This window comes from Homo sapiens, chromosome 1 (genome assembly GCF_000001405.40).
Source record: "Homo sapiens chromosome 1, GRCh38.p14 Primary Assembly".
Classification (NCBI taxonomy): domain Eukaryota; kingdom Metazoa; phylum Chordata; class Mammalia; order Primates; family Hominidae; genus Homo; species Homo sapiens.
In genome coordinates this window covers 221,665,705-221,795,819 of record NC_000001.11, presented here as the reverse complement: position 1 = coordinate 221,795,819, position 130,115 = coordinate 221,665,705, and the positions used below count along the sequence as shown (strand labels likewise).

General features: G+C 40.7%; 1 protein-coding gene across 6 annotated transcripts, besides 22 other annotated features; it reads left to right on the top strand.

The window, feature by feature from the left end:
* Positions 16,861-16,910: an enhancer, noted in NCBI's record as "active region_2570". NCBI's record gives its function as "activates an Ori minimal core promoter by ATAC-STARR-seq in GM12878 lymphoblastoid cells {active_cell/tissue: GM12878}" and the evidence as "EXISTENCE:reporter gene assay evidence [ECO:0000049][PMID:35858748]".
* Positions 17,961-18,010: an enhancer, noted in NCBI's record as "active region_2569". NCBI's record gives its function as "activates an Ori minimal core promoter by ATAC-STARR-seq in GM12878 lymphoblastoid cells {active_cell/tissue: GM12878}" and the evidence as "EXISTENCE:reporter gene assay evidence [ECO:0000049][PMID:35858748]".
* Positions 18,041-18,090: an enhancer, noted in NCBI's record as "active region_2568". NCBI's record gives its function as "activates an Ori minimal core promoter by ATAC-STARR-seq in GM12878 lymphoblastoid cells {active_cell/tissue: GM12878}" and the evidence as "EXISTENCE:reporter gene assay evidence [ECO:0000049][PMID:35858748]".
* Positions 18,161-18,250: an enhancer, noted in NCBI's record as "active region_2567". NCBI's record gives its function as "activates an Ori minimal core promoter by ATAC-STARR-seq in GM12878 lymphoblastoid cells {active_cell/tissue: GM12878}" and the evidence as "EXISTENCE:reporter gene assay evidence [ECO:0000049][PMID:35858748]".
* Positions 41,345-41,504: an enhancer, noted in NCBI's record as "active region_2566". NCBI's record gives its function as "activates an Ori minimal core promoter by ATAC-STARR-seq in GM12878 lymphoblastoid cells {active_cell/tissue: GM12878}" and the evidence as "EXISTENCE:reporter gene assay evidence [ECO:0000049][PMID:35858748]".
* Positions 52,495-52,974: a silencer, noted in NCBI's record as "silent region_1831". NCBI's record gives its function as "represses an Ori minimal core promoter by ATAC-STARR-seq in GM12878 lymphoblastoid cells {active_cell/tissue: GM12878}" and the evidence as "EXISTENCE:reporter gene assay evidence [ECO:0000049][PMID:35858748]".
* Positions 52,495-53,394: a biological region, named in NCBI's record as "H3K27ac hESC enhancer GRCh37_chr1:221915777-221916414".
* Positions 52,748-53,385: an enhancer, noted in NCBI's record as "H3K27ac hESC enhancer chr1:221915777-221916414 (GRCh37/hg19 assembly coordinates)". NCBI's record gives its function as "activates a minimal SCP1, AML or CMV promoter by ChIP-STARR-seq in naive H9 embryonic stem cells {active_cell/tissue: H9 hESC(naive)}" and the evidence as "EXISTENCE:reporter gene assay evidence [ECO:0000049][PMID:30033119]".
* Positions 53,195-53,394: an enhancer, noted in NCBI's record as "active region_2565". NCBI's record gives its function as "activates an Ori minimal core promoter by ATAC-STARR-seq in GM12878 lymphoblastoid cells {active_cell/tissue: GM12878}" and the evidence as "EXISTENCE:reporter gene assay evidence [ECO:0000049][PMID:35858748]".
* Positions 53,386-54,023: an enhancer, noted in NCBI's record as "OCT4-NANOG-H3K27ac hESC enhancer chr1:221915139-221915776 (GRCh37/hg19 assembly coordinates)". NCBI's record gives its function as "activates a minimal SCP1, AML or CMV promoter by ChIP-STARR-seq in naive and primed H9 embryonic stem cells {active_cell/tissue: H9 hESC(naive and primed)}" and the evidence as "EXISTENCE:reporter gene assay evidence [ECO:0000049][PMID:30033119]".
* Positions 53,725-53,914: an enhancer, noted in NCBI's record as "active region_2564". NCBI's record gives its function as "activates an Ori minimal core promoter by ATAC-STARR-seq in GM12878 lymphoblastoid cells {active_cell/tissue: GM12878}" and the evidence as "EXISTENCE:reporter gene assay evidence [ECO:0000049][PMID:35858748]".
* DUSP10 (dual specificity phosphatase 10) lies at positions 53,731-94,396 on the top strand. Of its 6 annotated transcripts, NM_007207.6 has the most exons (4): positions 53,731-53,839; positions 56,033-56,886; positions 89,354-89,725; positions 93,143-94,396. In NM_007207.6, the coding sequence occupies exons 2-4, from the start codon at positions 56,076-56,078 to the stop codon at positions 93,406-93,408; spliced, it is 1,449 nt and encodes a 482-aa protein (NP_009138.1). In that variant the 5' UTR covers positions 53,731-53,839; positions 56,033-56,075; the 3' UTR covers positions 93,409-94,396. The 6 variants fall into 6 exon arrangements, 4 of the variants coding, with proteins under 4 accessions (NP_009138.1, XP_047298898.1, XP_016855636.1 ...); NR_111940.2 differs by lacking the exon at positions 56,033-56,886; XM_047442942.1 differs by lacking the exons at positions 89,354-89,725; positions 93,143-94,396 and adding an exon at positions 58,690-60,385.
* Positions 54,024-54,661: an enhancer, noted in NCBI's record as "NANOG-H3K27ac hESC enhancer chr1:221914501-221915138 (GRCh37/hg19 assembly coordinates)". NCBI's record gives its function as "activates a minimal SCP1, AML or CMV promoter by ChIP-STARR-seq in primed H9 embryonic stem cells {active_cell/tissue: H9 hESC(primed)}" and the evidence as "EXISTENCE:reporter gene assay evidence [ECO:0000049][PMID:30033119]".
* Positions 54,695-54,744: a silencer, noted in NCBI's record as "silent region_1830". NCBI's record gives its function as "represses an Ori minimal core promoter by ATAC-STARR-seq in GM12878 lymphoblastoid cells {active_cell/tissue: GM12878}" and the evidence as "EXISTENCE:reporter gene assay evidence [ECO:0000049][PMID:35858748]".
* Positions 55,055-55,194: an enhancer, noted in NCBI's record as "active region_2563". NCBI's record gives its function as "activates an Ori minimal core promoter by ATAC-STARR-seq in GM12878 lymphoblastoid cells {active_cell/tissue: GM12878}" and the evidence as "EXISTENCE:reporter gene assay evidence [ECO:0000049][PMID:35858748]".
* Positions 57,077-57,306: an enhancer, noted in NCBI's record as "active region_2562". NCBI's record gives its function as "activates an Ori minimal core promoter by ATAC-STARR-seq in GM12878 lymphoblastoid cells {active_cell/tissue: GM12878}" and the evidence as "EXISTENCE:reporter gene assay evidence [ECO:0000049][PMID:35858748]".
* Positions 69,227-69,296: an enhancer, noted in NCBI's record as "active region_2561". NCBI's record gives its function as "activates an Ori minimal core promoter by ATAC-STARR-seq in GM12878 lymphoblastoid cells {active_cell/tissue: GM12878}" and the evidence as "EXISTENCE:reporter gene assay evidence [ECO:0000049][PMID:35858748]".
* Positions 79,802-80,331: an enhancer, noted in NCBI's record as "OCT4-NANOG-H3K27ac hESC enhancer chr1:221888831-221889360 (GRCh37/hg19 assembly coordinates)". NCBI's record gives its function as "activates a minimal SCP1, AML or CMV promoter by ChIP-STARR-seq in naive H9 embryonic stem cells {active_cell/tissue: H9 hESC(naive)}" and the evidence as "EXISTENCE:reporter gene assay evidence [ECO:0000049][PMID:30033119]".
* Positions 80,085-80,229: an enhancer, noted in NCBI's record as "145 bp enhancer 201 fragment used in the MPRA reporter construct; PK_construct_1021". NCBI's record gives its function as "activates an SV40 promoter by MPRA in HepG2 cells {active_cell/tissue: HepG2}" and the evidence as "EXISTENCE:reporter gene assay evidence [ECO:0000049][PMID:23512712]".
* Positions 80,151-80,162: a transcriptional cis regulatory region, noted in NCBI's record as "FOXA motif; enhancer activity is reduced when this motif is scrambled". NCBI's record gives its function as "necessary for full MPRA enhancer 201 activity {active_cell/tissue: HepG2}" and the evidence as "EXISTENCE:site-directed mutagenesis evidence [ECO:0005528][PMID:23512712]".
* Positions 80,893-82,092: an enhancer, noted in NCBI's record as "CDK7 strongly-dependent group 2 enhancer chr1:221887070-221888269 (GRCh37/hg19 assembly coordinates)". NCBI's record gives its function as "activates an origin of replication core promoter dependent on BRD2, BRD4, P300/CBP, MED14 and CDK7 cofactors, with strong dependence on CDK7, by STARR-seq in HCT116 cells {active_cell/tissue: HCT116}" and the evidence as "EXISTENCE:reporter gene assay evidence [ECO:0000049][PMID:35650434]".
* Positions 83,289-83,468: an enhancer, noted in NCBI's record as "active region_2560". NCBI's record gives its function as "activates an Ori minimal core promoter by ATAC-STARR-seq in GM12878 lymphoblastoid cells {active_cell/tissue: GM12878}" and the evidence as "EXISTENCE:reporter gene assay evidence [ECO:0000049][PMID:35858748]".
* Positions 87,702-87,811: an enhancer, noted in NCBI's record as "active region_2559". NCBI's record gives its function as "activates an Ori minimal core promoter by ATAC-STARR-seq in GM12878 lymphoblastoid cells {active_cell/tissue: GM12878}" and the evidence as "EXISTENCE:reporter gene assay evidence [ECO:0000049][PMID:35858748]".
* Positions 94,397-130,115: the final 35,719 nt, after the last annotated feature.

The window sequence follows — 130,115 nt, the reverse complement described above, 5'->3', positions numbered from 1 at the left end:
TTTCTTTCTACTTTAACTTCTATAACAATGACAGTAGTTTTGATACGACAGACATCTTACATCAGGGACAATATGTTAGGGGAAGGATAGTACTGTGCCATGCAGAGAATATGGGCTTGGGGTCTGGGAGCTTGGGTTTGGGTCCTGACTCTGCCTTTCCAGCTGTGTGGCCCTAGGCAGGTTCCTCACATGTAACACGGGGTGGTTGTGAGGATTGAATGAGAGATGTGTGGTAAGGCAGCCAGCACACCACTTAGCACAGAAAACTTCCCACTTAGTCACAATCTTCCTCTGGTCTCAAAGACTTCGCCCACACTGTCTCTATACCCTTTTGCTTCCATCCATAAGCTTCTAACAACTTCTTGGCATTGGTTTAGTCTCACAATGGACTGTCAGATTGGTTGTATATGTAATTTGTACATTTTTTTCTGTCCTTGTGTTTTATTTCCTTGACATCCATTTCAACTTACAAGCCCCATTGTATTTAAACTTGTTCAATAGATAAAAATCATTTATTTATTCAGTTTTTACTCTGTGTAAGACACTGTGGGAGATAAAAGATGGATTAAATATAAACTAACTCTGCCTTCAATGAGCTATTAGTACAGACCATTGTGTCCTCATTGGGCCACTTTACAGGGATAAAACCTATCTGAATGCTCTAAAGATTCAGGGGAGGGAGACATCATTTCTGAACCATTAATCATAAAGAGGCTTCAGAGTCCAGACCATAGATGAGTGGGTCTGGAAGATTAGGTAAACAGGAGTATCAGATATTGCAGCTGAATTTTTTTAAAGTTTCAATGATAATTAACATGAGACATGTTTAGAGAATATTCAAGGTCCACCATGGCCAGAATCTAGGATCCATATACGAGGATAGTGGGAGATGTGCTAGGAGCCACAAATGTGGCAAGAGAATGAGCTGTTTTCTATAGGTGAGTGGAAAGCTTATATGATGAGATTTTTCTTTACAACAATCAATTTACCCTTAGCAGGCAATTTGGGTTGAAAAGGGAAGCTCCAGGAGGGGTGGAAAGTATTTGGAAGACTACGCTAATAGTCTGGGATTACAGCAACAGGAGCTGAACTGGGGCACTAGGGTGAAATGGAAAGGAAACAGAGGGATGGAGAATCCCAGACATCACTCAGGATGAACCAACAGAACTTGGCAACTGATTCATTTTGTAGAGCATGTATTTGTATCATCTGTGTAAGGGCACCCATTAACTTCCCCAGCAAAAGTCCCTTTAGCCTAGCCTGTGATTACTGACAGGGCCTCAATTCAAGTCATCCTCTTCTCTCTCCACCAATATAATTGCATGTAATTAAAACTTGATGTAACGTGGTTAGCCCAGAGCAGATGGGTTATTTCCCTGCCACCAGCATGACATCAGAATTTGGTTATGATAGTTTGGAACTCCCCACAAAGGAATCAGGTTAAACATTCTGAACAATGGCATTGTTCCCTTGAGCCAGGAGACTACAGTCTCCTGTGTAGGAGAGCGTTTGAATTGGTAGGCATGTTGTTGGGGGGTGTGTATGTGTGTGTGTGTGTGTGTGTGTGTATGTGTAAAGGAAAGTTCAGTCACTTTTCTCAGGGGCAGGATAGAGCCAGTGCTCCAGCCTGGTACTTTCAGACATGGTTCCATGACAATTCCAATAGAAAGCAGCCTCTTTTCACTGCTTTTGAGCTCTCTCCCCAAGAGGCAAGATCCTTTCTGGATCAAGTTAACACTGGAAAGGAGGCTTTGGAAATAGGGCAAGAAGAGTAGTGAGAGAGAGGAAAAAAGGAGGAGAATAGAGGCTAAGGCAGGCAGGAGGAGGGATAGAGAACTAGAGAGGAAGAGATGAAAGGAAAAAGAGAAGAGGGAGAGAGCACAGAGGTGGGAAAGGCAGAAAATGCCGGCTTGATCGGTAGAGGAACTGATACAGGCTTGAAGTGGAGAGAAGCTGCCCAGGAAATGCCTGAGACCTTATGAATGACAAGTGGTCACAGTCTACCACCTCTGCTCATGTGATCTCACCCCCTTGCTTTTATTTTTATTTCTTCACCCTGACTGCTTTGATCTCTTCTTATTTCTCCCTCTTTCCCCATGCATTTTTCTTGTCTTATCTTCCTCCTTACCCATGATTTAGTCCTAGAAAATCCAGGCTCTTTCTGCTTGGTCTATGACTTGAGGTTTGGGCTAAAATTGCTGCTGAATACTGAGCCAATGACTGAGCCCAAAGAAACCTCCAAGTCCTAGTCTCCCTCCCTCCTCACCACATTGACCTTCTCCAAAGGCTGACTCTGCTCTGTGCAGCTTGAGTCACGTGGCTCAGAGGTAACCTTCCTGTCAGCAGAGCTGCCTTGGCCTTACCAAGTGTACACATGTGCACTCTCACCTGTCTCTGACGTCCAGGCAGCCCTAGGCATGGCTTTTCCCTTAGACATTCCAATATAGTCTCCCTTATTTCTATACCTTCTTCTGATATAGGGACTAATGCTCACAGTCTTTCAGGAAAAATAAATTGTTCTGCCACCTTCATGGATCAGGCCAGTGGGCAGAAGTTACGTGCCTCAGCCAGTGATGCCTGGGCTAGTGAGCAGCAGACTTGCAGACAGAGCATGTTCATCAATTTCATGTTCATTGCTAAGCCCATGTTTGTCCCACATAAAACGGACTCTTGTCAGATAATGTTAATGGGAGTGGGAGATAGGGAGGTTCATCCCAAGGAGAGCATGTGCTTTACTAATGGAAGCACCAATATACGCATGGCATGCATTTCTCTATTGGCCCATTCATTTGTCAAATAAACATCTACTGAGTATCTACCATGCACCAAAATATGTGTCGGACACACTGAATATAAAAATCAATTGACAGAGTTCCCCGCCTTCAAGAAATAACACAGTTTTATAGGATAGGCAGATGTGAAAACAAATTATTAAAACACAGTGGAGAAGAAAAGTGATGAATTATGAAGGCTAGATGATAGGTTAGCTCTTAGAGAAAGAGTGGCTTATTGCCTAGCATGAAGAAAGTGGACTCCAGGCAGAGAACATAACCTATAACATACCAGAAGATACAAGAGCCTGGGCTATTTACACGTGAAGGACAAACTTATTGTGGTTCTATCACAAGGGTATGTGTGTGGTTGATGGAAAATGTGTGTGGTTGATGGAGAAGAGGATAGAAATCTAGATAGGAACCAAGTTATGAAAGGCCTTGTATGCCGAATTCATTTGGGATTTGTACTGGAGACAATGGGTGTCACTGAAGAATTATGAAATATTAGATGATCACATAAGAAATCTCAAATCTGGAAATCACAACAGTCCAAGCAATGGAAATAGAAAATAAAGTAAGTTAGAGCATGAGTTGGTGATCTTTTTCTGTAAAGAGTCAGATAGTAAATATTCTAGGCTTCTTAGACCATTTGTTCCCTGTTATGACTATTCATCTCTGCCATTGTAGCATGAAGACAGCCAGAAGTAAGACATTTTTAAAAAGTGAGCATAGTTGTGTTCCAATAAAATTTTATTTATGAAAGCAGAGTGCAGGCTGGATTTGGTTTAAAGACCATAGTTTGCTGACTCCTGAGTAAGAAGAATGTGTAAGAATAGAAAAAAAAAAAAAGACTTATAGGTGTTTCCTTGTGCTGGTGAAGATGGCAGTACAGTGATTGAAGTTCTCCCCTGCACTAGGATGTGAGGTTATGCTATCATTTCATATGTAAGCCTGCCTTGCCAGGGCGAAAGGAACACATTTACTAGTGTTATGATCAAAGTTCCATGACCATGAAGCAGTCTGAAAACAATGGGCTGGAGTTGATTCAGGAAATAATTGAACTCATCAGCCAAAGCAATGGGACCAGCAACATGGTCTGCCCACAGAAAGAAACAAACTCAGATGAAAAACTGAGTTTCTAAAGAAGAGAGTTAAGGCTGCCACTCAATGACTGGGTCTTTTGCAAGCATTCGGAATGATATTTCTATACAGCCATGGTTTCTGAAAAGCATCTTTTTTGTTAAATTATTTTTTGTCTTTATTATAGAGATGGGGTTTTGTCGTGTTGCCCAGGTTGGTCTCAAACTCCTGGGCTCATGCAATCCACCCTCTTCAGCCTCCCAAAGTGATGGGATCACAGGCATGAGCCACCTCACCCAGCCTGAAAAGCACATCCCATAGTGCAGAGGAAACAGGAGGCAGGGCAATGTCTTATGTGTGCCTTATAGCTAGTCATAGCTTTTCACTGTAGCAGCAATCCCAGGTCACCAGAGCATCACTTTGCCAATACAAGTCCTGGGACTTTCAAGGCTGTTGATATCCCCAGGGCTGTCTGAGTGAGGCCAGCCCCATTGCTGGTGGGGACAGACTTCCGAGACCTATTGCTGTCCAGCTAGATCCTTCTGTGGTCGAGACCTCAGAGAAACAAGTAGGCAGCAAGTAGATAGCACAGGCTCCTGGGTCAAAAGGGTGCTTGTTTGGATCCAGTGTGGACTTAATGAGAGTTAACCCCTCTGGTCTTCAGGTACCTCATCTGTAAATTGAGGATTTTTTAAAGTGCCTTCCTTACATGGTGTACAGATTAAATGAGATCATATCCGAAAAGCATTTAACACAGAATCTTGCATATATTAAATGTTTAATAAATGTTAAGTAAGTAATTTGCATTCCTGTTTTTTTTTTTTTTACTTCCATACCTCGTTTAAGAGATCCTTGGGCCATGAAGATAGAATGGGTTTTTTTCTTTTTTCCCTTTCAAGGACCATAAATGATTTCAGAGAGACACTGCATAGTTCACAGGGCCCAATATCAACATCAGGAAACTACCTGATTGGGTCAGTGCAGGGACCAGGTGCTTTCCGTATCATTTAATATGCAACAAAATCTGGAAAAAAATGAGTTTTTTTCCTCTTAATTTTGACTTACGGGAAACCAAGGTTGAGAAAGTTTGGGGAACTCTCTGGCAGAGACACAGCTCATCAAAGCTAGCCTAGGACCCAAACCTGGGTTGACACGGAACAAGTTCATTCTTTCTTCCTACCACATAATGCAGGTGTGCTTACTTATGTATATGGCTTAATACCACTACCTCCTATTGGTATTAAGCTGCTTCCAATAGATTGTAAGTTCCTCGTGGGCAGCGACCTTGTCATCGTTCTGTATCTCTTATGATAGCTGATACAGTGTCTTGCACATGGTGGAGATTCCTATATTTTTTGAACGAATAAATTTGCATCGCACCCATTTCTTCTTAGGCTCTTCCTCCCTCCACACAGGATATTCCCCCAGCTATGGGGATCCCTGAGGGGCCCACAGCGTGGTCTGCTGAGGCATGGCAGCTAGAGCCTCCATGAGTCCATAAAGGTAGGGGGAGGGGCCCCTGCATGGTGGGGAGGCAGAGGAGTGAGGACTCACATCCAGGCCTCAGTCTCTGCCCCTGCATTCCCCTAGGCTGGGGGAGCAAAGTCCTAGTACCCAGCATAATTTACTCTACTAATTGGGAGAAAGGCTTTCTGGAATTGCCAGAATTCCTTTTGCTCTAATTCCCTGACCTGACATGAAGTGGGTGAATGGCTATCACTGAAGAAAAATAGTATTTGTAGCAATGAGTGTCTGACGCCCTGTTCCTCATGACACAACCCCCAACCAAGTCACGTGGTGTCCTAATTAGGCCGTCAGATACAATTTGGACAAGCTCTGAACTTTTTTGTATGTTTATCCAGACCTCTGAACTATTAGATCTTTTCTCATTGCAACTTACAATGAAAAAAGCAATATAAGAATGTATAAGAAAGGTATTTTAACTGAAAAAATAAATTTGAATTAAATAGCTGTGACCTCCCTGAGCTCATCCTTCTAATTTTAAACTATCTTTGCTTGAATAGCAAGGAAACCATGTCCAGATTCAACCCCCTTACCCTCCTCCCCACATTTCCTCTGGTCATGTTGGGTCAGCTACCATCCAAGTGTCCTGGACAGAGCTCAAAAGATCAAAGATGAATGGATCTCCAATGATTCACCTTACAGTTTATCTGAGTCTGTGGTGACAGCCTCTCTACAACATAGGAGATACACAGGGTATTTTCAGAGACTTTGAAGGTGAGGCCTTAAATACTGACTTTACAACTAGGACTTCCTTTAGTTACAATATTTAGAGGTGCAAGGAGCCTTGGGGGTTCCCTCTATATATGTATGTCTAGGAGGTTGGGGCTACCACAAAGCAGCAGTGAAGGTACCATTAGGGTGTGAAGAGCTGAGCTCCTGGTGAGGCCTCTTACAAGAAGGTTGAAAGTCGAGGATCAACTACAGAGCCCAAAGATACTCTTCTGCAAAACACAGATATGAGGACAACTTTCACTACAACAGTTAACATATTTTATTTTTGAGACAGGGTCTCACTCTGTCACCCAGGCTGGAGAGCAGTAGCACAATCATTGCTCACTGCAGCCTCACCCTCCCAGGCTCAAGCGATCCTCCTGCTTCAGCCTCCTGAGTAGCTGGGACCATAGGTTAGCTGGGACTGCAGGCATGCATCACCATGCCTGGCCATTTTTTAATTTTTTTTGTAGAGATGAGGTCTCACTATGTTGCCCAGGCTGATCTCTAACTTCTGGGCTTAAGTAATCCTCCCACCTCCGCCTCACAAAATGCTGGGATTACAGGCAGGCATGAGCCACCGTGCCCAGCCAGTTAACATTTTAACATGAGGAAAGTTGGGGCTTTTGTTTGTTCATTTGTTGTTTTTTGAGAGTAGTCCTGAGGGCTGGTTTGGGGTGCAAGGCAGGAGCTGGAGAGGGCAGTTGTGGGGTTGGAAGGCACAAGTTGGCTGTGCATCTGGGTCTGGAGGAATTTTTAATTTTCTCAACATGTAAACAATGAGCAACAGCTCATTTCACTCTCATTTCTGTGTTGTTGTTGTTTGTTTGTTTTTTGCCTTGTCAACTATTCTGGAGGCTCTTTGGGTTTTGATTCCTAGACCTCATACACAAGGAAGAAAATATAGCCACTGCTGCTGTCCCCTTGGTGTGTGCATAGATCCTTATAAATAAGTCTCAATTAACTCTCCTTTCCGTGACCCAAAGAAGCCCCTGCTGATCCTGGCTCTGTTAATAAAGCGTGTGCCTGTACTGGAAGTAATTAAATGGGTTGAGTACAATTGTCAGAGCTCCAAGGGCCGAAGTACTGTCTTTTGCCAGGACAAGAGTAATAGTGAACCTCCTTTGTTGGGAACATAATGAAAGAGACAGGCGGGAAGAAAGCCCATTGTCGGCAACACAGATAACTTTGGTGTACCTGGGATTTGTTATAAATGTATTTTGATGGCTTATTATGTCGGAAAGAATGTTTCCTTATCTTCAGGACTACTGAGCAGAACAGAGGAAATAATCCAAGTGTGACATTTATTTAGCTATATATGAGTCTCTAATAGAGACGATGGGGGGATTCTATGTAGACCAGGAGGCTGAATTTACACCGTCTTCTTTATTAATCTCCTAGTCCTGCCTAAACAACCTATGCAGGTGGATAAATGGGCTGGCCACTGTTGGATGTTTTGCAGAGAGACAGACCTGAGAACAATTATCATAGACTAATTCTTTTCAGGACCGGGGCTTTTAAAATGATATTTCCTTCCATACAAAAGCAATTTTTCCTTTCTGCTTGACAGTCGATGGCAGGTAAGTGGGGAGTAACTCTCATAATCAACAAAACATCTGTGAAATCGTGTGTTTAACAAAGCTGAGAAGACTTCCTTGCTCTAGACCAGCTCGGAACCCTTGTATGCGATGTGTGCTATCATTCTGCAAGGGGGTGACAGTGTGCGTTAGGGAGGTTTTCCCAAATGTACTGGACCGTAGGCTGTTTTTAAGAGGAAGCTACTTGTAGGACTAGTGTTTTACAGGCTATCCTTTGAGAAATGATGTTTTCATAGCAACCTATTTTTTTCCATGAGTCTTTACAACTCTTTATCTTGGCCACAATTCTTTAAAAATTCATTTTAGGCCAAATGCGGTGGCTCACGTCTGTAATCCCAGCGCTTTGTGAGGCCAAGGCAGGCAGATCACGAGGTCAGGAGTTCGAGACCAGCCTGGCCAACATGGTGAAACCCCATCTCTACTAAAAATACAAAAATTAGCCAGGCGTGGTGGCAGTTGCCTGTAATCCCAGCTACTTGGGAGGCTGAGGAAGGAGAATCGCTTGAACCCAGGAGGCAAAGGTTGCAGTGAGCCAAGATAGCACCATTGCACTCCAGCCTGAATGACAGAGCAAGACTCCATCTCAAAAAAAAAAAAAGTTTTAGAACTATTCAGACATGGCCAGATTGGTTATATTCCCATCTTCAAAAGATAACACCCTGGCTGTTGGCTAAAAATCAGTGACTGGATCATGTCAATCCCTCATCTCATCTTTCTTTCCTTACAACCCACCCAGGCTGTCAGATGATAGACCTGGCTTCACCCTGTGCATGTTATCATAGCTTGGCACTGGGGTCTCAGGATTCCTGTAACTGCCACTCTCAGAATGCTGGGAGATGCTCTTTGTCACACTGGTTTGGGTTGGAAAGATAACAGACTTGGGGAAAACTTTCTCCCAGTCCCATTCTCTTTTTTCTTTTCCAATTTTTCCTTTTAAATATTTCTCCCTCTCTCTTTACATCAGGACAAGTATCATCCTTAATATCCAAAACTGTGGCCTATGTTTAGAGTACTGCCACTCTAGGAAAAATGCTCTCTTTAGGAATTTCGACTCCTTGAATTTTTTTCTTTTCGTTACATCCATGTGGGTTACATTTACATTTTAAAAGAAGACTAAAGGGAAGAGATAATGGTGTGCCCAATGGAATCAGTCCCTGATGCTGCCATATTAAGCACAGTAACAATCTGGTTAAGAGTCTCTGAGGAAATTCTTATCTCCTGATCATTTGTCAATTGAAGTGGATGGGCCCTTCCTCTGTCACTTGCGCATAAGGCAAATCCTGCATGTTTTACATCACTAAGCATCCGGACTACGTGACTATTTATGGCTGCATAATTAACCACCCCTAAACTCCATAGCCTCACATGATAATAATGTATTATTTCTATTGATTCTGTGCGTTTCTTGGCTCAGCTAGGTAGTGCTGCTCTGCATGGTGCTAGCTGGGGCACTCACGTGGCTGTACTTAGCTGGGAACTTGGCTGGGGGTGGAACATCCAAGATGGCCTCATTCATGCGGCTACAGTTGATGCTGGCCATTAACGTAGATGTTTCAATTCCCCTCACATGCCCAGTAGTCTAGACTGACTTCCTAAGAGCACCAAGGACGGGTTCCAAGAGGATAACAATTGAATTGCTTGCATCCCATTTTATCAGCCAAACAAGTCACAAGGCCAGCACAGATTCAAAGGGAGCAGAAATCGATTTCACGCTTTGATGAAAGGAGCAATGTGGCCAGAGGTGGGAGATGCATCTTTCAGGGTCTACCATGATGACTATCCTCGAACACTGGAGATAACCCAGAGACTAGCTCAGTAGAACAGTTCACATCTACCTACTGCTCCAACTTTGCAGAACTTCAGAGAAAAGATGCCAGGGCCGGGGTTTCATCGTGTTAGCCAGGATGGTCTCGATTTCCTCACCTCGCTATCCGCCCACCTTGGCCTCCCAAAGTGCCGAGATTACAGGCGTGAGTGGGCATGGTGGTGCATGCCTGTAGTCCCAGCTACTAGGAAGGCTGAGGCAGGAGAATTGCTTGAACTCGGGAGGTGGAGATTGCAGCGAGCCAAGGTCGCACCACTGCACTCCAGCCTGGGAGACAGAGTGAGACTCTGTCAAAAAAAAAAAAGAAAGAAAAAAGAAAAAAGCAGGAAGGAAGGAAAGAAGGAAGGAAGGAAGGCAGGAAGGAAGGAAGAAAAGGAAAAGACTCCAGAGCTCAGATTCACAATTGTATTCTTTTATGAGAGTCCTGGCCTGTGGATATCTCTGAATGAGATTGATATTGCTCTAATTTTCATATCACAGAAAATGAAAAGGAGGCTCTCTGATATTGGGGCTAGGTCTACAGTTTACCATCCCCAAACTTTGTTCTGCCAAAGGAAAATGTGGCAACAAGCCCTGGTACCCAACATTGGAAAGCTCAGGGAATACTGACATTTGACAGATTTCCTCAATTACTCCCCAGATGTTCAGAGTATAGTAAGTCCTAGCCTCTAGCTCACTTTTGGCTTCTGCGGACAGACACAGGGTGCTTCCTAGCATTTTCCTGAAGACTTAGTGTAAATCGAAGTTTAGAAATCCTGATTAAAGGTATTAAGAACACCTTGGTTACAGGTATTGAGGCTTCCCTCTGCAAAAGCCTCACTCGCTCAAATGCTACTCATTTACTTACAAAGCATTGTGGATTTTAAAATGACAATATGAGTAAAAGAATGAATTCTAATATTACGGCCCCCAAGCCCATCCTTTTTGTATATCAGATGGCTTGCCAACTATCACAAAAAGGTAGATATGTGGCTAAGTGTTCAGAAATCAACAACAGCCATGATCCACTATCACTATGCTGTCACATGCACCGTAAATACAGCAAGAAAATCTATCCCAGTTATTGAAAAGGAGAATGCAGGTAGATACCAGGAAGACTGTTCCAGCTGTTAAGCTTTGGGACAGATGACCAAGGGCTATTTGACTCATTTGTCAGAGCTTGAAGGATACATTAAGTAATAGCTACACAAGCTGTCTTGGTTGATGCCCTGGCAGAAGTTGAGGGAAAGTATTTTATGACCTTCTCACATCATTTTTCACTCTCTGGGACTGTTTCTGCTCATAATTGTCATATGTTTTCTTCCCACGACATTCATTAATCTGTAAGATACAAAGATGTTCATATTTATTTGCATTTAAATTGCTTTCCCCTTTGAATCTAGATAACACCTGAGGCTTTATTAGTGTGCTCATTAGGAGTCATTACCACACAGAGATGAGGCTGGAATGAGAGGCAGGTCGCTCTGTGCACATGCAAAGCCTGCCCAAACTGTAGCCTGGAAGAGAGGACAGAATGGGTTCTGGGTCGCTTTCTTCCCTGGAGTTTTCTCTGAGATAAGCCTGCTTGTCAAGCAATACGTCTGTGCCTGACCATGAAGGCTGCCCTGATGCTGAATGAGAATACTCAAAAAAGAAGAACATTCTGAATACTCAGTTCACTGAATTATCAAAGCTTCCTTGCAAACGAGAGCTTGGCTTCTACTTTTTCTGGCCAATTTAATCAAAATAGCTCCACTCATTTCTGCTTAATGATTTGGCTTGCAGGATGGCAGTTGTGAAGTTTGAATGGGCTTTTCAGCTCACCCATTTTTGTCAGGATTCAGGGCTGGCAAAGCCTACAAGTTGGTTGATTTGGGCAATCCATGTATATCTGGCTTTTAGAATACCTAGTCATTACTGCGTGCTGGAGGACACGGGGACTTGTGAGGGTGCTATGGGTTGATTCTGGGTCTGGGCTTCTGCATGGTTGATGATGCCGCTGCACTTCTGACCCTGGTTTGTGATCATTGCAACCCTACCACATCCACAAGGAAGCCTCTATTCAGCTTAGGTCACCGCAGTCCAAGGGAAAACCAGCCTGGCTTTGCCACAGCTGCTACCATAATAAAGGCCAAGTTTCTTGCTTCCCAGGCCTTTCTACGTGGCCCACATGGGACTATACAGGCAGTTCTCAGTTTTAAACGTTGAATAAAACCACATCCCTCTCAGACTCCTCCCTCTGCCTCTCCCCCTTCAAACCTGGGTGACCAAGTTCTCAAATTAAATTCCTTCTGTTTTAAATATTTAGAGTGAATTATCTTTCCCTGGTTGGACCCTGGCTTCTCTAGGTACCCTGGAAAGCTACCTACCTAGACTTGATCCCTGCCCCATGCTGTTCACCACTCTCCCTTTGGAATAGCTTTGCACAGATTATGCAGGTGAAGTTGGATAGTAGCTCTAATTCAGTCCAGGGATCAATGGCCAATTCAGCTGTGTGAACTTATAAAGTTTTTGCATCTATCTCTCCTGAGTCCACTTTTCATCCTAGATTGGATAATTCATTCATCATTCACTCATTCATTCTGCACATTTTAGAGAATCCCTCTGTCTGCAGAAATCATTTCCGGAGACCCAATTACAGAGAAGCAGGATGTGGGCTATGAAAAGCACAGAAGCCTCTTTGGAGTCTAATGTCAAAATTTCCCACCCCAGCTGTGTAGAGAGATGTGAGGTCTGCAGGACCCGGGTGCGGGGAAAGCATAACTAGAGCTCTCCTCTCCTCACCAGAGCTCCCATGCAATTGACTACAGGGGTCAATCGCTCTGCTTAGGGGCCTGGTAGATTGTTAAAAAAAAATGCGCTCTAGCACACGGTAGGGAAAAAATAGCATTCCACATTCTGTCTGTTGCAAAATGATTCCACACTGTTATCAATGCAGGCAAAGCCCTCTTAAATCAATCAGTGTGACCTCCCTATACCTCTGCATAAAATAGGCAGAGGGAAAGTAAATTGTGGTGCACAACCAAAATCCACATTTCTAAAAATGAAATGGAAAGGAAAAAAAGGTACACTTCCCCACAGAAGTAGAATCTTCTTCATTTAACACTTAACAGTTGCTGCTATTCATCAAATACTCATCATAAAGCCAGAACCACACACTTGGTTTCACTGTGTCCCTGACAGCACAACAACCCAACACAGTAGGCTTTTGTTAATCCCTGTTTTACAGATGAGGAGTTTAAGCCCAGGTACATTTCTGTATTTCACCAAGAATATGTAGCTTGTAAGTGGCAGAGCCGGGAGCCACACCTAAGCCCATTGATTTCTCAAGCTCAGGGTCTTCCCATGATTCCTCACCAGCCTGCAATTTTCATGTTAGCGTCCTGGGTTTCTGGGTCACTTACCCATAATGGGTCTAGAAAGCAGGCTAGTTTCCTATCATGGTGCCAGAGACAAAAAGAAAAAAAAAATGAGGAAAGGAAAAATCCATGCTGAGAAAAAAACAAAAAACAAAACAAAAGCCACAAGCAAAAGGACAATGCCATGGGGTTCTTAATGGTTCGGGAGCCACCTGACTTTGCTCCCTTCCTTTTGCAGGGATAATGACACTGTTTTTCAAAGAGGAGTGGCTTGTGTGGCCTCTCAGAGGTTTCCTGGAATGTAGCTCCACATTTCTGGTGAGCCTGTGCTGCTGGAAATCCTGAGCAACGGAGAGAACATAGGCACTGGAGAGGAAGAGCTGGGCTGAATACCAACTCTGTTGCTTACTAGCCAGCTGAATCTAGGTCAGTTACTGAAACTCTTGGAGCCTCAGTTTCCTTGCTTGTAAATGAGGATATCAGTCATTCTTCCATCATCAATTTGTTGTGAGAACTAAATGAGATAATAATCATACTTTACTTAGAACATTGCTTGCACCGTTAGTGCTATCTAAGTATTAGCTGCTACTCTTAACATTGTTTATCATGCTCTCAGGTGGTCAGAGAACACAGATGCCCGTTCTTGTAGACAAGATATGTTTCTTTCAAAAACGCCAATGAATCAGTGTTGTGGCCAAGGTATGTTTGACACCTGGACAGTGCTGCAGGACCTCAACAAATACTGGCCCCCACCAGAGAAGGTGTCCCCAAAGCTTTTTTCCTGCAAAGTGGAATGGCCTTCAGGCCCAGCACCATATTGAGGACCACGTTGTCCTCAGGGCAGCTTCCAACTCTGAATTCAAAAATGGTATGTCATATATTCTTGAGGTTTCATGGATATACTTGACACCTCACATTTCTCATTCAAATTCAGGGGGAGAAAGGAAAACCGGTTCTGGAGAAGAGGCTAGAGGTGGGGCAGGTTGGTGAGTACTCATGGTTCTCCCATCACTTACCCCGACTTCCACCCCTCAGGACAGCCACTGCCACACACAGGTCTCCTAGGCTTGCCCATGTCCATCTTGAATGGTCATCTTCCTTCCTTTCTGTGACTTGCCATCTTTTTGCAATAGCAAGCTGTTTCTAGACCTTTCTCTGCTTCAATTTACCTCTTGCCTTACTATTATTTAACTACAGATTTCAGTCAGCTCAAGAGAGCATTTTTGCAGGAGGCAGAGAGAAGGAGCCCAAATGAGAAAGTGTCTTGTTACAAAATCCATTTTTCTGTAACGTTTGAGGCTTGGAGCTTCCATTTCAGGTTGACATTTTAAAATGTATCTGTAAGAACACCAGTAAGGGAACCGATAATGACACTGCATTTCGGAAGCCCTTTCACAAGATGGCTGGGGAGATGATTTATCATATTTATTTATTCCAATTTGTCAGCTAATGGTGGGGCCTGTATCAGGGCTGCACGCACTGGTGCTTGGCTCTGGTTTCAATGCCTCTGCCTTGCTCGCCTTTACCCCCGGCTTCTCCTCCTTTCCCAGAGGGTCCAGCTGCATCAGGTGACAATCCCTCTGCAACTGTGCAACCTGGAGGGACAGGGCAGTTTGCAGTTGGGCAACGGCCAGATGATATCATGCAGTTTCACTTCAGTTTCCCCAAAGTGAACTGGGTCAAGTGTATTGAGGGAAAAAGGCCATAAGTGGCTCAATACCAGACTGCATCCCTGGAAGCAGAAAGCATGACTCATGGGTAAGACAGAGACCCCACAGCAGGCTGGTCAACCAGTGTGCTGAGCCCTCACATACACCAAGCCTAGCAAGGCTCTGCATAAGTCCCAGTTTCCTCATCTGTGAAATGGACACAGGCCCTTTTGGAAAAGGCATTTGCCTTCTTACCTACAGAATGTATCTGCAAAGGGATTAACACTTAGAGCAAGCCTAGTCTATAGGGTTGTCTGTGTCCTGGGAACTTTACCCTTCTGAGTATCTTCTTAGTGCTAGTTTGAATTTGCCTCATTACACTGTTATTTCAGAACTCATAGAAAAGCCTGGCTTTTGTACTCACAGCAAGACGGAGTAATAGGAATGGAATAGAATTAGCAAGTACTAGCACAGTAATCACTAGCACATGATCGGGTGAGAGGTGATAGGGTTTGGGGGTCATCTTCCCTGAGTATAATGGGGTGTTCAATGGGTAGGTGGAGCACTGCCTTAAGGAAACTAGAGAAGCAGGTGTATTGGTTATCTATTCTCTGGTTCTGTTATCTGTTTGACAAGTAGCCCCTAAATTTTGTAACTTAAAATAATTATTCTCTAACGGTTTCTGTGAATTGGGAATTCAGGAGCAGCTTTGTTGGTGGTTCTGGCCCAAAGTCTCACATGAGGTCACAATCAAATGTCGGCCAGATACAGTCTTATGAAGGCTTGCCTGGACCCTGGGATCTGCTTCCAAGGTGGCTCCTGACCCTTCGTGGACAGCTCTGGTTCCTCCCCAGGGAACCTCCCACAAGGCTGCTGGGGCTGATGGCAAGGTGGCTGGTTTCCCCAGGGGGATGGGTCCAAGGGCACAAGACAGAAGCCGCGACATCTCCCATGACCTCACCTCAGAGGTTGTACATTGTCACGTCAGCTGCATGCTACTGTGGTCACACAGGTCACCCCGAGTGAATGTGAGAGCAAACTGCTCAAGGGTATGGCTTCAAGGTGAGGATGAGTGGGGACTACCTTGAAGCTGTCTACCATAGCGGAGAAGGTGCTATTTGGAAATGCAGGAAAACTGGATTTGAGGATGGGATTGTTGCAGGGGAAGGACAGGGAATAGCAGACAGATATCAAAACAGAAGCTTGGGGACCAAAGCCTAAACCATGGGCCAACTTACTCAAACTGGATCATGGATTATGAATCCATGCACAGGAGACTCATGACCTTAAGGAAACCTGCAAGGGAGGTGACATGACTCAGGCTGCAATACTAGCTTGACTCCTGTCACTTCACTGCAGAGGAATTTGTGAGCCAGGCAGGATCCTAATGTGCATCTCTGGGCCTGCTTTCTCCAGGCTGACTGATAGAAGCTGTGGCTTGATGCTGAGTTCACCATCAGGGCTGAGGCTGCTCAGGAGCTTCCTTTTCCAAGCCCAGATAGGTCTTAGAGGTAGGTAGAGTGGCCGTCCATGCAGGGAGAGCCCAGAGGCTGGAGAGCTAGCTAGGCTCTGGTTGCGTCTGTTTTGTGGCTAGGTGGTTGGTTTCGCCTTGTGTCCTTAGGAGGTCCAGGGCTGCCCACGGCCACCATTGGTTTTCAACTGTGTGAACAGACACAATGCCCCAGACCAGGGAAGAGAACACTGCGAGTGTGCAAGCAAACTCATAACCAGCACCCCAATGTGCCTTTGTTTGCCCTCTCCCCCTTGGCACATAGAACCAATCTAAAAAATTGCTCCCTTACACTTCTATCAAAATCTCAAATTTTCAAAGTCCTATCAAGAATATTATCCCATAAGCCAAGGCTAGAGATGAGTTTTCGTAATAACTTCACCAGACAAAAGAGAAAACTGAAGCTACAAGAGGCAAGACCTACCCAGAACCATTTGGCTGAGCCCAGCACTCTGCCCATGGTCCATGCACCCCTTGACCCTGACATCAGCAAAGCAGTCCCCATCACCAAAGTGCTATGTGCCATGTGCCCCTGGGAAGAAGAACCAATCTGAGATTGCAAACAATGGGAAAGGACCTCAACTCTTGTGAGGCAGCTCTAAGAACTTTCAGCCCTAGACCTGTACATTTTTTGTGATTTTTTAAAAATGTAACTCACCATGCTATACACATCCTTAGCACACATCCCGTACACAAGCTCACTCTGCTCCTGGCATTGAGCACCCAGGGTCTCTTTAGGGGACTCCCTTTTTCTCCCCTGAACGGGCCACTCTTTACCATCAAAATGAATTGCCTATCATCTGTACTCGGCTTTTTAGCAGTCACAAATACAGGGTGGGGAATTTATTGGATACCAGGTGTCCTATTAGCCAAAGTCCTTTCCAGCTCATGCTGCTGAATGAGCCAGGTCATGACCCCAACCAGGCACTCTGGTTAGAGCTCAGTGTAGACAGATGTGCACACACTGCTGGGCACAGAAGGTTTGGGAGTGTAGACAGAGGAAGTGAGTCCTGTCAACTGGGGCGGCTCCTGCACTGAGCAGTGAGGGCTGTGAGTGAGAACTCTCTGATGCTTCCTCTCTATGTAAGGCCCGTGAGCTTTATGACTTCCTTCTGGCTTGGTTGTAAGCGAAAATCACCTCAAAAGGGGCGTGGGTAAGAGCTACTAGCCTTCTTGGAATGCCTACTATGTGCCAGACATGAAAGCAGATGCTTTTTTCAAATACTTCTGTCGGATGAACTTTCTTATTATTGTGGTACAGATGAGGAGGCAAAATCATTTGTCTAAGACCCCACTGTTTCAGCTGCAAGCTTTCGTGGCTCCTCAGTTTGCATTTTTTCCTCACTGCAGTATCACTTTGTGAAGGAGGTCTGAAGTCTTCAAATGAAAATAGAGTTTTCTCCTTATGTAAGTATAGCAATCAAATGTTCTGGAAAGAACACTGTGCCCAGCCAAATTGCTCTAGATGTTCAGGGCAGGAGAGGGGCGGATATCCTGGTGGTGATGACCACATAACAAGAAGAGACAATGTGTGCTTAAGGTACCAGCATCTCAGGGTGGTCTAGTATTTCTCAGAGAATGGTCTGAGAGTTGGCCTCTCGTGGTATAGGTAAATTTTTAAGTATTTATGAAAATGCTTATATGTCTGGTTTCAGCCTGATTTAGTAATTTGCTTGTATAATCTCTATGTCTATTCTTGGTGGTCCAAAGGGCCCAGATTAAGAATTTTATAAACATCCTGCTGTGTTTAGTGTGTTATACCTCGGAGTATCTATTTCGCTAACCCAGATGGTGCCGTTACCACACACATATCCTGCAAGGGGAGGGAATTGTATTAACAAGTATAACCAGCAAAACCACAGCATTTCACTTTAGCAAAAGGGGCCGAAACAGGAAGCAGGTAAATTCCCTGCTCCCACACATCTACCATTCTCTCCTCCCTTCTATGAACTTAGAGTCTCTGGTTTTGTGGCCACTGAACTTGTCTCCACCTCTAGGGGCCAAATTGGGCACTGGGGGGAATTCACAAGCTTTATATTTAGCTCAAAATCACCTGGGCTATATGTGGGCTCATCACTTCCTTAAAGGTGGAAGAAGTTATAATTTCTTTTTTCTCTCTTCTCTTTCTCTCTCTCCATCTTTTCTCTTCTTTTCCTCTGTCATTTTCCCCTTCTCCTTCCAAGCATTATAGTCTTCCTTGGACCGCTTTTTCCGAATTGGCTTCCACTGGCCCATTCCAGAGTACAATTACTAGTACTGTACTACATTTCCAATAGTCAATAAGAAAGCAGAAGTGGCCACATTGGCTTCCCCTAAAAGCAGCATCAAATTTCAAGTACTTTCTTATATTACCGCCGCTCATTCCACCACCCTCTATAAGCACACAACTCACTGCTGAGCACATCATAAATGCTAAAAAGTAGTGAATAAATCAACGAATTAAATAATTCTTTTATTCTAATTTTTTTTGTACAGCAAGCCATTGTGAATAAGATGGTTCTTTTATCCCCAAAGAGGTTGCCTATTGACTGAAAGCCTAAGCACAGCTTCTGAGAGTCACAATGAGATCACATCTCTACTGTACTGAAAATCTTTTCAGGCACCAGAGAGAAAGGCCTGAGTGTGATTCTCCTTCCCTGGTTCTGAGTGAGAAGGTCATTAGCTCACTAGGTACTGGCAATTTCAAGAATTGCCAAAATGACAGTGATGTGATAAGAACAACTATCCTGTTGGGTCTTTGTGTAGTATTTTTCCTTTGAAAACAGCTTTATGCTAATTATCCCATATGAAACACAAAAAAAAAGGAAGTGTGAGGTCAATGTGGCTAAGATTTATGTCCGTTTTGCAGACGTGGATCTGAGATATCTCGTGATTTGCTGGTGGTTGCACAGGTAGTGGAAGAGCTGGGGTGGAAGGGTTTCTTCCTGAGCAGGTGGCTGTTCCTCCCAGAAGTCCTGCCTACCTGCCTTTCTCTTGCTGACAGCCATATCACCCACTTTGTTTAAGGGTCAAAACTGTCTCAGGTTGTTCTCACTGCTACACACCCACTAGCGCCATGACAAATTACAGATGCCATGGCAACATCAGGAAGTTACCCTGTATGATCTAAAATGGGGAGGAACCCTCAGTTCTGGGAATTGTCCACCTCTTTCCTGGAAGACTTGTGAATAATCCATTCCTTGTTTAGCCTATAATCAGGAAACAACCATAAAAACGGGCAACCAGAAGCCCTCAGGGCTACTCTGCCTATGGAGTAGCCATTGTTTATTCCTTTACTTTCTTAACAAACTTGCTTTCACTTAAGAAAAAAAAAAAAACTTTCTCCAGTAAAAATTTATGTTCACACCTAAAATTTGTAAACCAATGTGCATAGCATCTTTATTCATGATGGTTAAACACTGGAAACAATCCAGATGTCCATCAATAGACGAGTGGATAAGCAAAATGTATAATCCGTGCAATGGAATATTATCGGGCTGTCAAAAGGTATGAAGAGCTGACACATGCTGCAACATGGCAAAACCCTGAAAACATTATTTTAAGTGAAAGAAGCCAGTCACAAAAGCCCACATTATGTATTATTCCGTTTAGACGAAAAGCCAGATTAGGCAAATGTATATAGATGCAAAGTAGATTAGTGGTTGCCCAGCGTGGGGAGTTGATGAGGGTATTGGAAACTGATGGCTAATGGGTACGGATTTCTTTTAGGGGTGATAATAATGTTTTAAAATTTTTGATGGTGGCACAACTCTGTGAATATACAAAATCTCACTGGGTTGTATAATATAAAAGAGTGAATCATATATGTAAACTATATCTCAAGAAAGCTGTTATTTTTTTTTAAAGACTGACTCTCGGCTGTGGCTTTCATAATCTTCTTTGGCCATGGCTTTCCCCAGGGCTCCAAAGCTAGGCAGTGCCCAAAACTGTCTCCTCTAACTTTGTTTTACAGGGAGACATTCCTCCAACTCTGCCTGCTCAAATTTGTGGGGTGAAATCTGGTGCCTCTATATTTCCAAATACAAAGCGCTAGAGGTTAAGTTGTGTGCTTCTCAAATGTCAGTGTACATTCTGATCCCCTGGAGATCTTGCTAAAATGCAGATTCTTAACCTTTGGGTCTGGGACACAGACTGAGATTCTGCATTCTAAGAAGCTCCCAAGCAATGTCAGTGTAGCTGCCGTCCTCATTTTGGGAAGCCAAGGTGTCGACCACAGACCCAGAAGATGCAGCCTTTGACTCCTCAATGCCACCAATACAATTCAATCAAATATCAAGATTTTCAAAACATAGTCAATCGAATGTCTTTTTCCCACTCTCTATCCAATTATTAGGTGCATTTATAATGGAAGATTGTTAAACACGATTACCAACTTGGTGAAATCCTTTGGTACACAGTAATGTTTATGGAAAGCACCTAACAACTTGGTGGAGTATTTTTTCTTTGAACTGACTGAATTGGCCGTTTTTGGTTTGCATCATAGGGAAAACCCTGAGTTGTGCTAAGTCTGAGCTTCCTTAATCATTAACTATACATTTTAAAAGCACAAGATTAATTTCTGTGTTCCAAACACCAAACATGTTGTCATTTTGAGGAGTGGGCAGGTTCAGAGGACCTCCTTAGAAGGAGATAAAAGCCAAGAGATGATGAAGTTTTTATTTTTATTTCGTTTTATTTTATTTTATTTTATTTTATTTTATTTTATTTTATGGTAGAGATGGGGGTCTCACTATGTTGCCCAGGCTGGTCTTGAACTCCTGACCTCAAGCAATCCTCCCACCTTGGCCTCCCAAAGTTCTGAGATTACAGGTGTGAGCCACCACGCCCAGCCTGGATGGTGAACTTAACTTAGTTTTATAGCATCAGTGGATTGTGATAAGAGTTATGTACACAACTTAATTTTTGTTTAATAAGCATGTGGTGTGTATCTGTAACATAAAGAACACTATGCCTGTATCTCAGGAAGAGATATGTAAAGATGAATAAGATGCTGTCTGTGCCCAAAGAGAGGCCTTTATTCCTAGTCAGGGAGAGAAACAAGCTCACCAAGAAAAGCAAGAAATAAAAGGGAGAAGGAGAGAGCTTTTTGCTTGTTCTTGCTGTTTGATTGGCTTAAATTTTATCTCCATAGATTTTACTTTCTCCAGCTGCAAAGCTGAAGGCAAAGCTGAAGAATCCTGGACACTCTCCTTTGTTCAAATAAAACTTCTATTTACACAGGATTTGCTAAAGGAGTACAAGGAAATGGCAGAGATAGCATTAAGCTCACACAGCAGTTCCGGAAAGCGCCCCTTCATTGTTCTCAGGCTCGTACCTGCAGTAACAGGGCCTATAGGCTTTGAACACAAGACAACTGAGTTCGGAACCTCAGAAGAATTCTGGATATGGTACAAAAAAATTCAGGTTCAAATTCCTGTTGTGCTCAAGTTTAGATATACGATGATCATTGCTTTTTAAACCTGCTGGGGCTTATTTTTTCATCTGCGATATAAAGATGATTATACTAATTTCTTCAAAGGATGACATGAGCAGGAAATGAGCTAATGTATGGAGACAGTTTCATGAACTGTCCAGCACTCTACATATATAAGAGGTAATGACTGTTTTTCCTAGCCCATGTACTTCAGGTCTCGGCTGTCCCTCTCCTGCCCTCAGGTCTGGCAAACCCCACCTATCAACTAGCCATGGCTGCTGTGCTGTTTCAGGGCCCTGCTTGATGATCCAAGCGGATGTGGGGTCTTCCTAAAGACAATGCATTGTGATTGTGACCAGAAGGAAACTTAAGTCCAAGTCCTCAGTGAATTATCTGGGACTCAGTGTCTTCAGCTGTAAAATAAAGTTATTGACTACATTTTGAAATTCCGTTATAGAAATGCCTGCCCCATAAGCAGGCATGATTTATATTGGGGCACTGTATCTGTCTCCCGTATGAAGAAAAAAGCTTATAGTTCATTCTTTTTCTTCCCTGGGTTTTTGAGTCTAAGCCCTTATTTTCCACAAGCTGGGAAACTGGAAGAAGGGAAACACCGCAATAAATCTGCTGAATTAGCCACCACCCCTTTCTCCTCATCCCCACCAGGCTTGGGAGCCTGAACCACCTACAGGCCTCCCCACCCTTCCTAAGGAGAACAGGAGCCACTTATCAGCTCCAGCTTTGGAGCTTTGCAAGCTAATCAACTGCAGATTTCCTAATTCCTGTTATCTCCATCTAAGTGATAAGCCAAACATGGAACAAACTCTTATAGGAAGAATACTACTTTTAAATATGATTGATAAAATAATAGCTGAGCCAGCAGAACCTTTACTGATAAAGGCTAGTGAAGATTTCTATCAGAACTACTGTTGAAGAGGGTTTTTTTTTAACTCGACCATAATTAATTCCATCCAAAATTTGCTACATAAATTCTTACCTCCGGAAGGTAAGATAAAGTGCATTATACAATATGCATGCATGCGTGTGTGTGTGTGTGTGTGTGTATACATATCTATATATCTATATCTATATATACATATATAGATATATATATATACACATGTTAGGTAAGTTCTTTCCAAGGCTCACTTGATGGATATAGGGCATAAATCCAAACTCTGGAGAATGAGATATTAATAATTACTTCTGTAGTGTTTGATACTTGCGAAGTGACTTGCAGTTATTTGTTACATAGTTATTTTACATTGAACAGTGTTCTTTCTGGGTAAGTAAGAGCGGGGAATGAAGAATGGGCTGCTATAAAGGTCTAGAAAGATGTCTTTGCCATCTTTTATGGTAGATGTCCTGGGGGAGCCCAGGTTCTCCCTCTGAAGAAGCAGACCACTGTGTCCAGCCACTTCTCCCTTTGTGTCTCTGGCCAAATATCCATGGAACAGATAGAACAGGTGAAGGCTAAGTTTTCACTGTGTAGTTGTGATCAAAGTCCTCTTTCTTGACGTAAAGCTGTAACTGCTCCCCCAGCCCCTTCTTTTCTATGAGGATGTCCTTAGTTTTGTTGGGAGAAGGCAGATAACAAAGGTTCAGCAGTGAGAAGGCCTAGGTTCTGGTCCCACTCCCTTTCTAACTAGCTGTGTGATTTTTGTTAAACAAATTCACTATTTGTGGTCTCTGCATTCTTCATTTGTCGTACTGGAATGACAGCATCTCATCTATTGGGTATAAAAAGGTTTGTTTGTTGTGAGAGTAAAATAATGAGAACAATGGCACTTTGAAGATATTCAAAGTTCTGTAAGGTTAGAATGATGTTATTATTACTGCTATTCACATAAACGGCTTCTATCCATCCCATCCAATCTGAAAATTGATATACCTTGGTCAACAGCCCCAATCTAGATTTTAACCACGCACTTTGCCTTGCTCCTAATTTATTTATGGTTGCAACTTTGTTTTCTTTATACTGAGAGGCCTGATAGCATAGTGATTGAGATGACTAATTCTGGTTTCAGATGGACAGGATTTAAATCCTGGCTTCATCAGGACGTCTATCTCTGGCCTTGATGAAGCAACTATTACTGGACTAGCCTTCCTGCCATAAACAAATATAAAACTGTTACAACATGCGTGAGGCACTTTTTTAGTTATTGAACAATAGATTGCCCCTGACTATGATCCTTGAGAGAAGGAAAACACACAAGATGAAACTGACATTTGCTCCAGCTCTCTTCTCATGGAAAACAGATCCACATTATAGCAGAGAGAATTGGACGGAGCAAAGCAGAGCACAGGGGTGTCCCTTAGCCAAGGATTAGCATTGAGGCTGATAAAGGGGCTGGAATCTGTGGGGTAGGACATAGGAGAGAAGGGAGATGTGAAGAGAGGGCCACAAATCTATTTAGGGGTTCTCCAAGAGTTCTTGAATGGGACATAGTCTGTGTGTGCAGAGGAAGAAAAAAGGAGTCTTATCAAGTAGCAGCTGCTATGGGATTACAAGTGGAACAGAGATACTTGAGGTCGAGCAGTGCTGGAGATGTCGGAGAACCAGTGTAGGGTCTTGTTAGGGCCCCCAAATCCTGAGAGCTGAGGAAAGTCATATACTAGACCTAAGGGGCATGCCCTAGAGTAAGACCTATTCTATAATCACCTTATCAAGCCCTCATACCAAGCTTTGACAAGATCTGCATGGAAAACAGAGTTAGGAATTTGAAACCCACCAAAATAAAAAGCCTTGGGCAATATCTTGGGCTTTTTGCAAATCTTCCCTGACTAAACCTAACATAAAGTCTAAACAAGTTCAAAGTGATTGGCCAGTAATTGAACTGTTTGCTAGAATATAGCCCAATGCACTTAAGAGACTGATAACAAAGTCCAGTGTCTCTAAAATGTATAATTTACAGTGTCCAGTGTACAATAGAAAATACTAATCACACACACACAAACACACTCATGAAAATATAATTTATGGTCAAGCAAAAGAAGTCAATAGAATTTGACCTCAGGGTGGCCCAGATGTTGAACTGTGCTGACAAATACTTTAAGGCATCTACCTAATATATATCCAAGAATTAAAGAAAACAAGATCTTAATGAACATATTTTAATGGTCAACATATTTTAACATAGAAAATCTTAGCAGAGGGAACAAAACCGTAAAATAGAACCAAATGGACGTTTTAGAACTAAAAAGTAAAATAATTAAAGTAAAAAATTTACTAGGAGGTCTTAAAGGAAAATTTGAGCTAGAAGAATAAAAGGACTTAATGAGATTTTAAAGGGGCTTAAAGAAATATAGATATAAATTATCCAATTAGCAGAACAAAGGGGAAAAGGTGAAAGAAAAATAAATAGGGAGCTTCAGAAACATGTAGAGTAATTACATGCATTTAATTGGATTTTCAGGAGAGGAGGGTGAGAATGGAGAAGAAAAAAAAAATGTGTTGAGAAACAATGGTGGGCCAGGTATTGTGGCTCATGCCTGTAGTCCAAACACTTTGAGAGGCTGAAGTGGGAGAATGGCTTGAGTCCAGGAGTTCAAGGCCAGCCTGGGCAACATGGTGAAACCCTATCTTCATAAAAAATAACAGAAATTAGCCGGGCATGGTGGCACATGCCTGTAATCCCAACCACTCAGAGGGCTGAGGCATGAGAATCGCTTGAGCTCAGGAGACAGAGGTTGCAGTGAGCTGAGATTACACACTGCCCTCCAACCTGAGTGACAGAATGAGACTGTCTCAAAAAAACAAAAACAAACAAACAAACAAAAAACACAAAGAAATAGTGGCTGAAAAATTTCCAAATTTGAAGGAAAACATCACTTACAAATCTAAGAATTTGGGGAAATCTTAAGCAAAATTAATACAATGAAAACCACACCAGCCATATCATAGTCAAACTGTTGCAAGCCAGAACTAAACAGAAAAAGCTTTAAAAAGAAGAGGGGAATAACATAAAATAAAATAAATAGCTATCAAGCCATAAAACATATGGAGGAATCTTAAATGCATATTGCTTTGAGAAAGTAGCCATTGTGAAAAAGGTACATACAAGTTATATGACTTAAACTATATGACATTCTGGAAAAGACAAAGCTACAGGGACAGCGCACAGGAAAAGACAAAGCTACAGAGACAGCTAAAAGATGAGTGGTTGCAAGGGGTTTGAGGGGAGAAGGAGAGAAATAAATAGGCAAAACACAGGGGTTTTAAAGGCAGTAAAACGATTCTCTATGATACTATAATGGTGGATACATGACATGATTGTGCATTTCTAGAGCTGAACAACACAAAGAGTGAATCCTAATGTACACTGTGGACTTAGCTGAAAATAATGTATCAATATTGATTCATCAATTATAATAAATGTATCACACCAATGCGAGATGTTTAGGGGAAACTTAGTGGGGGTGAGATGGGGAATATGGAAGCTCTCTGTACTATCTCTTCAATTTTCTGTAAACCTAAAACTGCTCTAAAGAATAATCTATCAATTATCTATCTATCATTTTTAAAAAGGATATATACAAGAGGAAATGATAAGAGATTTTGACTACTTATCACTGAAAACAATGGAGGCCAGAAGACACTGAAGCAATGCCTTTAAAGTGATAAATGGGACAAAAACCTGCCAACCAAGCTTTCTACATCCCAAGGAAAAATGTCCTTCAACAATGAAGATAAAATAAATACCTTTTCAGTGAACAAAAGCTGAGAGATGCAACTAAGAAGACAATATAAGCAATAAAACACAATACCAGTATTATTCAATTAACTCAAAATAGGTTTTAAAAAAGAGCAGCAGAGGAACAAAAACATGAGGGACAAATGTAAAATAGACAGCAAGATGGTAGGTAAAATTCAACTACATAAATAATTTCATTATACGTAAATGAACTGAACACTACAATTAAAAGGAAGTAATTGTCAGACTGAATAAATAAAGCAATACTCAATTATGCTGTCTAAAACAAGCACAATATAAATAGAAAGTAAAAGATGGAAAGAAGTATAAAGTATGAATAATATGCACTTTAAAAATTCTGTGTTTATATTAATCAGAGTAGACTTAAGTATTAACAACAAAGAGAAACATTGCATAATAATAAAAGGGAAAATCATTAGGAAGATAAAGCAATCTGAATGTGAATGTAATTAATAACAGAACTTAAAGATATGTGAGGCAGAAGCTGACAGAACTGAAGGAAATAGACAAATCCATCCTAAAGGAGATTTTAACACCCCATGTCTGTGAGGGATCTCCAAAGAAATAGAATATATATTTTATATATAATCTACAGATTACATATTAAATATGTTATATATGCATATATTTATAGATGACTACATATCATATATGTAATCTCTAGGATATATATATATATAAAATCATAATAGATCCAGATATACACATAGAGGGAGATTTATTTCAAAAAATTGGCTCATGCTATTGTGGGGCTGTCAAGTCTGAAATCTGTAGGGCAGGCCAGCATGAAAGGAAGTGACAAAAGGAAAACTCAGACAGGAATTGATGTTGCAATCTTTCTCTTTGGTCTTTGAACTAATTGAATGAGGCTCACCCACATAATTAAGGTGAATTTCTTTCACAAATAGTCAACTGATCGTTGATGTTAACCACTTTTACAAAATAAATACCTTCACAGCAACACTTAGGTTAGTGTTTGTTTAAGTAGCTGAATATATCAGATGTTAGAGAGATTATGGAGAAAAGCGAATGCTTATACACTAGTGGTGGGAATGTGAATTAGTTCAACCAGTCTGGAAAGCAGTTTGAACATTTCCCAAAGAACTGAAAACAGAACTACCATTCAACCCAGCAATCCCGTTACTAGGTAAATGCCCAAAGGAAAATAAATAATTCTACCAAAAAGACAACTGTACTCGTATATCTATCACAGCTCTATTCCCAAGAGCAAAGACGTGGAATCAATCTAGATGCCCATGAAAAGCAGATTGAATAAGGAAAATGTGGTATATATACACCTTGGAATACTATGCAGCCGTAACAAGGAATAAAATCCTATTTCCTGGAGCAACGTAGATGCAAAGTGAATTAATGCAGAAACAGAAAATCAAATACCGTGTGTTCCCACTTACAAGTGGGAGCTAAACAGTGGGTACACCTAGATGTAAAGATGGGAACAGTAGACACTGGGGATGCCAAAAGTGAAGAGGGAAGAAAGGGGGCAAGGGCTGAAAACCTATGGGTACTATATTCACCATTTGGTGACAGACTCATTAGAAGCCCAAACTTCAGAATCACACAATATACCCATGTAAGAAATCTGCACATGTGCCCCCGAATCTAAAATTAAAAACAAACAAACAAAAAACTGGATGCTAAAGTCTATGCAAGTTGACACATAAAACTAACCACTCTCAGTAATTGATAGAATATATATATAGACATTCAGTGAAGATATAGAAGATGTGAAGACACCATCAATCAACTTGACCTAATTGACATCTGTAGAAACTACAGCAAATAACTTCAGAGTACACATTATTATTATTTATTATTATTATTATTACTATTTTGAGACAGAGTCTTGTTCTGTCACCAGACTGAATTGCAGTGGCGTGATCTCAGCTCACTGCAACCTCTGTCTTCCAGGTTCAAGTGATTCTCCTGCCTCAGCCTCCCGAGTAGCTGGGACTACAGGCATGCATCACACGCCTAGCTAATTTTGGTATTTTTAATAGAGACAGGGTTTCACTATGTTGGCCAGGATGGTCTCGATCTCTTGACCTCGTGATCCGCCCACTTCAGCCTCCCAAAGTGCTGGGATTACCGGCGTGAGCCACCGTGCCTGGCCAGAGTACACATTATTTTTAAGTGCACATGGAGCACTTACAAGACAGACCACATGCTGGGCCGTAAAATAAATCTCAGTAAATTCCAAAAGACCAAAGTTTGGCTTAACTGGTACCTAACGTATGATCACGGGCAAGTCAATAACGTTCTATAACTCAGTTTTCCTCATGTGAAAAATGGAAATGGTAATAAACTGCCATTGTTGTTGTGTTGAGATTTTTGTGAGAATTCATTGAGTTAACTTATGAAAATCCCTTTGCAGAATGTCTAGTAAATATTCCATAATTATAGCATGATGATGATGGTGGTGATGATGATGATGATGATGGAAAAAGAGGAAGAGAAGGAAGAAATAAAAGGGGAGGAGGAAAAGGAGGGCTGTGTGTGGTGAAACAGGAGTAGGAGAGGCAGGAGGGGAAGGAAACGCGGAGACAGAGGGAGAAGACCTGGCCCAAAATAAGCATAAAATCAGTGAAATCCAACATATAATCATTTGTTAGTGGTAGTAAACATTCATTCATTCAACAAATACTGTTGAAACTTTAGTACATGCTAAGCTCTCTGCAGGAGAAAAACACTAGTGACAAAAACAGCTACTGTCCCTGCTTTCATGAAGTTTATCACCTGGTGGGGGAAATATATTAATCAGATAATCACTGTGAGATTAGTGATGTGAGGGAAAGGTTATAATTCTATGACAGCATCTAAAAGGGAACCTGACACAGGTTGGGAAGAAGAGGGCTCCAGAGAGAGCAAAGAATGTGCAAAGGCCCATTTGATGTATGGAAAGACCAACGTGGCTAGATGGAACAGAGAGACTAGAGTACAGCGCATGAGGAAGCCACAACTGGACTGTAGACTGTGCCAGACACTGTGCAGAGCATCTCACAGACAGTATCTCATTTGCAACCATTCTGGAGTAAATAACTGACTAAAACGAATGGTTTGACTTATTGTTTTCAGTTATAGCTAATAATTTTTCTATAGTTAGGTTTAATTAATCATCTAATTTTTGTTGATCTTTTGGCACCAGTAATATCTTGAGAATCTCAAAGGTAGCAATTATTTCACACACACACACACACACACACACACTCACACACACACACACACACACACACACACGAACTTTAACAGGATGTTTGGTAATTGGATACCCATCCTGCCTTCCTAAAATGAAAACATCTGTTTGACCACTGTTCTAAGTTCAGAGTCTGCAACAAATGCTTCCATCTGAAATAAAAAACCAAAACTAGAACAATTTCCCAGTTTACACCTTAAATAATATTTCCACTATCCTCCCAGTGCAATTTGATTTTTTATCCTCATGAGAAGTGCAGAAAATGGAAGTGGACATTTCTTTTTCAACAAGGATGCTAGAAGTGCTATATGTGTATATGTATACACACACATACACAGACACCCACACAAACACAGACACACACTCCTACCAAGATTGGGGAGAAATACTATTGGTTAAAAAAATAAAATAAAGCATATTGCAGTTGGCAAATGAGGGGTTTCATAAGGTCCCCAAGCATCTGGTCTGGGGCTCAAGGTATGGCCATTGACCTAGCATTGAGGTCAGCTCTGGAGTTGGAGGGGGTTTTGTGGGGCTTGAAGCTTATACAATTTGGGGGAATCCAATGTAAGGAAAACAGTACCAAATTACGTATACCAAATCTGATCCAAAAGTGATATTCATTTAGAATGAGAAGTCACAAAAAATTACATATGTGGCAAAGCTAGTGGTTCACAAATTCTACAAAATACAGAAAAATAGTGTAACAACACAACTTAATTACTCAACTTAATTTATGGCCTCGAGAACACAACTGCATGACTCACCTCTAAAGTATTTTTTTTTCTTGTATATATTCACCACATATTCTTTGACCACCTTTTCATATATCACTGGTTTTGGAATATCATTTTCTGTACAGAGAGTATAAAGATAAATTGTCTTTTCTCTAACAAATCTTATTGAAAGTTTTTAAATAAACTTTATTTTTTAGAATAACTTTAGATTTACCAAAAAAAATTTGTAAAGTTAGTATAAACAGGTCTCATACACCCCATACCTAGTGTTTCCTGTAGATTCTCACATTAGTATGATACATTGATTATAATTAATAAAGCAATATTGATATTTTATTATTAAGGAAAGTTCATACTTTAGGTAGATTTTCTTAGTTGTAAACAAATATCTTTTTTTTTTTGCCACTCCAGGATTCATAAAAGATACCACATTACACTCAGTTGTAGTGTCTTCTTAGTCCCCTCTTGGCTGTGGTAGTTTCTCAGACTTTCCTTGTTTTTGAGGACCAGTTTTGAGGAATATTGGTCAGGTATTCTGTAGAAAGTCTTTCAATCAGTGTTTGTCTGATGTTTTTCTGATTAGACTGAAGTTACACTCTTGGGGAGGAAGAAAACACAGAAGTAAAATACCATTTTCATCACATCATATCAAGGGTCTATGTTGCCAACATGACTTATTATTAATATCGATGTTGACCTTGGTCTCCTGGCTGAGGTGGTGCTTCTTAGGTTTCTCTGCTGAACAGTCTGCACGTTTCCCCTGCTGTACTCCTTTGCATGCTGTATTCCTTCAAAGGAAGTCATTCTGCACAACCTATACTCAAGGAGTGGTGAGTTATAGTCCACCTCCTTGAGAAAGAAATTCTACATAAATTAGTTGGAATGCTTCAGCATGAGAAATTTGTCTCTTCTCACCCACTTACCTATGTATTCAAACAGTTATGTATATCACTATGGACTTGTGGATATTTATGTTATATGTTGGGTTGTAATTAAATATTATTTATTTTTTGCTCAAATTATTCCTGCTTTAACCATTGGGAGCTCTTTCAGTTGGCTCTTGTGCCCCTTTAACATACCCCTGTACTTTTTTTTAAATCCTTTCTTACTTTCTGACACTATAGGATGCTCCAGATTCATCTTGTATGTTTCCTCTCCCAGTTCAGAATCAATTATTTCTCCAAAGTGCTCTGTTTCCTTTTATTGGAGAATGATATTAAAAACGAAGTTGTAAGTATTAGGTGTGCTCATTACTACTACAGTGTTATTGCTTGTGGGCCCTTGCCACTGACAAAACAAGGAAAAATAGGTGTATATACTAACTTGTGTATACATACATATCAGTAAATATTTCCATATGTAACTATCCATATCTATATGAAGCTAAACATCAGTTCATACTGATGTCTCTAACTCCAGTCCATTATCTTATGGCTCATTCTAGCTTCTTTCTTTTGCTTTTCTGTAACCTCCTACTCCAATAGTGAGAAACCTGGCTCTCACCATCCACCATCTATTTACTTAATTATTTAATTTCAGTATACATGCTACTATAGTTTGAATATGTCCTCCAAAATTCATGTCAAAAATTAATCCCCATTTTGATGGCATTAAGAGATGGGACCGGGCCAGGCACGATGGCTTGTGCCTGTAATCCCAACACTTGGGGAGGCTGACATGGGTGGATCACCTGAGGTCAGCAGTTCAAGACCAGCCTAGCCAACATGGTGGAACCCCATTTCTACTAAAAATACAACATTAGCCAGGTGTGGTGGTGCGCACCTGTAATCCCAGCTACACGGGAGGCTGAGGCAGAAGAATCACTAGAACCCGGGAGGTGGAGGTTGCAGTGAGCCGAGATTGCACCATTCCACTCCAGCCTGGGCAAAAAGAGCAAAATTCCATCTCAAAAAAGAAAAAAAAAAAGAGTTGGGACCTTTGGGGAAGTAATTAAGTCATGAGGGCTCTACTGGAGAGAATTAGCTTAGGACCTTGTTTGCTCTTACACTCTTCTGCCATGTGAGGACACAGTGTTCACTCCCTCTGGAGGATACAGCAACAAGGTGCCATCTTGGAAGGAGAGACTGGGCCCCTCATCAGAAACTGAATTTGCTGGCACCTTGACCTTGGACTTCCCAGACTCCAGAACTTTCAGTTCTTCATAAATTCCCCAGTCTTAGGTGTTTCGTTATAGCAGCACAAAATAACTAAGACACCTGGATAGTGATTTTGGAATTATTAACCCTTATGCCTGTGGGACACAACTTTATCAGATAGGGTATAGTGCTTATGCAGTGTCTGTTGCCTTGAGTCTTACAGATTCCACTCATTTCCAAAGGCTCTTCTCCTTCTCCCCCATCCACTTCAGTAAGCTTGTTTCATAAATTTTTAATTCAGTTAGATTTTTATATCACACTCTGCATTCCATCCTAGGATCTCCTGACTTCCTAAATTTTTAAAAATTTGTGTATATTAAGGTTCATCTAGTGTCATAAATCCACAATTATAGGAAATTTTTGTTTTCATTTTTTTTTAACTAACGATATTGAGTTGGTGCAGAAGTAATAGCAAAAACCGGAATTGCTTTTGCACCAACCCAATAATTTAGAGAAGTTTCTTTCAGATTTGTTATTCATTATTACCAATGCCAAATACATTTTCAGAATTGTTATTAAAGTTGGAAAAACTGTTGAAGTTTCATAAATGAGCTATAAGATTTGGAAGAATTTTCTGTAAACTAGCACCTGGTGCCAAACATTTCAAACCTTGTTTCTCCTCCACAATCCACATATAATCCACATACTTCTGATGCCATGTCCCTGCATCTTTGTGTCACAACAGCAAGTGAGGTCATGCAATGAACAGTGGAAGTATTCCTGAAAATCAGTCTTGCTTGAGAATAGCCAGTAGCAACTTAACTATACATGGAAGTGTCTGAGAAGTACATAAAACCCCCAATGATTTTAACCAATTGCAATTTAAATATGTCAGTTTTGACAATTTTTCAAAAATATGTGACCATGTGGACACAATGCTAGGGCCATTAGCAAGTAATAGACTCTTAAGCTTAAGTTTGTTAGCTTCATGGCAAATCTACCCCTGAGTTAGAGAGATCATTCTTTCACACACCCAACAAATATGTACTGAGCACCTACATATGCAAAGGACTAAGTGTTCAATGATAAGTGAGATGAAGTCTCTGCCTTCAGGCCCTCATCAAAAACTCATTCTAACAGAAAGAAAAAAATACAGATTATCAGCCAGTAAACAAGTAATTTCAAAATGTTATCTGCTATGATGAAAATAAACAGGGTGCTATGACACAGAATAAGAAGAGGACTCAATTTAGAAAAATTCTTAGGGAAGTGGCATTTAAGCTCAGAACTGAAGGAAAAATGGAGCCAGATATGCAAAGAGCTGAGATAAGAGCCTTCCGGAGGGGAAATGGCATACTCATATATGTTAAGGCTGGAAAGGAGTCCATTTACTCCAGGAACTGAGCGAGGCTGGAATTTAGTGAGGGAAGAAGAAAGGATATGAGATGAAACTGGGGATAGAAGTAGAGGCCAGACCCTCCAGGGCCTCCCAATACAAAGTGATTTTATTCTAAAAGCGGAGAGATAACAATGTAGTGTTTCAAGCAGGAGGCTGACCAATTCAGATTTTTGTCTTTTAAAGAATTATTCTGTAAGAGGAACAGATTAGAGAGACATAATAAAGAAGCAGAAAGACCAATTATCTGGATTGAGGGCTAGCTTTGACATTTCCAGGCTATGTGGCCTTGAGTAAGTTACATAACCTCTTTTAGCGTCCTCATCTGTGAAATGAAATAAATAGTTCTGATACTTCACAGGATGATTGTGAAGGTCGAATGAGGCTATGCAAATAAAATGCTTCCCACCATATCTGGCACACCGCTAACACTCAATGTTAGCTATTATTACTGTTGTTACTATTGTTAGGACCAAAGCAACGTGTGGTCTTAAGAGAGAAGGGAGAGTTAGAGCAAGGACTCAGAGATAAGTGGTCAAAGCCCAGTTTGAAGATTGTAACCTCTGTGGGGAAAGGGCTGGAGAATGAAACCTGGAACCACATTCTAAGCAGCACAGAGGACCTGGGACATGGGCACTGGCATGCAGTCTCTCTCACCTATGGTCAGAATTGTGCTGGAACCTAGGGGCAGAGCTCAGAAGCTGAGCTGGGGTGGAACAGAAAGCTGGGCCTCTCCACCCACCTGCCATTTGTCTGCCCTGAGAGGCTCCCTGATGAGACCTAGACCACCTATGAGTATAAAAAGCAACTGAAACTTGTAAAATAGATCAGGGTCCTGATCATCCACAACTGTTTTCTCTTACTGAGCAAAGCACACTGTTGAGTGAATACAAAACAGGAGGCTAAATCTCAAAATGAACTGAAGTTAAGGAGAATAAACACAACTTTTATTGATTTATCTTTGTTGTTGTGTTCATAGCAAGAGCAGGCAGGAAGGGGACTAACCACTTGTATATCTTCAATCATTATTTTAAAATCAAATGAATTTGAAGCCCATGCTTTCTGAAAAGACAGGAAGAGACCTGGGCTGCTTCCTATGCAGTCAGATATCTGGTCCAAAAGATTAAGCTAGACGCTGGGATACATGAGTGAGTAAAACTGGAGGAGTTGTTACTGTTCAGAGATTACAGTCTAGTGGTAAGAATTTATAAAATTATAAAATAAAAGAAAGACTGTAGGTTCTTGTAGTCAGAGGGAGCGAGCACACACTATTGTGGGGGTGATGAGAACCGGTTGGCAAAGTCTTTCCCTAAAATTCTCTTTCCTTAAAAGCTTAGAATATACCTTCTTCCTTTTACTCTTTCTTTATCTCCAATTTCTGCTTCTCCCTCCCTACAAACCTGTTCCAACATTATTTATCCTGCCTTTGCCTACATTTCCTCTAGTCCAACCCCATCCCTAATCTCTCCCTTGGAACCTGTTTTCTTCTGATATCTGGCTTTCTCTTTACTTTTATTTGACTTGCCATCCACTGAAAATAATCATTTGTTTTTCTCCTGTCATATATATAAAAGATTTATTGAGCATTTGTAATAGTTACCAGGCTGTGAGCAACTTTTCACATTTAATGTTCACTTTTACCCTCCAAGAAAGGTTCTGGTATTTTCCCAATTTTACAAATAAGAAAACTGAGTTGTAGAAAAATTAAATTACTTGCCCAAGGTTATACAAGAAGTAGAAGTTGCCAGACTTAACCTCCAGTCAGTTGATTCCAGAGCTCACACCATTAACCGTAACGCCATCCTGTCTCCAAATGATGTTGATATACCTCACAACTGTGGATGACCTTTACACAGAGGGCATTTACAACTCAACAACGGTATGGAAACTAAGCTGCACCTGTCTATAAAGTGGGCAGCAACAGTGGCAGCAGCAGCAGCAGCGTTGTCACCTAGTGGGAAGCAGAGTGCTGGGTTGTTAGCAGGAGCAGGGCCATAAGGTCTCCAATGTGGTCTCCACCCAGTATTGGATGGGGATGTACTTTCCAAGATGAGCGATCGAGGAAACTCCAACAGTGGGTAGACCTAAGTGGGGCCGCTTCTAGCATGAGGACAAAACATACTCTGAGGAAGCTTAGAAGATAGTCCCATGAAGAATGGTGGAAGATGGAGAGCCATGGTAGGAAGGATCTGATGCATCGGGCTGGAGGCCTGCTTGTTCATACTCCGCAAGAAGGAGATGGCAAAGTCCAGGCTGTCCTAGGTGGCAGCGACCACCTGTGCGGGTGAGGCAGGGATGGGATGGTTTGCAGCTGTGCAGCCACACCCTTCACAGGAAGCAGCCCCAAGCAGGAGGAGCATCTGTGAAGATGGACACAAGTGAGGTGAGACAAGGTCAGGAATTCTCTTCTTAAACATCAATTTATTTATTCAGTCAGTAAATACTTATTGTGCACCTCCTATGTTCCAAGCCCTTGTCTAAGTATCAGACATTCAGGGTTGAACAAAACAGGCAAATATCCCTGCCCTTATGGAGGTTTAATTTATACACTTCTTGCAGCAAAGTGAATTAATCAGCAACCAAAACAAACCAGATGACGATGCGATATGGGTATGCCAGCCTTAAGATAAGCACAGTTAGAGCTGTCAAAAGAATTAATCAGGCAGCAAATATTTCCTGTAACAAGCTCTTTGCTTCATACACAAAAAAAGTTTATTCTGGAGTCTTTTCAGAGATGCACCACAGAGATCCCTGAATACGTGCAAAACAGAATCTAAATAATCAAAAGTGAATTTATGCCAAACTTTTCAGAAATCCTCCTCATATAGAGGGCAGGATGTTCTAGTGAGCAGGTACTAATAAGGTGGCCTAATTCTGTGACTGACACTATAATACCTAGTGGAGTTACTAGTTCCACAAGTCTTTTCATAGTAAGATTATTTCAAACATGGAAATCACATGAAATAAGAAAGGCCTAGCAACAATAACCATAAATTAGAGTTGCTAGTATTGATTTTGTAACCAACCTCTCTTGTCACCTTGAAGAAGTCATTTCACTTTTGTAAGTTTCATTTGCCTTTCCTATAAAAAGAGGGAGAAGGTGCATTAAACAATTTGTAAATTCTCTTTCCATTATAACATAGTCTTTCTGTATGCTTCCATGGAGGAAATCTTTCTAGGGGAGTAGAATGGATGGAACGTGGCTAAATGCATGCTAGATACAGAGGAAAAGCTGTCAAATTAACCAGGGATCCCAGCTCTTAAAACCTAGATCTGGGTATCCTCCTGTATCAGAAGCACTGGACAAATTATTATATAAACACTAGGTATCATTCCCTCAGGAGATATTTTGTTTTCTTCCCTGTGCCCTACCTGCATGTTGTATGTGGCCCTGTACACAAAGACTTGAGGTGTTTTAAAAGCAGCCATATGTGTATGTGGCCCCTTAGAGAACATGGTGCTCTACATGAGTAAATTCCCAGAAAATCTGGGCTTATTTCTGGAAACATTAGCACTCCTTTCAGCAGCTTCTAACCTATTTTACTCAGAGCCAGTATGAGGAGCACCAACATTGTTCTGTGCTGAGCTACTGTGACTTGCTACAGCTTGTTCAGGAGTGTAGATCTGAACCCAGATAATGGAGCACTTTTTATTTTTAAAGTTTTGTTTGTTGTTTGTTTGCTTGCTTATTTTTGTCTTTGTTCTTTCCTCTGCAGTCAGCTTTCTCATTGCCCTTGCCTTTTTGTTTTGTTGTGTATTTTTTTGTTTTATACCTCACTGCCTAGAAGAGGGCTTAAAGGCAACTCCATGCTTCCCCAAATGTACATCAACTGAGCCCTGTGACTCTTTGTTTCTCAGAAGGAGGCTTGTTAAACTTCCTATCAGGATGATGGGGCTAAAAGGCTAATCTTCATAGGGTTATTTGGGTATGAAAATCTGTATTTAGAAATCAATAATTAATTCAAAAAATAATTATTTGCATTAATAAATGTGCTGTTTTAAATAGGGAAAGCCATGGGCACTGTGGGGTGAGCACTAAAGGGGAGATAAAATGTTGACAAATCAGGGCATGTTCTTGCTCTACGAAATGTGAAAGACTGCCTCTCTCCTTGAACTTCATGTTTTTTTAATCTGCAAAATGAGAATAGGAACATGCACCACAGAGTTGCTGTGGAGTTCAAATGAGGTAAAATGTATAAAAGCACTTTGCAAAGACGATTGTTATGACATAGCATTGAATTACAGTTATTTGTAAGCATACCTCATCATCTAAACTATAAGCTATTTCAAAACAGGAAGTTTGCCTTACCAGGTGATATTCAAAATTATTAGATTCAAAATATTTAACAACTGGTAGGGCATCAATCAAAGCAGACACTGGCTATGAACACCAAGAATGCCTAAGCCCATGCTCACAACAGCCTGGTGCATGCCCATGGGAATATTCCAAAGGGACTAGTACAGTGCCTTGCATGTAAGGGATGCTCAGTGAATTAATTCAAAACATTATCTGCTTTGTGAAACTTTATTTTGCTCACAACATTTTTAGAAGAACTTCCAGTATAAAATGAGCTACATCGCTCTCTATTTCCCCAAGATTTCTTAGGGGCATGTGATCTATTCTTGCCCTACTTGACTCCCCAAAAGAATATTTTTTTTCCCAACTCAGTTCCAGGTACTAGCACTTGAAGCCTCTTTTCTTTTACCTAAGTTACAGATTCATTAACCCAGACTTTTAAAAAATGTTATTATTAGAAGTTTAATCACCCATGTCCTCCTTTTAAGTTCTTTCTAAAATTACTTTCTGGCAATAATAATTATGTCAATCAGGGGCCAGCCAAATATAGCTGTGGCCCTTGCGCCAAATCAAGACGGGAGTTTCCAGCCATAATCTATTATTTAGCTCCAAATGGTTGTGCTAGTTTCCCCACACCCACTCCCTCTCTGTCCTACCTACCATTCTTTTGGCATAAAGTGACAGCCTAGCAGGTGAAGTCCTAAAGACCAGGATAGAATGTCAGAACTGGGCCTGTTTTACTCTCTTTGCTACATTGGTGTCTGTCGCCAAAGTTTGCAAGTTGTATCTTATAGGAATGCAAAGACAAAAATTAAATGGTAAGTCAAGGACAGAAGCCAAAATGGTGGTGGTGTTTGTGGTGATGGGGGAGGGGGATGGTAATATTAGGGATGGAAGAGAGAGAAGCCAGGGAAACCTAGAAATGAAGAGTAGCAGACAAAGTGTGTGGATGGTAAGATTCTCATTTTGAAAGATGATCTCAGCCACAGCTGATTTTGATGTAATCCAGGAATGCTTTCATGAATGTACCAGATTCAGTGAAGGAAGCCACAACCAATAGATGCATTTCAGTAGTGGCTCTCCTGCCTTTCAGCCTCCACAGCACTCCACATCCATTGTTGGGGTTCTATGACTTTCTCTATAGGCTCTGGGATCTGAGACCACCTTGACCATAATTAGGCAGCATTTAATGACACCACTTTCATCAGCTCTGCTCAGTATGAGATCAACTAAGTTATCCCTTGGCTTCATGTATTCATTCAACTAACATGTACTGGATGCCTACTATTTTCCAGGCACTGTTCTGGGTGATTGGAATGACAAAATGTCTATTCTTAGTGGTAAGGAACTAAGAGGCAACAGAAATGTAGGCCAAAAATCTTACATGAAGGAAACAACATGCATAAAACCTCAGAGACCAAGGAAAGGGCACATTCCAGTTGTTCAAAATGCCAGGCTTATGGAGAGTTAACTGTGCCATGCCTGGTGTTTACGTGGGCTATAAGGAACAAGTGAAGGGCCAACCAGTGGAGTAAAGTGTTTAGATTTGGACTTTTGACAGCTCACTGGAGCAGCAGAGTAGAGAAAGGCTTGCTTGGATTTGCCTGGCAATATCCAGGCAAAATTTCAAGGTGGCCTAGACTAGATCGGTGGTAATGAGGATAGAGAGAAGAGGGTGGATTTGAGAGCTATGTAGGGGAGAATATCAACTAGGCTGGTGAATGATTAGTCAAGGCAGGTGAAGAAGAATACTCCTCCATACTTCTGGCTTGATGCCTTGGCGATGGAAGGCACCAACTCACCGAGGAAGAGTAAACAAACAGAAGAAAGTATAGGAAGTAAGGTGATGAGTTCAGGTTGGTTAGACATGTCTCTGGAGTATTGAGATTGATATGTCAGTAGGAAATTGTGTGGATCAGTGTTTCCTGAAAGTACCTGCTCTGGACACTGTAATGAGAAACAGAGTGCTGCCAGAAGGTAAATTAATGCTGTGCTTCTTTCAAAGAGAAGAAGAAAATCAGTTGTTTGCTTGCATTCCAACACAAGCTGCTTCTCTGAATTTGAGCCAGCAACAAATAATCTGTTATCCTGCACTGGCCCAAGGGACCCCAACTTTGAGAAGCTCAGGTCTAGGGTAGGAGCTCAGGAAAGTTGGGACTAGATGTTCAGGTAGACCATCCCCATATGATGCCATCTTCACTCTCCATAGCTGGTCTTGTCTCTTTCTTCACCTCTTCAACTGACCTTCTCTCCTCTCAACATATAGCTAAATATTTATTCATATTTCCATTTCATGTCAGAAGCAAAGGTGCCTCCTCAATTTTGAAGGCTAATAAATGCCCCTGGCCGGGTGTGGTGGCTCATGCCTGTAATCCCAGCACTTTGAGAAGCCAAAGCAGGTGGATCACTTGAGATCAGGAGTTTGAGACCAGCCTGGCCAACATGGTGAAATCTGTCTCTACTAAAAATACAAAATTAGCCAGGTGTGGTGGCATGCGCCTGTAATCCCAACTACTCGGGAGACTGGGGCAGGAGAATTACTCGAACCTGGGAGGCGAAGGTTGCAGTGAGCTGAGATTGAGCCACTGCACTCCAGCCTGGGTGACAGAGCAAGACTCCATCTCAAAAAATAAAAATAAAGAATAGAATAATTGCCCCCGGTCCTGCTGACCCGTTCATTCATTCTCCTTCATTCAGGACATGGTGCTGACAACTGTCTCCCCCTTGTACTTTCCACGTCTTGAAAGGAGTTCATTTCCATGAACTCCTCAACACAGACTCCAATACACTCAAATCCTCCATTCCGAAAAAAATAAACAGGAAATCTCCTGGGTACCCCTGGCTACTGCATCTAGCTCCTTAGCTCTCTCTTTTCCTTTATCACACACCGTTTTGAAAGAGAAGTCTTTGTCAGTCTGTCTCTACTTCCTCACCTCCACTGTCCCTCAGGGGACAACTCCCTCCCTTTCTGCAACCTGCTTTCGGTGAGATTCTCAGTTGTCATGGCCACATCTTTTTTCCATCTTCCACCTACTAAAATTCTTCACAATGTTTGACATTTAGTCAAACATCAGTTACTCTTCTTGAAACTTCCTCATTTCTAAGGTCCTCGTTCTGCCAGTTCTTCCCTCACTTATTGTTTTTTTGTTTTGTTTTGTTTTGTTTTTGAGACGGAGTCTCGCTCTGTCACCCAGGCTGGAGTGCAGTGGCACGATCTTGGCTCACTGCAAGCTCTGCCTCCCAGGTTCACACCATTCTCCTGCCTCAGCCTCCTGTGTAGCTAGGACTACAGGCGCCTGCCACCTCGCCCGGCTAATTTTTTGTATTTTTTATTAGAGACGGGGTTTCACCGTGTTAGCCAGGATGGTCTCTATCTCCTGACCTCGTGATCCGCCCGCCTCGGCCTCCCAAAGTGCTGGGATTACAGGTGTGAGCCACCGCGCCCGGCCTCTTCCCTCACTTCTTTGACCACTTGGCCACAAATTCTTCTCCTTCCACAAATGCCTAGCAGATATGACTAATTTCTGAAATAGTTTTTGAAAGTAGTTTGAAAATAGTTTCTTTTCTGAAACTATTATTGAAAGTACGTTCCTGCGTAAGTGTCTTATGCAAATAGAAACTATTAATGAAAGTATGTTCCTGGAATAGTTTCTTTTGAAAATAGTTTATTTCCTGAAACTACTATTGAAAGTATGTTTCTGGGTAAGTCACTCCAACTTTGTCTTTTTTCTTCCACAAAATGAGCAGGGTTGTGTTGTGACACTTCCAAAGTCTATTCCAGGTAGAGTTTGATTCAAGAAACATTTATTGCATGTTTTATATGTGCCATGAATAGATTTAGAAAATATACTCAAGAAGTGTGAGTTACATCAGGAGTCAAAATTCACCTACAATCTGCCATGCAACAATAACCTAACCAGCTACTGTAAATATGATTAGGGTGCTCGTTGTTTTAGCCATCCAAAAACCATCCATTGAGCACCTGGTCTCTGTGTCAGACATTATGCTAAGTACACAAATAGAATCATTATTTCTAATCCTCACAATACTCAGGAAGGCAGTGTTATTATTCCCATTTTACCAAAAAATAAACTGAGGCTCAGAAAGAGTAAGGAATTTTTATACAAGACAAAAGAGAAGTTGGAGTTGTGTTCTTTAATTATATATTTATTAATGTGCCTTCTGGTTTAATGTCCATTTTCTCTTCTAAACAGTAGGCTCTTTAAAGCAGAGAAAATGTTCATTTTGTTCATTACTGAATCCCTAGCACTTAAGAGGTAGGTACAGAGTAGGTTACTGAATGATCTAATCAATCAGTTGATCAAATTAAACTCCAGGGTCACTTGATTCTAAAGCCCATGCCATGTTTCCTAGGAGACTTGGTCCTTTATAAATGCAATGTTTGTGTCACAAAGTTTTTTGGGAACAAAGAAGAGTCCCATTAATGAATTTTTGAGAGATCTTTCATGTCATTTTTGGCTATATCTTGCTAGAAGGTGTATATCCTGACAGATAGCACCCTAGATGGCCAAGTAGTGTTGGGAGCAACCATGAAGGGGCCTAGAGGAGGAATGCAGAAATAAATCATTCCACAGCAGCTCCAAAGAGCAGAGGAGATAGATTAAGAGATGGATCGAGTACCTGGTGAAAAGTGACCAAAGGAACAGAGAAGTTACTCTCCCTCACAGTCTCTCCAAGTCCAGCTCTGTTGATCTAGAGGAGCACTATCCAAAAGAAATATAATGTAAGTGGCAATTGCAAACAACATAAGTAATTTGAAATCTTCTAGTAACTGCATGTTTAAACATAACAAGAAACAGGTGAAATTAATTTTAGTACTGTTTTATTTAACCTAATATATCTAAAATGTTATTTTAACATGTAATCAATAAAAAATTATGAATGAAATATTTTGTCCATTTTTTCCTACTGAATCTTGGAAATCTGGTATGCATTTTATACTTAGATTAGATCTTAATTCAGACAAGCCACAATTCAAGGGCTCAAATAGCCACATGTGGCTAGTGGCTACTGTATTGGAGGGTGTGGATTTAGACAAGCATAGTGTGATATGTAGTCCAGTTGCTTCAGAATTGCTGGAAAGCATGCAAGGAAGTGTACAATTTCCAGTCCCATCCCAAACCTACTGAACCAAGCCCCCCAGGGATCTGTGTGCCTTTGGAGTTGGAGCAATGCTGGTCTGGCTAACAGGCAGGGGGCTTCCAGTCTACTAGAAATGAGGGAGAATGAAATGGAGAACTATATATTCACAGTCAAGCACTCTACATATCTCTGATAAAGAGCCAGGGAAACAAAAAACATAAGGCAGCTGCAAAAATGGCATGCATTTTTATCTCTGATTTGCTTTCGTGAACTGTGAACTCTTCTTGAGAAATCCACTCCTTAGGCTCTTAGCTGAGATTTTATAATTCAACCATATGTCGATTAACTTGGGAAAGCAGAAGTAACAAATAAATAACCTCAACAAGATGTCAACATTAATACTGAGATTTAAAATGGCTTTCTTAATAAATGCTATAAAATTGGGAAATCAATCTGTTCTTACTATGGAAACTCCTGACAGTCTCAAAATTCAGGATGTTTAGAAAAAGATTAAATATGCATTTGGGGGAAAGTAAAAATATTCATATATTTCTTCCTTCAGGCTGAATGGACACAAATCAGAGGCTCAGAAACTGTATCTTAGGTTTATTTTTATCATTCCAATCTCCAGATTTCTTTAGAATCCCAAAGCCAGAAACTTCAACTGGGATTTTCTATTTTTCCCTAATAAATTATAGGGGGGAAATTTGTTTTTCTTTGGCATCAACAATTCTATCTTAGATCTATTAAGTGTATCCTCATCACCTTTTTAGGGTAGTTTTAAACTCATGGAAATTATGTTACTCAAAGATGAAGATGAACCCAATTCAGTACATTTTTAGTAATACAGGACAGGATTGCAGGACACTTGGTACAATTCTCATCTTTTAGGCTATGCTTTGCTCTGTCCACCAAAGGGGAAAAAGGGTGTATTAGGATTCTCTAGAGAAACAGAACCAACAGGATGTGTATGTGTATAAATGGAGATTTATTCTAAGGAATTGGCTCATGCAATATGGAGGCTGGCAAGTTCAAAATCTGCAGGGTGGGCAAATGGGCTGGAGAGCCAGGAAAGATCCAATGTTGCAGTTAAAGTCTGAAGGCTGACTGGCAGAATTCCCATTGCTCAGGGGAAGTCAGTCTTTTGTTCCATTCAGGCCTTCCACTGACTGGATGAGGCCCACCCAAATTATGGGGGGTAATCTGCTTTACTTAAAGTCCACCCCTTTACATGTTAATCTCATTCAAAAACACCCTCGTACAAACAAACACCTTCACAGAAACAAGCAGAATAACACTTGACCACATATCCCATGATCCAGTCACGTTGGCCACAGAATTAACCATCAGAAAGGAAGATTGCACTAGCTTAAACATACAAAGGGGAAGTTCTGCATCCACACAGAGAGAGACACAAACTACTCCTTATACCATGGGACTAGCGGAACTTGTCTTTGAGGTTCTCCTGGGTTTAAAAAGAGGGGCCCCAGGTGTGTGCTTGACATCCCTCAACTGTACAAAAGCAGTTGGCGCCTGTCTAAGCCAGTGCAGCCTTCCTTAACATGCACCAACACAGACAGCCCTATTCTTTCTTTTCTATCCCAGGAGGTGGTGGGGCCCAGTGTCTGCTGAAGTCAATCAGAATGAGTTTTAGTAATATCACATTTTTTTTTTTTGCCAGCAAACATTCAACAACCCCTCTGTAACCAGATCCTATTCTATTTAATAGCTTGTGAAATTGTAAATTTCTGGAAATAGCAAAATACCCTCTACTTGTCTGCTCTTTGCCTTCTTTCTGCCCAAAGTTACCCTTCCCAACTCTGGAGTCAAAATACAAACTAAATTTTAAAACAAAAGCAAACAAAACAAAACAAAAAACCCAGTCAGCCCACTGTTCTTTTTGCCTGCCTGCCTTACTTCTTTCAGTCCTTCTTTAACATGCTGGGCAAGTTTGATGAGTTAAAATGTCTGCCTTTAACTCCTCTAATCCATATTCGGGGGGACTCATGTATTACATGAAGATTAGGACTGTGTTGAAAAGGGAGTCCAAATCTATTGGCATTTCTATTCTGCAGAATATAGAAAAGACACTTCATTGGACTGTTTGCTATTATTAATCCAATTTAAGGTTTAGAATGGCGGTTCATAGAGTTGCTTCAGTTTTCCTAATTACTGGGAATAGGAATTGCAAACTGAAGCATGAAGGAGCTAAGAGTCCTTGTGAATTATACATCTTAGTTTACTACTGTAGAAAAATGATACAGTTTTTCTGTCACCATACCTGCGATGGTGAGCACTGGCAGATGAATGAAGCACAGCGCCAGCTCTCTGGCTACTTTCTGATCCAATCTATTTATCTTTCTTGCATTCTAAATTTTTGTGACCTGCAAGTTAATGGCAAAAATAACATTTGCTTCTTTTCTAACATTTCTACTTGAACTAAAATTTTAGCCAGTTCCAATAAGGATTTTTCTCTTACCTGTTGAATAACTCGAATTGACTAGACCTGACCTGATTTGGATTAATTTGAATACCCCTACTATATGCCTGAGTGGTACTGTGGGCTCAGTATTTAGCATAGCATAGACACTTAAATTCACCCAGAAAGGGTTTCATCCACCATGTTTGTACATTCTTGGCCCTTGCTGGTCATGAGTATAATTACAAAGTGTTTGCTTTATTTACCAGCTAGACCAGGGAAAACACTGAACCCTCCCCCTGGGTGTGAAATCCAGGTGGACTTGGGCCCATTCACAGAGCATTAGAAACAGGACTTCTCGGGGTGCTGCTCCCCACCTAACCCAGAATCAGTAGTGGCATTTCCTTTCAGAGCACAACCACCAGGAAGACGAAGAACTCACTGATGTCCAGGCTCAGGTCCTTGATTAAATGCCTTTCTGAAGAAAGCTATTTATTGGCATCAGTCACATGCTAGAGAAAATAAACACTGGACAATCCGTCTGTCAGGGAGATAAACACCAGGAAATGCATGCCTTTGAGAATTACAAGAAGGAAGATGTTGAACGAGAAAAGGAAGATACCTTCATCCTCCTGAAACTCAGTGAACAAGAAGAGGAATTTTTTCTAAACATTGAAGACAATCATAATTGCAAAGAGCATTGACCAAAACAAAAATCAAGTATGGTATGGAGTATAATGAGATGGATTATAATGAGAAAGATGCTGATGTTTTCTAAATTCTATGGGAAAGAAATGGAGTTAAACTGTAAAGAGGGAAATATGATCACAACAAAACAAAACAAGTGGTGTGTAAACAACGTAGCTCCCCAGAGATAGACACTTGGTTAATATCTGCATAAATAATTCAAAAGAGTAGTGAATTTAGGGACTTTGGAGGTTTCTAAGTTTCCAGCTATTACAGAAGGCCAAACCAGTAGCTAGAAAGCTATCATCAGATGGACCAGGGTATGCCTCTAGAAAAATGAATAATTCAAAGGTACGTTCTTGCTACAACCTGAATATTTGTGTCCCCCCAAAATTCATATGTTGAAATCCTAAGGCCCAAGGTGATCATGGGGGCAGAACCCTCATGAATGGGATTAGTGCTCTTATAAAAGAGGCCCTAGAGAGAACCCTCACACTTTCCACCATGTGAGGACACAGCCAGAAGTTAGTAGTCTGTAACCCACAAGAGAGTCCTTATCAGAACCTGATCATGCTGGCACCTTGATCTTGGACTTTCAGCCTCCAGAACTGTGAGAAATAAATTTCTGTTGTTCGTAAGGCATTCAGTTTATGATATTTTGTTATAGCAGTCTGAATGGACAAAGACAGTATGTTTAAAAAACATTCTCAGTTCATTCATTCATTCAGTCACTCACTCACTGAACCGAAGCTTAATGAGTTCAAACTACGTGCTAGCTCCCGGGCCACCGGCTAGGGATGGGACGGCAAACAAGACATGGTTTTTCTAATAGAAGTGTCATAGGCTCTTCCTTGAATTTACCAGTCCAATCCGCAGTAGCAACCAAGCCATTGACACAATTTAGGGCAATATTTGAGACTGTTCTGGAAATAAAGTGGAGGTCTGGATCCATTCCCCAATGTGGAGGCTGCGGTTGTAAGAGTGAGACCACATGGAGATTCACGTCATGATGGACTTAGAAAAGTTCAGAAGAAAACAAAAGAAAAAAACAGCAAATTCTTATGAACAGGCAATTAAAAATATACTGCAGTCTGGAGACTGAGGGGGACATGATAGAAGTTTATAAAATCACAACAAGAGTGAATGAAATAACACAAAATGGTTAAAAGCAGATGCTCTGGTGCCAGATTGTCTGGGTTTAAGTGTTGACTCTGCTGCTTTCTAGTTTTGTGACCTTGGGCAAATTATTTACCCCATCTGTATTTCTGTTTTCTCATCTTTAAATTAAGCTAATAAAAAAGTACTTACTTATAGATCGATGTGGCTGTGAGGATTTAAGTGAGTTAATGCATGTAAATCACTTACAGCAGTGCTTAGCACAGAACAAAACACTTAGTAATATGTTACCTATGATTATTTTTTCCCAAATTCTAGATCTTTAAAATCAGTTCAGTTAATATTCAATTGTAAAGATAAAGTACGTTATGATGCACTTTGTTGTCTAAAGGAACTTCTTATATGTAGAAGTGGTACAGTCTGAACCTACTAGGAGATGCTGAGAACGTTAGATTAATTCTTTAGTGTTAGACCTGAAACAAGTCTTGAGGGGGTTTATGAATGCTTTGCGTGCATGTTTACCTTATAACTTTGCATCCTTCAGTAACACAGTTGGACCCAGCCTCCTGGGGTTGAGAAACTGGCGCTGACAGCATATCGTAATGATAAAACATGATTGCTCAGTTTAGTGAAGGGGAAAATGTTAACAGTCTTTGATGTAGCAACACATAATAATAACAGGCCATCCGCCACAGAGGAGGGCATTGTTGGAGACCCAAGGCCAGTGAATGTTTTGTGTGTGTTATTTTCATAAAGAAAATAAGTTTACATCCATGGTCCACACACTTGGGCTGAGGCAAAATCCTCTTCTGAGAAAGAGCAGCAGATGTTTGTGGGGTTACAAATAGGGGAGCAGTGAAGGGGAAGAAAAAACTGAAAGGGATCTGCTTGCCTAAATGAAGACAGGGAGCATATTAATTCCCCTAACCAGCCAGTCACCTCTGTGTGATCAGTAGAGGCCAGAGTGAACCTTGAAAAGAGGTCTGAGATCAATCATGCTTTGGCCATGCCATCCAGTGAAATTGCTTTACAGGAAAAAAAAAAAAAAAAAAGAGAGAGAAACAGGATTAAAAAACAAAACAGAGGATGGGCGTGGTGGCTCACGCCTGTAATCCCAGCACTTTGGGAGGCCGAGGTGGGTGGATCATGGGGTCAGGAGTTCAAGACTAGCCTGACCAACATGGTGAAACCCCGTCTCTACTAAAAATACAAAAGTTAGCTAGGCGTGATGGTGCATGCCTTCTAGTCCCAGCTACTCAGGAGGCTAAGGCAGAATTGCTTGATCTCAGGAGGCGTGGGTTGCAGTGAGCCAAGATCATGCCACTGCACTCCAGCCTGGGCGGCAGAGTAAGACTCCATCTCAAAAACAAAAAAACAAAAAACAAACAAACAAAAAAACCAGAACCACCACAACAAAAAAATCCCAACCAGGATCCTTTCTTTAACTGAAATTTTACTTTGGAAGCCCATGAATAAGACATATATCTATCCATAGCTATATCTGCATCTGTCAAGTGTGAAGGTGTGGAGGACAAGATTGTGGTCACAGAGGCTCCACCAGTTCACCCCTGCTCCCATTTCTATTGCCTCCCACTTGCACTGATGTCTTTTACCCTTTGTATATAAAGTTTTCAAGATCCAATGTGTATTTTAATCTTATGGCACATCTTAATTCAGACTAGCCACACTTCGAGTGGCCGACACATGTGTCAAATGACCACCACACTGGAAAATACAGATATAGAGCCTTAAATGGCTCAGAGCCTTTTCCTGAGTCACAAGCACACCTGCCCATGAATTTTGTAGGAAAGAACTGCAGGCCTCTTGTGTCCAAACTCATAGATAGTGGGACAAGCACATGGCCCTGCCTCTGTTTCCATCATTACAGTAGCCACTGTCTTAGTCCAGTTGTGCCGCTATAACAAAATACCTGAGACTGGGGAAGTTGTAAGGAACAGAAATTTATTGCTCACATGAGTTCTGGAGGCTGGGAAGTCCAAGATCAAGGTGCCATCTGCAGGTTCACTGCCTGGTGAGGGTCCAATCTCTGATTTCAAGATAGCACCTTGTTGCTGTGTCCCCACAGGGGAATGGAAGAAAACTAACTCACTCCCTGAAGCCCTTTTGTAATGGCCCTAATCCCTTCCATGAGGCCTCTGCCCTCATGACTTAACCACCTCCAAAAGGCCTCATCTCTTAATAGTGTCACACTGGTGATTAAGTTTCAACATGTATTTTGGGGGAACATTCAAACCATAGCAGCTCCTTCCTTCAGGGAACACTTCTTATCAGCCCTTCCCTAGGCCTGGAGAGTGTTGCTGGATGTTTTGCCAGGCTGGTCTCAATGACCTCAAACACTTACCATGCCACTTTCCTATTCCTCAGCTTATTCCCCACTCCTTCTGGTATAATATCATCTTTATCCTGGATGATTTTTAAGTTTTCTCCAAGCCATTCTCTGCCTTAATTCTAGTACCTCCAGAAATCTATCTTGACCTTGAGGATTATTTTGAAGGCCCCACCTTCTGCCATTACCCCACACACTTAACCATTTAAGTGCACAAAAAAGAAGTAATTTAATTAATACATTTGCTAAATACTATCCATATTATATCTTATATGTTGGCCTAAGTTATTGTCATCTTTTGACTTTAATACATAGTACTTCAGCTGAAACAGTCAATATTTTTCTTATGATGTTTGTGGGAACAAAGATATGCTCAATACAATCATGTTACAACATCCAGACTGAATGAAGATGCTTCACTCTTTCTTTGGGACTGAAACTAACATTAACGCTCTGCTGCTGGTTATTGATATACAGATCAGATTTGTAGCCATTGGCTGACTAGCATTACGAATTTAAGTCTCAGGGCATTATATTTCAGTGTAGTATTTTCACATTTATCGCTCAAAAACAGGAATAAAATCACTTCTTCTTGTCCAAAAGATGTTCTGAAGAGTAGTGAATGGAAAAAAATTCCATCTATAATCTGATTTTTTTCACCAGTCTTATGACTTGAATATAAACTTAGAGATGCCTAACTTAAAAAATAACTACAACTTTGCTTATATTCATAATCTGGTAATTATTCCACATTTCAGGCTTGATATATGATAAGGAATTTTGCCATCTTTCCCAATGTTTCAGCCTGGATGGCTTAGATTCTTAGTCAACTAAATTATAATAATCTACTACTTTGAAACTATAATAAAACAATCATCTCATTACAAGAGTTACATTTCTTCTTGAAATTACTTTTCCATTTTGGGCCTTGTGGGAAAAGCTGTTAAGAACTCTTCTGCAATTGTATAAATCTATACTTTGGGCTTAGATGTTGAGGCATTAGAAATGAATTCATCATTTATAGATCATATATACCTTTAAAGATAGGCACCTTATTTCCTAAAGCAAGTAAATTAATTTTTTTTTCCACTGAATGCCTTTTATCAGCAGGGGATCTTTTTTCCCCCCTGAGCGCTTGAATGAGTTCCCTTTTTCTTCTGAGTTGGGGTATTACCATTCTATGGATAAATGAAGACAGAGACTGGATGAACAGATATAACAGATAGAGTCAGAATCAGAACTTAGAACTCTCAAACTCTGAGTTAATGAAAAATTTTCCCATAATTGTCTATGTTTAGGGAAAGGTAAGCTTTCAGCCTTCCAGCTCCAGATAGATCAAGGGTAGAACCTCTGGGAAGTTCTTTTCTGATTTGTATAGAAATTACCCAGAACCCAAGTTTCCTGACCATAACCTGTTGATCTTCAAACATTTAAGAACCAAATGGTGTGCCCTAAGCACTCTGCTATTATCAGGAGGGTGAATTGACGTGTGTGTTGGTGTGTGGATGGAGAGAGGTGTAAACCAAAAATAAAATTCTAAGCACCCCCCACGCCCCACCCCCTGCCCACCCCGCCTTCCCAGGCAACCCTCTGAACGGACTAATTTGTCAACCAGGGCTCTTGTAAAATTTATCCTGAAAGACTGGTTCAGGCCATGAAGGGATGTGAGGGTGGGACGTGCCCCATTCATTATATATCAACCAACGGACTAATTTCTCAACCCAGGCTCCTGTAAAATTTATCCTGAAAGACTGGTTCAGGCCATGAGGGGAAGTGAGGGTGGGATGAGCCCTGTTATATATCAACATGGAGTTCAAGTCTGATAAGAAACATTTTACAACCTATTGTCTCTGAACCTGCTGCCTGGAGACTTCATCTGCATAATAAAACTTTGGTCCCCACAAGCTCTTATCTTAACCCATACGTTCCTTTCTTTGATCTCAGGTCTTTAGACAAACTCAACCAATTGTCAACCAGAAAATGTTTAAATTTACCTATAGCCTGAAAGCCCACCCGCTCCTTAGAGTTGTCCAGCCTTTTTGGACCAAACCAATGTATTTCTTAAATGTATTTGATTGATGTCTCATGCCTCCCTAAAATGTATAAAACCAAGCTGGACCCCAACCACCTTGGGCACGTGCTCAGGACCTCCTGAGGGCTGTGTCACAGGCCATGGTCACTCATATTTGGCTCAGAATAAATCTCTTCAAATATTTTACAGAGTTTGACTATTTTCGACAACAGACGTTACACAAAATCCTCTCCTATGTAAGACTATCGGATGTGTACGTGATGCCCGTCGTAACACTGGTGTGAAAAGCTGGACTGGGGGGTATGTGCCTGCATGTAAGTGGAGGTGCCCAAGGGGATTTCTCTTCACAGCTCATTGAGCATAGCTGACTTGCTAGCTATGGTCTGACACCTCCTGATTTCAGATCTGCCCTGAAAACAATTACATGAATATGCCCCTGCTACTCAGTATACTACTAGGCTTGGAGTCTGAAGTAGACCTCCAAACCCCATCCAATCAGGTAAGGGAGAAAAACGATAGCCCAACATTCCCTAGTGCTCATAATGTATTATTCCATTATTTCACTTTTTATCCCTTCTCTCACAGATAAGAAAAGAAAAAGCTCTACTTCTTTAGGGTTCTTGGACGTAGACTCTCCACAGTTCATCTGGGGTTGTTCATCTCCACTTCTTTTTGTATCCCAGGGCAACTTTCCTGCAGTTTCCCTAATGAGAATATTTTCCGGACTAGGCAAGGGGCGGCTTGCCCCGCCCCCTACTCTTCTCCCTGATCAGGAGCTGCGGCCAGCTACCTGGCGCCGGCCAAAGTCAGGGGAGCGGGGAGAGGCGGCGTCACCTCCTCCACGCTCCTCCGGCCCCATTCAATCTAGCTATTTGCACTCGGCTCTGGCTCTTTTCCGCCAGCTGCGGCTGTTCCAGAAGCGCCGGGCTGCCGGTCCTGGCCTCGGCAGGGGCCGTGCGGGACCGAGGGGTGGCGGCCGAGGCATGTGGGGCGGGTGGGTTGCGCGCTGCTGGCACGGCGCGGGGACCCAGCGCGCCAGGCGGGAAAGGGGGGCGGCGGCGGGCGGGGACCCAGACCCGGAGGGGCAGCGGGCGCGTAGCGGGCCCCAGGACGCCCGGCCAGGGGATTGGCCTCTGCACCGCTGCTCAGGGCGCGTCCCTTGCCGCCTCTGGCGTCGACTCAAGCCTCCTCCTCCGAGCAGCCCTCAGTGGCGCCGCCTTAGTGCTCTGGGTCGAGCCCCGGGAGGGTTAGCCTGGGGACGGCAGGGGCGTGACCGTGGCGCGGAAGTAGGTGAGCAGCAGGGCGGCGCGCGGCGGTCAGGCCGGGACAGCCAGAGGGGCAGCGACATCTGCGGGCGGGCGGGCGGGAGGCGGACGCTTCCCGGGCGGAGCAGGGCCCTCCGGAGGACGCAGGCCGCGTCGAGGCTGAAGGGCCTCCCTGTCCGGGACGGTCAGCTGCCAAGTTCGGGCCCTTAGCGCGTGGCCCCGGGCCGCGGCTCGGAGCGGAAGCGTCGCCCCTGGCTGCGCGCTCATGCTGGTCCTAGCGCAGAAGACCCGGCGAGGTCCGCGAATTTTGGCTTAGCGTTTGTCAAGTCACCTCGAGCGACTCGGAGAGAACCCGGCTTTCCCACTAGGGACGGTGATCGCAGTCTCTTTCCTTTAGAAAGTTACTCCGATACTTTTGATCATCTGTCCATAGTAAGGAGGAAAAATAGCGTGGTTTGTCCCCGGGTGAGGGAGTGTTGGAGGATCCCGTCCAGTGGGAAGAGCCAGTTTTAGCGGAGCAGCGCGTCCAGCCCGCTGACACTTCAGCCTGGTAAAGGGTTAACTGCATCCTGCCGGTTCGGTTTACATGTAAATAGAGAGCAGCTGCTCCGCGCGGCCCCGGCTGGCTCTTTTAAGTTTTTGATTGGTTGCCAATGACATCACCGCCCGTGTTTTAACACCGAGGACCCAGAGCAGCTTCGGATAAACCCTCCTTAAAGAGATGAGGCCACGCCTTCTTACCCGCCCCCTAGGCTGCCCATTGGTCGCGGGGCTCTGTGAGGTAGCGGTCGGCTTTCTCCGGATTCTTATTGGCCCAACCCGCCGTCGGTCGGCGGCGAGTCCGCCCCCTCAGAACCTTACATTTACAGTGTAGCAAAAGAGAAAGTAACTATGTTGCTGCTGGAGATCAATGAAGCCGAGTGAATGGGGGCTGAATGTGCGAGTCCATAGCTGAAGAGGAGCGCCAGATGGTGGAGGAATACACTTATTTATGAAGTAAGTGGAAGTCACCGCGACTACTCCTGAGAGCCCGGGACTGGAGGTGGAGGATTGTAAGGCGGTGCTTGTGTGAGTGTGAGTGTGTGTGTTTGTGTGTGTGTATCTGTGTGTGTGTGAGAGAGAGACAGAGACAGAAAGATAGAGATGCGATGCTGACGGAGGAGCTACAGCAGGTAGGGTTATAAGGTTCCGGCCGTTGGCTCCTGCTACCCTGTGCGTTTACTCCCTGCAGTCTACTTGGATTTGGGGCGAAGAAAAAATGAGGTTTGTTGGGATGCTTTGCGGCAGTTTTAAATGCTCGGGGCTCATTAGTGCGCTGTGTGCCGAGGAGTGAAGCGGGGGGCGGGGGGATGTTAAGTGCTCCAGGAATGGGGAAGAAGCATTCTCTAACCACTTAATTTTCTCTCCAGCTCTTGCCTAGTGGTGGAAGGGAGAGGGGATAGCTCAGTATTTCTCTGGGAGATTTTCTGGGCCAGACTGGATGGTTTCACGGGCAGTATGTACGCCCGACCCTCTGCTGCAGGGATGCAGGTCTCTCTATACACTCCGTGTGTGTGTGTGTGAGCCTTGAACTCTGTGTGGAGGTGGGGGTCCCAGCGCGTGTCTCTGTGAACACGCTTATGCGTCCCTCTCAGAAGAAATGGTATGTTGATCCTGGACGTGTCCTACCAGGTAACACAATAGCAAAGACTTTCACCGCTTGGTCCAACCGGGAAACAGTTATAGCTTCTGGAATAGAACTCGCTCTTCAGAAAAAATACTACGCAAGGGAAGGGGGGTTGACTCCTTCGCTCCCATCCAAAGGTGGGTGAGAGAAACCCGAGTCGTTGGAGATCTGCCGACGTGATGGGTGCGTGCCCCGTGTGCGCGCGTGAGTGTGGATTCCGCCTGTGACACTTTGGTTCTGTGTCAGAGAATGGTGACGGTCGTGTGTAGACGGATGAGAATGGTGACGGTCGTGTGTAGACGGATGATAGATGGCATTTTTCCTGATAGCTCTTAAAGTTCGTTTAGGTGAGCGTCTCTTGGCGTGGGGTTTGGCGTCTTTGCTATGTGCATGTCTAATAGAAGAAGAAGAGTTAGCAAGCCTGAGTTGTAGAGTGCCCCTGTGCCTACAGGAGGAAGGAGCTGTCTTTTTGCAGACACTCTGAAATCAGAGATAGATCCGGTGGGCAACAATTCACTGTCCCTTTCAACGAGTACAGGCTAATTGGGAGGTCCTCTTTACGGAATCAGTACTCTTGAAGGGGGGATATCTGTATGGGATTGAAACCTTATACAACGTGGCTGCCTCCCATTGAGAGAAGCTCTAGGATGCACAGTCTGTGCCAGCCAGGGAGATGAAGAGGGGAGGAGAGCCCAAGTTGTCCTTTCCAGGCAGGAATGAGGGCGGGGGCAGGTGAGAGAGCAAAGGGTGAGGGATTTGCCGGGGCTGGGGTTTCCAGGTTTCCAGATCTGGCTCCATGGCTTGAGATTTCGTTTTAGGACACCAGTTAGTAGTGAAAAGGGGAAATGCAGATTAATTTATAAGAGGCCAAAAGACAACATGTGAGGTTTTAGTATGACTATGTTGTGCTTTTCAAAGGACCCCAATAGAGAATGGAAGGCAAGAATAGCTCCAAGTTAAAGAGATTCACTTAAGGGGATTTGCAGAAAGTTGACATCCACCCTGATGTATATTTAGCTGCTGTACCTTTCTGTGAACCATGCCAGTGCTCTTGGTTACCCCTTTGCCTTTGCAGCGAGTGAGGGAATTAAATGGCAAGCATGCAAGGGTGGACAAATGGGTCTTTCTCAGATGTTTGCAGTGTACTTCTGCCCGAGAGCTGAGGTTCAGAATAGATGCCTCTTAAGAGCCTCCCTTCTGTCTTCAGCTTTTCTAATTATTTGTGCTTATACCTTCTCTACAGCTGAACTTTTATGTAGGTCCAGGAAAGGTTGTTCATTAACATTTACAACATTACATCCAAATTTAACCTTAGACTTAGCAACCAAATTGATTGGAGCCCTCAGGTTTGCATCCTCTTTGAATACATAAAAATGAATTTCAAGTTTTGATAATGGTATGATAAAGGGCAATTAGGACGACTTTGCTCAGAGGGATGCAAAGGTCTTTCCCAGGGATTGGATGAGACTGCCTTTTGTGTCACGTGACTTTATTCTTTCTTTCCCCCTTCCCCTTCTTTACAGACTGTCTTGAGTTCTTCTTGAATTGCCAGTTTTCAGCCTCCTCATGCCTCCGTCTCCTTTAGACGACAGGGTAGTAGTGGCACTATCTAGGCCCGTCCGACCTCAGGATCTCAACCTTTGTTTAGACTCTAGTTACCTTGGCTCTGCCAACCCAGGCAGTAACAGCCACCCTCCTGTCATCGCCACCACCGTTGTGTCCCTCAAGGCTGCGAATCTGACGTATATGCCCTCATCCAGCGGCTCTGCCCGCTCGCTGAATTGTGGATGCAGCAGTGCCAGCTGCTGCACTGTGGCAACCTACGACAAGGACAATCAGGCCCAAACCCAAGCCATTGCCGCTGGCACCACCACCACTGCCATCGGAACCTCTACCACCTGCCCTGCTAACCAGATGGTCAACAATAATGAGAATACAGGCTCTCTAAGTCCATCAAGTGGGGTGGGCAGCCCTGTGTCAGGGACCCCCAAGCAGCTAGCCAGCATCAAAATAATCTACCCCAATGACTTGGCAAAGAAGATGACCAAATGCAGCAAGAGTCACCTGCCGAGTCAGGGCCCTGTCATCATTGACTGCAGGCCCTTCATGGAGTACAACAAGAGTCACATCCAAGGAGCTGTCCACATTAACTGTGCCGATAAGATCAGCCGGCGGAGACTGCAGCAGGGCAAGATCACTGTCCTAGACTTGATTTCCTGTAGGGAAGGCAAGGACTCTTTCAAGAGGATCTTTTCCAAAGAAATTATAGTTTATGATGAGAATACCAATGAACCAAGCCGAGTGATGCCCTCCCAGCCACTTCACATAGTCCTCGAGTCCCTGAAGAGAGAAGGCAAAGAACCTCTGGTGTTGAAAGGTAATGCCCCTGCTCCCTTCCCAAGCACGGTCCTGATTAGCCGGGTTCACTTTGGGTTTTCTCGTAGAGTGACAGCATTCTCCTTACCCTGGCTACCAAAGACCAAAATAGACTTTATTCTTCTCTTCCCTTCTATGCTCTTTATTGTTTTGGTTTAGTAAGAAAAACCCAGCAGCACTGAACTGGAAGCCAGAAGATCTGGGTTCTACCCTTCATTTGGGTTCTAATTTGCATTGTGCAAGTCATTTCACCTCTCTGGGACTGTTTTCTCATCTTTCTAAAAAGGGGCTTTATACACACCAGATGGTATCTCAAGTCATGCCTGGTCTGCTAGCTCTATTCCAATCAATCACTAGTTGGAAAGTTATTGTCTCTCAGACTTAACCAATGTTGATGGAACAGAGGAAGGAGCAACTATGGTGAACTACAAGTAAACCTACAGGTACCAGTTCTTACTGTGGGAAATTCTTTCTCTTTCTCACCTTTCTGACCAGCTTGACTTTTATGTGGTTTATAAAGTGACCTTGAAGAAGGGCAGAGCTTCTTATTCTAAGGCCCCATATAAAGTATAAGTTCACCAATTACATCCATTCCTCTGCCAAGGCTCCAAGGGAACAGAGACGTTTTTATGAAACACTCCCCAACCCATTGTTTTTTCTGGCCTCACCTGACAACGGTTGGCATCATGGCTCCTCCCAAGATGGAGTAATGGGTCACTTGCCCCAGTATACTGAATGCAGAATAACTGAGATTAGCAGAACTGAGCTCTGGCAGAAGGAATTATTCACCACTCTTCTCGGAGCACCTTCCATACCGTGTTGCCTAACCTTTCCAAGTAGCCTGCATCCTGTGCCCAGCCTAGTTGCACCTCTTTGCCCTCAGATACTGACTTTTGGGGCACTGTACATCACTCTCATTCGGCATCTTTTACCTGGTGGTGGTAGTGAGAGATAGTCGTCTTCTCTCTTCTCTCCTCTTGTGTTCTGAGCCAAGGTACGCAGTTTCTGGGTCACATCTCCAACCAGTCTCCTAAAGTGTGTTGACCAAAGGTGTTGCTGAGTTTGAACACATTGCATATTTAAATTGCAATAGGACATGTGGGTGAGCAAGTTAGTTATTTTGTCTCTATGGGACAGCTTTGCCATTCTCCTTCTTGTCTTCCCAGTGGGGCATTCTGCCTTTTGTTAAGCAGTGTTCTGGGAATTATAGTTCTGAATTCCACTGACACAATCTCCTCTTCCCACCCTCCGCTCTCCTCAAACTTGCCCTCATGGGGCTACACTACCACAAAGGCACATCTCTCCTTAGGGCTGGTGGGCTTTGCTGGGAAGGAGAACATGAAAGAATTGTATGTAGAGAGTTCCAGAAGCTTCTAGACATTTCCTGGTCGTGGTGGTTGTGGTGGGTTTTCTTGAGGTCACAAATATGTTCAGATTTCCTCCATATAGCTCTGTATTTTATTGTTTCTGTATTCTTGTATGGTTGACTTTGAGTGATTCCCAGGATATTTACCCTGCTATTGTCTTACCATAATCTTGATGTGTCTAGCCTCTTACAAATGAGAAAATCCTACCGAGGAATTTCCCATTTGTAATAGTTTGTCTTGGGGAGCAAAGAGGAGGATAGCCAATGATCATGATGATCTCCTCTTTTCTCACGCAGAGCAGGTGTTCATGATAAAAAGCAAGTCTTTTGTGTCTTCATGATCTGAAGAGAGGAAACAACACGGATCAAGATGATCCTAGACCTCCTAATCATGGGGATGATTACAAGGAGTTGCAGACCCTACTCTCTATTTTGCAGTGGGTGGAGTTGTGGATAGGGGTGACCCATCAGTCATTGAGAAATGAATCTCCTGGGTGCTACTTGTGAAAGTGAGGATCCTCTCTCCCTTTCCTGTGGATGCAGCTGAGATTCTGGACAGCCTAGACTTCTTCCTCAGTGTCAGAGTAAGATTGCCTCAATGGGGCGGGGCAGGACACACTGCTGACCTCACCACTGGGCGCCCTGGGCAGCCACTGCGAGGCCTCGTCATTTTCGAGTTGGTGAGACACCGCGGCAGTCGACTTGGAAGATGCTCTGGTGGTAGAGGTTAGATTATTTGTAGTTTTGGGGGCCTTTTCTTCAAATATCTGGGAATTTCATTGAAAATATGTAGTTCAGGAGTGAAGGGGTCTATATTCTACTTTATAATTATCATTATCATTTTGGTATCTTTTGGGAGAATGGCCTAAAATTGGGACCAAGATGGAAAAGAAGGGAAAGGAATGGGTCAATATTAGAATGCCCTTCGTTATCCTTTCAACTTGGTAAACCAGAGATTAATACCATAGCACCACTGTGGTGAAAGACGGGGTGGGCATTCCCCAAAGGCATGACCAGCAGACTTCTCTCAGATTCTTGAGTGGGTCAAGCAGACCATTCTGGTCTGGCTTCTCCTCTCAGATTTATTTGAGTAATCCCCTCCCTTGGTGATAAGATTGTGTTTCAGCAAGAGTGGTAGTGGTACCATTTCGGAAGGAGTAATTTTTGCAGGGAAGTTGGTGGGAGGGGGGCATAGTTAGAACATAAGGAGGAAACTTCTAAAGGCTTGTTAGTTTATTTTCAGAGATTTCAGTACAATCTTGGGTAATTTATGGCTGGCCCATCTGATGCTCTGGTTTATGTTTGTAAACACTGGTTGCTACCCTCCCTGTCCAAGATCCTTGTCCCCCTGTCTCCATGCCATACTCTCCATTTTTGGTGCTGTCTGTCAAGTAGAGCGGCTGCTAACTTGCCATTTTAGTAATGCTGTGTCAGGTTGGGAAGAAACCGATCAGAGGCATGGCAGCCCCTGGGATTAAGTTACTGTTCTAATTTACAGTGCCCTCCCTGTTGTGACCTATGCTAGAATCTATGTTTTAGTCTCATCTTCTAAAGAATAAATGGCATCAGACCTGTGCTTCTCTTCAACCTGGTGAAAATGATCCAAATGAATAAATATTTAGGGATTTGTGAGGTCTTTGAAAGAATTATATTGTTTTACTCAAAGCTGATTTTTAATCAACTAAAACTTGCTTTCTAGTCAAACTGAGTAAGAAAGTTGAACAATTCTAGACCATCCATAACGAGAGCTACCGTTTTTGCTATAAAGTTTTTCAGGCTCCCTTTCTTTTCAGTAAAGCTGGGTCCAGGGAAATAATTTGTCATTTACTTAGGTAGGAAGAAATAGTCTACTGCCCCTTTTTCTTAAAGACAGTATATGCCTTCAAAAATGTTATTATAAACATTTTCAAGCATATAGAAAAGCAGAAAAGTGTGTAATGAACATCCATACACCTATCAACCAGATTAAACAATTATATTTTTCCTATTTGCTTTCTCTTTTCTGTTGAAATATTTAAAAATATAGATAATGTTTTAATGTATTTAAGTATGTTTAATGTGTAAATTAATGTTTCAAATTCAATAAAGCTGGAAATATTTTATAGTATACTATGAACATTTTCACTCGTAAACACTTGAGTGTCATGTACCCATTTTTAAGTGCTTTTCAACTTCGAATCCCTCTGTGACTGACTGGCAGTCAGGTCTACAGAGGAGCTTCCCTCCCTGGGAGTAGGAGGGCTCCAGGTGCCTCCTTGGGGTCTGTGTGTCCCCCTTCCTCCCTGGTATGTCAGAGCCCATGCCTCTACTTGCTCTATGCTGTTGTAAAACAAGGAATGACCAACTGCTACAATCTTTATAGGACTGCTCTGTACCAAAGGCCTTTACTGGGGGAATGTGAGAAGAAGAGGGAAATGGTTTAAAAGGATGATCCATGGGGAGGATTTGATCATGCAGGCAGTTAGGCCTTTATACTATAAAACTTCATCACTCCTTAGAATTGAGCACCATACATTGCACACTTTTCCCTAGTTGAAAAGAATTCTGAAATATACTCTTATTGGCAATAGAGTTCTATGACAAAGTGGATGGCTAGGCTCAGAAATCAGAGACCTGTGAAAAATATTCTGTTTCTGCCCTTTTTTCGGGGGTGGGGTGGGGAAGGGAATAAAAGTCTCCCCTTTTCTCTCAGAGATGTTATGAGGATTTTAAAAAATACCTGAAATAAAGACATATCTACATTCATAAACGTGCTGTTGTTATTCTGAGCCTCTGGTTAACATCCAAGGCTAAAATGTCAAACATTAGCCTTGTAGCAAATGATGGAGAAATCAAGGCAGAACTTCGGATCTAGTCAGCCTGAATGCTAGCCTTGGCTCCCCTCTAACTAGGTATGTGCCCTTGGGGAAGGAACTGAATCCTTCAGTTCCTTAGTTACCTCATTAACAAAAAGAGGATATAACAATAGCTATCTCAAAGTGTTAGTTTCTGAAATAAATGAATTAATGTGTGTAAAGTGTTCAGAACTTTATACACATACATGGTAAGCACTCCATAAATATGGTAGAATGTTTTTATTGATATTGATTGAAAGGAAATGATAGTGCCAGTACAAAGGCAAATTTTGTTCCTAAGGAGTACAAATAACAAGCTAGGTATAGTAGAGTGTGTGTGTTGCTATGGCCTAAAAATAACTTGGTGACTGTTAACTAATTTAAGTTGCATAGAGTTGGAGTGCCAAGTAATTGCAAAAACATATTGGGCCAGGAGGCTGGAGTAATTTGGGTATATCCAGAATTATTTGTTTTAGGGAAATTTGTAAAAACATGATAATAATTCTGTCCAAATAATGTCCCATAACAAAAGCATAAAACTTTTTAGCTTTGCTTTTTGTTGCCTCTCATCATCTCATCAGGAGGATTTATTTTTGGAATAAGGATTGTGGACTGACTATAAAAGGGTAGATGGAAGGAGGGGTGCGCTGGTTCCTGAGCCTAGGGTTGTGTTGAGTTAGAATGTGAAGGAAAAAGGAGGGAAGGAGTTGAATGGCCTGCTCCTGTCTTTCAGGAAGTCCTGAAACTTCTTTCTGAACTGCTGCACAGTTAGTTGGCTGTCCTCTCTCTGAGCTTTTGGGTACACTCTCCTGCTTCCTAATTTAAGTGTAGGTGAACAGATAATAGAAATGAACTCTCTCTCCCAGCCATGTTCTTGCTTTATCTGTTCCTCATTCACGATGTGCTCAGCAGAGTGAAATTTTGCTCACTTACACCTGGGTTCAAATCTAGGCATTTCCATTGACCAACTGTATGCCTTTAGGCAAATCAGGGGGCCTCTCAGAGGCCAGGTTTTCTTCATTGTAAAACAGGGACAGCTCCAGCATCCTAGGTTGAAACAAGGTGATACAAAGTACCTGGCATTTGATGGCTGTCAATAAATCAAGCCTCTGGACCCTGCTCTCCTACTCTCATGCACTAATGTAAGAACCTCTTACATTGCAGGGGCAGGGGTATTGGGGAGGATGGGCAAGTCGTTCTAAGCACAGTACTGTGGGAGCCTGTTAAGTATGAATACTCTTGCCCTTACCAATTCAGAACAGTTAATTAACTTAATCATCCAGCTTGTCATGGACAAGTTCAAGAAACTCCTCTCCTGGCAATAGGAGACATGATTTCACATTAGAAAAGCAAAGCAGGGGAAGGAAACTGAATAGGTAAAGCACTTTGCCTATTTCTGTTTTCAAAGCACGTGTGTATAGGAGAAAGGAGAAGGGAGAATGGTGAATATGTACACTTTTCTACTTGGTCCTTTAGGCAAACCCATCTGAAGGTCTGACAAAATTACAGGAGCAGAAAAACTTTCCGTCACATACTCCTGGTGCATACACCCTCAGGGACTAAGTGGGAGCTTTTGACCAGTAGCAAAAATCTAGTTCCTTAAACCCTGCATTATCAGAAGCCAGAACCTCCAAGCCCCAGCATTGCTGAAGAGCAGTTTGGGCATGAATGTGTGATATATCGGAGTGCTTAGGCAGTTTAATCCAAGTTGGTTGAAAAAGATAGACTACATATTAAGGAGAGAAATTCTAGTTCCAGGAGAGGTCATCTCACCTTTTTGGAACTAAAGAATCCCAGCTTTGAGAAGAGCAAGGAACTTTAGAGGGCCCCTAATCCAGTAGTTTTCACTGCAGGCTGTTCATTGGTATCACCTGAAGGTGATTTATAACCTATGATGCCCAGTTCGTGTGTCCAGAAAGCCTGATTAAATTGGTCTGGGGTGCAGCCTGCACATCAAGATTTTTTTAAAGCTCCCAAAGTGATTCTAACAGGCAGCAAAGTTTGAGAACCATTGATCTAGTCCGGTATTCTCATTATGCCACTACAGGAATGGGGCTTGTCCAAGGTCACATGCATGATTAATTTTAGAGATTTAGTCCTTAATGTTAAAGTAGGTCTTGCCAGGTTCAACAGATTCAATAGATATCAACAGACTGAGGTATTCGTATGTATCATTATTTAATAACAACAGAATCTAATATATAGCATAAAATATAAGATTTTTTGAGTACTGATGCCTTTTTTCTTGAATTTTGAGATTTCAGTTCAGAACTAAAAAGACCAAAGTCTGAGGACTTTCAAAACCAGCAGTTCATGGTCTATATATTTACCTGGATATTAGAATATGGACCAAATATTAATGTTGATTTAATCTCTTCATCTGGGGAACCTAGTGGTTTAAGCTGTTAACCTAGTGGTTTCAGCTGTTAACAGCTATCAAAACAGGTATCAAAGAAGCCCAACCATCTTAGGCTTCTAGGGACTTTTTGGTAGGTGGTCTCCACAGCTGTACAAACTTGTGGGCAGAGGAGATTCATTTGTTTGTTCAATAAATATTGTTGAATGCCTTTGGTGTGCTAGGCACTAATCTGCAGGCTGGGCAATCTGCATCACAATGCTTATCATTCAAATGCAAGAAAGACAACATATATGGATGGGACCAGTCTTCCAGATCCTTTCCATCTTGGAAATTGTGTTCATGTTTCTATTCTTCATCTTCTTCTGCCACACAATCTTATTTAGGGAGTGTTTCATCTTCACGAAATTTTGTTCTCCTGTGAAGCACATGTTTGTACTTTTTTTTTCTTTTTCTTTTTTAAGAAATAGCCAGCCGGGTGTGGTGGCTCATGCCTGTAATCCCAGCACTTTGGGAGGCCGAGGCAGATGGATCATGAGGTCAAGAGATTGAGACCATCCTGGCCAACATGGTGAAACCCCGTCTCTACTAAAAATACAAAAATTAGCTGGGCATGGTGGTGCACACCTGTAGTCCCAGCTACTCGGGAGGCTGAGGCAGGAGAATTGCTTGAACCCGGGAGGTGGAGGTTGGAGTGAGCCGAGATCCCGCCACTGCACTCCAGCCTGGCGACAGTGAGACTCTGTCGCAAAAAAAGAAAAAAAAAAAAAAAAAAAAAGAAATAGCCTAGCCTTTTCTAAATATGTCATGGGCCAATAGGATTTCTTTCCAATGTCTTGATCTGAAAAGAAATGATTCATTGGTTTTTAATGAAAAAATAAATATATATGCCCTCTGTGCCTCAAAAGCTCAGGGCTGACAAGTCTCCTCTGTGTGGGAGAGTGAAACTTTGTAATTTGGACCCCCTAATTTTGTACATGTTGATGATAGGAATAAGGGCTTCGTTTATTTTCACTGCATGCTCTCTATGGAAAGAGGATGTGCTAAGCAAACAAGCATTGTAAACAATATTTCAGAGGCAAGGTTTTGGCCTGCTTTAAAAAAATAAAATGTTTGCAAGTACAATTAAAAACCAGTATAAGGGACAGGGGTGGGATGAAAACCTGTCTCTAAGATTACGAAGCCTGCGTTATTTCCCCTAAATCCCCTTCGAGGAAGATTTGAATCCCTCATCAACAAATTTTCATTGATTATGTTTCTATTATATATACTGTAGACTCTATATTCACGAATGTAATCATACTCATTCAGAAAAATATAGGAAGAGAAAATGAGTATGACCTGTAGCCTGAATTTCATTATAAAAGATTTAAAAATATACATTTTATATTAAAATTGATGTAATCTTTTAATTATGAAGTCTTTGATTCTTTAGATGTTTTCATCCATAACCCAAGAGCAAGATCTTGGCATCAGTTTTTTCCAGGTTATGTCTATATCATCTATTATTACTTAAAAGTTGGAGTTACATATAGATATATAGATATATAGAGAGTTATAGATATATGTAATTTTTTTTCATTCCAGTCCCCCACCCGAGCAAGACCCATATTTTATGTAACTTAAAAGTAAAGAAAAGAAACTTTGAGCGTATGTTTTTGGATAAGGAAATGAGCTGTGCAGGCCTAGTACTTTCATATAAGATAAAGGCTCTTACCTATTCTCTGAATCTGGCAAAGTAGAGAATCACTTACAGAAAGAAAAGGATTTGTGGATGCATCAAATTATCTGCATTGCCCTTAATGTTTTATGTGTGGTAAAGGCCTACTCAGGCCACCGCCCCCAACCCTGGCCCCCGACTTGAATTTCATAGAACACAAAACAAAGCGCAACTCTTCCTGAGTGCTTCCACAACGGGATTTTGCTTTCTTGCCTTACCACTTCAGAATGGACCACCATCAGGCATCTGTTGTCCATTGCACACATCAAGTAAACAGATTAAACTGCCCGAGCCAGGGGGTCGCATCAGGCCTGTCCTCCCTTTGAGGAGCTTAAACCTCTCGTGTTATAATGCGAACTCGACTGATCTTATTTTGTGTCCTGAGGTAAGGAGGCAGTCACCGTTTTGCATCAGAACATCACTATCCGGTTCCTTAATATCTTATATTTATTTTATGGAAGAAATAATCTCACATTCTTTGTATCACAGCCCTGAGCTTCACTACCATTGAGCTAAATATTACCAGCTGTTGCTACTGGCAAGAGAGAAGCAAAAAACAAATTGAAAGGAGAAAGAGGAGGGGTGGGGGAGTGGACAGAAAAGAATAACATGAGGGTTGAGGGTCTTAGGGTGACAGCAACATATCTTCTAGCTCCCAGACCTGAGTTCTGGGCTCCAGTATTGAAGACTGTGAGTCATTTTCTTCAATCATTACAGTGTTTCTTCCTGTCTTAAAAGAATAAGACTAGACACAAACTTCTAAGAGGGCCTTCCCTGAAGAGATAGAGGACATTTTCTATTGTTTCTTTTAATTTCTATTTTTATTAAAATGCTATGTTTTTATGATAAGACTTTAAAGGAACGGGTCTTATGGTTCTCATGAGGTGATATTTTAATCTGCCAGCAGAACATCAGTTAATCACATAGAACTACTCTGGCTCTGTGACCAACCTATCATCCCTGAAATTAGAAAATTATTTTCCAGATAGTTTGGAAGAAAAACAAGTTAAAAGCTATTGAATGCTTTCTAGATGCTGGGCATTGGGCTGTCATATATGTGTCTTATTTAGTTCTCAGAGAAGCTCTGTGAACGTCATTTTATATCCTGACTTTTATAGCTCAGGAATCTGAGGAACAGATTAAATATTTTCTCCCTTGTTATTAACTAGTAAATGAGAGAATAAGGATTGAAATCCAGTTCTTATGATTTCAAAGCCCAAATTCTTTTCAGGCTGGCCATATCTATTTGCAAGTCTCATTCCTTATGGTGGCTTTAGTTGTGCTTTACCTCTGTGGTGCCTTAGTTATAATGCCATCTTCCTTTCCCCATTTTTCTTGTATATCCTCAAATAAAAATTCCATTGCTAAGGTGAGTAGCCTATTCTGTGTCCTTAGAGTAGACTGGCTTCCCAGTAACCTTGCCTCAAATTATATCCCAGCTTTTGGATACTTTAAATTTTGGTCATGACAGTTTTTTAAGGAATAAAAATTTGAGCAAAACAAACTTTTGAAAACTGTGATAATTCTAACATATATGAAGTATTTCTTACATGCCAGACTCTATGCCACAAGTGTTATGTCTCATGATCCCTTTCCAATTTACATACGAGGGACTGAAACTCGGAGAGGTTCAGGCACTTGTCCAGTGTTACTCAGCTGGTGCCTAGTGGATCCTGGGTGTAGCTCTGGTATACTTCTGCTCAGTTTGCTTTTGATATCTGGAACCTTAGAATTCATTCTCCTAGTAGCCTGTGGATAGAAGGATGATATTTCCTGCTTTTGCACACATTAATAAACCCACTTTCTGGAGTAGGAAGTAGATGAACAAAGGTAAAGAAAAGTACAAGTACAAAGTTAGGTAAAAAGAACAAGAAAGAATCTGTGACGAGTATGATGACTACATCCTAAAGACTCTAATGCCAAAGGTATTTGATTGTTTATGCTTTATATTCATTATCTGTCCTATTAGTGTGGATGATAATGAAAACTATAGATTGTTTTCCCTCAAGTAGGTGAAGAAAGAATCTCTAGTAGGTTATGATTGCCCTTTGGGAAGGTTAGTTATCAGGGATAAGTGAACAGATCCTATCAAACCATTTACTGTTTAGTTTCTCTCCTCTCCTTTCCTAATCTTTCTTATCTCTGTTCTTCCCTTCTACAGTCTAAGCCTACAAATATAGCTCAGGTAATCTGGAGGTGTGGCAAGGACAGACCCTGGGAAAAATAATAATGAACACATTTGAAGGACAGCAGGATGGACTCCTTGGAATCCTGTGTTAGGGGCAGCATTCATAGAGGCAGAATCTGTCTTCTGACAGAGCACCCAGCTTCACACAGTGAAAGTATGTGACTGTCCTCTCAGATATCAACTATAAGATTTCGTCACAAAGTTCATTTTATGCTGCTAAAACAGAATACCTGAGATTGAGTAATTTACAAAGAACCATAGGTTATTTGGCTTATGGTTCTGGAAGCTGTGAAGTGCAAGAGCAGGGTGCCAACATCTGGCAAGGTCAGCCCATGGTGGAGGGTATCACATGATGAGCAAGTGTGTAAGACAGTGAGAAAATGGAGGCTAAGAGTTCATCCTTTTTATTAGGACCCACCCCTGTGATGATCCACTCCATGGAATGGCCATGCAATTATGGTCTTAATCCACTCTTGAGAGTGGAGCCCTCATGACCTAATCTCCTCTTAAAGGCCCCATCTTTTAATACTGCTACAGTGACAATTAAGTTTCCAATACATGAACTTTGGGGGACATATTCAAACCATAGCAGTAAGGTCACCCCAAACACTCAGGTCCTCCAGTGAGAGGGGAAGGGAGGGGGACATGGGTGATCAAGGCAGTAGAATTAGTGAATGGAGAACAAAATTTAAAAATCTGAGCATTTTTTATTCTGAAATATAAAAGTAATCAATTTTAAGAAAGCTTAAAATAAATTCAAGGAGATTAACTTCACTGATCATAAGTTCTCACATTTACATGGCAAGGTAAGTTTTCTGAACCACAACAACCCCAGGATGACTTTAGAAATGTTGAAAAACCACAGAATTATAGTCCATTGCACAGCAAGCATTCACTTACTCTATGTTGAATTAGAAAGGAAAGACATTTTTCAAAGAACATGGTGTTACAGAATTGTGAGAGATGTTATCAAGCATTTGATCTAACCATCCCATTTTACAGACATAGAAACTGATTACTTATCCAGGAGGATATAAATAGCTATTAGCAGTACTGGCATAGGATTCATGTTTCCTAACTCTCAGTTTAGGGTGTTTAGAAGCCCAACCAGTATATAATCCTTTGGATTAGTATCTGAGTTGTTGTTAAATAAGCAAATCTTGTGGGTTCAAGTATTCAGCCAGGTCATTCCATAATTTTTCTCATTACCTTTCTTAGGAGCGTATATAGTGACTAATTGAATGAGCCGGCTGATGCTCCCTTATATTTGTATTCAGTTTATATATTTTCTTGCGAAGGGAGTATAGTTTGGAGGTTAAGGGCACAGATTCTGGAACCAGGCTGCTGAGTTTGAATTCTGATTTTGCCAATTATTATAATTTTGGACAAATTCACTTTTCTGTGCCTCTGTTTGCTTGTCTATAAAATGGGGAGGGTAATGGCTCTTTTCTCATGGGCTCAATTGAGAATTAGATAACATATGTAGAAGTGCTTTGAACAATAACGAATGCATACTAGCTAACATTTATTGAAAATCAACCATAATTATAATATTGAATCTCTACAATAATAATTCATAATCTGCTTATATTCAACTGATATATGAGTGGTATAGTTCAGTAAAATGCTTTGATGTCACCACTAATGCAGTACAAGTAGGAGATACTTTTCTGATGCTTGGTAGATCTTTTTGTTTAAAAGTTTGGAAAAACCCAGTGTTTCTTTTGGGGTGGATAGATAACTACATAGGGTTTTTTTTTTTTTTTTTCCTGAAATAGTGCTGTGCTGAAAAATTATATGCTATTTCTATGTAAGGAAATCTTATAAAAGTCTTAGCAGAAACACTTTATGTATACTTATTGTTAAGATATTAAGAACATTTTAGAAAGAAAAACATAATATTACTAATCCCGCCCTGACTGGCCTAGTTTCATTTTTACATTTCTTTTTGTTCTCTACCCATATATGTGCATGTTTTTCAGGGTTTCTCACATAGTAACTGAAATTCATTTTCACTTTATATTGCATGTACTTTTGCTTCCTGTGTTGTGATCATAGATTTTCTTCTTTAATGCTGTAACCTGTCTTATTACCACATTTTACTTACTTGCCTATTAATATAAATTAAGATTGTTTCCAAGGTTTTGGTATGACAAGAGAAACCTCTTGAAGGAAACCCTTGTTTGGAATTTTCTCCACCTTCCCACCCAACTGCACTCCCCATTTAGAGAAATGGGTACTAGCTGCCATTTTGGGTGCTAGTTGCCAGTTTGAGTTTATTTTTCCCCCCAATTCTCTTTCACTTTTTAACTTCTGCTTTTCTTTCCTGAGTGTAAGATCCAAATACCTATCAAAGTTGTGAGTTTTTAGGGACATCTTTATCCTTGACCACAGGTCTTGATACTGATCCTGAATGTGTGTGTTTACCACATGTCCTGTAAGGCACATATTGCAGATCTTGGACCTCTTTGGTGGATAGAGTGAGGACATGAGGAAGCACCACTCAGCGCTATTAAAAATCAGAAGCTATTGTGGAAGTGAATGATCTGGCAAGGCTAACAACGGCTCCTTATTTCATAAATATGAGTCACTCCCAGTTTTACACTGTAGATAAAACACTCTGAAAGGGACAATAAAAGCAGCAAGAGGTAGATTTAGTGAGATGCTGAGTAGATGTGTTTGTGTCTCCCTTCCTCTCAACTTTTCTAAATCCTGAGGTTTTAGTGCAGTGCTGAAGTCTTCTAGGGGCTTAAGCAAACACAGGCAGCAAAAACACATCAGAATGGAAAGATAATTCCCATTAGTTCATTTTGCCAAATTGAGGTAAAGTGCCCTTTAAATAGGAGATAATTCTTTGACAGATAATTAGCTTGTCTTCCTTGATAAAATATGTGAATTGGTTGAGTATATTATAATTAATTTTGCATATTATGTAAAAATCTATTCATGTACACTTACTAGGTGAATCTCTTAATTCCTACCTTGAGGATGGCTAGAAAGCCCCATTTCTGCTCCAGTGAATAGAAAGAGCTGGAGGAATGCTGTGGTTATGGAGTCCAGGAAGCCCTCTCTTACAAAGATTGGGAGGAGCTGAATGTGGTATATCATTATTAAAAGACACAGAGACTTCATATTAATACATGCATTTATTAAAACAAACTTTGAGAACACTTTTAGGCCTGAGAATGAGATGCTACAAAGTTGCCTAAATAATTACCTTGAAATCAATCTCTTGCTAGTGACATTCTTCTGGCTTCCCAATGTGGAGCTTTTTCCAGGGAGTGGAGTGAGTGATTGGCTGGGTGCAGCTAGCTGTTGGCTGGGCGGTGGCTGTGGGAAGTAGCCTGAGAGGGCACAGAACAGTTGCTCAATGACTCAGTGAGTCAAAGCTCCTCTCTGCAGTTTTTCTTCCCCCTACTCCTTAAGCCATTCTGAGCTCCTTCAGGCATCCCCATGTATCTGCGCACTGCTTTTGGGGTGTCTTTTCTCATTCAAAGCTATTGTCGTGGCTACTTGATTTGGCTCATATTAAAACGTGCACTGGGAGATGTTGGAGTGCTGAAATAAAAGAGCATGCTGTAGTTAATCGATCAGAGAGCCTCTCTTCTCCAAGTTGAAGTGTTTCTTTTCCTGAAAATAGAGTGGCTATTTGATGTTCCATGGGAGCCGAATGACTTCCTGGTGTAGTGTGGCTTATAGCACCGTAGATTTTAGTCATTGGTCACTACCCCTCCATGTGCATGCACACACATTCACATGCAAACAAACACATATTTTAGTTAACATTTGTAGAATGGGAACAATTATGACACTGAGCATTAACTCATTTAATGGGGATAGCAATAGTATTAAATCTATCTGCAGCGTCCAATATAGTAGCCTTGCTGCAAGCCAAACGTGGCCATTGAGCACTTGAAATGGGGCCAGTCCAAACAGAGATGTGCTGTAGGTGTAAAATATATACCAGATTTCAAGACTTTATATAGAAAATAATGTAAAATATTTCATTAGTAATTGTTTTAATATTGACTCTTGAAATGATATTTGCACATGTTAAGAAAAATATATTAGCAATATTTTACCTGTTTGTTTTTACTTTCTTGAATGCAGCTACTAGAAAAAAAAAATGCTTGTTATTATAGTAGCCTGAATTCCATGTCTATCAAATGTTGCCGATCTCAATGTGGTAATAACAGTATTATTATCCCCACTTTTTAGATGAGGCAATTGAGGCTGAGAGAGGTTAGGTAAGTTGCCCAAGGTCTCACAGCACAATGCCAAATTCAGACCTGCCTGACTCCAGAGCCCACACCCTTCATCACTAAGAAACTGTTGTATAATAGAGAATTTGTCTGGCCGTTGTCCTCAGTTCCTGGGAAATAATTTCTAAACCCTTGGAACTCCCCGAGTGTTAGGAGTGTCTTTGTTATGCATGATGAGCCCCTTGGATCACACCTGTGTTTATGTTAATGCGATGACTCAGGATAAGAGTTTATCATCAGAAAGACATCCACATGATTAGAAGGTCAGGGCTTTGTATTAGTTCATCTTCTTCAGCAGAAGAGAGTGGGACTGAAGATTGAGTTCAATCACAAGGCCAATAATTTAATTATGCCTAAGTAATGGAACCCAATAAAAACTCTGGACACCAAAGCTCAGTTAAACTTCCTAGTGAACACATTGCTGTGTCAGCAGGGCAATGTGTCCTGATTGCACAAGGAGAGGGCCTAGAAGCTCCATATGCAGGACCCTCCCAGATATTGCCCTGTATGTGTCTTTATCTGGCTCTTCCTGATTTGTAGCTTTTATAATAAAAACTATCATCATAAAGATAGGGCTTGTGTTCTGTGAGTCATTCTAGTGAATTATCAAGCCTGAAGCATTGTAGAAGCCACAGAATTTATAACCAGTTGGCTAGAAGTGTGGGTGGCCTGGGAACCCCTGAACCTGTGGCTAGCATCTGGAAGTGAAGGCATTCTTATTTGAGACTGTGGCCTTAACTTGGGGAGTCTGCACTGACTCTGCTTAGTCAGTTTCAGAATTATATTGCAGTATTGCAAGAATAGACTGCCTTTTATTTGGATGTATGTATTAGGAGAACAGCAGCTGAGAGAGCTAAGTGCTGCAGCTTAACTTGCTTATCTCTGTAACACCATTTCCTTGGTGACAATGGCCATTTGCATTCTAGACTTGGAAAATGACTCAATCTTTGAGCAACTGCTTTTGACCACTAGGATCAGTTGGGAGGCAGGCAGGCCTCTGAGACCTTCATACTCAAAACCCTTCAGGCTGTAATCTCTGGGGCCTATTTCATCTCCCAGTTGGCATCATGTTAGCGGTGGTGACAAACATATGTGTTGGCCCCTCTTTGACACCAGGGATTCTTAAGTATTGGTTTTGGGATTGAGATGTTCATGGGAAGCTGACACAGGGTGATACTATGGGTAAGGAGTATTTCGATTTTTTGTTGTGTTTTTTAATCATTTGCCTTGTCTGGAATTACGCTTTTGTGGTATGTCCTATTACATTTCATAAACAAGGTATTTAGCTCAATTGTTGCTTTTTCTTTTGGGGCTTTTGTTTGGATTTTTAAGCCAAGATCCATGTGTTTTATTTATTTTGGTTTAGTTTCTTCATCCCTGCTTAAAATAGACACTGCCTCTTGTCTGTGGTCCTGGTATCCACTACTCTTCTGTTTCCTGCTCAGGCCTGGCCCATGTTCTGCAAGGCCCTCTTAGGTCACCAGCTCCTAGAAAGTTGACTCCTATGAGTATCTCTTGGGGCCACCTTAGAATGCAGATTTCTAAGAAAAGTCCAACATAAACTCTGCAGTTATTGGGAGAAAGTTTCCGTCACCAGTGAAAACTAGGAATAAAACAAGATTTTGGAATGTATAAAAGAAGCCTCTTTCAAAAAGAAATCAATATGACTTGTTTTTTCCTAACATGGGCCAGCCCTGGGCACTTTTCATCTGCCACCACACCAGGCCTGCTCTTCAGAGGTGTTCAGCTTTAAGACTAGGGACAGTTCACACCAGATAACTATGAGGCAGTGTTCTCTGCCACTCATTGACTGTGGAAGTCTCAGTCCCAGTTTCTGAGAGGGGGAGAGCAAATTCATCAGAACCAACTGAAGAGGTACAGAACATGAGGCATTCACTTCTCACACAGTCCCTGAGCATCTCACCTTCCAGAATACCAGAGGCTTCAAGGCCCTTTTTCTACCTTTCAAGAGCGTTATAGCGTGCTATTGCTCTTTGAGAGATCTAGGGCTGTAACAGCCCTTATTTTTAGAAAAGAGAGAACTCCTGTGTTTGAAGAAATAGCTCTTATGATATGATCGTGTGGTTTCACATGGTCTTAAGTTCAAGTAACTTGCCCAAAGGTGCACAGTTATTAAGAGGGATAAGAGGAACTCCAAATTACTGATTTCAGATCCAGTGTTGTATCCCTTCAAAAGGAGATAGAAGAAACAGGGCCACCCGGGGTTGGTGAAGATACTGTCAGAATCATCTGTTACTGCTTACCACATCTAAGTGAGAGGGTCAGCAAGCTCTTGAGAGGGCCCACCTAGATCTTAGCTTGTGTATACCCTATACTGAGCACTGTGCCCCCATTTCATATTTAGTGCTTAATAAATGTATATTAAACTGAATTGAGGGCCCCTCCTGCTGCTCAGTGACATCCCTCAGGGTGAGTTTCCCTCCTGAGCCTTCTTTTCCCTTTCATGACTACCTTCCATGCATCTCTACCATTCATCACTCATATAGAATGTCCAAGAAGTAGGGGCGAGGAGAGAGGAGAAAGGGGTAAGAGGCCACCAAGTGTGATTTGCCTTGGATTTCAGCCCTCCCTGGAAGGTGCCCATTTGTCACATTTAAGGGAGGCCCAGCACCCCTGTAAATTGCCTCTTCCTCATAAGTGTACTCAGCCCTCCTTCCCAGCCTTGGAATGCCAGGATTTCTAAATCCTTGTGCTGAATTCACCTGGCGAGTCCTGCACCTGACTGTGTGAGTTACAGCTGGATGGCATTGTTCAGCTCAATCTTCAGTGTGTTCTGAAAATGTTTCTTCTTCCAGTCCTGTCACTGAATTTCCCTAAAGTTCCTTCCTCCTTTCCCTCATTAGATTTCTCTTTGGGGACTATTTTTTTCAATCAAATCTCGCAAATCCATAGCATAATGCTGAACAGCATATAATAGATGCTTTACAATAAACTGGTCCTATCTCATCTCATTCCAGTGTTCAATGAATCTAAAAATATTTAATGAGCACTTACTATATACAATTCAGATGCTAAACAGTGAATACTTAGAATTTCTATTAATAACTACAATGTAGTAGCTGATTTAATTCTTGCAATAACTATTGTTGCCTGTTAGGACTATTATTAGCTCCATTTCAGGGTACAAAGAGGTGAAACAGCTTTGTCAATATCATACTGGAAAGTTGTGGAGACAGTCTGGCCCTAGTGCACCAAACCATTACACTCTATTTCCTCTAAGAGAAAGAACATCTTGACTTTCTTGGGGTCCACACTTTAATAAGAACAATAAACAGGGAAGAAATAAATAGGTAACTTCAGATAGCGATAAGTGTTCTGAAGACAATGAAACTCTTAAAAACTTCATGATATGATAAAAGAGATTTGGAAGGGTAGCTGTAAATTGAATGTCAGGGAAGACTTTTCTGAGAACACATCTGGTCTGAGGTCTGAATCATCTATGTGAGTCTAAAGAAAAATAAATTTTTATCCTACCATACTTTCGGAACACCTCTGTGGATTTATGCCCCCTACACACAGAGCAGTCTTCCAGCAGACACTAGCAGAATGTCTTGCAACTTAATTTTGACTCTACCTGGTGTTAGCTTCAGACCCCACAAGTTGTGGCTCAGTCCTACAAGATTACCCCACCTTCCCCACACTGTTTATAAATCAGTATTTCTGCAACCCCCTCCCTGAGTCCCATTAATTTTCTAGGACAGTTCGCAGAACTCAGGGAAATGTGTTTACACATTTATTATAAAAGATATTACAAAGAATATAGATGGACAGTCAGATGAAGGAGATGGATGGGGTTTATGGGGGCTTCATTACATAGGCATGATTAATTACATCATTGGTCATTGGTGATCAACTCAACCTTCAGTCCCTGTCTCCTCCCTGGAGGTTGGGGGATGCGGCTGAATGTCCCAATCCTCTAATTAAGCTGTTTTAATTCTGGTGACCAGCTCCCTTCCTGGAGCTATTTAGGGGCCCCCAGCCACTAGTCATCTCATTGGCATTCAGAAAACACTCATAACTTCAGAGATTCCAGGGGTTTTAGAAGCTATGCTACAGGAACCAGGGGCAGAGATCAAATATATATTTTTTCATATCACAGTATCACAGTGAGGATCTACAGGAAGGGAGTTTGCGGAAGAGGGAACAGCAAATGCAAAGGCCTGGAAGTGGGAAGCAGAGCACCCAGGCTTTACACAACCTCTGACAGCTGATTTTGTTCTTGCCATTGTTCATTCATGTCATATCGTACCATATCATATCATATATATGGTTTATCAAGGCTATATTGAAGTTATAGAACACCAGAGTTGGGAGAAACTTAAAGATTACCCTAAGTCCTGATTGTATAGGGGTGGCAAAAGAGGTCACAGAGCTAGAACCCAGTATCTTTTTAGTGTGGAAGGAAGGGCTGCCCTCTGAGTCCTTGCTGTCAGGGCTTTTGTTACCCTGTGCAAAGTTAGACATGGCTTCAGGGGAAATGGTCGAAAGTCTGATGGTGCCAGATACGGGATGCATCCCAGGTCAGCGCTTCATTCTGCGTGCCCCAGGTTGAACTGACCATTACTTGGCTGGTCCTTCACTTAGCCTCAAGTCCATGTTGACAATATGTAATTCCAGCCCACCTCCTCAGAGACAAGCAGTGTTTTTAATTGTTTTGTTTTCCCCCTAATCTCAGAAGGTGGTCACCCAGGCAGGGACATGCTAGCTTTTTTTTTTAACCCAGTGTAATTTTGTATGTCTCTTAGTGCATGGAGACCTCACCTTGCTTCAGGTGGACCTGTCAAAGCTCAGCCCTCATGGTACGGTGTGATCATTGGACATGGCTGAGTCCATGTTTAAGGAAAGCCCATGCCTTTTCTTTCTGCAAGTTGATCCTTTAGTACTCAGCCTTGCTCATTATATTCACCAAACATAGAATCCAGCTCAGTGACTTGAGGAAGTTGTTGCTATGCCTTTTGTGAAGTGAAAACATCGGTTCAGGAAAACAATTCAAATTTTGATGCTGACATTTGATCCTTTCCCCTACCACTTCCTGAATTCCCTAAGCCAGAGCTCTTTGACCTCCAGATCCTACTGAAATACACAGTTATACATACTGTTTGTTGGACATGGGGGTTTTATTCAAAGCAAACTCAGATGCAGCATTTTTGGCTGGGCACTTCCATACATGATTTTAGCAATGGAACCCTATCCAGGCTTCACCTGTGTAACTTTGTCTTGCTTACTGCTTTCCCCCACCCCTCCTGTCATGGATGTTTCTAGAGGACCTTTTGTGAATGTAACTTCCAATGGGAATGTTTCACAGTAGAAATATGCTCTCCTGTGAGGCTCGCATGTGACATTTCTGAAGATTTATTTAATTGGACTTTACTTAAATCCCATTGGGAAACATACTTTTGCTGTGAAGCTGTGATGTGTTTAATTTGGGGTCTAAGATAAATGTTGGTCCTCGGGGTGGATGGTTGAGCAATAGTTTTCCTTTTGTACAGTGGGTTTGTGTAATGAATAGCTTTACTGGGCTTTCCTCTGTTTGTTTGTTTAGCAATGCTTCATTATTTAAACTTCTGCACTGAAAGGCAAGAATGTTTTTAGACATTCTTTAGAGACTTAATGCAGAATATCTGGTTGAGCTCTCGGGAGAAATATGGCTTTGTGTTTTATAGCACTCTCCTCCTGTTAACATTCCTCTCTCTGCAGCTTCCCAGGATGATCTCATGGATTTTTCCCCCTCCTTTAATCCGTCTTGATGGATTAACCAGTATTAAGTTTGAGACCAGTGAGCAAAAAAGGTGGAGCCCTAACATGGTATAGAGTAGCCTCCCCAGTACGCAGAATGTCTCCAGCTAAAATATTCTTCCGCCCAGAAGGATGCCACATGGAGGTCATGTGCCAGTGCTGATCTGAAAGGGCATATATCTAATGAGGAGGGAAGTGTCTTTGGGAGAGGAGTGGGCTTCTGTGCGTGCATGTAGCTGGTTCATGGAACTAAGGTTCTACAAGGCTTACTGCGCTTGCCTTTTATAGGCATGCTGGTCCTTTCAGCACACCCCCACCCCCTGCAGCCCCCGCCCCCACCCCCACCACCCTGCCACCCCCATTCTGACCTTGGACCATTTTTGGCTTGGCTTTAAGGTATGACACCAAGTTGGGTTGGCTCTCAGGGGCTTTGTTCTCAGGAAGCCCACAAGTTTTAGTGTGGCTCTTCAAAAGTAAGTATTATACGTTGTATTTCTAAAAGTAAGCTACACTGGGAATTACAAGTGGCACTATATTCATTTGGGCTGCTTTAACCAAATGCCGTAGACTGGATAGCTTAAACAACAGAAAGTTATTTTCTTATAGTTCTGGAGGCTGTAAGTTCAAGATTGGGGTGCCAGCATGGTTGGGTTCTGGTGAAGCCTTTCTTCTTGGCTTGCAGACAGCTGTCTTCTTGCTGTGCCCTCACAAGGCAGAGAAAAAGAGACAGCAAGCTCTGTGTTGTCTCTTCTTATAAAGGTACTACTCCCATCACAGGAGCCCTACCCTCATGACCTCACGCTGGGGATTAGGGCTTCAGCATACGAATTTGTGTGTGTGTTTGAATATGGGGAGGAGAGATACAATCAGTCCACAGCAGCCACAAAAAATGCATTCAGAAAAGGAAAGGGTATGAATTTTGCCCAGGATTTGGAGTGTATGTAAATTACACCATTTGGTAAATCAGTGCGTTCTCTCTCTCTCTCTCTCTCTGTTTCTTTTCCCCTCCCCCCTCTTTTCTTTTCAAACACATATTGATCACCTGTTGTGGACTTTGGAACACTCAGGAGCTTCCCACTGAACTCAGAATAAAACCTGCCTAAGAGGCCCTGTGAGGAGGGTCCCTGCCTCCCTTCCTTCCCCTCTAGCCCTTCTCCTCACCCGCCTCTTGCCCAGTCATTGTGCCTCCCCACATTTGGCTCCCTTGAGTCACTCAGAGGTTCCCTGAGTTCCCTGCCTTTCCCAGTGTGGTGTTCCCTCCCTATGTTCTCCTGGATTCCGTCCCCTCTCATACCTCAGAGAGGCTGTCCATGAACCCCAATCTAATTAGTCCCCTCTCATAGCACCCAGGAACTGGACAGCGTCTTCCGTTATGACTTATCTTAATTTGTGACTGCCTTCTGGAATCTGTGTTTATGGTTGTCATATGTTTCCTCCTGATGGAGTGGGGAGGGGCAGGGAAGGGGCCTCTGCAGCGTGTCACTCACCTCCTCAACTCCCAGAATGTTTGGGGAGGGTTTGATCTTAAATACAAGAGATTATAACAGTGAAAAATGTGTTAATGTAACTGGCATGTCTGTTAACAAATCCCAGACTTGATCTGAGTGTTTATGGTGTGCATTTCTCCCTGGGAACCAGTTGGTCTGTGCTAACATAGGTAAAGTTTAGACACGTACCAGAAAGAAAACTGAACTTGCAAGTTTTCAGGAACATGGGGGCTGGAACTTGGCTGTCTTTCTGTCGGCCCCTGACCCCTCACCCCCAGACTGGATCTTGGTAGGCACCCTTCTTAGCCATTCACTTGATTGAAGCCCAAAATCCTTTCTTGGAAAGCAAAAATACTTACTCTTATTTTCTTTAGTTGGCATTTTTGTTAGTGAGAATGGAGTTCAATAGAAGTAGACAAAATTCTGGTGGAAAAAAAAATGAGACTACACAGGCTGGGAGGAAGGTCTGTGGATGGAGGGGACAACTGGAACCACCAGAAACATCTGTTCTGACCCTTCTATTCCAGACTAGGATTAAGGGAGAGCAGAAGGCACTTCCCTGCCCCTCTGGCAGAGGGACTGACTTGAAGTCAACTATGCCCACAACCTGTCTTCAGGTGGTTCTTACTGAAACCTTTGTGAGACAGAATGGGGAGGGTGAGTTAAAGATGGTATTCTCTGCACTAGCAGAGCCTTACTGTGTGTTTGGCTGGCAGGGATGAGTGCTCAATCACTCTTCCCAGCCCACCTTTGACTTTTTAAAAATAGGTCTAACAAATATTCTGTGGATTCGTTTGAAATTCAAGCATCAAAATGTATTCCAGGTAGAAGTCTCTCTTTCATGTTTTCTTCCCATCTACTGCTGATGGATTTATGAGAGACAGAGAAGGTGTAGGGAGAGGGAGAGAAGGGTAGAAGAGGGGAGATGGCAGGGACAGGGAGAGAAGAGGGAGAGGGGAGGGGAGGGGAGGGAGGAGGGATCAGGGTAGAGGAGCAAGAGTTGGGGAGGAGAGGTGAGGGAGAGAAGAGTGGAGAAGGGGGCAAAGGGGATAGAGATAGAGACCAAACCCAAGGCCCTGGTGGGGAAGAAACCAGAGAGAGTCATAGAGTCTCACTGACTTCTGCAAAACCTGAGGGGCTTCCTGGCTCTGGGAACTCTTGAGATCTTAACAGTTCAAATCCTGCTCACATAAAAGTCATCTGCTCATTAAAATAACACAAAGCTGTTTAATTGTTGTCTTTGTGGAAAATTACATGACTGTCATCAGCTGTTGCTTCTGGCAGTGCTTTCTGTTCTAATGTAAATAAATGAGGTAACAGATTTAAAGAAACAGGCTGTATTTACATACTTCTGAGGTATCCTCTCAAAACAATCTGCCTGTGTTATTCAAATACACACAAATTAAACTTGTGGTAGCTCAAACATTAGTTATTCATTAAAGCCTTAAAGTTGAAATGGTAGGAGGGGGGCAAGAGAACTGCACCTCCCTTCAGGGGGTAGGAACCAGAGGCTGACTTTTCTGTGTGGACTGAGCTACTCCAGCCGGCGGAAATCCAATCCCCAGCTCTTTTCTATACCAATTCTGCCCTGAGGCAACTTCTGAGCCAGGAGGGGAGGGTGGTGAGAGCAGAGGGGAATCTTTAAAGCTCTGACAAAAACTTTCCAGGGTCAGCATTTCTTGGAAGGCCTCCAATTAAACTTTATTTTCAATTTTCATAAATCACAATTCCTAAATCATTGGATGTTTCTGACTCAGTTTACTTTTTTGAGGTAAATATGTGGGCAATAATTTTTTAAAATTCTTCCTATTGAGGGCATGGCAAAGGTTTTATCAAACAAGGAAGGAAACAGTATATTCGAAAATATAAGAAAAATGACAAGAGACCCCTCCAATAAACAAGTTAATGACTGGAAAATGTAGAAGTATATGGAACAAAAAATGGAGAAGAAAGCACACTGCTAATTATACAAAGATTAGGAAGTAGCGAAAGTGACTGTTTTAGTTCTTGGTAAGTGTCATTGTCAAGTATTAGCTTCTTTCTGGAATGCTGGGTTTTTTTTAACGTTGGGGTGGGAGGGAATGGCACATCATCTGAGAGAAACAATAGTAACTATTGAAGTGGCTACCTTGTCTGGGTTAAATAACCGGGGTTCGTTGTCTCACACCAAGAAAATTTAGGACATAGACACACAAGAGGAGTTTAGAAGCAGAGGTTTAATAGGCAAAAGAAAGGGAAAGGAAAACAGCTCGCTCTTTAGTGAGAGAGAGGTGACTTCCCAGAGGAAAAAGGCCGACTGGTGGTGGATGTGCCAGATTTTATAGTCTGGCTTGAGGAGGCAGTATCTGATTTACATAGGGCTCACAGATTGGTTTGATCAGGTGTGAGGTTTACACAGCACTCAGGGGAGGCTGGTCACCCCACCCTAATCTTATTATGCAAATGAACTCTCCCCTTGCCTGGCGCCATCTTGTCTGCTCCTTACTGTACACGTGGCCGGCAGAGAAGGGAAGATGGAGCCGCCATTTTGAACATGTCTAGTCGCAGGTAATTCTTTCCTGCTGGCATCCACACGTGCGAGCTCTCAGTTTGCTTGTCTGTGTCTGCAGCTCAACTTTACAGGCTGCTCTCTGTTGAAAATGATTTGGGGCTGCTTTTCATTAAAAGGAAAACGTTACGGAGGACTTCTGTACCCTCACTATCTGCCTAAGTAATTTCTTCTTAACTCCTGTATCACTATGATACCAAAGTTACTATACGATGACAACTCAAGCAATGTCTATTTCATGTAAGCCTCAGTATTCTATATTATGTTGTTTTGTCCAGACAATCCAAAGAAAAGACTATTGTTAACTCAAAATTCAGGCAAATTCTGGTATCAACTTTTCAGAATTTTTTTTTCTCTTAAAACATTACTAAATACTACTTGGTTAGATGAACTAAATAAAAATGAACAACTTTTATTATTGGAAGATAGTTTTGGGAGGGCTATTCTGGAAATGATTTCAGCCTATCATTTATCACTAGGAAAACACCAGGAAGATCTTTTTATTTTATTAAGTTTTTGTAAATTATTTCCAAAAAGAAATTGACCACCTATCTCAATACCTCTTTCCCTGTAGCTCCTATTGGTATCTAACATATCAGCAGTCACCTGTCTTCATGTGACTTGGGGCTAATTCCTGTGTACAAAGGGATTTAAATAAGACTAGTCCTGCTCTCCAAGGACCTAAATTCTATTAAAGCTCTTAATCTGGATATACACAGAAAGGAAAATACATTTTAAAAGAATATGTATTAATAATGCAGTTATAGTTGTAGAATGAGGCTGCATGTATACATATAATAAGTTGTTGAAACTAAGTTTTTATAGAATGACTCTGAGAAAAACTGTAAACACCTCAACTTATTGAGGAAATTGAGGTATGAAAAAGTTGTGTGTGTGATAACTTTTCTGTACGTCCATTTCAAAAATTTCTAGAAGTATGCATATATTTTTAGAGAATATACCAGAAATGTATTTTTGGCTATTCGATATGCCTAAAAAATGTCTTTTTTTTCAAGGCTTCTGAAAATCGTAGACATAAAGAACTAAATATAATGAGGTTTTCAAGGGAGACCACACTAACCACCAGCCCCAACCCCCACTCTGCATGCCACTTCCTCCGGCAGTGATGGAGTGTAGACTAGGCTAACAGCACTGAGTACACTTTTAGCAGAGCAGAGCTACAGTGGGCTGTCCTCATGGCTCCTGCTTTGTCCTCCCTCTCTGGTGATGCCCTTGCATGGGGTTGCCTCTGCAGGATGGTCTCCTTTTCCTACTGCTCTGAAGCAACTGTACCAGCATCAAAAGTTCATCTCTAGCAACACTGACATTGACCCCTGTAGTCTCTGGTCATCTTCCTGCATCTGACTACCTCCAGTGCTAGTTAGCTTTGCTGCTCCATTTGACAGTCATTCAAATAGCTGCAGGGTTTGAATGCCTTCTTAAAATACCAGGATGGCTATTGTACACACAAAATCATTGAATCATTACGACAGACCTAAGTAGTAGTATCCTATTTTATAGTTATGGAAAGATAGCCCAGAATACTTCAATAACTTTCAAAAAGTCACACACTTGGCATGTGGCAGACCCACTATTCTAAATCCAAGGCAAAGCTCTTTTTTTTTTTTTTTTTTTTTTTGCTGCTTTATATATCATCCACTGTCTTTTCTAGAGTTGGCTTTTAAGATATATCTGTAGATAACTGTGTCTCCTTCACACAGGAAAAACCCATGAATGGAGGGACTAACTTATTTTTAGATATATCTTCCTAAAAGACTTAATAATATAGCAAGCCAAATAATGTGGATGGGTACTCAATGGGATTCAAGATCCCATTATGTTATATGAGTATATCTGAAGTTTTATGTATATGTGTGTATTTTAAGCTTGTGATACTTCCTTGTTTATGTCTTTTCAAACATAAGGCATCTCACATGTAAGCCAGACCACACTGGTTTGAGGGAAGCAGTCAAATGACGTGATCATAAGAAGACTTCTCTCTGACTCATAGTCAGCCTCCTAAATCTCTTTCTTCCCCTGAGTAAGATAAATACTTCTTTATCTCTTGTTTCATACCTTATACCTAGTGAGACAGCACTCCCATTCAACTCTCTCTGCCTCTGTTTGATAGGGCCTCCCTTTACTCTTCTTGGGAAAGAAATACAAGTTCCCTGGGGGCAAGATCCTAAGACAATTTAAGTAATACTTCCTTGGGTATTTTACAGTAGGAATGATTTTCATCTTGAACTTGAAAATACCCTACTGTAAAATACCCAATTCCTACTGTAAAATACCCAATCACATCTATGGAGTATAAAGAACATTTCATAGAAAACAAGAAGTAGAAATAATCTTTGTGGATCGAGCTGGTACCCACCACCACCCCACATGTTTCTCCTGTTAAGATAGGTGATATTCTGCCCTGAAACTTATGAAGTGACTCTGACCCTGTCTTTGAAGAAGATTTCAGCCTTGGCAGCCTGACATCAGCTCCAGTTCATCCAGGCTTTGTTCTTCCACAGATTCTTGTGCTTATAGAATCTTGAGTGGCTCTGATGTTCTGTTTCCATGGAGTATATCATAGCATCCATCTGTTCCTGGTATAAACAAAATAGTATGCAACTTACAGCAATGTCTCTCCCACTTATAATAAAACACCTAACTCTCATGTAGCATTTTATCCATATTGAGAGCTCTGTGAGATAGAAATTATTATATTACAAGTCACAGATATGTAAACTGAGATGCAGAGACATCAATAACTTGCTCAAGGTTACAAGGTAAGTGATAGGAGTCAGGAGTTTTAACTCAAGCAATCTGGCTCCAGTCTATGATCTTAACCACTATCATCAAGGTACTGTTTTACTTTAAAAGACTGGTTACTCAGTAAGAAAAACTAGGCAACAGAGAGGGGTGATCAATATGCTTATAGCAAACTGTAGAAGAGTCCAATTTTAGCCTACACCCCTCCCCCTGGTCTTTGGACATTACTTCTGTTTGCTGACCTTCAGTGAGAGTGTTCCTTAAATTTCTGGAAACAGCTCACTTTCTAGCTTAGCATAAGACCAAAAAGGGCTGTCCACCTTTAGAGTATAAAAATCTCTTGCTTATAGATTCTGCATTTGGATGTGGTTTCTTTAACTCACAACCCAGCGCATTGCTTCTGAATCACATTACAGAGGACTCTTCTGTTTCTAGGACTGCAGTCGCCAAAACAGCAACAGGAGCTGAAATGCATCTATAAAGAGAAGTTTCCCACTAAAACTAGAATCCATTGCTTCAGTAGGACTGTCACTGAACTGACCGTGTGTTAGAAGAAACTGGCAGGCAGTATTTCCACATATAGTTCTTTAGGGGTGCTAGGTATTCTTTGTTGCTGCCATTTAGAATCAATGTACTGACCATACTCATTTTGGCAGAGAACCTACTTTTGACATAAGCTTTGAAAATGTTTGCTGCCCCCCCACCCCGCCTTGCCTCACCCTACCCCAGCATTGTTGCTCATGGCTACAATATGTTCGCACTAATAACTGCAGGCTCTTGTGCACATAAGGAAGTTAGCCACCTTGGTAGAAATTAGAGGAAAGGAAGAAGGAGGGAAGAACAGTTTTATTTTCAAAATCCAATTCTGTGGAAAAACCAGAAATGCAAAGACAGTGTTTGTTAGGAAAGCTAGGACCAACAAAGTGAAATCAGATATATTTGTTTAGGAAAAATAGGGAGCTGTTGCTTTCTTTATGTTAAAAGTATGTTTTGCAAACTTTAAAACTGCTCGGATACCTTGGTTCCTAATTCTTTTTTGTTAAATAAAATTTTAAAAGTAAAAACTCAGGAACATTAGTTTACTTATATAGAGTCTTTATATTAAGCAGATTTTTTTTTTTTTAGATCTTTAAAATGGTAGTTTCCCAAAGTGATGAAAAGAAAAAGCACTTACAATGTGCTGGACATTGTTTTAAGGTACTTTATTAACCACTTTAATCATTACAACAGTACAGTGAGGTAGGTACTATTGTTATCCCTGTTTTGTATACAGGGAAACTGAGGAACAGACAGGTGAGAAACCTGCCCAGGGTCTCATAGCTAGTGTTTGGCTGTGCTGGGGATTCAAACCCAAGAAGTCCAGCCTCAATACTCCTTCTCTGAATCACTGCACTGCACTTAGGGCTCTCATGGACTATGCGTGTGCATAGATCTGTTGGAATTTAGAACAAAGGTGATGATATTGGGGGTAATAAGACATTATTTATCGAATACCTGGTCGTGTATCAAAACCTTTACATAGGCTTCCTGAACTATGACCCTGATGGGTAGATGATATTACATCCACTTAATAGATTGGTAAACTGAGGCTTAATGAGGGAACCTGACTTGCACAGGGTCTCACAGCTGCTAGGAGGCAGAATCATAACTGCAGCTAGGTGTGGTTTGTCTCTGACCTTTGCTCTTAACCTCCATGCTACACTGCTCCTGCTTTGTTTGTTAATTATCATGTTCTAATATTCTTAAATAGTAATAAACATAACATCATCAGGGTTCCTCATTAAGTGATCAGTCACTTTGGCCTCTGGTGATACTTGATGGGGTAGGGTCGGAGGAAAGTAACTGGAAAAGAAAAACCAGATTAGCTTTACTCTTCCCCCTCCCCTCCAGATTTCAATTTCAACCCTTCCCCAAGAGAAGAAAACAATCCTTCCTGCAGACTTCTCTGGAAAAAGCCACCACTGTGAGCTTCCACTCGTTGTTTTTTACTTTAAGCACCGTCCACAGAGAGAGTTTTTAACTGCAGTACAGAGCTGTGCATAAGCCTTATGGAAAACTGATGCCCAAGTTGATTAGCAGAGTGGCAGTTGAACAGGAGACTATTTCTTCAGACCCCTCAAGGAGAATTTCCTTGTTTACCTTATATGTTTAAATTGTAATATCTCCTTTTCTCTCCACCCCCACCCCTCCCACCTCCAAATATTATAAGAACAGAGTTCCTACATGGCTTAAACATACAATGCACCCATACTTTTGCACATAAGCATGCTCTGTGATTTGGAGCATTCTGTGTGTCTGTCTCAAATTCCCTCCTCCCCCCACTCCGCCACGGGTTTTTTTCCCCCCATTAGGCAAATGGAAGGCCCATGCCACCTGTTAGCATTACATCATTGGCTCCCCAGAACACAGTTGCACCAAAGGCCTTAAACAAAGTAGTTCTTCTTGTATTGTTTGCACTCAAAGAGCTGATATCATGCCAACTGATGTCATTGTATGTCTTTGTGTAACTGCTATGGCAACTGGGCAGGTGGGGAGCCTCCAGCTGATGTCATTGAGAAAGGAGGTGTAGAGGCAGAATTTTAAAAAGCTGGACGCTGCTTTTTTCTGTGTGTGGGGTTTTCTAGCATGTGTTGGTTTTTTTTTTTTTTTTTAAACTAGCTGCTTTTAAGACAAATTACAGCTTGAGTACCCTAAATAAGAACAGAGAGGTTTTTCCCCTGCTTTTAGAGCCTTCTTTTGAATTTGTTTTATTGTTCTTCCCTCTCATCTTATATGGAAAAATGTAACAACTGCCTTTTTTGAAGAAAAAAGTGAATTAGGTTCCCATCACAGAATCTGTGTGGAATTTGGGTTTTTGTGGAGGCGAAGCTGAGCAGATTTTAACTCTTCAGAATCCCTTTTGTGGAGGCTGTGATGATGACAATGGGTAGTTTTTATCTTATTTATTTTTTAAGTCTTCACTGGTGAAGTTATTTTCCATATTTTCTTTCTTCTACTTCAGAATTATCTCTTCAGGTTCAAACTTTATTGTCATAATTGCCTAGCAGAATAAACTATCATATGTAAGGGCAGAGGTTAATTCTAGAAATCAACTGAAATTCGTATATAGCTCTTGTTTTTCTTTTCAAAAAGCTAGGGTAGGTTTTGACTTCTTACTTTCAATGAGTAAAGTGAACATAATATTGCCCTTTGAGTTTTCTTTGGATCATAACCATACCTTAAGGAAAATATGATTTCTCTCTTTTACACAGCCAGCTCCGGGTCCATTGGTTGTGAAAAGTCATGAGACTCGGTCTAGGTTATGGTCTGGAGTTTCCCGCTGTGGTTTGTCAAAGATGAGACTTGAAATGGAGAAGAACATATGCCAGGCTCAGAGGCTAGTGGACAGATAGACTTCCTGTCCTTATTGCAACATAACCGTCTCTTGTTCATGCTTTGGGTTTTCTGCCTTATCTCCTGGAACTATCAAGACAGCCACAAGCCATCTGTCTTTGAGGGTAGATGTTGTGTTCTGGTGGCTTTCAGCTAATAGGACTTTTCCACTTCCCCCTCTTTTCAAAGGGAAAGCCAGAGTGTATCTAGTTCTGTTTGAGTAGGGTTAGAGCTCAGTTGGCACTAATAATGTCAATCCAGATTTTATAGCACTTACATGTATATTATTATAATTTGAGCTTTGTAATAATCCTTTGGGTTTATCTGTGCATGCCATTGTGTGTAAAAATATTAGCAGAAAATTTAAACAATAAACTATGATCCGTAAATTCCCTAATTTAAACAATTGTTCGTTTTTTGTACAGTTCTTCAGCTTTTGGTCAATGTTTTTTACTTAGCTTTTAAAAAATTTAATATTAAACCAAAATGTTTTATTTATTTTCACATCCTTTTTGCAACTACTCTTTTAAAGGCTACATAATACTCCGTGGAATGAATGTAATAACTTTTTTTCTTTTATTTTTGTGTTTTACTTGGCCTTTTTAAAATATATATAAAACAGATAACATTGTAGTGAACATCTCCATATATCTAGCTAACTATCTTTGGTTAGATGATTTCCCTAAGATCCATTCCCAAAAGTGAGATTGCACTTGTTCAGGGGAAGGTTTGCATTTTAAAAATGGAGAAATAAGCACAGTTTATAAGCTTTTTATACTAGACCCATAACTCGTGGGAGGCAGAGCAGAGCCGTAAGCTCAAAAGCATGCATTCACACATCCAAAAGAGGTTTCTTGATGGGTTTATGTGCCCACAAGCCTTGGAAAGTCGAGGAGTAAGCAACCGCGCTGCTCTCACATTCTGTTCTACTGAAAGTCAGGGTTGATAAATGTCAGGGCCCTACGTGGAGAATATCAAAAAAGATTATAAGAGCAGTCCTTCACACCCCACCCTGGCTTGTCTTTTCCAAGTACTTCTCTGCTGATTTCACCTGTGGGCAATCATATAAATAATATAAATTAAAATAGTGAATGCCTGCTGAGTTCTACTGTGTGCCAGGAGATGTGCTAAGTATTTTACACGTATTCATTTATCTCAGGCTCACAATTGCACTCAAAGGGAGACACCATCACCCTCAGTTTACAGATGGTGGAACTGAAGCACAGAGATAAATGAACTTAAGTAATAGTGTCAGGAAATGATGGTACCCAGATTATAATCAAGATAACCTGTCTCTTCCAATGTTCCTGCTTGTAACCACTCTGCTGTATTGGGAGCAAACTTGTCCCTCTGGGTGAGGTGAGCTATGAAGGGTGCAAGACATGCTCCTGTGGTGCTGAGATTCCACCCGAGGAGGTCATCTGTGCCTTTCTTGGCTCCCAAAGCACAGGGTTCTATGTAGGCCACTGAGCATATGGCTCTTTGAGGCAGGTCACATTTGCAGCTGAGGAAGATTGCCTGATGCCGCGTGGAACTCTTGCTAGGGGAACATGCCCTCATTTGTAGAAAGAGCACATTTCCAAAGTGTTCCATGCAGTGATACTCCCCGAAGCTTGTCTTGGGTCTCCAAATGGACTTTTAGTTTTTGTTTTGTTTTGTTTTATTTTTATTTTTATTTTTTTTGCTTAAATACATATTTATATATGTATTTAAAATATGCATGAGCTACAATGCAAACTCATTCTAATGGGGAGGTGGCATTCTCTGCCAGCTCTGAAATCTCAGTCACACTCACCTTCTGTGTTTGTGTTCTAGGTGGACTTAGTAGTTTTAAGCAGAACCATGAAAACCTCTGTGACAACTCCCTCCAGCTCCAAGAGTGCCGGGAGGTGGGGGGCGGCGCATCCGCGGCCTCGAGCTTGCTACCTCAGCCCATCCCCACCACCCCTGACATCGAGAACGCTGAGCTCACCCCCATCTTGCCCTTCCTGTTCCTTGGCAATGAGCAGGATGCTCAGGACCTGGACACCATGCAGCGGCTGAACATCGGCTACGTCATCAACGTCACCACTCATCTTCCCCTCTACCACTATGAGAAAGGCCTGTTCAACTACAAGCGGCTGCCAGCCACTGACAGCAACAAGCAGAACCTGCGGCAGTACTTTGAAGAGGCTTTTGAGTTCATTGGTAACTATCTCCCATAGGGAATTTTCATCCGCTGCCTTCCTTTTCCCTCCAGCTCTTGCTTTGATATCAAGTTCAAGGTTTATTCCTGTGTTGGAAAAGAAAAGCTGCCCTGGAGTTTTGGAGGGCTCTGCCACCTGAAACAGCCTAAGCATTCTCCTAAGTCATAGCCTGTCGAGTGTATCCAAGCCATCAGGATGGATATAAAAGGACAGTAATTGAATTTGTTGGGATCTGTTCAACTAGAAATCCTCATCCCTCAAGTTCTCAGTGAAATAGTGGTAGGGGTTAGCATTTATGTGCTCTGTAACCAGAAAAGTGGATGGAAAGTAAGGAATCGGAGGTCAGAGCTGGTGCTACTGCTACTTGATCTACTAGCGCCGTTGAGCACCTTGGAAGCAATATCTAGTGAATATGACACCCCTTCCAAACATACCTATGCCTTCCGGTCACCCTACTAAGCCTTATTCATCCAGCATAAGGGGAGATGGTACTAGGTTTCCTTTGACAGTCTGCCCCAAACTCATTGAACTAGGAAAGATCAGGTTGTGTAGACGGAGTAGTTCCCAAGGAGGAAGTTTTAGCAACAGCACGCTTTGATCCCCAGAAGGAAGCAACTATTAGCCTAATCCTAATCTTAATTTCTGCAACTTCTATAGCCCCAAACTGCTATAAGACTCAAAATATCGCCGGGCGCGGTGGCTCATGCCTGTAATCCCAGCACATTGGGAGGCCGAGGCGGGTGGATCACCTGAGGTCAGGAGTTTGAGACCAGCCTGACCAACATGGAGAAACTCCATCTCTACTAAAAAAATACAAAATTAGCCAGGCGTGGTGGTGCATGCCTGTAATCCCAGCTACTCAGGAGGCTGAGGCAGGAGAATCGCTTGAGCCTGGGAAGCGGAGGTTGCAGTGAGCTGAGATCACGCCACTGCACTCCAGCCTGGGCAACAACAGTGAAACTCTGTCTCAAAAAAAAAAAAAAACACTCAAAATATCATTTTGGGAGCACCTGCAATATAGCAAAACTCAACATTTATTTTTTTTTACGTAACTTCAACTTTTATTACCATAAAGGGGTGGCCTAGTACTTTTCCTAAATATTACAGCAGGTTGTTATTCCAGGAAGAATACAGTTAAGTGGAGTGGGGTGTTCCTTTGTCAGAGAAAGAAAAAAACAGCCTCAGGTTTAACAGCCAGTGGGGTCTGGTGGATTTGCTGTAGTGTTGACATCTCTGGTCATTTTGCCAAGCTGTTTTCCTTGCTAATTATGCCGTCAGCACAGGACCATGGAATATTGAGTCTGAAAGGAAATTCAGGGTGATCACTGAACTTAGAGAAGTAAAGTGACTTCTTCAAGGTCATAGGAATTCTAGTGTCCAAGAAGGGGCCAGAATCCAGGGTTTTTGACTCCCAAGCCTGAGGCCTTTTCACAACACACTAAGGCAATGTTTATGATGCCCTATTAAGTAATTCCCAACTGGCAACACTGAGGATGCAGAGATACTGCAGATTCTTTATTAATAAAATCTGAGCCAAACCTGGAGCGCTGAGGAAGAAAAATTTCTCAACAAGCATATGAGGAACTTCTGGTTGATACATGATGTGATGTTATGACTGAGATTCCATCTGACTTAACTCCAGTTGGAGGAAGTTAGGAAATTGTTTTCTATTTAATGAGTAGGGTAAGATATACTTGTTCTAAGAGGATTTCAACTAAAGCTCCTTCTCACATTCCTTATAGATTATTCAGGCTTACCTGCCTTTTTTTTTTTTTTTTTAAGGAAAACAAAACCAATAACAAATAGCATTCAGCCCGAAGAACAACTCCATATCACAACCTGCATAGGCACAATTTTATTTTCATTGTTATATTATTGGATAAACTGAAATCTTACAGTCTTGCTTTAGTAAAAACACAGCAGGTTTTATAAACATAATAGCTTTCACTGAGAGTGTAATATAAGCTGAGCAGCATCTAAGTTTAGTGTTTATACCAGTTTATTTATTCCTGAATCAAGTGTGTGTAGTGGAACCGGTGGTCCAGCCAGGCACTCAGAAGCTCATTCTCTCACCACCATGCTTTCTGGTCTTGACTTGGAGCTAAATACCGTGTGCTGAAGGGAAAAAGTTGAAAAAGAGAGATGCTTACTTTTCTTGAAATACTGTTGACTATGAGAAGTAAACTTCATCTGTAAATTTTTAAGATGAAAATTTACATCAGGTTTTTTTTCCTTGGTCCACTGGTGGGTAGCCAGTAGATGTAGTTTAGGTGAAATCACTACTCTCTCTACCCCTTCTCCTTCCCTACCTGTTTATCTAATTGGTGTTCCTTCAAGGAAGCTTTCTTAGGGATGTGTTAGAGTCTAGAAATGTCATTAAGAATCTGTTCAGGTAGTGCCCACATGCTATTGTCCTGAGCTTTTAATATATTTGAAAACTTAGCAAGTCTTCCTCTTTCAATTGCTCTGGATTTTGAGCCATTGCTGGGATTCCTCCATCTTCTGCATTATTGCCACACTGGAATGTCATACATGGAAGCAAACGGGATTGAATGCTTGAGAGGTGACACCCTCGGCCTGTATACTACTAGCCTTTAGTTAACTTTGCAACAACTGGATTTTCTGGGGAGAAGCTGAACATAGTATCTTCCTAGTTAAGCTTTATTCCTTTAACCTTAATCAGGGTTTAGTAAGACTAAAACTCTTATCCATTTAATGCCCGTTCCTGTACAGAGCAATTCTATAGAATAAAGAAAGTGTTTTTTCTCTATTACAAGTGAGAGAGTTGTTACTAGCACTAGGTTTGTTAAGTCACACAACCGAAAATTGGAATTAACATCCTTAATCCAAAGAGGAACTGCATATATATATATATACACACACACACACACACATACACACACATACATATACATATATATGTGTGAGTGTATATTTTCATGTGTGTGTATAATTTTTCCCCTTCCTCTCTCCTTTTCCTTCATTCTTTTTTTTTCTTTCAGTAGTGTAATTCCAGAAAAAAAGAGAACAAGACATTTGAGAGAAGGTTCAGTGACTGTTAGAGTCGACTTGATCAGTAGCTTGTTCAACGTGAAAGTTAACTGTGTTATAGGTCTGGCTTCCGGCCACTGCTGTCACCTGTGCAGCAAACTGTTCCTATGAGCAATTCTTTCATTTAATCTTCTCTTTAAATGTAGATGTATAGCTTCTTGTTCGTGCTGATATCAACTTTAGCCAGTTCTGGAAGTTGTGACATAAGTATACGTAATGAACTAGTGGATTATACTTGGCTTTAAAACTGTTTTAATTCATTATTTCTATACAAAATAAGGCATTGCAAAGTTGAGATGAAAGTTTCTCTCTCCGTGCCTCTCTCTTCCATCTTCCCTTCATCTCTTGTCTTTCTCCCTTTTTTCAGAGGAAGCTCACCAGTGTGGGAAGGGGCTTCTCATCCACTGCCAGGCTGGGGTGTCCCGCTCCGCCACCATCGTCATCGCTTACTTGATGAAGCACACTCGGATGACCATGACTGATGCTTATAAATTTGTCAAAGGCAAACGACCAATTATCTCCCCAAACCTTAACTTCATGGGGCAGTTGCTAGAGTTCGAGGAAGACCTAAACAACGGTGTGACACCGAGAATCCTTACACCAAAGCTGATGGGCGTGGAGACGGTTGTGTGACAATGGTCTGGATGGAAAGGATTGCTGCTCTCCATTAGGAGACAATGAGGAAGGAGGATGGATTCTGGTTTTTTTTCTTTCTTTTTTTTTTTGTAGTTGGGAGTAAGTTTGTGAATGGAAACAAACTTGTTTAAACACTTTATTTTTAACAAGTGTAAGAAGACTATAACTTTTGATGCCATTGAGATTCACCTCCCACAAACTGACAAATTAAGGAGGTTAAAGAAGTAATTTTTTTAAGCCAACAATAAAAATATAATACAACTTGTTTCTCCCCCTTTTCCTTTTAAGCTATTTGTAGAGTTTATGACTAAATAGTCTGTGCAGGTTCATAGACCGAAGATACTACACACTTTAAACCAATTAAAAAGAACCAAAAGTAAATAGAAAAGACATTGAATCACCAAGGCCTGGGATCAACCTGGGCTGTCCACACAGAAAACAAAAACCCAACCAAACCAAGCCCTGTTGTGCTCACTGGTGCAAAGAGAAGATCAGGGCAGCTTAAGTGGTCTAAGAATCCTTCAGGCATTCTTTAAGGAGAAAAAGGATACCTTTGATTTTGTGTGTTTCATGCTCTGGATTTTTTTTTTTTTTCCTTCTCTGGGTTTAAGAGATTTTTTTTGAAATAGTGAGGAACTGACCATTATATGCCTTCACTGGCTTCTTGTGCAATAATATGATGTTTTAAGTGTGCAAACAAGTTAGAGCTGGCAGCTGAATGATAGACAAATAGTGCAAATTTGCCAGCTTGGAGATAGAAAGGAATTCAACAATATATCAAATACTTTCCTTCCCACCTTTTTCCTTTTTTTTTTTTTTTTCTGATTTGATTCTGGTTACAGTGCCATAAACCTTGTTACATATGTATATCAGAATGTAAGAAAAAAAAATTTATTTAAAAATATTTTTCGCAAAAAAAAAAAAAATCTTGGTGTGTTTCTGTTGATTGTGTAAAAATTTATTTTCATTATATAAATGAAACTGGTTTAGGATGTGTCTTTTTTTCCCCTCTCTTTTACCTTAACTCAGGTTCAAGCCTTTCTTAAGCTCTGGTAACTTGCATATACAACAAAGTTGAAATAAAACAGATTTTTATATAGGGAAAGAGAGATGAGGAAGGGAACATATCCAGTTTTCTCACTGTGAAACAGAGTTAGCAAGGAAGTGGAAGAGCTCCAGTATTGATCTGCCCAGTCACTGTCCCTTATATTCTCACAATGCTGTCATCCTCTCCTGCAAATATCATTCCTTTTGCATCGGGGAAGGCTTGCATTAAGGGGATCCCATCTGCCTTTGCGCCTTGGTGACCAAATCCCTGCCAGATTGATTGGTGAGAATTCAGTGATCTCCCTAGTGGCTATTTGATAAATACTTAGGACAATCTTCCATTTAGGGATCTTGATGTTCCTCCCCCCACCCCCCCACCCCATTGTCACTTGCTCACTTGGCATCTTTGGTGACATTAACCATGTAATGCGTTGCAGCAAATTGCTATTGCCTACTCTTTTCCCCAGCAAACTGAAACTCAGCTCCATACATGTGTACAGCTTCCTTATAACACTGGGTTAATGCATAGCTGGGTTCCCAATTCACTGTTGATGGAGGGTTGGGGGTATGGGAAAAACACAATGCAAATATTTTCTGTGTTTCATTAAATTAAAAGTCTAGTGGGACTTGGCCATAAGGAAGATTTATGGCAAACTGAAATTTGCCTGGGGTGAATAAAAGAGTTGAAGAATCTGGCATGTTGGATTCTATGTGACAACATTTGACATAAATAATTTTGTGTATGTTGGCTTGAAAATGTTAGGAAATATTTTTGACATTTAAAAAAATAGCTTTTCTACCAAAAATAATTTAAATTTTTCTTTTATAGAAAAGTGGAGACTGAATTTAACAGGAATTAACAGCTGTTTTAGATTATTTTAATAGAAAGTGTTAATCAGGTGAAAAGCAAATCTCTGCTTTGTGCTTTCTACTCCTCAGGCTAACAATTTCCTTGGTGTTAGAGTATTTAAGGAGTGAGGTTGATATATAATTAGTGATTTAAAATACATGGTAATTTAGCAGACATTTCTTTTTGTTATTTTAAGTCTAAGTGTTAAATTTCTGATAGCATGTAAGGTATATTGCCTCCCTCTGTCCCTTCCTTCTTTCCTTCTGCTTTTTCTTTGTTCCCCTCCCTTCCTTTTCCTTCCCTCCCTCTTTCCTTCCCTCCCTCTTCCCTTCCCTCTCCCTTCCCTTCCCTCTCCCTTCCCTTCCCTCTCCCTTCCCTTCCCTCTCCCTTCCATTCCCTCTCCCTTCCCTTCCCTTTCCCATTTTCCCACTTTGCCTCATTCCCTCTTTGCCTCTTTCCCTCTTTCCCTCTTTGCCTCTTTCCCTCTTTCCCTCTTTCTCTCTTTGCCTCTTTCCCTCTTTCCCTCTCTCTTTTTTCTTTCTTTCTAACAAAACAGAGAAAAGTCAATACAGTTTCTCATCTTTATCCACATGGAAATGATTTATGTTTTTGGAAGTTTATGATTTTGAGAGAAAAGCCTATCCTGGGGCAAACAGTAATCCTGCCAACCAGAATACCAAAGATTCTGAGAGGGACTCAGGTCTTTTCTACTAATCTGCTGTGAGTCACTTAGCCTCCATTTCTTCATAAGGAATGTTAACCACTTCATGAAAATAATACAGATTAACCAAGCCATAGCTCTAGAAACCAGACTCCACATGTTGCTGGGCCTCACTAGCTGTCTGGGAGCTATAAGGCTGCCCTAGGAAATAATTGTGTCTCCCCAAGAAAGCCAAGTCCCTGACCAACGCATGAACCATTCTCAGAATCCAGCAACGGTTGTTTTATATTAAATGAATCTAATTACTTAGTAGAGTGAACCTGTAACTAATTTAAAGAAATACAGCAAGCATTGTTATCTTAGGTTGAACAAAACAGTAGCTTTAGGTTTCTATATATATTACATTTATTTCAATAGTTAATACTTTTCCAATCAATGCATGTGAACCATGATAGGGAGTTTTCATTTCTTGAAAGAGTTTGTGCCAGTGTCTTCTGGATAAGGAAAGGCATCATGGGAGGTAGGGCAAGGAAGCTGACAAAAAACATGTACAAGGGGAAATATTCAAGAAAAAATGTACACAACCACACAATCACATGCTGGCAGTAAAGGGGAAACATGGCCTTTCGTAATACGGGAAACAGGAGAAAATGGGAGGCTAAAATGAAAAGAAAAAAACCTATGTCAGAGTAAGGAACTAGGACCTGAATTACACTCCAGAAGCTGACTAAGATAGAATGCTAATAAATTGCTCAACTAGATATTCTGATGGTAAGAAGTCCAATGAGCCAAGTTAAATAGAGATCAATCAATGATGGCCTTCACATTATTTGGGGACAGGCTCTTGTAAATAGGTCACAACACATTTTATTTTATGCTTTTTTCCCCAAACATGAAATATCAGGAAATATAGTTGCTGTTTGGTTTCAAGCTCTGATTGGAGACAGTTGTTGCATATGAATGGAGGTCAGATGAAGGGTGGTAGAAAATGACTATTTTAGCACTGGCACCCAGAAGGATGGGTCATAATTCAGAAGTGCCCCAAATCACACCTATCTGTAGAAGACTTCCTGCCTTTTTGAGGTGGTGGAATATGAACACCAGTGCTTTCTGTGGTTCCTGATTTCTTCCTTCGTGACAACCTTTGTCAGTGTTTGATACAAGGTGCATGTATCGGTGTTTAATAAGAAGCAGAAACAGTGACATAGAATGAGGGGTTTATTCCAGGGATTAGACCTCAGGCAAGTGTGGGATCTGGTGAAGAAGTCAATGGGAGTGTGTTGCATCTGTCTGATAATGGGCTGAACTCTCCGGGTCAGCACAGCCACCAGTAACAAAAGCTGGGCATGAAGTAGAGAAGAACAAAGAATTGGAATTAGGAGGAAAAACTGGAACCCACATCAGCCTTTTACCAACCTCAATGGGGGTGACTTCCAGAAGGATCTAGTGCCCTCTGCCATGGAGCTGAACATGTACCTAGCATAGGACTTGGCAAAGCTGAAGACAGAGCTTTGGGAGCTTCAACTACAGCTGCTGCGCTAAGTCCAGGTGAGTCACCACATCAGGGTAAATGTGTGCTTGCCATCATAGAGTTTGGTGCCCCCTTCAAATGGTTGCTGCTTCAATTCTGCTTTTCCAACCTCATGCAAATTTCCCCTAAGGCTAACCTTAACTCAGTGTGAATCAGGAGAGGAAATTCTGGAAAATATAGCTCCTGATTTAGCCAATTTGATACTGTAGAAAGCTACCAAAGTCCATCCCTTGCCAACTTGGCATCCATGTCCACTTCTCTTAACTAAATATAACTTCCAAATGAAGACATTAGCAAAACGATGCTTCTATGTAGTATGATGCAACTATCAGTTCTACAGATGAAAACACATTTAAAAGACGACTGGGTGCAGTGACTCACACCAGTAATCCCAGCACTTTAGGAGGCTGAGGTGGGTGGATCACTTGAGGTCAGGAGTTCGAGACCAGCCTGGCCAACATGGTGAAACCTGTCTCTACGAAAAATACAAAAATTAGACAGGCATAGTGGTGCATGCCTGTAATCCCAGCTACTCTAATCACTTGAACCCAAGAGGCAGAGGTTGCAGCGAGCCGAGATTGCACCACTGCACCAGCCTGGGTGATAGAGTGAGATGATGCCACAGAAAAAAAAAAAAAAAAGATACATAGCCTCATAGGTTACTTTGTCCATTTTGGGATGATATTCAGTCTTTTTTTAGCTAAGATCCACTTTCCCTTCGATGTCATGTCATTTGAATATACTGAGATATAATGATATTATGGGTTGAATTGTGTCTGTCAAAAAGCCATGTTGAAGTGCTAAACCCTGAACCTTGTAAATATGATCTTATTTGGAAATACGGTCTTTGCAGATATAATCAAGAAGAGGTCATATTGGATTAAGATGGGCTCTAATTCAGTGACTGGTGTACTTATAAGAGGAGGGGAATTTGAACACAGACACAAAGAATGTCACGTAACAATGGAGGCAGAGATTGGACAAAGGAACATCAAAGATTACCAGCAACCATCAGAGGCTACAAGAGACTCATTGAACAGATTCTCCCTCAGAGCTTCTAAAAAGGAAGTGACCCCACTATCACATTGATTTAGGACTTTTCGCATACAGACTGCAGTAAAATAAATTTCTGTTGTTTTAAGCCACCCAATTTGTGGTACTTTGTTATAGCAGCCCTAGGGAACTAATACAAAGACTATTATTACCCCATTTTATATTAGATGGTGGATGGGGTAGAAAAAAGAATTGGTTAATATACAACCAAATATATTTATATCAAAAAATAAATATTCATAATTCTTACCATCCTAATTTCTATAACTGATCTTGTGGTCATAGCTGGTATTTATAACTTCCTTCTTTCACTACCCATTCCATATACTTGTGTCCTCAGCAAGCACATCACCTAGTCATGGTTTCTTGCCTGTTGGGGTGATGTCAGTTTTCATTTTTGAGGGATCCAAGCTTTTGCAATTGAGCCTGCATTGGGTTATTTTCCACTTACTTTGTTCGTTACAGCAACAAAAGTAATTACAAGACTTGAGAGTATAAGATATGATCTTGAATTCCAGGCACACTTTTTCTTACTCCTATAATCTGGTAGTAATCCAATTTCCCCAGTCATCCCAGCCAATACACCAATATCTGACTTTGCTTGTTGATTCTTTAGCATAAGGAGCCCAAAGTCGGCAGCAGGGAGTATCAACTTCCATCTTAATGGAATCATTGCTGTATCTCCTAGTAGAAGCATCTCTCCCTTGGGGACCAGAACTTCTAGACCAGCAGAGTCTAAAGTTGAGAATAGAAAGAATAAATTTTGCTGTGGATCACTATGGGTAACAGTAAGAGGAGCCCTTTCCATTTTTCCCCCTTGATTCCTGGATCTATGAAATCTGGATAAGAGAGAAACAGCAACATGCATTGATTGATCATTTAGAGAATTTACTGCATCTTTCAGGACATTATCCTAGCCCTGCAAAGTGTTTCCATCCATCTAGCACAGTAAATAGTTAAAAGAAGAATTCCACCTTTCTACTGCTTTAGAGTGATGAATAACAAGTTAAGACTAATGAATTCCATGAGCATGAGTCTGTTATTCTTCATTTGCTGCAAAGTAAGTTCCTTGGTCAAAAGCAAAGCACTGTGGAATAACATGAAGGGAAATAAGATATAAGAATTCTTTAAGTCCACAGATACTGATTTTGGCAAAGGTATTACAGGTAGGGAAGACAAATCCCTATAAAGAGTAAGTTTCTATGGAGCAAGAACAAAATACTGCCCTTTCAGGCCTTGTGAGTAGAAGTTCATGTTGCTGAATTCATGCATACCCTCCATGTCTACCATCATGGCTATTTTGTTCACGAGCTCATTGGTCAAGAACAGAAGAAACTGGAAAGAAAAACCTGATAGAGGTCTGCAGAATGTGTTCTCTTGTCCATTATTAAGATTCTTACATGCTGAGGTTGAGCTTTGATCAACATTCACATGGGCCCATTTAGGAAAGTCTATCCATTTACTTCTTCCCTAGATTTTCCTGTCACTAATTTTCCAGTCATGTTTCTTCTAAGTCCCTTATTATCCATCTAAACGTTAGCAACTGCCCATGAAGCAATGTAGATTTATACCTCTGGCTGTCTTTCCTTTGAGGCAAAATGAACAATTAGGTACACTGCTGGAAGTTCTTATTACTGGGAAAATTTTTCTTCCCCACACCACCAGTATAGGGCCACAATGATTTAGTCATTCGGTTTTGGATGATACCAGAATATCACACAAAAATTTCTGTAAACAATGCCAAATATTTTTCAGTCCACTGGTCACTGAGTGCTTCCCATGAGGCCATGGGTGTAAGATTCTGAAGCTATTGTTGCACAAATAGACACCATGGGTAACTGGGTCACTTGCTTATTTAATATACTTGTGCTTGATCTCATATATTCTACTTCCATTTGATCATTGAATGAACAACTTAGAGGCTTCCATTTGATCATTCATGCACAACTTAGAGGCTTGATGGATCAACAACACTTAGTTCATCATGGGCAGTTCAGGTTGCATTATAACTTGATGGCCCATGATCAAGCTTCCAGTTTCAAACTGGTATTCTAAAGAAGAATTTTGAAGAGAAAAGAAGAATATCTGAATTAAAAGAAGAATTTTTCTGAAGAAGTTGTTATAGTTTTGCTCCAGAATTCTAAATGTCTGCTCTATGATTCATCTATCAGGTTAATGGCTTCATGCAAGATTCCTGCCTAACAGAGACATTTTTAGCACCATGGAATCTACTGGATCTAGATGTAAGAGCAGTTTGTATGGCAGCCTTGTATTGTAGAGGCTTTTCTTGTTTTGGACCTCACACAAAACTAATGACCTTACATCTTACTTGGTAAATGGATTGTAGTAGCATGCCCAATGAAATATATATTCTCTTCAAAATCCACAAAGGCCCATTAGACATTATCCCTCTTTCTTAATAGTAGGAGAGGTCAGATATAGCAACCTGTCATCATGTTCATGAAAGGAATATCTTGGAATGCTCAAAACAAGTAGATCACTACAAATTTCAGTAACATTCAGTGGATATAAAGTGAATTTTGTGGAATTTATCACTCTCTGGTATGCAAGTATCTTAACATCATATCTAGAACTAGTTACTTTATCCTATTTACCAGGTACAGTAATCATGATATAATATCATTAATATAATGTGCCTGCATGGTATCTGATGGAATGGATAGACAATTATGGTCCCTGTGGACTAGATTACAACACAGGGCTGTAAAGTTGAAATAGCCCTGAAGTAGGACAGTGGAGGTACATTAGTAACCCTGTTGGCTGGAAGCAAATTGCTTCTGATAGTATATACCAGAGGTTAGCAAACATTTTCTGTAAAAAGCTAGAAAATAAATATTTTAGAATTTGGAGGACATATGGTCTCTGCCATAATTACTGAAATCTGCTGTTGCAGCATAAGAGCAGCCATACCTAATATGTAAATAGAGAAATGTAACTGTGTTCTAATAAAACTTTATTTATAAAAATCCAGTAGTCTGAATTTGGCCCATGAGCTGTAATTTGCTAATTTCTGGAATTTATTAACAGGTATAGAGAAATAAGCATTTGCCAGCTCAGTGGCTCCTGACCAGGTGCCAGGAGCCCTATTGATTTGTTCCATCAATGAAACTACAGTTGGAACAACAGCTGCAATTGGAGCCAACATCTGATTGAGATATTAAAAATTCACTGTCATTCTTCAAAATTCATCTGTGTTCTGCATAGGATAAATCAGCAAAATAAATGGGGAATTTGGTAGGAATCACCATCCTTGCATTTTGTTTCAGTTCCTGTTGGTGGCTCTAATCTTCATACTCCTTTAAGAATTCAATATTCCTTTTGTTTACTATTTTGGCATGTTGCTTATTGCTGCATAATAAACTACTACACAACTTAGGGACTTAAAACAATAACAATTGTTTTGTTCACTAATCTGTTTTAGGCAGGTTCAATAGGGACAGTTCATCTCTGATAAACTCATGCAGATAAGAAATGTCTTCTGGGAAGGCTTGACTGGGGCTGGAGAACGTACTTCCAAGATAGCTTGCTCAAATGACTGGCAAGTGCTTCTTATAGTTGACTTGGAACTCATCCAGGGTTATCCACTGGATACCTTGGATCCTCTCCACATGGACCTCTTCATAGGGATGCTTGGGCTTCCTGAAAACATGGCAGCTAGTTTCCAAGAACAAGGATTCCAAAAGGCATGGATGAAAGTTGTAAGTCTTCTAAATCACTTAAATTCCAAAGTTCTGGATCACTTCCGCCAAATTCTATTTATTAAATGAATCAGTAATGCAAGCCCAGATCCAAGGGTTGGGTAATTAGACTTCACTTCTCAATGCATAGAGTAGCAAAGAACTTGTGGCCATCTTTAATCCACGATAGTTCACTTTGCACAACAAAGCCAAAACTAGGAGACTGACAAAGGTTACTACCCCCAGAGGAGAGTTTTTGTAAGAAAATAATATCGAATTTCACAGATCTACTAAACCACTGGGGGCTCCACTGAGCAGTATTTCAAATGGATTACACTCTACCAAGTCAGGAAGATAAGTAAGAGAGGTAGAGAAAAAGGCCCAAAGAAAAGAACAGAACACAAGTATTTATTCATTAGTCCTTATTCCTTATATATGTCAATTTCAAGGAAGTCATCAGAAAGACATTTCCTTTCTCCTAATCTGGACATGAGTCTCTGGGATTCTCTTGAAAGTCATCTTCCCAATGCTAGGCAGCACTGCACCTTAGCATTTATCCATTTATTTGTTCATTCAACAAACATGTGTTTCATTGATATCTTTCAGTGGCCCAAACCATGGCAAGTGTTTATTAAGAAGACTCTACCCTTGAGGGGCCCATAGCCTCCCATGTATCTATTTAGACTATAGGTTAAAGACATACTTGGTCTTCCCTATAACACTTACGTCAGTGTCTTGGTTGTGGTATTGCTCAGTATTTTATTATTGACTCATCAGAGCATTTTTACTCCATTGGCTTTTGACATCTAAAACAGTTGTCAACTTATAAAACTCCAAAATATTTAACAATCAGCTCTCATAAGCTGGTGTGTGGGATGGTATCAAAAAGCTCTCCTCTACCTCGTAAGGTTGTCACTGCAGACAGTACTTCAAGGATTTTTTTTTTTTTTATCTTTAGCTAATTTAAAGCTGTCACTCCTTATTTTGGATGGGAGGGAGAAAATAGCTAATTGGAAGCAGAGGAAAAAATAGTTTCAGGATCAATGGTGGAAATAGCAGCAAAATAATTATTATTACAGTCGTAATGCTCTGCATTTATATGGGGTTTTTTTCCAAAGGTCTCAGAACACTTTTCTGAATATCACCTACAAATTCAAAAACAATTATGAAGAAGTCAGAGTAAAGCATAATTATACCAGAAATTTACTCTGAAATGTAATTCAATACTCTAATACAATTTTACTCTCAAATATAATTCAGTGAAAAGTAGACTTATTGTAAACTGAATTATAGACATACATTTGGATTTTTTTTTTTTTTTTTTTTTTTTTTTAAGACGGAGTCTCGCTCTGTTACCCAGGCTGGAGTGCAGTGGCGCGATCTCGGCTCACTGCAAGCTCCACCTCCCGGGTTCACGCCATTCTCCTGCGTCAGCCTCCTGGGTAGCTGGGACTACAGATGCCCACCACCATGCCCGGCTAATTTTTTTTTTTTTTTTTTTTTTGTATTTTTAGTAGAGACGGAGTTTCACCGTGTTAGCCAGGATGGTCTCCATCTCTTGACCTCGTGATCCACCCACCTCAGCCTCCCAAGGTGCTGGGATTACAGGCGGTGAGCCACCATGCCCGGCCGAAGGGTCTGGTAATTTCCTTTTTTTGTCTTTTTTTCCCCCTCTCTTTCTGTGGAGAACGGGGTCTCACTATATTGCCAAGGCAGGTCTTGAACTCCTGGGCTCAAGCCATCCTCCCACCTCTGCCTCCCTGAGAGTTGGGATTACAGGCGTGAGCCACCGCACCCGGCACATTTGGATTTTTATGGCATATTTTAACATAGGAAGTGCCAGGATATGGGTCTTCAAGCAAAGCACTAAATATAGGTGCTAACAAATTTCCATGTTATGGATAGGGAAACAGGGGAGAAAGTTGTCAGAGAGCAGGTTGAGATGAAAATCATTTCCTGACCATAGCCCAGCACTCTTGCTAGAGGTATTTTAAATGACATGGCCCCAGGGCTTCAGTGAAAGATGAAATCTTCTGTTCCTGGAAGCTTGCAAATTTCTTGTAAGATGGCAGAGAGCAAGAACTGAATCAACAAAAGTATCTAAGATAGAGATAGGAGGCAGGAGGCCAGCAGGAGGGGAAAATGCAGCCCACAGATTGCTTTTCTGCAATGTTTGGACTACTAAGGAGATTATAAATGGACTAGGGTGTCTGTGAGCCATCAAAAAACATATGTAAATTTGTGTATGTGTTTGAACACATTCATTATGATGAGGCTGTCTACATCTTTCATCAGATTTTCCTATGGTCTCCTAACCAAATGGGTTAGGTAAGATCTGCTGGCCTAGAGAAATGCCTTGAGAAACGAATTTGATATTGCTTGTAGAAGAAAGCCATTTTACTAGCTTTTGCATGGTTTGGGCCCTTGCCTACCATTTCCATTCTCAGCTGAAAGGCAGCACAAAGTGATAGCATGGCAGCCTCTAGAGAAAGATTGCCAAGATTCAGATCCACACCCTACCACTTTGCAGTTGTATGACCTTGAGCTAGTTACTTGGTTATTCAGGCTGTCTGCAGCTCAGTTTCCTTACAAATGAGGATAATTATAATAGTATCTATTTCATCTGGTTTGGAGGCACACTAAGCTTCCCCACACTGATCTTCTCCCATTACATAAAACACCATGTTCCTTCTTACCTCTTTTGTACAAGTTATTGTACAAGTTATTCCTTATGCACGTTATTCCTTATGCATTGTACAAGTTATTCCTTACGCATGAAAAGTCTTTTGCTCTCACTCCTTCCCTAGCAAATTACTGATGATCCCTCAAGGCTCACTTTAAATTTCACTTCATCAGAAAAGCTCTGACCCCCCATAGCTCAGTTTAGTCCTTCTCTATAATATCTGATGTGACGCAGTGGTCTGCTGAAGTTGGCTCATGCTGGCTAACCAGAGCTGATTGTTGAATATTCTAGAACTGCGTGAGCTGGCAACTGCAACTGCCCATAGCTTGAAATTAACTGTGGATATATTTACACTGCAGAAATTGGCAGATGCTACAAATCAGGGCTTTTTTTGAAAGCTCGTTTACAAACAACCACTGTATACAGCATCCTGTATGTTTTCTTTGTCACACTTGTCACAATTTTAATTGCGCATTAATTCTCTGATTGCTTATTTAATGTCTGTGTATCTCACCAAGAAGTAGGTTTCATTAGGCAGGAAGCGTATCTGCCTGTTCACTGCTATACTTGTAATACTTACATAGTCTGGCCTGGGCATTTAACTTTGTCAAAGAAACAAATCAAAAAAGAAGGTAATCTGCAAATGGCACTTCTGTTGCTTCCATGGGCAAGAGGAGAATTACTTAGGGATAAGTAAGTAGAACCAATGTGACATTCTTCTTCTGAAACTCTCTCCCATGTGTCATGTGATAGCTAGTGGTGTATTACATTGTGTGATTCTTAATATGGGGACATTAGAAGCTCCTGACAACCATAGAACTTGAGTTACCATGTGGGATGAAAATACGTTTCCTACTCAGGATTGGAGAAATGCAGCCTGTCACCTTATCATAACTGTTCTTCTCGGTCATCTCGGTAGCTTAGTACTCCTAGAGATGCCATCGTCTGTGAGCTTCTTTGCTGCCCATACTAGTCCACTTGAGTCAACTTCAGATGGGGCTAAGTGGATGCAAAATCGCCTGTGAAATAGTGTCTCCAGGATAGTGCACTGTCCATCACCCCATGGTACTTTGCAGCTGAAAGAGGATGTCATTGGGTGGTTGTGATTGCCTGAAGCCCATGAATTAGGAAAATATAAAGAACTCAGAAAAGACAGTCCAAATGGCTTGTCAGAGACGGAGAGTCTGGATCTGTCTCAACAGCTGGGCTGAGGGTCTACTTCCTGGGTCTTAGTGCCTTCAAACCCTGACAGCGACCTGCCTGGCCAGCAAGCCCTCCAAATACCTGGAAAAACAGCAATTTCCTTTTTTATCTGGGGCAGTTGACCTCTACTGGAGCCAGCTTCCACCAAAAATTGATTCCAGTGGATCTGCTTAGGATACAGTGGCCCCTGCTACCACCCAAGAAGTTTTGTAAGGCCAGGCAAACTTAGCGTGAATAAAAAATGGGCTCCATGGAAACAAGGTATACAGCTACAGGAACACACCAAGCCACTTCCGCATCTTGAGGATGTTAGTCACTGAGCTATAGATCAGTGCAGGACAAGCCCCTATGACATTTGGTAACCGTAAACACAACTGAATGTCCTAAATCAATTAGGAGACAGGCCCTCCCAGTCTAGAACCTTTGAATCCTCATCCCTTGTGAGATGGATGAAATGGAAAGGCTTAAGAATGATGGCTTGGCCTAAAATTTTACCTTAGGACCCTCAAATGCACCCATCCTGGAAGCCTGGGAGGTTGTAAGACTTTCTAATCATCAGACATCAGGAAACACAAACCAACCAACCACAAACAAGCAAACAACAAATACCTGGGGCATTGCAACAAATGGCCTCACACCCTCTCCCAGACACAAGGCAATGGGCCTCCTGGAGAATATTTCTTAAACTTTAATATTTCTCTTAGTTCATATGGATCACCAAGGGACCTTGTTAAAAGGCAGGTTCTGATTGAGTAGATGAGACCTGAGATTCTGCATTTCTACCACACTTTAGGTGGAGACCAAAGCTGCCAATCCAAGGACCACACTTTGAGTAGCAGGCCCCAGAGGATGCATTTTGCAAAGAGGTAATTACCATGAAGACTAGTGGCCACAGGAACTCAGGATTGCTCTCTCTGGGACCTATTGTGGGCTCTACCTATGGGTCTGAGTTTACTATCTCCCCCAACAACTTCTAGAAAATAAAATCCGTAAAGTGAAACTAATATACTCAGCAACCCCTCCACCCCTGAGCAACACCATGAGAAAATAATGACTGTGCAGTATTATCCAATCTTGTGTGCTATGAGCTTATTACTTAGGAGTGTCTTTTCAGAAGGACAGAAAAGTCCTGCATAATGACCCAGTGTCCACACAACTGTTTGGAGTCAGAGGGTGTTGTAATTACATACTATAGCATCCTTCCTTACCCACTGTTTTTGTTTTTTTAGTTGTTCTTCTTCAAATATAAGGTTTACAGACACACTGCACTCCCTCCATGCCTTCATCCTAAGCTAAACTGTCCTTTTTAATGAGTTGGTGGCAACCCTGTGGCTTGGCAAATAGGGCCCATAAATGTCAGGTGCTTTCCTGGGGCTGATGTGGTTTTCACTCCTGAGTTTTATCTGACAGCCCATGTGGGCCTAAAAGGCCAGGGCATTTTTAGCTTGAGTTAAGCAACACCCAAATCCTCCAGGTTGAAGCTAAATCCCCCTTTACTGCTGTTGGAGTGCTAGCTGAGGGCACAGTGTATCCTCAGAACCCAAGGCGCCGGCACAGATGGGGCTGCTCTGGGTTGATTCTCCTATATTTAACACGGCCCTAATTACCCACAGGTCTCTGAGTGAGGAGGGCTGATGAGCAGTTCAAGTTCCCTGCATAGAAATAGCCTCAGAATAGTTCCAGTGTTGTTTCTAATTGCAATGGATGAGCAGACTGTCTCATTAATCCTCCCCTATCAGCGTGCAAACTGGCTGCCCCAGAATAGCCCTGATCTCAGCCAGCCCACTTGGGCTTAGGGACTGGTGGTTTTGTACATATTTGGAGAAGGAAGAAACTTCTCCCAGGGATGGTGGAGTGAGTGTGAGTGTGTGTATGGGTGGAGGGAGAGGGGAGCAGTCTATGGATTCTGGAATCTTAGATAAACCCAGGAAAGTGATATGGAAAAGTTTAGCATAGCACCTTGGGTCTGGGAAGGAACTGGTTCAGAAAAGTTAGGACGTAGCTGAAACATGTCCTTCCACTATCTTCAGCCTATTCTTTTGCCTTTTTACCTTTCTATGTGAATATTTTATTATTCTGTTTAATTCTTGCTCCGTTTTTTTCTGTCATTACTCAGTGTAGGGTCTGATTTCAGCCATTTGCACCTTAGTGTGACTGTGCCACTGGTAGGTTTTTATATGTTTCTAGCTTTATAATTTACAAAGATCATTTACATGCTCATTCTTTTAGTACCTCACAGCAACCTTGTAAGGTTAGCAATGGCAGGCATGGCTCTCATTATGCAAGAAAGGAAAGTGAGGCTCAACAAATAAGTCTATGAGCACCTCAAGCTCATGCACTTAACAAATGATACATCTTGGACAAGAAACCGAATCTTTTCTCTGATAGTTCTGAGAGATAGTTGGTTCCATGTTAGAAGAACATAATATCTTAATTATGGTCAGGATGATATCATGGAAAGAAAAGACTCGTTGGAATCAAATAGACTGGGATTTCAATCTCTATGACTTTGGGCAAGTTTCTTAAACATTTCTGAGCCTCAGTTATGAGGATTAAATGAAATGATGTACATAGTGAACTGCTAGTGATTAAAGCAAACTAAGATATATGGCAACTAAATACAACGTGTAATACTGGATTTGATGCTTTATTAGGAATAGATAGCAATAAAAAACGTTTTGGGAGATAGTTGGCAAAATTTGAATATGGACCCTGGATAAGATAACACTTTTATAATAATGTTAATTTTTTTAAAAACATTGATAATTGCACTGTGACTATGTATGAATGTTCCGAGGAAATACACATGGAAATATTTAGGAATAAAGAGGCGTGATATATGTAACTACTCCCAGAAGGATGGTTACCAGACGCTAGGAAGGGTAATCGTGGGCGGGAGTGGGAGATGGTTAATGGGTACAATAAATAGTAAGAAAGAATAATTAAGACTAGTATTTGCTAGCACAACAAGGTGACTATAATAAAAAATAATTTAATCCTTCATTTTAAAATAACTAAAATATTATAATTAGATTGCTTGAAACACAAAGGATAAATGCTTGAGGTGATGGATATCCTATGCACCCTGATGGGATTATTATGCATTGCATCCTTGTATCAAAATATCTCAGGTAACCCATAAATATGGACACCTACTATGTACCCACAAAAATTAAAAATTAAAAAAATAAAGTTGTATCTGGCAAATTAAAAGTAAAATATATATTTGTTTACATATGAAACTACTCTCCAATGATTCAGAAAATAGTATGTATAAAATTTGAGGCAATAACATAATAAATATGGGCAAAATTTTAATATATAAGGAGACTGAGTAAGGAATATATGGAAGTACTTGTGATTCTTCTGTACATTTGATAGTATATCATAATAAAGTTATAAAAGCAAAAAATAAAAGGGTCTTCTGTAAGGCAGAAATCTGTATGTTTTCTGATAATTCAAAGTAGTGTCAGGGTTGGAGAGGGTGGTGCCCTGCCATGGTGGTTCTTTACCTCCACCCTCTTGGCACACCCCAGATGGCAGCCTTCACCTGGGCCTTCTCCCTCTGGGCTCTGGAAACATGCTCACTCGGCATGCTGCTTTACTCTGAACCTGAGCTGGGAAGCCACATCCTTCCAGTCCATTCCTGTGAGCCTTAGTTAAAACCCAAAATGTAATAAACGGCATGTTCAGGGAAATAAAGCACTTAGAAAAATAGTGTTACCTCATCACACTTGTCCAGTGCCGATTGCCTCTAATATGGGTGAGCAGCATTTCTGGGAAAGGCTGGGGCCATACCTTCAAACTCAGCTGGGTACACAGGGGCACATACCAGACTCCAGGTCAGGACTTGACAAGTTCCCAAAGTGGTGTCACTGCTGGAACCCTGATACCCACACTCGTGGTCTGGTCCCTGATTCCCCCTCCTGCTCTCCAGCTTCATCTCTTGTTCTCATCCTGTGATGGTTAATATTGAGTGTCAACTTGATTGAATTGAAGGATGCAAAGTATTGTTCCTGGGTGTGTCTGTGAGGGTGTTGCCAAAGGAGATTAACATTTGAGTCAGTGGGCTGGGAGAGGCAGACCCACCCTCAATCTGGGAGGGCACAGTCTAATCAGTTGCCAGCCAGAAGGAATGCAGGCAGGTGGCTAGAAAAAGGCAGGCAGAAGAAGGTGGAAGGAGCCGACTTGCTGAGTCTTCCAGCCTTCATCTTTCTCCTGTGCTGGATGCTTCCTGCCCTTGAACATCAGACTCCAAGTTCTTCAGCTTTTGGACTCTTGGACTTACACCAGTGCTTTACCAGGGGCTCTCGGGCCTTTGACCACAGACTGAAGGCAGCACTGTTGGCTTCCCTACTTTTGAGGTTTTGGGACTCAGAATGACTTCCTTGCTCCTCAGCTTGCAGGTGCCCTACTGTGGGACTTCACCTTGTGATCATGTGAGTCAATTCTCCTTAATAAACCCCCGCACCAACCATATCTTTCAGTGCTTACCCTATACTAGCATGGACTTCCTCGCTTTTACCCAAGCTGCTTCCTCCAGTTGGAACCCTCTTCTTCATTCTCTCCTTGCCTTTCAGGCTTCAACTTAGATGTCTCTTCCTCCAGAAAGCCTTCCCTGGTCTTCTGAAATCTGTATTATAGCCCCTGTAACATGCCCTGTGCACCCTATTCTTATTTTAATCACCTTATTACTCTGCTTTCTAATAGCCTCTTTATTTGTCTGTATCCTCCAACAAATACAAGATCTGTGAGACTTGTTCATGTTTTTCCCTAGTCCCTGGCACATTTGTATACATATAATAGATTGTCCATAAATATTTGTTGAATGGATTCAATAATTAGACTAGATTACCATATCTCTGAAGATAAAGGTATCTTTCTGTCATTGCTTGTTTCTTAATCTTCCTCAGAAGGACCCATCACTGCTAATAGAGATTGTATTACATATACTTAGGAGATTTGGGAGTGATTCATCCAGAAGATGCATTCACAGAATCCTAAAAAATCAAGACTGAGAGAGATCTGATTCTAAGCCTGCTTATCTCCAAATACTGGTCTGTGTGAAGCCAGAATTCACTGGAAGGATTTTTAATGACATATATTACAAAGCCCCACCTCTGGAAGTACTGATTTCATTATATTGGATGGGGCCCAATACCGTGCATGTAGAAGGGTCTGTAGGTAATCCTGTGGCACAGCCAGGGTTAGACAGTCACTAGAGAACCTTCCATTTCATTCAAGAGAAGCTGAAGGTGAAGTGATATGCTCAAGGCCACACAGCTTGAAGTGCTGAATGAGGGATGGGACTCAGGATTCTAATCCCCACCAAAGGGCTTTCCATTTCCTCATTTCCTCTACTGGGAATTCCCTCCCCAAATGCAGCAGATTTGTTTTTCAGTTCTCGTCTGGCCACACAGGTGTGTGCTTGAATAGAGGTGATTTTTTTTTTCCTTACTGAAATAGTTGCATTCATGACTGACTGAAAGAATGTCTCAGGGTAATTCTAAAGATAATGCACTTTAGAATAAAATGCACTGTGTAAAGGGAGGCTGGTATTACTATAAACCCTGGCTTTTGAGTTGTTGAAAATATATATGGTAAATAACCTGCTGATTTTTGGAGAAATATCATGAATGAAGCAGGAATTGTGTTTATATTTTTAATAACCACTGGCTATTTGGAAATAGCCATATTGCTTAAAAAATAACCCAATCAAAAATCTGCTTTATTGTTACTACATCTGCTAGAAGGTCACTAACACATCAGAGAATGTTCATACTGGGAGGGGCCTTAAAATGCCATCTAGTCAAAGCCTTTCAAACTTCAAATTACAGATTAGGAAACTGAAGTCTCAAAGGGAGAAGTGACTCACTCAAGGTATACAGCCAAGACTATGCCTATTAATTCCCAAGCTTGCGTTCAGCAATAATAAATACTTGCTGCATCGATTGTCTTTTATACAAGGAACTAAAAATATTTAAAGCTTTAGATTACTTAGATTACTTATATGACAAAAACCCTTAGAAGTCCAGGAAAGAGCTGTGGGTTATCTGCTTAGTAGTCCAGATCCCCATGGACTGCAGGACTAAAACTATTCTCCTGCCTGACTTTAGGAGTCTACATTGAGAGTTGCAGCAAGTGATCAATACTATAGTCTCAGCATTCTCATTTCTCTCCAGTCATTTACTTCTCTAACTACCCAACTAACTTTTGTAAGGGTCCTACTATGGGCTGGGTGTTGTTTGAGACTTTGGGGGAAAAAGAGCAGTGGTGCTGATTTTGCTGCTGAGTAAATAGTATAGTTTCTTCAGATAGGCAGCAACAAGGTCCATCAGTGAAATGTGTACATATATATTTGTAGGATTATACTCTCAAATGACCTCTGACTCCTGACTATGGTCCTTGGAAGCAACACAGTAATGAGAAAACAGAAGACACTGTTTGATAATGAAGTCTGTTGAATACTTCATAGTAAACCTCTTTGGAAATGAGGTCCAAGACAGGCTATTTCTCTACCACCAACACCAGTAAATAGGCTATCTAATGCATAATTTCTTAGCTTATGAAGGTAACATTTTACATTTTTTCATGATACATGGTTTATTGTATTAGACCAAGGCACAGCTGAGAAAAATACTTGAAGTAAAGCCTAATAATGCACTCTCATCTATTGGTAATAAAGTTGGGGATAAGGTTAAAGGCTATAAATTTTTTTCCCCTAACACAGATAACTATTATTTTTATGTATTTATTTCATTTGTTTTTTCTCAGATTTAATAAGGGATAATTGACAAATAAAAATCATACCTACTTATAGTGTACATTATGTTTTGATATGTATATACATTTTTATAATGTATATAGTTTGATCTTGGGTTCAAGCAATTGATCTAATTTATTTATTTTGTCAGGAAGAGGCAGAGAAGTTAGAATTTTTATGATAAATTTCCAGCAGACACACCAGCATTTCTTGACAAACATGACTGCACTTAGAAGTTTAAAGAATATTCTGGCTCTCTTTCAAGTCGGTAGACCAGGCAAATTCTGGAAGTGGCCTCATTAACTCACTATTCTCTACTCCAAACACATAAAAATACAAGATAGTGGATTAAATTATTTTAAAAAATACATTGCCAATTTTGAAAGCAAGAAGTGAATTCTTCAGGTATCAATGATAAAGAGGATCAATAAATAACTGAGTAGGATTGGAGGCCATATGGCCCAGGTTACACAACCAGATGAAAGCTGCACGCTTTGAATACCAAAGACAGAGCAGGAGCCCAGCAGTAAGCTTTGTATCTGGAGGGAGATGAAAATGGATACTTTGCAAGAAAGGCTGCTTCCTAGTAAAACTCTAGCCCCTGTTCAAGGATACAAAGTGGAATTAGGGTCGTCTTACTAATATGATGAAAGCATACTCACCATTACTAATCAGAACCTCAAGACTACATTATGCTTTGGTGCAAAGGTAAAACTCTTGGACAGTTGCCGCCCACATCCACGGATTTCTGCATCCATGGATTCAACCAACTAGAGATCAAAAATATTTTTTAAAAATTGCATCTCTGTTAAACATTTACAGACTTTTTTCCTTGCTATTATTCCCTAAACAATACAGTATAGCAACTATTTACATAGCATTTACATTGTATTACCTATTGTAAGTAACCTAGAGGTGATTTAAAGTATAGAGGAAGATGTACATAGGTTATATGAAAATACCATACTGTTTTATATCACGGACTTGAGCATCTGTGCATTTGGTATCTGCTGGAAGTCCTTAAACAAATCTTTCATGAATACCAAAGGATGAGTATATTATCTATACAATAAGAAAATTAAGAGGACATAGCTCATCTAGAGCCATGGCTTTAGGGATAAGGAAAGGGTGGGAACTATTCAGAAAACTGGTCTGATAAATATTTAGTTCTTCTCAACCTTAAAAAATACTTTAAAATTAACATATTAAAGACGTTCAAATTATAAGGGAAAATAATCCAGAACATAATAATAAGAAAATGAAGCAGAACAGATACATTTGAAAAAAAAGTAGAAATTCTTGAGAATAAAAAATAGCCACTAAAATATATATAAAATTGGTAGTTTACCAGAAGACAGATTAAAACATTGTTAGATAATTTTAAGGAAACCACTTAGAATGTACTAGATGATAATAAGTAAATGAATAATTTGGAGGAGAAATTGAAAGATATAGAAGACAGGAGAGGCTCCAACAAATGTCTAGTAAAAATTCCAGAAAAGATTAGAGACAATGGGGACAGCCAATGTTCAAAAAGACGATGGCAGAGAGTTCAAGAATTGAAAGGAGATATTGGATGCAGATTGAAAAAGAGCAATGAGTATCAAGCAGGATAAATACAAACAAATTGATTCTTATACACATCACAGACAAACCACAAAATATCAGGAAAATTAGAAAATCTTAGAAGCTACTTGGATGACTAGTAAATTGAACTAATTTTCTTACTGAAAATAATTAGCACATATGGACAAAATATAAACAACAAATGTTTGAAAACACCAGATTACTGCCATAATTCAGAATTAATTGTGAAGACAAAATTCAGGAAAAGGAAACTCAGAGAGATGAGCTTGGCATTTTGGGATGCTTTCCCTCTAATGCATTGTACAGTTGTGGTAGAGTCCATTGAGAAGCTGTAAACTTGAGCAAAGCTTCTGAAAGTCTGAAAGGACTAGGGAAAACACTGGTCTTCAGAAGCCCTCAAGGAGAGAAGGATACTGGTAAATCGTCCAGGCTTTAGTTGCTGTCCCAAGAGATGATAGCCTTGGACTCAAGTTGTATAATGAATATACAAACCTACATGGAGATTAAAACTCAGTGTTTAAGAATCTCAATTACTTATTGGATTAAGGTGAGTCTAGGATTCAGCATGCTCCTAGCACCAGCCTGGCTGGGAGATATATCATCCAGAGCTTCAAATTATCTCTATGAGTGTGTGTGTGTGTGTGTGTGTGTGTGTGTGTGTGTGTGTGTGTGTTTATGAAAGAGAAAGAGAGATACAATGTGCATGCCTATGTGTGTACATGTGTGTATGTGACCATGTATAACCATGTAAACATTAGGACACAAGAAAACAACATGACTTGAAAAGAAGAAAATGACAGAAAACAGGAAGAGATTTACTGGTGGTCTAGAGAATAGACTTCCAGACATGGACTTTATATCTTCAATTAATGCATAAGACATGATAATCTGAGAATTTTGGAAGAGAACAAGAAACTTTAAAAAGGAACCAAGAGGGATATTCTAACACTGATAAAATATAGTAATTGAAATTAATGACTCAATGGATGGATTTAACAGATTAGATTAGACATAGCTGAAGAGAGAATTAGGGAGCTTGAAGATGAATTGTAAGAACGTTTCTAGAATAAAGAATTAAAAACCAAAAAGATGAAAAATACTTATAGATAACATGAATTACATATGAGGAAATACATATGATTCGGTACATGGTCTTATTTATGTGTAATTAGAGTTCAAAGAGGAGAGAAATAGAACAGGATAGAAGCAATATTTGCCTAGATATTTTTCTAAAAATGATGTAAAGTCTCAAACCATAGATTTACAAAGCATTATGAATCCAAAGAAGAATACTTAAAAAGAAAATCACAGCTAAACATCATATTTAAGCAAAGATCAAGAGAAAATTGTAACAGTTGCCAAAAGCAAAAAAGACAATTACATTCAAAAGAGCGGCAATAACATGGACAGCTGATTTTTTAACAGAAATAATGAAAACCAAAAGACCAGTAACACTGACAGCTAATTTTTTAACAGAAATAATAAAAACCAGAAGACCAACAGCTTCAAAAAGCTGATGGAAAATCACTACCAATATAAAATTCTATACAAAGTGAAAATACCTTTTGATAATGAAGGTGAAATAAAGACATTTTAAATCTAATCAAAACTGTTAGAATTAATCATCAGACTGTTCCTAAAGGAAATCTAAAAGTTGTTTTTTAGGCAGATGAAAAATTATCTCAGATGAAATCTTGAAGAAGTGGGAAAAAAATAAAGTATAAAAGAAAAAAATACATATAAATATAAATATATGGGTAAATCTAAACAAATATTATCTATATGCATGAACAATAATATCATATGAACTTACACACATGTATCATACAACAGCATTGGCATATATGTTCCCAGAAGCATAATGAAAGTTAAATTGTTCTCAGTTACAGCATTATATGGAATGAAGTGAAAGTATTAATTTAAACTAAATTTTAATGTGTGCATGTTATAATTTTAAGTAAAAAATACATCTAATGTGTAAATAGAGGTAAAAAGAATCTAATTTTTTTAAATACTTGATTTAAAAAAGGAAAGAAAGGAAAAAGGAAAATAGAACAGATTGGATATATAGAAACAAATAGAAACATACTAGATTTAAAGTCAAATATATTATACTGTATGCAAAATGTAAATGGACTAAATATTCCAAACAAAAGTTGACACTGTAGATAGAAAAAAGAAAATCCAAATGTGTATTGCTTATAAGTCACACCTGAAATGAAAGAATTTAGAAAGCTTGAAAGTAAAAGGATGAGCAAAGATACAAACACTAACCAAAGGAAAGCTGGTGCAGTCATATTAACATAGACAAGTAGATTTGAAGGCTAAATGCATTAATAATGACAAATGAAAGATGGCTGTAGCTGCAAAAGGAAGAAACATTTTAATGTCCTTTTTAGGAAAGTGTAAACATTCTTCTTTGATAATATACTCAACTTACATAAGTGACAATTTCTTAAAGGTAAGCTGCAACTTGGATTCTGAAACCGTATTATGAAACTTTCATAATTAGTGACATTAAAATCCATTAGTCCTGTTTGTCCATTTAATCATGCATGATTTTGTTAGATCATGAGTTGGCCATTTGGAAACTATAGTTCACTGAATGTATTAGTTTTCTATTGCTGCTGCAACAAATTTCCAACAACTTAGGGGTTTAAAACAACACCCATTTTCCCCAAATTGCATGCGTCAAATGTCTGGACATACCATAAATGAATTAGGTTCTCTGCTTAGGCCTCAAAAGGCAAAAATCGATGTGTCAGGATGTGACAGGAGTGCTGTATTGCTTATTGGAGGCTCTGGGGAAGAATCTATTCTCAAGTTAAGGATTTTGGCAGAATTCATTTCCTTCCTATGCTTTTCATGTGGCATCCTCTGTCTTCAAGCCAGCTAAAGCAAGCTCAGTCCTCCTCATGCTTCATATTTCTCTGGCTTTCTCTTCCATTGCCTCTCTCTCCTGTTGAGCATTTTTGCAGCTTGAATCCACTCAGATAATCCAGGGTAATCTCTCTATCTTAAAATCAACTGATTAGTCACCTTAATTATATCTGCCAACTCTTTTGCCATGTAAAATATCAAAACCATGGCACCAGGAGCCAAAAGTCAAAGGTCATGGGGTCAAAATTCTAGATGTTACATTGTCTTATGCAGCCCTTGCAAATATTGACATATTTCATTATACAATATTACAAATTACATTCATCAACATCAGCGCTGATCTCATCAGAAATAGCTTTAAATATTGGGAACTTGTCAAGCTAAATGTCACTATAAAAAGCTATATGCCAAAATAAGATTTTGTCAAAATTCTAATCTTCACTTGAAATCTCAAATTTTACCACTGACAACAAATACTCTCAGTTGCATTATTGTACTGACAGAATCACTTTATTTCTGAGAAAATGTCTGACAAATAGCAAAGCTTGACTAACCACAGTTTGTCTGACAACCGTTAAAGTAAATATAATGATCCATGAAATCAGTGGCAAGTTCAGCTTGCAACTCAAATGATCTCCAAGTGCTCTCCCTTGAGGCAAATCAGAATACTTTGGTGTGTAGCAGCATCGCTTTATGTTTACTTCCCAATTTGTAACATACTCAAAGGTTGAGATTTGATAACATTAATAGTTTTCACTGATTTATCAAAGGTTATTTTTAGGAGAAATGGGTACTTTTTTCTTATCTGGGAAGGTGCAGCAAGAATAGAACAATAACAACTATAGGTTGAATATCCTGAATTCCAAAACCCCAAATACAAAATGCTCCAAAATCTGAAACTTTTGGAGCCCCAACATTACACTCAAAGAAAATGCTCAATGGAGCATTTTGTATTTTTAGATTAGGGATGCTGAACCAATATAATGCAAATAGTACAAAATCCAAAGCAAAGTTGAAATCTGAAACTTTTGGTTCTAAATATTTTGGATAAGGGATATTTATCCTGTAATACAGTTGGTATTAGTGCCTTAATTTATGCTAAATCACCAACAATTTTACGTGTTATTGATTTTGTACTATCAGTGCAAATGTCAATACAGTAAAAAAAGCATGTAGTGTCTTGGTGTTACTATAAAAATAGTTGGTACATATGGAGTCTTTTAAATGGTCTCAGAGACCCCTAGATTCCTTGGGCCATTTTGACAACTGCTTGTCTATGGCAACATTACTCAAAGGGTTAAGAGATGTATTTGAACCTTCACAAAACTAGTTTCAAAACTAAAATTTCAAAATTTATTTCCCCAAGAAGAGGTATAGTCAGAGAATATGCAGACTCTAAGGCCTTCAATTATTCTGCTGGATAACATGAAGAATCCCTAAATATTTTTCACTGATGTCCTGGAGAAAAGCCACAGTATCCACTAAAGTTCTTTTAGAAATATTCTCAGAGATGTAACACTGGTATTAATGAATTATGAATTAGACTCAGGGTACTATTCATTTTATATTGCTATAAAACAAGGAGAACAGCTACCTTCTGCAACACAAAGAAATTGAATAACATTTAGAATCTGTATATTTACGTATGTGAAGGAGTTAAGCTTATGTGTAGGATTGGTGGGAAGGAGAAATGAACATATCCTTTGGGACCAAAAGCAAAGAAGTGTGACACAGGCTGATAACATCCATCAACCATGCACTATAAGGGTAGAGACAGCTGTCTAGAAAGGGAAGAGTTGGCATTGCCTCTGTTATTGGGTCACCTCCCAACATCAGTATGATCTGGAGAAGATAAAATTCTTTTGGAATGAACCAAGCTCAACTTATCAAACAACTTACAAATATGCCACCATCCATCCACCATGTGAACTACATCAGAGGCCTTTAGGCCTCAGACATTGACAGATGGAATGAGGAAGAGCAAAATAAATGAATATTTGAGTGGAGGGCTATCCTACTTTGTAGGAGGACTGGCGTCTCCCGCTGAGTGAAACTGACCCACAGTCATCCCTCCCCATGATAAAGGGCAAAGTGCAGGGCCCATCCCCAGAAACACCTCTGGAAAATATCCGGGGAAACCCAGCTGCCTGAATAGAGCTGTGCAGTTGGTTCAAGTAGAAGAGAGGGCTGTTTGCTGATGATGCTGAGTTTAAAGGTTCAAGGTTGAGCCTTACTCTGACCTGCCTGGCTCTCCCTTCCTACCACCTGTTACCCTGCTCCTATCTGCTGCTGCATTAGCATTTGGGCTGGGTTCTCAGAGAGGGTGGCTGGGCTTCCCAATGACCCAGGAAAACACTGTTTATCATGCAATCTACCAGCATTTTCCTGGCTCTTTTCAGGCTAACCTGAAGTTTTGGAGTGGGATAGCGAGGGCAGGTGAGGTCAGAGCCTCGAACCCTGCCCAGTGACCTGGGAAATTGAATGTTTTACTTAACCTGCTTTGTGGAAATTGCCCCACCCAGGAGTTGAAAATGTCAGTAAGTACAGATTGCAATTGATTATTTGTGTTGTGGAAATAAAAGGGAAGGTGATTTGGCATTTTTCTCTAAAAAATACTAGTTAGAATTTTTAAATTAGCAAGCCATTCAGGTGAATATATACTGAAAGAGAGTTGAATTCCGAAGAACAACATTCCCATGCTCTCATATCTGTTTGGGATAATTAATAACTTCCTTAATTATGAATGGTTTGAAAATCTCATTCATTCAACAAACATTTACTTAGTGGTCACTGTGTACCAGGCACTGCTCTAGGACTATGAAGTAACCCTAATATATTATAGTGACACTTAATTTGACTTATTTAAACTACTACATTTAATTTTCTTTTTTTTAACTCTTCTTGTTTTTTTATTTCTCTCCCTCTGTCTCCCTCATACAATAGAAATGTGAAAAGTGCACAAAGCATCTATGAACCCACAGGACTTCTGTCAACATGGATTTCAAAGGCAATAGCCCTGTCTCAGAGAGAAGTCTTTCTTTCAAGCCGGAGCAGCCTTGTGGATTCTGTGCAGGGGATGAATTAGAGTAAAGAGCCTCAGCCATGTTTCCTGGAGCAATTAGAGCCCACTGTCCTCAAATGGACTTACATTTATTGGCAAAAGGTGGAGTTAATAAAGCCATCAGAAAGAAATGTACTAAGTTTCCTGTGTCCCTGGAGGGATATTTGGTTGAGTCATACTCGGCATCAAATTAGATCCTGAGTTTATTTTAAAATTTTTAGGTGTTCTTACTCTGAAAAGGAAAGTGATGGCGAATGTGATTTTACCTTTGTTTTTCGGAGTCTCCTATCAATCCTGCCTCCCACTTAACTGTGCATCAGACATAAGAGATAACACCAGAAACATCTTACCAAGGAAGTGGAAGGATGGTTGTCAATTATTTTATCATTTGGACTCCATACTTACCTATTTAACAACCCCTTGATAACATAGGATAGCAGTAACAAAGCATCTTTCCCTTGCAAGTAAACCCAACCTTTTCTACACTCATGACAATGGACAGACTTCACTGTAATCAACCTTAAAATACCAGTGATTTCCTACTGGTGGGGTGGAAAGTGGGCTGCAGAATTGGGGCAGTTATTTAATAAATAGCATCTCCTAGCTGTTCCCAACGGGAAATTAGAAAGAGTGCTACAGACAACTGTTGGGATCCCAGACTAGGATACCACCATGCCAAGGTTTTGAATACCAAGCTCCCTTTGCCAAAGATCTTGAGATATTTTGGAAGAGGGATGTAAAAAACTATTTGGACATTCCAAAATTAAACAGCCCCATTTTCTCTTCCCTTTTGATTTAACTGTTTGGTGTTTGTGTAGGGAAGATGAAATGTATTGGCTGGATGGAGACAGATTGAAAAATAGGAGACTCAGAAAGGAAGGAGACAGATGATCCGGTACTCTTGTCTTCTGGCCAGTGAGCGTCCAAAGTGCTGTAATTGATGGGCATTCACCTATTACTTTATTGCCAGTGTGTTCTCTTAGCTTGGTGATATAAAGAACGTACAGGAGGAAACCTAAGAAGTGTAGGCCACACATGAATAGGCAGTAAGTGATTACAGGGTAAACTATTAGGCTACTATAGACCAATGTGGGTGTGTGATAGAAGGATAGAGAAAGTTTCCAGGCTTTCATGTTTTTGCACAAAGGGAAGACCCAGATTTTACCAATCTGAGAGTTTCTCTTTTCATTATAGGGAATGCGATAAAACATCTTTGCTGTCACCAGGCCATCAAAAGATGATTGAGGTAAACAGCTAAAAATCATAACATATTCCAACTACTCACCCATAAAGAAGAATGAAATCACATCCTTTGCAGCAGTGTGGTTGGAACTGGAGGCCATTATCCTAACTGAAATAATGCAGACATAGAAAGTCAAATACAGCATGTTTTCACTTATAAGTGGGAGCTAAACGATGGGAACACACGGACATACAATAGACACTAGAGACTCCAAAAAGTGAAAAGGTAAGAGGGAGACGAGGGTTGAAAAATTACCTGTTCACTGGGGGATTGAACAAGCTGAGCTCTTTAGAGTGGTATCTCCAGGAATTTGGAATTAGAAACGAGAGGACAGGTCAATTTCTCTCTGGGTAGCTGGATGTGTACTACTTAAATTTGGAAGTTGTTGGTGTCTATGGCATGTGGGAGAAAAAAAGATGAAACATCTTCTGAAAGAACAGAGCTGAAAGGTGTACAGAGGTCTGCCTGGATTTCTTACAACTTTTCAGTTTCTGGTTGTCATCCCTTTCCTAAGAGCATGCTTAGTTTTTCTTGTTTTCTCTAAGCTGTTATTAAATCCTCACGATACTATTTTTTCCCTTTTATTGCTTAAGCTTGGCTAGAGCGGCTCTTGTTATTTGTACTTCCAAGAGGCCTAACTTAGAAAGTGGCTCAAAAATATTGTTTGTAATCTCAAGAAACTTAAAAGTTAGACGTCTGAGAAATAGATCCACCATCCTAACAATGTTCCTTCATGTCTCTGTTGGATCATGTCAATGGTAGTCTTTGACTAAGTTTCTATAGACGTTGCTGGTAATCATTACAAATAGTTAAGTCCAATTTTAGAGTGTAGAGGTTGAAGAAGAACTAATTAGCAATGATTCAACTTTAAACTGAAAATTTGTTCAAAGTTATTTTTATCATGAGACAGAAGGCAGAAGCATAATTGAACATGTATTACAAATGTATGTTGGGAGTGAGTTCTCAGACTCTTAAGTAAACAAGGTACGATTATATGTGCTGCTTTGCTCATCTCAATTTACCCTGACAGCCAGGCAGCGAAGTTGTTATGAGTAAGCATCAAATTTCCCAAATGGAGAGATTGAAACCTAGAGAGAGGTTATGCTGGAGATCTTTTAGGAGAAGAATATTATGAGCAACCCACTCTCTTGAGCAGCCTGTGCTTCTCCAAAGTTTTTATTATAAATATAGTATGTGCCATTAAACATGATTTTGAAAAGAAAAACTTATTTCCAGTGTAAATATTTTGGTTTATTTCTTAACACATTTTTTCGAGGCATTTTTAATGTAGTTGTAGATGTACCATACGTACAACTTTGTAATTACTCTTGTTGCTTAACATGATATCAAAAGTTTCTTCTTAAGTCATTACTTAGTATTCCTGATCATTTTAAATAATCACATAATATATCATCCTGTGAATATATGTTCTGTTTGCTAAAATATATTACTGGATATTAAGAATGTTTGTTATCTTCACAACTGTGAATGAACATCCCCAGCAGTATCTTTCAAACAATATATGCCTATTAATGGCTGCTCTTTCCTCCAACTGCACAGCCTTGTCACTCTTTGGCACCAACCCACATCTACTACTTCCTTCAAGTTACTTTGACTGCACGTAGCCTGATTACTCTCAATGATTATATCAGTTTTGTTTCTTTTAAATTGACTGGACTCCATACCCCTCGGCTCACATCTAGAAAGTGGCTGTTACATTATCTGGCATTTGTCCATGTGTGGCTTTGCTTGCTTGTTATTTTACCATGTTCTCTCCACCCAAGGACTTCCTATGTTGTTGACCTCATATTAAAGATTAGTCATTTCTTATGGAAGGAGAAAGGAGGGAAATGCATGAGAAAGCAGGGAGAGAGTGAACTAGCACTGCTTTTTAAATCTTTGCTAAACTAAGTTACAGTTTTCTATTTCTTGAATGACTAATGCCAATTTTATTTCGAATCATGTTACCAGTTATTACTATACTTCTAGCCTAGCATGATACCTTTACTTATTAGGCTATAGCAAATTTTCATGGTTAGCTGCCTTCCCAATATATATCTTTTAGGTACATCTATTAGTGAGACAACACACTGTGGAAGCTTACAAATACAGTGTCTTTATGATGGGGCACATAGTGGGCATTTCAAGGCTCTTTATCCAAGAACAAGTAATTCAATACACATTTCTTGCCTCTAAGACTCTGAGATGGTACATTAATTTATGAAATAAGATTTTCCTTTGAGTGTTTTCTTCTTTTATTTGAGGCTTTATGCCTACTATGAAGTCATTTTAAAAAAGGCCACTAGACAGTTGGAAACATACCTCTAAAGTCTTGTGAAATTGGTTGGATTTTTAAGGAAAAGCTACTAGTCCAATTAGCAGAAACAGAGAGAGAAGACTGTTCCTTCACATTAAAGGATAATTCTGTTGAAAATATTGCTGTAGGACTTGTGTTTTCAGCTTTTCTTTTTTAACAAAAATATTAAAACTTAGTGGGAAAGGAAAAGGGAAGCAGGGATTGAGGAAAAGTCTATTCCTTATGGTTTCTCTTTTGATGACATGAATTAATTTCTACCTTCTGAGCAAGATTCCTGCTTCTGTGCCTTCTCGTCCAAGCTCCACGGGCAACACATCCAGAGACTGAGTAGTCTTGGGCCAAGCTTGCTCTGAGATGCACAATCTACACAGGTTAATCAAAGCCACATTTAAACATTTACCTAAGAATTATTGTAATTCACAGTAATTAGGCTGAATGTTGAGCAATTTATGTAAATAACTGTAATTAGTACTATTTTTATACAGTCCAACCAAATTTTACATATTTTCTTTATTGTGTTAGTCTCCAATATTCCCAATTAGTATTAATATAAATTTGCCTAAATCCCTGTATATTTTAGTTCTTATTTTATTCATATTCTCTCTCTGAATGCCTTCCACTTTAGATGGTAAATTACATTATGTAAATACCTTAGTGTTCTGGTATTAACATCCCAGTAAATACTCAGGAAGGAAGAAGGTTAAAGCCTGGTTGAAGGAGGTTGTGGAAGAGTAAGGATGCTGGGGACAAGATAACCTACTGTTTCTGTTCAGATCGTCTTGCAGTTGGGGAGGTCAATTGATTTTGTCAGTCAAACCCATCCACTTTCAATACCAGCCTTGCTACTAACTAGTTGGGCTGATTGTACTCATCTCTCTGGTCCTGTTTCCTCACCTGTAAAATGGAGGTGATAAGACTTATTGCATAGAGTTCTTGTAATTAATAAATGAGATAGTTTGGAAAAAGTATCAGGGGCTCAGTAGGTATTAGCTCCATTGGGATCCCCCTACCCACATTTTCACTACGTTTATTCAATTTAACCACGTTTACTGAGCACCTACCATGTTCAAGGCACTAATACCACACACTAGAAATATAAAGATATATAAGATTTGGTACCACCTTTCAAGCTGCTAATTGTATATGGGGAAAGCTTGGGTCATAACTGACTTAAAACAATGATAAGAAGCTAGGTCTTCTGTTTGAAAAATGGCATGTGAGGACTATAATGATTTAAATGGCCAGTGTCACATGCAGTGCACTGCAGATAGCAAGAATCAAGGAGGCTCTACTCGATTGGAGCTTCTTATATTTTATTTGTTTTTCTGTCTTAACTATTAATGAGAGCAGATATGTTCAGGAATGAAATTTGGAGTCAATTATGAATCATCTGTGACTCTCCCATCATCTTTCCTTGGTGTAACTGCATTTTCTTTGCTTAAGCTGATATTAAAAGGAAATGAATATTCTCTCTTTTATTCCCTGGGTGGGAATTAGAAATGGGATGAATTTCACAATCTAGTCTTTCTCATGAAGCAGAACAAAAGACAATAGAATAGTTTAAAATTTCTCTAAGATGATCTCTTGCCCTCTCTTCACCCTTGTGGATCTGGTTAAATTCCAGAAGCTGTTCGTGTGGTCGATTTCCTCAGCATCAGGAATCCAGACTAGTCCAAAGGGATGCCCACATTTTTTTAACAGTTGCATAGGGTCATCAATTATCTGAAATAAAGACAGAAAAATCAGAGAGGCTGACAAACAGAAGCCATCGAAATAAAACAGGGGAAACACAGCAAAGAGGCTCAAGCAGAGTTTTGGAACCAACATTCCAAAGATCAAAGGGCCCCAGTGATTAGATAGTTCTCTACCTCCCATTCTCCAACTTTCCCTTTTATTTTTTAAAATAGAAAAGATATCCATATACCCCCCTGAACTAGCATGCAGTTTTTTTTTCATATCAGTATTTGCCAATTTAATTGTCTGTTTACCGATGCAATTGATGTTCCTGGGGCCATTTCAGGAACAGGTGATTCCACATTCTGTCTTCTGGAGCAGACTGACCTGGCTGATAGGCTCACATGGTTACAGTAAATCACTGTTTCCCACATGCTAGCATGGTTCTTATCACACAGAAAGTGCCAACAGGTGTGAGAAGCCAAAGACAGAGCTTTTGTTCTCCCAGTAATTCCCCTTCCATATGACTAACATTTATCTGTGTCTGATGAGAGTTTGGGCTTAGGAAGGGATATGTAAATATTTTTCTGGATTTGAGTCAGAGATGAGAGTAAATTAAACAATATCTCTGGTAATTGACCTCAAAGCTGTCCCTATGCTTCCTCTTACTGATCTATTACTCCTGCCATAATGTTGGGTCTAACATTAGTAAGAATAGTGAGAACCATTGGCCGAAGCATGTCCAGTGTGCAGAAAGACCAGGGACAGCCTAGTCAATTGACCAAGGATCTGTCTACAAAATCTGAACTTGTAATCTTATGCAAGAGAGCATCCCCAAATTATAAATCTTAAAGAAAAGTCCACTCGTTTTCAAACAGCATTTCTGGTGAGACTTTAATTCTGTATCACTGTTATTAAGGCATATGGATCTTCACCTTGAATGTATAATTTTGATTAAATATTGTAGTTGAAAACAAAATAACAACAACAAAATAAGGAAACCAAGAAAACAAAGAAAATTTCTTTTTCTCCAAGAGTGCAAAATGTGCAAACTATTTGAATGGGGAGGGAGGTAGGTGCTCAGAGGTTCCTGCAGATTGTTGATAGCCAGGACAAGTCGGTTCATCCTTCTCTGTAGGTTCTTGACATGCAAGTTTTGTCTGTTGGCTATCAAAAAGCAGGCAGAAGCTTCTCCTCAAAATAAAACAGAAGCCCATCTCAAAACCTGCCAAAGAATTTGGTCATATGAATGACATTTCTAACTCCTTAAGAAGTTCATTCCATTTGACCTAAAATTTTCACCTGTGTGTTTGTATCTCAAGAATATGATTTAATCACAGATGTAGCTAAAAACTTACATGCAAGTCACATTCTTTATAATAAATGAGGCTTGAAATGACTTAAATGTCAAGTGATAGGTGAATATTTAAATAAACCAAAGGAGATCTAGTGAATAGAAGATTATTCAATTATTAAATGCCAGGCTTCAAAGAGTATTCAGCAACAGAGAAAATAGCTCACAACATAATGCTAAATTTAAAAAAACTATTAACACAGTTTAAACATTTTCCCCTTTTTTTCCTCATCTTCTCTTTATGTTTTTCCTCCTCAGAGACATGTCAAAATGTTTACAGTGTTTTCTTTTCATAATTTTTGATTTTTATTTTAAAGATTTTAAATATGAGCATGGATTAAGTTTACAATCACGAGAGACTTTAAAAGAGTCTTTAAAAAAATCTCCCTATATTTACTTATCTATTTTTTTCTGACAACACAGGTCTCTGGGTCAGAAACAGATCATTCACTCAGAGAATCTTAGCAGCACTAGTTCCCCATGTCCCAATTCTTGTTTCGCGGGTAACATAGTGGGAGCCAAATTTACCTACTTGTGCAGCGGTTGCTTCATAGGAGAGAAAACTAATGTTAGTTTTCTCTCCTATGAAGCAACCGCTGCACAAGTAGGTAAATTTGATATTGATTATTGATACTTGATTGATTATTTATGATGCTTGAAGCTTCTATAAGATGGCTGGCACATGTGTCTTACCTGCCCTGAAGGGAGGGGAGAATGAAAGAGATCTTGCTGCTCTGAAATGTAAACAGATCCTCTCTGGGGAGAGGAAAGGAAGGTGTCTCTAGGTTTTTATCACTCTTAGAGTGTAAGCAAATAGTTCTGATGGAGATGGAACTTCAGATCTCTCCAGAGCAATTTACTATTTCTAATTTATAAAGCATGCTTACCATTCAATCCTTCCAACAAGGCTATCAGTAATTTGTATGTCTGACAGTGCGGAGACATGAAACAATTCAAGAAGCACTGTTTCCAAAATCTTCCACTTATAGCCACTATGGAATAACTGATATTAGATTTGCTCTTTTGCTGTAAACAACTAGAATATGGGACAAAGCACATGACACATCATGTTCAGATCTTGAGCAATAGGAACTGCAGGACTGTGACTCATAAGATAAGGGAAACTAACAAGGCAAGTCCCATAATTACCTGAGGTTTCTGCATGGGAACCTTTTCTGAACTAGCATGCACAGTGGGGGAACAAGCAGAGCATAACACTCTCACTGAGTGAGGAGACGTAAAACCAAATTCAGGGAGACCGAGGCAGCTCAAGTTGGAAGGGCTGGGTTGCAGAGAAGAGGGAATTTTTAAGAAAAATAACTCCAAACATTTGCCCAGGAATCCCCTTGAGTCTTTGCCTGAATAAGCTGAGCTTGCATCCAATAAAACTCTATGAGGCCAGGATAAGAAAAACTACTAAAGAGCTGTAAGTTAAATAATTCACAGAGTTCATAGAGAGTAGGAGGATATTCCATTTCCAAACAGCCAGAGTGAAGACAGACATTATTGAATACCTGGAACATTTGTTAGAAACTCCAAAATGGTTGGCCTTGAGAGCAGGGCTTAAGCTAGCCATAGAATAAAGCCTCCTCTGTCCTGTCCTGATAGATCTTAAACACCAATATTGAAAAAAACCAAAGTACTTGCCACATAAAAATTACAGACTCTTTAAATAAAAGTAAATATAGACAAGCGGTTTTTGACAGAGGTACCAAAGTAATTCGATGGGGGAAAGATAGTCTTTTCAATAAATTGTGTGGGAACAGCTGGATACTCATATTGGGAGTGAGTGTGGGAAGGAACTTTAACACTTATTGTAAATACATACAAAATTTAAGTCAAAACAGATTATAGACTTAAACATCAGAACTAAAATTATAACATTTCTAGAAGAAAACAGGACAAAATTGAAAAACTGAACTTCGTAAAAATTAAAAACTTGTTCTTTGGAAAACAGGAAAATAAAAAGGCAAATGTCAAACTGGGAGGCAAAAGTCAACTTGTGAATATTCATCATTCTATAATGAATATAGTGAAATATCTCATAATGAATAATATCTCATGAGAATATCTCATAGTGAAAAAATGAATATCTCATATCCAAAATATATAAATAACTCTTTCAATGCATCAACAAGATAACTCAATATTTACCCAGTAAAAGATGTGAGTGCATATTTCAAAAAAGATATCATCCAAATGGACAACATTGGCTGGGTGCAGTGGCTTACACCTGGAATCCCAGCACTTTGGGAGACCGAGGCAGGAGGATCACTTGATCCCAGGAGTTTGAGACCAGCATGGGCAACATAGGGAGACCCCATCTCTACAAAAAACACAAAAAGTAGCCAGGTGTACAGGCATGCACCTGTAGTCTCAGCTACTTGTGAGGCTGAGCTGGAAGAATCACATGCGTCCAGGGAGGTCGAGGCAGCAGTGAGCCATGGTTGCGCCACTGTACTCCATCCTGGGGGACAGAGTGAGACCTTGGTCTCAAAACAAACAAACAAACAAACAATACAAATGGGCAATCAATCTTTACCTAAAGAGATGTTTTACATTATTTGTTACTCAGAAAAGGCAAATTCAAATCACATTGAAATACCTCTATAAATTCATTAAAATGACTAAAATTAAAAAGACTTACACTCTCAAGTGTTGACATGGATTTGGAACTATTTAGATGTCTCGTATATTGCTGGTGAGAGTGTAAAATAGTGTAAATACTCTGGAAAAAGTTTGGCATTTTCTTATATGGTTAAATATATAGTTACCTTTTGACCTAGTAATTATATTCCTCAGCATTTATATAAGACAAATGAAAATAAATGTCCGCATGAAGACTCGTATATGAGCATTCATAGCAGATTCATTCACAACAGCCCCAAACTGCTAAAAAATAAAGTACTTATTAAATTATGAATGGTAAACAAACTGGGGTATAGTCATACAATGTAGTACTACTCTGCATTGAAAAATGATGAACTATTGATGCACACAAAAACCTGGAGGAATCTCAAAAGCAATATACTGAGAAAAACAGGCTGAATTAAAAAGAGTATATACTGCATGATTCCATTTGTTTGAAATTCTGAGAAA

What these genes read in the sequence shown, in the direction of transcription:
- DUSP10 (NM_007207.6), top strand. Translation starts at nt 56,076, where the DNA reads ATGCCTCCGTCTCCTTTAGACGACAGGGTAGTAGTGGCACTATCTAGG. An exon ending in AGAACCTCTGGTGTTGAAAG is followed by an intron (nt 56,887 to 89,353) that starts GTAATGCCCCTG and finishes TTTGTGTTCTAG; the next exon opens with GTGGACTTAGTAGTTTTAAG. An exon ending in AGAGGCTTTTGAGTTCATTG is followed by an intron (nt 89,726 to 93,142) that starts GTAACTATCTCC and finishes CCCTTTTTTCAG; the next exon opens with AGGAAGCTCACCAGTGTGGG.